The sequence below is a fragment of the Pogona vitticeps genome, chromosome 14 (genome assembly GCF_051106095.1).
Source record: "Pogona vitticeps strain Pit_001003342236 chromosome 14, PviZW2.1, whole genome shotgun sequence".
Lineage (NCBI taxonomy): Eukaryota > Metazoa > Chordata > Lepidosauria > Squamata > Agamidae > Pogona > Pogona vitticeps.
In genome coordinates, this window is record NC_135796.1 from 14,794,380 (window position 1) to 14,938,558 (window position 144,179).

The window sequence follows — 144,179 nt, forward strand, 5'->3', positions numbered from 1 at the left end:
GCTTAGCAAGTGTAGGGGGAAAGGGATCAAAGCGCTGCAGGATCGCTTTGATCCCTGCTTTCCCCTCCACTTGTTTTTTGTCCTCAGCTTACTTCCGTGTATAAGATGACCAATCAATTTTTAGTCTAAAGATTTTAGACAAAAGTATAGTCTTATGCATGAAAAAATATGGTTATGTCCCACAAGGGTATCTGAAGCCACGCCCCCAAGAGAATCCAGAGCCATGCCCCTAGCATGATTCAGGGCCACTCCCCTGAGAAGCCAAAGCCACACCCACAAAGAAGCTCCATTTCCACACCCCCAGGAATTTAAAGCCACACCCCCAAGGAGACTCCATTGCTCCACCCCAAGGGAATCTCTAGCCGCGCCCACAAAAGCACTCCAGTGCCACGCCCCCAAGGGAATTCAAAGCCACGCCCACCAAGAGGCTCCATTGTCTTCTGATACTGACACTCGAGTACACTAAAACTTAAAACTTCAAAATACCATCATAAAACACAAAAGGCCCTAACAAAGAAACTACCCATGAATCTTGCTATTAAGCCTAAGGGGCACCACTGCTATTTCATGCATAGTTGCCTGAGAGTGAATTCAGTGCTGCTTACTCCTGATTGCTCATAAAACACACTGGGCTTTCGAAAATATACACATATATCTTCAGCCAGTTGAAAATGCAGACTTTTTTTGGTTTTTGACTCGGCGTGCAAAACATCATGGAAAGAAGGCACAAGATAGTAAGTGTTGGGTTTTTTTTAAAAAAGGGAGCAGCACATACCCTTAAAAAAACAAAACACGCACCCACACCAAAGGCTGGTTCAAATACATTTGCGGTTTGATGCGCAGTTCGCCAAATGGACGAATCCACAACGGTACTGCCAGTTCAACTTCAACCGTTTGTTCCAACTTGACTAGATGATCGAATCAATGGAAGTGTTGTGTGTTGGCCTTCATGTAATGATCTAACCAATCTTCTCTACTTGGAACAGACAGATGGGTTTTAGGCCAAAAGAACTGGAGGGTCTCGTAGGCTGGGTCTCGCATCCCAGTTGACAAGCGACTCCAGGAAGCCCCTTCCATGTCAACTTGCACCCGAGCAGCCAAGGCTGGTGGCTCCAAAGTGGGTAATGCATTGAATCCCCTGCAAGATTAAACTGAGGCTTTGCATGAGCTGTCCATGGTGCTGAAACAGACTCCCTAACAGACACTGCAATGTGGGTGGAGAGGCCTTCAAAGTTCGAACTAAAACTTGGAGCAGATTTATGACAGCCACTGATGCCTGAGCCAGTGTCTTCTGCTTCTTCCGAGACAGCTTTGAGAATAAGAGGGTAACACCTCTCCTCCTGTATGCAGAAGATGACAAGATTGGAAGTATTCCTGGAGGATATTTGCACACCCACATTGGAAGACTAGATAAAACTGTGTAACACACAGCTCACCTCTCCAACTCGTCGCTGCCGTCCCCCAGCCCCTGCCATGCGAGGCACCCGCCTCATGCTGTCAAACAGCTCTTCGGAGGATGTGGCTCTGAGCGCCACAGAGAGATGCCTGGGACCCAAAGAGGAGAAATTCTGATTAGGACCATTACCATAATTAAGAAAGTGAGTGTACATACCATTGTTTTAAGTAAACCCCCTCTCTGAGGTCTCCGGGAGTAACGACTAGAATCTTAAAATACTCATTTACTTCCTTTTTTTTAAAAAAATGAAAGTCCTGCTTAACCGCTGCAATGAAGATTAGAGAAGCGATGGACAAGCCCCATTCATTCAGGCTGTAACTTTAATTAAAATAGCTTAGGAGAGATGGTGGGGTGGGAATTAACTTTGGCATAACAGGTTTGCCATTTATTTATTTTGAAAAATATATATATGAAAGGCTGGTTTCTTTTTTTCCCCTCTGTGCACTAGCAGATTTTGTTGTTAGTATAAGGATTAGGTACATTTATAATTGAGGGGGGACAGCAGTAGCGTCCACATCTGTTTTTTCATTGTTACTTTTTCTATTATTACTGCGGTGGTTGTTACTATAAGGTACTTCAGAATCATATAAGCTAGTAGCGGACCAAGCATTTTATGAATATGTGAATTAAAAATTATTCCCTCCCTCCTTTCTTTTCTGAAGAAGGGAAGGGCAAACCATTTCTGAGTATTCTCTACCTGGAATACCCTGAAAAGGGTTGTTGTAAATCAGAATTGACAGGATGGCACAGGATTACTAGGTGATTGGATCGCTCAGTGAGTTAGCATCTGCCTGTGGAGCTAGAGGTTGGGAGTTCGATTCCCCCACTGGCCCTCCTGGGAGAAGAGACAGCCTTTGTAGCCTTGGGCCAGCTTCACAGTCTTAGGAAGAGAAGAAGGAAAGGTCAACTACTTCCAGGGTCAAACCCTGGAAAGGGTTGGCACATGATCCGTCCGTCGTCCGACCGTCCGTCCCGTCCGTCCGTCCGTCCGTCCGTCCGTCCGTCCGTCCGTCCGTCCGTCCGTCGTCCGTCCGTCCGTCCGTCCGTCCGTCCGTCCGTCCTTCCTTCCTTCCTTCCTTCCTTCCTTCCTTCCTTCCTTCCTTCCTTCCTTCCTTCCTTCCTTCCTTCCTTCCTTCCTTCCTTCCTTCCTTCCTTCTTCCTTCCTTCTTCCTTCCTTCCTTCCTTCCTTCCTTCCTTCCTTCCTTCTTCCTTCCTTCCTTCCTTCCTTCCTTCCTTCCTTCCTTCCTTCCTTCCTTCCTTCCTTCCTTCCTTCCTTCCTTCTTCCTTCCTTCCTTCCTTCCTTCCTTCCTTCCTTCCTTCCTTCCTTCCTTCCTTCCTTTCCTTCCTTCCTTCCTTCCTTCCCCTCCCTCCCTCCCTCCCTCCCTCCCTCCCTCCCTCCCTCTCTTTCCCTTTCTCCCTCAAAGCTGGCTCATTGAAAACTAATGATTATAAAGGGGAGATGTGATCCTTGAGAGGGGACCTTAGCTGACTGTAAAACTTCTTGAGTCCCTGCTGGGGAGAAAGGTGGCGTATTAAACAAACAAACAATAAACAGACATATTTAGTGACCACAGGATTCTGGGTGACCATTCTTATGAAGGAGGGGGAAATGAGGCTGGAATGGTACTTCCTGAAAATGGGCATGGCTGGTTGGCGGGCACCATGAACAGGAGCAGTCTACGCTGCAGCATTTTGTTGCTGCTTCTAGTTGTGGCTTTCTCCACACCAATGGGACCAGTCCTTGCTTCTGGGTCAAAGCCGCTACGGTTGGAAAAACATGGAGCAGGGTTTCACCTTTGCGGCTTCCTCTCCCCAGCATCTCCCTGGCGCCACAGAAGAGATGATTATCCTGGTTGTGCTCTTGTAATTTCGATGCAGCAAAGCAGAGCGGAGGCTGTTATTTCTTGTTTGTTCACATACGGATCATTGCTTTTTTCACCCGTTGCAGTAAAAAAAAGCCAGACATTTAAAAAAAAGTGGGGGAGAGGGAAGACCATCCCTGCGAGATCAATTGAATGCATTTAGCAAGCACCTGGTAGCAGATTGTCACGATCAGGGGAAGGAGCTGAACGATGCACTGAAAAGCATGGACTGCAATGGGCCTTTTTGACATCCCAAAATCCCAGAATCCCCCAGGAGAAATCTCGTGGTGAGCCAGACTGGAGGGGGAGGCGGTGGGCTCCCAGCAGGGCAGAAGGGGCTGTCTCCGGCTTCCCCAGGTAGATGGGGAGGGGGAAGTTCAGTGCTGGGTTTTAGTCCGAACTTTGCAGGAGCTAGGCAAGAGCATTCAAACCCTTTCCTCCTACCCCAGTGAGGTTCAGGGGCTTCGTAAAGTTCAGGTACATGCCCACAGCGGCTGGAGCCTGGGCACCAGCTCAGGAGAGGTGATGACTCCCCCACAGGTTTGAAGGTCACCTCAAACACCCTAAAATCTCCCCTTCCAGTGCAGCTTGCCCTGAGATGTGTCCTTCTCAAGCCCTGCCCTCAAAGCAATATGAATGCATGAATGAGTGAGTGAGTGAGTGAATGAATGAATGAATGAATGAACAGAAGTTAGCTTCCTCTGCTGCAGATTTTAGTCTGAAGTTTAATGCCATCCAAGCTAAATGACTAAACAACAAGCTGTTCAGATCATTTGAGGGACAGGGCTCACATAGACCATGCATTTCAACGTGTCTGGGGATATGAGTTACTTTCCTAACCCAGGAACAATCGAGCAGAAAATCAGAGGGGGACTCGTGGCGCAGTGGTTAAACTGCAGCACCACTGCAGTGAACACTCTGACCTGCAGAGTGATCAGGTAGCCAGCTTAAGGTAGCCAGCAAACTTCCATCCTTCTTAGGTTGATAAACTGAGTACCCTGCTAACTGTGAGAGGTGTGGGGAATGAGTACTCTGCTTAATGAAATTGTAAACCACCCAGAGAACGCTTGAAGCACTCTTAGGGCAGCATATAAGCAGCACACTTTGTATTCGAGGAAATAACCGTACAAACTTTTCTTTGAAAAGGCACAAAGGAAAGGAAAACGTGTGAGAAACTGCCTTCGCCACAACCTTTCTGCTAAAAAAAGAGGCCGCTCCATTGTTGAGATGCCTCCCAAGTGATAATCCGGAATGAGCTCCAGAGCGGAAAGGGTTCAGTCATGTTTCATTTTTCTATTTGACATCGTTCTGCGTCAAGCCGCCCTTCCTCAGCCCACTTCGAGGGGCCGTAAAAGCCGGCCCCATTTTCTCCGGGGAAGCGGCTCTTTCCGTCCACTTCCAAATGGACCCACCGGGCCGTTTCGTGAGGATCCATTTGCCGCTGAGGCCCGAGGGCTTTAGACTTGGGAGTTCTCTCAAGGCTGGAACGCCACTCAAGAAGCGGGCAATCTTCCCCAGAAACCTGGGCTCCCGGGCGGTTGCAGAATTATCCAGATGAATTCACTGCTCCATTTCCGAGCACTTACTTCACTCTTGACGGGGAGGGAACCAAGATCCCAGGGGGCATTGCACAGTTTTAAAATAAAATAAAATAAAGATCTCCTCTTCCTTACGCTCAAACCTTTTGCTGTTACCTTGCTGTTACCAGCTTTTTCTTCTTCAGGCACTCAAGAGTCTGGCCGAATGTTCTACGATGTCATTTCAAAATGTCCCCCGCTTAGGGAGATGAAGGCCCATTTCCCGCTCTCCTCACTTTTTAGGATACTCAGTTTTACACACAAACTGGGAGTTGGTGAAGAAGGAGTTACGCAGGTTCCTGATGCAGTTTGGAGGCTAGCGTTGAAGAAGGATGCAGACAAAGTGGAGCAGATTCAGAGGAGGGCAACAAGGATGAAGAGAGGACTGGAAACCAAGCCCTAGGAGGAGAGGCTGAAGAAACTGGTCATGTTTAGCCTTCAGAAAAAGATGGACTGAGGCTTCCTTGCTTCCTTCTTTCCTTCCTTCTCCTCATCCCTCCCCTCCCTCCCTCCCCTCCCTCCCTCCCTTCCCTCCTCCCATCATCAGCTCCTCCCTCCCTTCCTTCTCCTCATCCCTCTCCTCCCTCCCTCCCTCCCTCCCTCCCTCCCTCCCCCTTCCTTCCTTCCTTCCTTCCTTCCTTCCTTCCTTCCTTCCTTCCTTCCTTCCTTCCTTCCTTCCTTCCTTCCTTCCTTCCTTCCTTCCACCCATCATCAGCTCCTCCCTCCCTTCCTTCTCCTCATCCCTCCCCTCCCTCCCTCCCTCCCTCCCTCCCTCCCTCCCTCCCTCCCTCCCTCCCTCCCTCCCTTCCTTCCTTCCTTCCTTCCTTCCTTCCTTCCTTCCTTCCTTCCTTCCTTCCTTCCTTCCTTCCTTCCTTCCTTCCTTCCTTCCTTCCTTCCTTCCTTCCTTCCTTCCTTCCTTCCTTCCTTCCTTCCTTCCTTCCTTCCACCCATCATCAGCTCCTCCCTCCCTCCCTCTCTCCCTCCCTTCCTTCCTTCTCCTCATCCCTCCCTCCCTCCCTGAAGAACAGTTATTAGTTCTCCTATTCAGCACTGGTTAGGTGTCACCTATTGTGTCCAATTTTGCACACCACCCTTTAAGAAGGATGCCAACCAACTGGAGCATGTTCAGAAGAGGGCAACAGGGACGATCATCCGGATGGAAACCAAGCTCTATGGAGAGAGACTGAAGGAACTGGCTATGTTTAGCCTTGAGAAAAGAAGACTGGGGGGGAGATAGGATCGCACTCTTGAAATACTAGAAAGGTTGAAAAGGGCAGAATCGGTTTTCATTCATCCCAGAGTACATGGACTCAAGCTACAGTGAGCCAGACTTGGAGTGAATGTCAAGAAACACTTCTTAACTGTTCGAGCAGTACAACAATGGAACCAGCAACCTTGGGAGGAGGTGAAGATTCCAACCCTGGAGGCATTCAAGAGAAAATTGGACAACCCCGTTGGGTCTACTTCGATTTGGACTCCTGCCCTGACTTGATTTCCTGCCGGCTCTGTGAGCAGGAAAACAGGAAATCATAGCTCGCCTGCTGACGAGTCTTTCATATTTTAAATATAATGTTTAGTCCTTTAAAAAAATGTATACTTAAGTATTATCTGTTAATGATGTAAGTCACCTCGGGCCCTTTGGAAGGAGAACGTTGGGGATAAATATTGTAAATAAAAACAAATAAATAAATCTTCCCATTAGGGTGAATTTCCGGTGACTATGTTTGCAACTGATCAGCTCACCATGCTGTTGTGGGTTTAGTTCTTTAAGGAATCATCAGCCGCATTCAGCTCCAGAGGGCAAAACTGTCCCCGTGTGTGCATGGAAATTAAGCCCAGCTTCCTGAAGGGGTATCGTCTCTATGGAGTCAACCAAGTATTGCAAATATTGCTTGGAGGTGGAGATGCAAGTCTTGTACAAATGGGATGGATAATAAAACATCCAATATCCAGACTTATTTTTCCCCAGCAATAATAACATGTTTGTGGAAGGAGATATCATGGCCAAAAGGTAGATCTAGCTCAAATTAAATGAGCAATAAAGCCAATGCTTTAGCGATGCACCAAAAAAAATAATAATCAGGAGCTGCTTCTAGAAAATTGGTGTTCGCAAGCAGCCATATTTCTATGGACTGGCTATTCTTTTCAGCATCCCAAATTGGGTACAGGACCTTTTCTTCCTTGAAAAGGAGCTATTTTGGATGCTGGAACTCAGAGCAAACCAGATTTTGCAGTGAGCCTGTTGTTAGAAGGAGTGCTCTCTTTTGAGGTGGAAACTTGTTTGTTTGTCCCAATGCGAAGTTCCTCTGCTCTCTAAAGCAGCAAAAGTGTCTGCTTTTGTTTGGTGATTGGTTATTGGGAGAGAGGGGAGGGTGGTAATGCTGCTTCCCTGGGAGCAGTGAATCCATTCCGGGTTTTTGTTCACATTTTATGGGAGCTACCCGAGATAGCAGCTCCTTGTCCCCCAGATAGGTTCAGCATCTTGGATAGCTCTGGTTCACGTGGAAGCCGGGAGTGGATTTAGGGCCCACGTGAACTGGGAGTCACCTGCAGCCCCCGGAGCTAAGCACGCACTTCGTTTGCAAGTGGACGAGGCAGATTTGAAGGATTGCGTCTTTGGAAGGAAAACATCTGTCCAGCTGAGAAGTGGGAAGCCTTCGGGAGCCTGATTCCCAAAGGGTTTAAAGGAGGATTTGAGGTATCTATGTTCTATTGCTATTGGTCTTCCAGGAAGACACAAAGAGGTTTACTCTAGAGTAAAGGAAGCAACTCAAATAATGAAGCCTAACCCTTTCTTCCCTTTAACAATTGGCGTTATCTCTTCATACTAGTGGTCGTTTGTAGGATTCGGACATCAGTTCCCCACATCTGAAACCCCAGATGTTCTTCTAGGACAACCCTCTGGAGCTATGCGTGTCAGCTAGAACTGATGGGACTTGTAGTCCAAGAGCATCTGGACCCCTGAGCTGATAAACAGAGGACTAGAAGAACAGGCAGAAGTTCTTCCCTTCATTCTCTTTTAGCGGAGAAAAGAGAAGTTCTAAAGGTTGCCAGCTACCATTTTATTGGGGGGGGGAAGCAAACGTCCTCCCCTTCTTTTTCTTTTCCCCTTAGCAATACGTGCGTTGAGTTCCAATATTCCTGTATTTACATACGAGTCTGGTTAAGTTTCCAGGGGGAGTGGATTTGACTCCGTTATATCTTGTGTGATAAATGTAAGTAGGTCTATAAATATGTAGTAACTCAATCACAGGAAGCTGGCGCCTGTTTTTCAAAGCAGTGGTGGGTGCAAAATTAAAATACATATATTCTTGGTGCAAATTTGAATAGCCATCCTAATATAATATAATATAATATAATATAATATAATATAATATAATATAATATAATATAATATAATATAATATAATATAATATAATAGGTACTCTGTTTGGCACCAATTGCAGTATTAGAAAAATGCCTGGCTCTGTTTATATATTTTCAGAATATTTTAATGGGTTTTACTCTGTCCAAGTTACTACTTTCATATATCTCCTTTTCTTTAACCCTCTAGAACAGTGGTCCCCAACCTTGGGCCTCCAGATGTTCCTGGACTACAACTCCCAGAAGCCTTAACCACCACCTCTGCTGGCCAGGATTTCTGGGAGTTGAAGTCTAAGAACATCTGGAGGCCCAAGGTTGGGGACCACTGCTCTAGAAGGACTTACCGTGTTTTTCCAAAAATAAGACAGGGATTTTTTTTGCTCTAAAAAACGCATTAGGGCTTATTTTCAGGGGGTGTTTTTTTTTTCATGTACAACCATCTATATTTATTCAAATACAGTCATGTCATCATCTTCTGGTTGCTGCACAAGGGTGGAGGGCGGGGTTTCACTTACCTGGGGGTTATTTTGGGGGTAGGGCTTATATTACGAGCATCCTGGGGAAAAAAATCATACTAGGGCTTATTTTCAGGTTAGGTCTTATTTTTGGGGAAACTGTAGATTTCCAAAACGTTTTGAGTGTGAAGAATGATTGATGCATTTGGAAAATTATTATTCTTCTGTACAAGAACTTCAACACCAGTGGAGCCTGCTACCTTGGGTGTTGGTGAGTGCTCCAACACTGGAGACATTCAAGAAAAAATTGGATAATCACCTGGCAGATCCGCTTTGATTGTATTCCTGCCTTGAGCAGGGGGTTGGACTTGATGGCCTTTTAGGCCCCTTCCAACTTCCACTTTTCTATGATTTCTATGATTCTATGCCGACTGAGGTACAGTGGGAGGTAAGCCCAAGTCCGGATGAAGAGACCTGTGCTTCCTTAAAGACGAGCCGAGTTAGGAGAGCTTTGACATCACGGCTCGCAACCCACTTGGTCAGAATTTAGAGATGTCATGGTACATATCCTCGTGTCCTGAGTTCCAATCACGTTTATCATAGGCGTTCCCTTAATAACTGGTGGTCTGAGAGAGGTTTTTAAATGCATTGTTGTGCTCTGTTATTTTACATATGTTTCAGTGTTGATTTTATTACTCTTTTTAATGGAATACTTGTTTAATTCTTTTAAAAATATTTGTATACCTACTGTTTCCAGTTTTCAAATATTGTCTTTTTAGTGATGTAAGCCACTTTGGGTTCTTTTTAAGGAGAAAGGTGGGATAAAAATATTTTAAACAATAAATCATCATCATCATCATACATACCCATACACACAATCATCTATGTAGAAGACAGCTGAGTAGAAAACAGGAGTTGAGAGCATGTAAACACTCAGAATGGCTTGTCCACAGCAATCCTATGAAATCGACTGCGAACACTGGTCTTGGCCAGATTATGGGAAGGTTCTTTTTGGACTACAGATCCCAGAATCCCCCTTCCATCAAGGGAGAATTCTGGGCTTTGTAGTCTTCAAAAAGGATTCCTGCCCCCTTCCAGACTCTGCTTTGTAGAACTGGAAAGTTGCCTTTCAGATTTGTCTCCAAGCAGCGCAGGACTGGGATTATAGAAATGTACCATATTTTTCCATGTATAAGACTATACTTTTGTTTAAAATCTTTAGGCTAAAAATTGAGGGTCGTCTTATACACAGAAGTAAGATGAGAAGAAAAAACAATTGGAGGGGAAAGCAGGGATCAAAGCGATCCTGCAGGGCTTTGATCCCTTTCCCCCCTACACTTGCTAAGCCCCACTTAGATTTCTTAATTTTGGGTTAGAAAAGTGGGGGGACATCTTATACATGGGGGCGTCTTATACACAGAAAATTAATTGACTTATAGGCCAGGCTCAAATCTACTTATCAGATCACTTCAGGAAAAATTGGGGAAAACCCACCCACCCCAGTGTTTTTGTTTGTTTGTTTGTTTAAATGCAAAATTTGGTCCCGTGGATCCAACTGGGCCAAAATTGTTAAGAAGTAGCCTGTTGGAATGATCGCGACAAGAGCGCCCGTCGTTTATTCTTGCAACAAAAGTGTAAGCTTTTGCTCCTTCCCCTGAAATGTTCATGCTGGCAACGTGAGTAATGATGTGTGCATGCTTTGCAAAATTAAATTGCCACAAATTGAGGATAATCACCCTGCCTGTGCCCTGAGGATCGCTTAAAAGAAAGACGCAGCCACACAAACAAACAGAACTTCCAGCCGCCAGAATGAAAAACAAGCCAAAATCTGTTGCAGAAATGTGATTCCCTCCCAACTCCCAAAAAACCCTTCTCTTGGTTGTTCTGTTCTCCTTTCAGCCACGTTTCACCTTCAAGGGCATGAAGGTGGTTGTCAACTGTCTGTGACCTCTACAATGACCCGGAGCTCCCAGGCTGACAAATATTTCAGAGCCAACAAGTATTTCATAAAAAGACGGAAAGATGTTTTTGAGTGGCTCCCAATCCAGGTGTTCTTGGACTACAAATCCCAGAAATCCTGGCCAGCACAGCTCCTGGGGAAGGCTTCTGGGAGTTGTAGTCTCAGAACATCTGGGGACCCAAGGTTGGGAGCCACTGTTTTATACTGTCAAACCACCTGCTAGTTTAGCTCTAAGTGGGCAAGGGGAAGCCTGGCATCAACCTATAGCCCCCCAGTGCTTAAAAGGGATCCCCAGCAGCGGCTTCCCACTTGTTTTTTAAAGTGCTCAGAAGTCTCCTTGTGATTTCCAGGGGACAGGATTTTGGAGAGAATTTTTGGTGCATTTCAAGGCTAATGGTAAAGGTAAGGATGCCCAGTGCCCCGCTTTCCCCCACATCTTGAAATGGTATTTTTTTTTAAAAAAAATAATTGACCACTAGAGGGCACAAGAGAACGTTTTCAGTTTTTAAAAAATCCATTTTTATAAGACTTTTTTTTCTTTTTGGAAGGGGAGTGTCATGAGAGGGGATGAGGACACAGCCCTCCACAGCCCAGGTATAGATCGTCCTGAGACTACTTTGGAAGGCTCACCCTTGTCTTAGTTAGATGGATCAATGGAAGAACATAAGGTTATTACATTTATAGCAGGAACACGCCTCCCATCCAATACTTTCATTATTCTTGATAATCATTTCCTTGATCCTGTTTCTCTCTCTCTCTCTCTGTCTGTCTGTCTGTCTGTCTGTCTGTCTCTTGGTTGATCCTTTGATGAATCCTAGGAGAGAAAAGCACATTGCATCACAAAAGACTGCATTAAATCACATCACCTCCTATATATCAGCTCCTTCCCTGCTTCCTTAAGCCACATGTATTTTATCTAGTCACCTCTTTTTTATTTTTTGTTTTGTTTTGTTTGTTTCCTTTAAAATGTCTTACATTAACCTAAACCATCGGCTCAAGCCTCTAATCCTTACCATGCCAGAGGTGACAGAGAGAGAGAGAGAGAGAGAAATAAATAAGAGCCTTCAAGGACCGGAGGAAAATCTGCAAGATGATGTTCTATAGATTCACCCTCTGCCTGCTCATTTTTTTGCTCTTGAGAGCAAGATCAGAATTGCTGCTTTGGCTACTAGGAAAATCCTTGAAATGAGGCATGCGTGCCGCAGACTTGAAAACAATTAGCCAGGGCTGATAAAATAAAAGCATTAGATGCAGGAGGAAACACCCCCCTCCCCCAAATATATATATATATATATATATATATATATATATATATATATATATATATATATATATATATATATATATATATATATATATATATATATATATATATATATATATATATATATATATATATATATATATATATATATATATATATATATATATATATATATATATATATATATATATATATATATATATATATCAAGGCTTGTGACTTTGAGCAGAACTTCCTCCAGACATTCTGGTGGCGGAACAGATTGTTTCAAAGATGGCATGATTTTGGAGGATGGGTCAGGATGTGCAATTAGAACGGACCATGGCGGGAGCAGGTGGCCAGCGGTAGCGGCTGGCAAATGAGGCCTCTAAGACTTCTGGGCCACAAGCAACGGAGCCTGGATACAGCTACTGCTTGTGGAAGATGATGTTTCCCTAACGGTCCAGAGGATTCATCGTCCCTTTGTGCCTTGTTAAAACTTCATGTGATGGTAGTAGGAGTCACCTTGCTTGACATTTGTGTTTGTCAAATACGGAGAGGGGTGGCTGATGAGTGAAGATAATCATTTCCCTTTCCCAGATTTCAGATTTGCCCTGCTATATGCCAATTCTTGACTTCGGCCAGCATATATTTCATTACATGGCCCACCCACTCACCCATCCTAGTTTTTGAACACTTTGGCTCTCTGACAACTTTTTCTATTTTAAGGAGCACTCCTTCTAGATATGGAAACAGCATGCTGTGCATTTTACCCTCTTGGAAACAGACAGGAGAGTCACGACAAGTCCTCTTTTGCTCCACGAGGCCTTCAAGCCAAAGGACAAGTGGAAAAACGAAAGAAAAAACCACCCACAAACAAAATGGCGACATCTTGAGTACTCTGTGACATCACATAAGCTTGGCCAATGGGTTGCCGGCATCCGCCACTTTGGTTTTACGCTTGGGATGGAACATTTCCAATCCGAGGGCATCTCCAAGATGGAAGCTTTTGGCCCCACTGCGAACATTGGATGGCTTGAAATCAGAATGGCTCTGTACCCGTCATCCTTTCCCGGATGCAAGAGTGACCCAGATTTTTGTAGCGGGCTTTCATGTGGAAATTCACAGTCATCTAGGTAGAAACAATCGTTTCCGACCCTTGTTTAGCCTTAGCTTTCATCTTTGTACCCCCCTTTTTTTTGCTTTCTCTGCTTTTGTAAAATGTAAACGATGCATTGGTTGTTTTGTTATACCTTACACCTGCGTTTCACAGTCGTCTGTATTTTCCATTAGTGGCAGTCACACAAAACAATATTTCATAGTGAAGAATAACTTTCCCGTAAAGTGAAGTCATATTACAAACGAACCATTGCTATCTACGGTCTTTCTCTTCCCCTCGAATCCATGCAGGTTTTTGATGCCCTGGAATAGAGTCACTGCCTAAGATCTTCATTCCGATTGTTATTTGTTATAGAGGACTCTGGTAGACAACCACGATTATAAATATTTGAGGGAGGTCTCTTGTAAGAAAAAGCATTTGTCTTTCTGGCTTTGCCGCATCCAGCGGCTGACGACGGAAAAAGGAAAGGTTTTAATTTAATCTGTTATTCATAATTCATTTTTTTCAATTTGCCGATCCTTCAGGGAGAAGTAGCTTTACATTCCATCCTTGTGGAAGATCTTGGAAGGTTATGGATGAAACTGTAGGCTTCCTCTGAAATAGAAATCTGCTGATGTCATCTCTGTGTTGTTTATCATCTCCCTTTTCCTCATCATCCCCTCCCTGTTCTGAAAGACAGGATGTACCACTCTCTCTCTTTCCCTATTACAATCCGGCCAACTATAGTATGTTAGTAAATTCGGAAGCCCAGGTGCTCATGCTATCAACCCCCATAGGCTCACAAAATCTAAACATGTAGGCCTCCGGGCTGGTGCATACCATTAATGGAAGAGCAGGTCTTTTGTGAAGTTAACAGCTCTTAATTCCTCATTCAAAAACAAACCACCTGGAGGAGAATCCATCTCTTTCACAGCTACTGCGATGACCACAGTTAAGCTCAGATGGAACAGGGAAGTCTGGGGAGGTGTCAGATGATGGCATAGTACCGGAGTGGATGGGAAGACAGAGGGAGAAACTGGTTGTGTGTAAGAATGAGAGGGAGGCCTGGGTTCGAATTTCGGCTCAGCCATGGAAGCTCACTTGGAGGGGAGTGGAACTGGTAAAATCATCTGGGTGGAGGCAGACTTTACCCAGCTCTGAAGGAAACTGGAGTTTACTCTCTCAAATATGATTTCACACAAACGGACGTAAGCTGGAGCGCCTATTTTGGCCATAAAGCTCCATGGGTAAATATATACTGGTCATATGTTTAGCCTGTCCTACCTTGCAAGGTTCTTGGAAAGACAATGAACTGCATCTGGGCAGAACCAGAGGAAGAAATAGCATAAGATGGCTGGACTCAAAAAAAAAGAAGCCACAGCCATTAGCTCGGAAGACCTCAGCAAGACGGTTAATGGTAGCATCTTTCAGAGGACACTCATTCCAAAAGGTAACCATCAGTCAGAAGTGGCTTGACAGCACATCACAACGAATTAAGCTGTAATACCTACAATTTTAGGTGCATAGTTTGCCTTCAAAATAAAAGCTGAGCTTCTTAGAAAAGCAATTCCTGCATTTCTATGGAACGCAATTTAGCTCTAAGACCTAAGATGCAGCAAGCTGTTACTCTTTAGGTAACCTCAGCTCTCCACACAGTCACACACCGTTCAGTGATCCTATTAATAGCCACCTTGCCGTCTTCTTGCGCTTCTAAGGCTGTGCATTGCATCGGCCGCTTCAATTAGGAAGGAATGAAAAGGGCATTTCGCCTTCCCACCTCTCTCTGTCTCCCTCCCACCGGGTAAAAAGCGCGAAGCTGACAGTTTCCTTTCGCAGACACTCTTCCCCTTTCCTCGGCATCGCAGGCTGTCGGCTTTCTCAACATCACAAGTGGCCATCAAACCCACAATCAAAACAGTCATCATGGAATGAGAGTCGCTGGGGGAGCTTAAAGGTTGCCAGCAGTCCATTTCCATTTCCACCTCTGTTGTACAGATGGAACAGCATGAAACGGTGAGAGTCCGGTTCATCATTTTGACCTCCAAAAATACTAGAATTGCTGGTATTCGTTCGTTCATTGATCTATCCAGTGAATCAAGAAATTCTCTATTGAATGCATCTGAATCATGATGTTGGAAGGGGTTTATAAGGCCATCAAGTCCAACCCCCTGCTGAATGCAGGGATCTAAATCAAAGCAGATCCGACAAAGGGTTGTCCAATTTTCTCTTGAATGTCTCCAGCGTTGGAGTGCTCACCACCTCCCGAGGTCATTGGTTCCATTGTCGTACCGCTCTAACAGTTAGGAAGTTTTTCTTGATATTCAGCTGAAATCTGGTTTCCTGGAACTTGAGTCCATGGTTGAGTGTCCTGCACTCTGGGATCATCAAGAGCCAAATCTTATGTACCGCTAAGATCGCAACTCCTCTTGACCCCAAAGAGTTGGGGCATCTTTCCATTATATATCAGAAGGCCATTCCTTGTATGTTTTCAGATTTCTGCTCATACCGTACAAGAAAAAAGAAACTAGCACCTGAGTGGGGGGAGCACTGCATCTTGTTTACACTTCAAGCTAAAGCCATCATGGGGACAGCGACGTGCATGATAAAACATTCCCCAAGAGAATGTATTGGGGGGGGGGGATTTTTTTAAAAATTGTAGACGCTTCCCCCCAACTTGAGTAGGAGTATTATCTAGAGAATTGCCATTAAATATACCTTTTAGAGTGTGCTGAGGAACGTGTTTAATAAGTGGCAAGGAGGGGGGGGAGAAAGCATGAAAAGAAAAACAGCCACCCCTGGGGAGCACAGCGAATACACAAGAAAGGTTCCATAAAGACGAAGGAACACTGTGTGAAAAGGAAGCTAAATGTTACATTATCCCGGAGCTAATATTCCACCTTGTTTTGCTAAGAAGGGACCTGGAGGGTGTTAAAAAGCGTGAGTCACATCCATGGGGGAAAAAAAGTTTAAGAAATCATAAAGTAACTGCTGTTGAGGGATTTCGGATAGATGGATGGGGATCATTCAGGATCCATTGGATTAGGCAAGGATGTTGGCACGTTTTGGGGGTCTGAGTCCCAAGTCCCTATTAAAAACAACCCCCCCCCAAAAAAACAGAGCAGTTGGTTGGGTTCTGAGTCGCGCATAGAGTCAAAGTCATTGAAAAATGAGCTGAGTCACCGATACGACTTAAGTCTGACTTGACAGCCAAGTCCCATGACTTGAGTCTCCATCTCTGGAATTAGGGGAGGACTCTGAGGTCCAGACATGTATGGACCAAGTTCTTGCTTTCTAGAGTTACAGGAGAACCCACACACTTTTTTCTTCTGCAGGTCTGGGCTTCCTAATTAGGTCACTTTTTTTTCTTATACCTTCCTCCCACTGCTGAGATTGGACTTCCTAATTAGAGCAGGGCGTCCTGCACTGTCCATCTTGACCAGCTGGAAGGTGGGAAATGAAAATCAGAAGAAGCCTCTCGCTGCAGGAGTCAAGACACTTCTCACGTCGCCTTGAAAGCTACCTTTCTATAAGTCTCCACTGTTTACATCCCAATTAAGGTCAGACCAGAAGAAGACCAGTGGGAAGCTATTTAATGAGCAAGGTTGGGGCAGAAACGACACGTTTACGGCAAGTGGATCGAAACGTTCTCTCGTCTGTGGAGCAGAGCTGGTGAGCCAGATTAAGTAGTGAAACCCCTCATGCCCCGGTTGAAATGCGCTTTCAAGATATTAGTTTTAATGGACTTGAGACCGTAGATTTGGTGCACTCCACATTTCGTACAAATCCCGGCTCCTGTTACGGTTTTCCAAAATCCACGCTCTTACATAGACAAGTCAGGAGAGATTGGTACAGATTGGTACCCCAGTTCAGTGTTGATTCTCAACTGTGGAGCAGCACAGCAGAGAGTGTTCAAGGCAAGTTCATATCTGCATCCATCAAGTGACGATTCTACAGAATCACAGAGTAAAGTTGGAAGGGGCCTCTAAGGCCATCGAGTCCAATCCCCTGCTCAAGGAAGGAATAATCAAAGGATATCTGCCAGGTGGTTGTCTAAGTTTCTCTGGAATGCCTCCAACATTGGAGCGCTCACCACCTCTCGAGGTAGCTGATTCTGTTGTCGTACAACTCTTACAGTTATGAAGTTTTTCCTGATATTCAAATGAAGACAGATATGCAACTATGAACAGTGTGCTATGGTTTATGGGAGTTTGGGAATTGTGGCCTCCCAAAGTAACGTGTCCAAGCCACAAAGTGGAACAAAATTCTTGAGCTTTTGGTATTTCGCCTTTTTTCTACTGACTCGGTGAAAGAGAAGGATGCCGTCAGGTGCTCTTCCATCATGCCTCGCCAGGCTCCGGACAGGTTCCCCTTCTTATAACTGCTGCTGGCAATACCATCAGAGCAAGAGGAAGTAGGTAGATCTGTGCGGAACTATGCCCGAGGGCCCACTTTCTTCCAACTATTCACTGGGAAGCATCAGCAGCAATTTCATGACCTGGTGAACTGTCTGGTACTGAATTTTATAAAAGAGAATCTAGTGCCTGGGTTTTTCCTCTTCTCTCCTAGTGACTTTTCCTTTTTAAGTTTGGTCTTTCATAGCCCAAGCATGCAGGCAGCGATTATCTCACATCTGACAAGGGATAAGACATTCAAGGACTCCTTTTGAGTACAAAAAAGGTGAAAATGTACGATGTAAGTAATTGAAAGAATTATCTTGGAACACTTGGGTCTAGATTCAATATAACACTCATGATAGCACAGGGATTTTTTTTTTACCCCACCCACCCACCCATTGACTCCACCTCAGTCCTTTCCTTTGCCCGACATATAATTTAGAGGGTTTTCCTGAAGTCTGGAGCAGCAGATTTTTTTGGGTGTTAATGGAGCATCAGGAGAGAGGAGAGACTGAGGCCTCCTTTCCTGGGTTTTGCTCCTGTGCAAAAAAACCAGAAGATATATTGCTGGTTCTGTTTCTCCTTCCTATACAGTGTGAAGAATCTGTCTGCTCCATTATTGCCTTTAAGCGGTCAAATGTAATGGGTTCTAAACCACAGAATATTACACAACCGTGTTTGCAACTTTACAGGATGGTAACAGGCCATTGATCAAACATGCTATCGGTCTGGCCTCCATTTCCAAAGCCTCCCTTTAAAATATTGCCAGCGTATTAAGAAAACTGTTTTAAAGTTGTTTCTCTGAACTTCTATCCCTATGATAAATGTATCTGTAATTATAGGAAGCTCACAAGATTTAGTATATAATTGCCATTTGCCCACCGGCCATTTATAAAGGCACGACAGCATCTCTGCGAACTTTCGAGACTTTTTCATTCAAGCACTGCGGAGGGAGGGGTAGGTGGATAGTTAAATAAGGGTACTCTGGAGAACAGGAGGGCTCTTTTTTTGCATTTGGGGAGGCGATAGCAGAACGAAGAATGTGTCGAAATAAAAATAGGTCAGTGACTAGGGGTCCGTGAAATGGCACAGTACATGCTGAACCGATTTGAGATTTCAGGAAAGACTGTGGTAAATGCTTCAAGGGATCCTAACCCGCTCTCCAATGTAAAGCCAGATTAACTGTACTGTTGTATTCATGCCTTACGATACCCAGTGTGGTGTAATGAAGTGTGGTGGGCTAGGGGCTTTGGAGGCCTGGGTTCGAATCCTCGCTCAGGCACGGAAACTCCCGGGAGATGTAGGAATGGTAAGAAAACTTCTTAAATATCTCACTTACCTTGAAAGACCCATTAGGGTCACTGTTAGGCGGTTGTAACATGAGAGCACAGAACAATTCATGTCTTACTCTAGCTTGGGTTATGTATAGTAAACTTTCTCATTGACTATACACTCAAAAAGTGCAAGTAATACGATACAGGGCAGGGGGCAACTCACACTTATTTTTGACATGAGTTTCAGTAGCCATTGATTAGTCTTCCAGGCCACATTTAAAGTTTGATGTTTAATTTTAAAGCCCTCCATGATCCAAGAGAAGGGCTCCTGGACTGAGATTTGGCAAGGAACCTCTTTCTCTGCTATTGGCCAAATACTGAATAAGCCTTTCCTAGATGGAGCCCCTAAATCTCGGACTGAACTCCACTGCAGTATTATTGCAGTGGAGATCCTGCCCTTTTAGAAAAGAACGATCAAGAATAGAGATGGGAAGGCTGCCGGGGGGGGGGGGGGATGGAAAAACTGGGGAAAAAACAGGAGTTTTTCTGGTTTTTCCCAAAGCCGTCCCCCCCACGAAAAAAAGGAGTATGGAATATGTTTACAATGATAAATAATATGCCTGTGATGTGGTATTCAAACTATATAACATTAAGACCTTAATGAAAGACTTCTGAGACTTTATGTATCAAGATGAGGTCTTTCTGATTATATGCTTAACTAGCATCATGAGTCTTTTGCCTCAAGCCTGGCCTCTTCCTAACCATTTCTTTTTTTCTTTCATGTTTCGATACTGCTTTCAGTACCTACCAAACTATCAAAACTAGTCATATTTATAGATTGTCTACCTCCCAAGAAGGGAACCCAGGGCACTTCACAATACTAGAAACAATAAGATTAAAAACTAAGAAGTTATGCATTTAAAAAACAGCAATTAAACTTCAAAACTGATTTTAAAAAGAATTGAATAAAACAGGTAAAATATTAAAAGTTATCTAAACTTCAAAATAGCACTCAGGGACTCAATCATGACTGTTCAAAGTCTGCCTGAAAAATGGGGCCTTCAGCTGTCGGTGGAAGGATAAGAGAGGAGGGCCAGCCTGACTTCCCGAGGGAGATCGTTCCATCACCTGGGGGCAGCCCCACAGAAGGCCCTGCGTTGTCCCCCCTTCAAACTGGGCTTGCCCTGGTGGTGGGATCACAAGGAACGTCTCCTCGGATCAGCTTAAGGCTCCTTAGGAATCCGCCACTTGGGGAAATGCTGACCGAAAAGTGAGACTCAGCCCATCCGACACGAAAGTTAAGAATAAACCTCCCCAAAACACGTGGCTAATAAAAAAAAAGGGTTCCTCTGCCATTTTATTTATACAACACTCGCCAGAAACGCTGTATTTACAAATATACAGACACCGTTTGTGGAAAATTCTTGCGGAAGGACCGGTCAAAATTCTGTCATTTACAAAAAAAACAACAACCCCAAAAGCTGTGTTATCAAAAGGAAGTTCTGTGTGGAAAATTCAGTGAGCTCCCAAAGATGTTTTCTTCTTCTTCTTCTTCTGTACATTTAGGGAAGGATTTCAAACGCTCCCTGAAATCTGCCACTAGACAAACAAAACGGAGTTTAAGAACCATCTGAACCGAGACTTCCGACCGCGTGTTATCTTCGAAAGAGCTCAGGCTTCCGGTCTCAAGAGGCACTCGTTGGGATGTTCTTCGAGGCGGCCAGCATTGCCCTCACTTTGGCCATAAGATCCTGCAAGAAACAGGCAAAGACCCCGTGAGGACGGCGCCTCTGAACCATCTCACGGTATGAACGCACAAGCTTAAGAAGAGGTTAAAACGAAAAAAAATAAACAACACAGAGAAAGCCCTGGTTTCCAACTCCTGAGACTAAAAGCATCCACGGGCAGGACTTTCTAAATCTGGGAGGGGTTTCCAACGCGGCCGAAACCACGAAAGAAGTCACAGAGTGGCTGAGCTGCAACCTGATGCCCAATTTCTGCAGAGAATACGCCAGAAGCAAAACGCAATCTTTCAAAGGAGCTGACTTCGTCCCTGGCTAAATTAATTGCCAACAATGGGCTTCGACCTTGTGGCATAGTGGTTAAACCGCTGTACTGTAGCCAAAACTGTGCTCACGACCTGGGGTTCAATCCCAGGTAGCCGGCTCAAGGTTGACTCAGCCTTCCATCCTTCCCAGGTCGGTAAAATGAGTACCCAGCTTGCTGGGGGGGGGGGCAATGTGTAGCCTGCATAATTAACTTGTAAACTGCTCAGAGAGTGCTTGAAACGCTATGGGGCGGTATATAAGCAGCACGCTTTTTGCTTTTTTTTTGCTTTGCTTTGCTTCGGCATGGTTCCAAGGAATAATGCTTTGATTCCAAAGAAAGGGGAAGAGAAGACCGCTGGATTCATAGACAGACCAACCTGCTTTTCAGAGACTACTAATACTTCTCGGGAAGAACCATTTGCAGGTCAGAACAAGCTCTACTTAGTTGGCCACCCGGATGATGTTCCTTGACCTTCATCCCAATACTTCCTGCTCTCACTGCTGGGTCCAATTGGATAACACCGCCTTAATTTGAGCAGGGCTATCCTCCCTCCGCTTTTGACAAGAGACAAGGAACTCTGCTTTTGGGTAATACCAAGCGTTGGTCTTCTCCCTTATGGAGTGATGTCCGTACTCCAGAGAGCGGGGGCTTCACACAGGCCAACTCCAGCCTCCGGAAGTTGTTCCTGTCCTGTTAACAAGCACCCTCTTTTCTGTTTATTTATAAAGGCTCGAGGTGGCAGAACTGTAAGGAGAACGTTCTAACCCCTTTTTCTCTACTGCCCAAAGGCAGAGGGCATTTTTCAAAACTGGGAACAAACGGTTTGGGGGAAATGTCAGGGCCGTACATGCTGGGTAGGGTGATGGGAGGCCCAGGAATCCTCTACAAGAGACAGGGTCTTCTCTGCGGTGGCTCCCACTTTAGAGCCTCGCGGCGCAGTAGTTAAACTGCTGTACTGCAGCCAAAACTGTGCTCACGATCTGGGGTTCAATCCCATGTAGCAGCTCAAGGTTGACTCAGCCTTCTATCCTTCAGGGGTCGGTAAAATGAGTACCCACCTTGCTGGGGAGGCAATGTGTAGCCTGTAAACTGCCCAGAGAGAGCTTGAAGCAATATGGGGTGGTATATAACCAGCATGCTTTGCTTTTTTTGCTTTGCTTTATAGAACCAGCTTCCCGAGGAGCTCCACCGAGCCCTCTCCCTCTTGACACTGCATGCTCTGGGTCTCTTCAGCAGCCCCTCCTTCTGGCGCAAAAGGGGCATTCCTGGAAGCCTCTAGGAATGCCAGTTTCCTTTCTTAACATTCCACGAGCCTCCCACCCCTCCCGTTTTAACATTGCAAAAGATTCATTTTTGAACCAGGAAGTGGACTTTCAGCCTTTTCTGGTTTCATTTCCTTCATTTCAACTGTTTTCATAGTTGGGACCCAAGAGCGGCAAGACTGTCTTTTTTCTTTTTGGCACAGTCCTCTTTCTAATGAGATATGGACTTTCCTGCCACTTCTGATTTTGCCTCTCTCCCCACCCCTCAATTTTGCAAAGTTTGTGCCGCCCCCCAAAAGCCCTCTGGGGCTCGGCTGTGTTTGCTTTCCAGAAATGGGCTCTTCCTCTCCTGTGAGAAAGGCAATCGCTTAGCCGTTTGAGCAGGAAAGGCCCCTCTCCTTCCCCTGAAACGCAAAGGGAATGCTTGTTCAAGAACCACACTCTTGAAGGAAACACAGTGCAAATTCTCTATTTTTTTTTAAAAAATGTGTCAAGCTCAATTTCTCAACACGAACGCACTAAGAAGAATTCAAATATCTGTTTGGAAACAATTCTGCCGAGGCAAATTAAATTGGCAGGAAGAACAAGAGGAAAGGAGCCCTTTGTTAAGACGGGAGAAACTGAACGGCGTTGCTCACGAAACGACCGTTTCTTGACTTGACAACGTTGCGGCTTTTCTGCAGAGTTTGCTCAGGGCACTAAAGGTAAGATCCGGCTGTTGAGAAGGCTGCTAATCTAACGCCGTGACCCACCGCACCGCAAACCAGCGGACATGTCTGTGATATCGCCCATCAGTAAATAAACCTAATCGGACCTTTTCGCAGGGCAGCAGTCTGTAACCCCAGGATGATGAACAGCGCTTGGTAATGATCTTCAAAGCGCTATTTAGTGCTAATTAGAATAACTGTGGCACCCTTGAGCTGGCCAAACGCTTGTCATCATGATGAATGGGGCTGGGAGGGAGGGAGGGGGAGACCTCAGCGAAGGGAAGTTTTTTGATACTCAGAAGGGCGGTTGTGCAACAAGCTGCGGGTTCGAACCCTGTTGAGCCTGAAGGCAGCTTCCGCCTGAAGCAGCGTGTCTCCACGGCACAGTTAAAGCAGTTCAAATACTACTTTTTGTCCTGTGGGATCCTAGAAGGTGTAACTTCACAGGTGACTTCTGATTCTTCGCTAATAAAAATAACCATGCACCATCAAGTGAATTCTGACTCATGATGACTCTTTTTCGGGATATTTTTAGGTAGAGAATTCTCAGAAATGGCTTCCCTTCTGTTCCCCCCCCCGGGGGGGCACCCTGGGACTGTGCTGCTTGCCCAAGGCCACACAGGCTAGCTTTTCCGGGATGCACAGTGGGGGAACCGAACTCTCAAACTCTGGCTCCGCAGACCGAGACCTAAAGCATGGAGCTATCCGGCCAGCTCCAATTCTTTGTTAGAGAACTCCAGTGCCCTTAAGGTTTAAAAGCGGCATCAGACTGCTGTAACTGTGCAGTGCGGATACAAACTGAAGGTAGAGGTTTGCTCTGCCCAACAGACTTGAGTGGCGAGGTCTGGCTTAGATGGAAGATGTGGGATGTGGGCTGAACTCTCTTTCTTAGCTTGCCAATCTCATGATGAATGAGCAAACCTCCCTTCCTCCCTCCCCAGGACTCTCTGCCTCCTGCTTTAAATTTAAAGAGCTCAGAAAGTCAAAAAAGAGGTAGAGTGACCCCGATGCATGACACTCTGTGCTCTTGGCTTTCAGCACCACCACTGTATATGGCGCTAAATAAGACATGTACTTGCTTCTGAGACACTTAGTCTCAGCTGATCACAGCAGCAAAACGGAGCAAGATGACATTAGATAAACAAACGCAGTGACACAGCGTATCCAGACCATCTTTGGATCATTAAAAGCCTTGTAAGCAGGCCGTTCCGAGTCATACCTGAGTGATTTTGCTTTGTACGGACGACACAATGGCGGAAGAGATCTGGCCGTCTTTTTCCAAAGAGACCCCTCTAGAAAGAATTCGTTAAGAAGGGGAAAAAAAAAGATAATCAGATGAAGATAATCAGTTTACAGAAGAAACGCAAAGGAAAAGCTATGAGAGCTGGCGGCCGGTTCAAATTTCAGTTTTTCTAATAAGATATAGGAATGTAGTTATATATATATATGTATATAGATTTTTTAAGATCGATTTTATGTTTCCCAGTTTAAATAATGATCCTTACTTTTGCTGGTCAATGACCGTCATAAAACATTTATTATAATTATAATTTCAGTTTTGTCATCCCTCGCTAGGCAGCTTTGGATAATACTAGTCCAAGTGTTTGGACTAGAACCTCCCAAATTCCCAGCCAGCAGCATGGGAGTTGTGGTTAAAACAAACAAAACGCCAGGGCAAACCTCGGCTCTAAACTTCACTCGTTCTCTCCTGACCATTTCGCCGGAGGGACGAGGGCACTGCAGTAGCGGACTGCTTTTCAAGGCTCCTTGGAAGGATCCACAAGACAATTTATGGGGAGTCTTTTGAGTATTCAGTCTCAGCTTTATGGAATACTAAATTATAATTTAATATCGCCAGTAGAGGCGGCACGGTTCAAATGCACCTAGATAAATGGTGGCCGTTCAGAGCTGTCTGCAGTCTCTCATTCCCGGGGCCTTCTCGTCATCAATTTAGAACTGGATGTTTCCGCACACGGTTTCATGGTCATCTGGAACATGGCAAAGTTACTGCCGAATGGCCCAGAAGGCACAGAGGCATGGTTTCCTCGCGGGATGTGGAGGTTTCATGGGAAAGAAACAGCTCGCTGGGGCTGGTTCTAAAAATCAGCACCCTCAGTATTGTTTTTAAGGGGGCGGGGAGCTAACAATAACAGTTGCAATGGATACAAACCAGTGTCAAAAGTAAGTCTTTCTCTGTGGAAAGCAATGCAAGCAATACACTGTTTGCAGGAACAGCTAGAGAAGGTAGAGATGGACACGTCCGAACACTCATAACTGTTTAATCAAATGAAACCTATAATCACTCGGGAGGCTGCTCATGCGTTACAAGGTCTTGCTGTGGCAAGCAAGGGGGAAGAGAAAGAAAACTACGTATTTGAATACCTTCCGCCTTTGTAAGAAAACATTTCCCGTACAAGGAAAAAAAACCCAAACCAAACCCAGCATCGCGAAAAGCCCTAGTTTTGTACAGAGCTTTAAAACAAAGGGTGAGCAAGCAATCACAACAGTGATGGTTCGCCTCCCACCTTGTCTGCTCTACACCCAGATCCATCTGCATTTTGCAAAGCACTGTACTTCAGACACAAGAGTGTTATAGGACCCTTCTCAAGACCCAGAAAAATACAAAGGCAGACTAAGTGTGCACATCCCAGGCAAAAAGCCCTCTGTATTTAGGCTCAAAGGGCCTGGATTCAAGGGCACCGGGGACTCCTTTTTCTCATGGGTCTAGGGGACCGCTCTCCTTGCAGGCAACTTTCTGCTCTCTCTGTTTTATCCTGAGTGATCCGCACCGCAACCCTGCGTCAGGCACTAGGGAACAAGGAAGGCCCCGGCGTCGGATTTTGAAAAAGCCCCTTACCCGGAACGTTCTTGGCTAGATCCCCGACTCTCCACGGGAGAGACACTGGTGGAATGGGTGGCGTTCTTGTGCGCCGAGTGTCTGCTCGGCGAGACGGAGGGCGAGTGAGACCTTGCTTTGGACTTGCCGTGGGCGTGAGCTCTCCTTTTCTTCTTTTCGTGAGGACTTCTGCAAAGAGAAAAGGGGGAAACACACACCATCCTGTTTACTTTGAAGCCATACATTCAATGGCACAGAGAATATAGATTATTCCTCGACCCACTCCCTTCAGCTCTCCTGGAGTAGATCAGTCCCGTGGCTTAAGTAAGAGAAGTTTTAGAAAACAACCCATGTTCGCGCAGGGCCCTCAAGCTAATCCTCCACATTATTCGGGGTTATGAACCCTGGATCCACCTGAAGAAGAAGGAAAAGCCCTTGTAAAAAGGGGGTAGGGGGAGAGGAGGAAAAGCCTTCCAACTCACCATCTAAATTTGAAATGAAATTGCCATACTTCTATGCCCGTGATCTAAAAAAGATCAGGTGTTTTGCGGGAAGTGGAAGAGATTTGTGGCACCACTGGCAAAGGGCTCCATGGGCAAGAAACGGCCGCGGGTATAGACAGACCCCTCTGAGGATGCGTCCCTCCAACTCTGGAGCTCCCTTCCACACCACGCGCTCCACGGCACGTTCTTTCCCTGTTCTGAAACCATCCTCGAACCCATCCCACCACCCGTTTTCTGGGAAGTCTTTGGCACAAGCGTCTCATCATGCCTTTAAAAACCAGGGATGTCCAATGGGCGGACCTGTAGACGTTGGAAATACAACCCCCATCAGCCCCGGCTGATATAGCCAACAGGAGCTCCAGCCCAACAACATCTAGGGGGCCATGGGTACTTCCACCCCTTTGGTAAACAAGGCCTACTCCCCCTTAATGCTGACAACAACAACAACAACGACAGCCACCACCACCACCATCTTAGAACTGCAGAGCTGGAAAGGACCCTGGTGGATCATCGAGACCATCCTGTCCACAAGGCGCCGTGGGGAATCAAACTCCCTAACCTCTGGCTCCGCAGTCAGAGACCCAAACTACTGAGCTATCCAGCAATTCAAGTGGCTCATCTTCACAGGGCTGTTGTGAGAATACGCTGTGCATGAGAAAAGCCGTCTTTGCCCCCTTAAGCCAACTGGAGGAAAGGTGTAACGCTATCTGAAGGGCCGTCAAGCCACATCGAACCAACCAACAGCGACCCAAACAAGATTTTTAAGGGATTGGTGTGTGTTTAAGGAACGATCTCATCAGTGCCACCCCCTCTGCGATTTTTTTCTGGTCAAGAAGGAATTCAAATCCAGGTCTCTGCAGTCCTAGTCTAGCATTCTATCCATGAAATCAAGTGGTTCCCAACCTTGGGTCCCCAGATGGATTATAAAAAACTCCCAGAAACCTTCCCCACTAGCTGTGATGGCCAGGATTTCTGGGAGTTGTCGTGCCAGAACATCTGGGGAACCCAGGTTGGGAAGCAATGCACTAAATCATACGGGACCTCTTATAAATGACAGTGACGTAAAACAGCAGGAACACCCAAGTTATGTCTCAACCTTTGACAGGAAGGATCTGAGACTGCCAGAATGCTGATTTCATAGGAAAATTCATCCCAACTTCATGGCCCCTTTTCTGATCACCTCCACCCCTTTAACTAGTGAAGAGACCTGCCTATTAAAGAGAGGTTCTCATGCCACGACCAACGCTTGCGGCTTAGATCTTTGTTCTCCTGCTGCAAGCACATTCAATGTTCTTACGACAAATTAACCTTTTTAAAGCCCACGGAGATGGCCCCGTGACTCACTCGTTCTCTACAAGCAGCTTCAATGCAAAACAATTATTTTTCATGAGAATAACGATAAAGACACTCATTCAAACTGTCTCGGCTGCACCCGTCAGGAGGAGGTTGTTTTGCATCGGTAATGTGACCGGCAGACGCAAGTGAGAAATTGCTCTCATAAGGGGAAGAGGTTTTATGGAAACATAAAAATCCCCATTTAAATATATATATATCTCCACAGATTTAACAAGGGGACACAACAAAATATGCTAGTTTTATCACAGGGCGGACACAGCTGCTGGCTTTATCATGTGTCTCTGAGCTGTGGTCCCTTCTACAGTGGCTCTCAAACTGGGGTCCCCAGATATTCTTGGACTGCAACTCCCAGAAATCCTGGCCAGCACAGCAAGTGGTGAAGGCTTCTGGGAGTTGTAGTCCAAGAATATCTGGGGACCCCCGTTTGAGAGCCACTGTTCTAGAGGACCCTGAGCTTCACAAGCTCCTGGCCGAGCTGCCCCGGAGCACGATCAACGGTGGCAATGAACTTGCAGAAACACAGCATTGTACAGTCGTGCCCCGCTTAACGATTGCCCCGCATTACGACGAATCTGCTATATCTGACAATCCCTCATCAGGTGGTTTGTAGAAGTGGGTGATGTGTGGTTCTCTGGCCCCTGTTTGTTGACAGCTCTCGTCACCCGTCAAGGCCCTCAGTCCTTCTTATCAGCTAGGCTGGTCCGGGAAGTCCTGGACGCTCAGCTGAGAGGCAAATCTGCATGGGTTTGCTGAGGTGCAGGAGAATGCCTGGCTCTGGGGAGCAAGCGGGCAGTGTTCCCCTGACACCTTCAGTCTTCTAGGAAGAAACTCATCTCTTAGAGGATGGGGCAAGAGAACATCACACCGTGAGCTCCGTGGTGTAAGCGGTTAAGCTGCAGTCCTGCAGTCAAGTCTCCTCTGCTCAAGACCTGAGTTCAATCTTGATGGGCTGAGATAGCTGGCTCAAGGCTGACTCGGCCTTCCAAGGTTGGTAAAAGGAGGACCCAACTTCCAGAGGAGCAAATGGCCGCTTGCATAATTATGCTGTGAACCGACTAGATAGTGCATTAGCACTAAGGGGAGTATATAAATTGAAACCACAGCCACGTTCCAGAAGATATACAAGGCAGGCGAAGTCCTTAGGTGTCCCACTGGACTGGCAAATTTTTCACACCCCACCATCACAAACGGGAACCAGCAGAACAAAAGCTTCAGGAATGCAGGATGTCATCTATGGCTCCATGGCAGCAACCGTACCACCCGACTATTTTGGCCATGCCGTTCTTGTCAGATCCTGGGAGCAAAGCAGGGTCGGGCCTGGTTAATACTCAGATGGGAGGCCACCAAGGAATACCAAGGTTCTTCAGGTAAGGCTAGGAAAGAATCCTGTGTGAAATCGCCATTCCAGAGTTGGCCACCGTGGGCTTGAGGTCCAAAGGGCCTGGCTCGATCTAAGGCAGCGTCCTATGTTCTGAACTGCTTTGTGTCCAGATGGTCCCAGGAAAAAAAAATCCCTTGCAGGTAAGGAGAAAGAAAGGTGGTGATGGGAAGGAGCCCTACCAGCCATCCTGGAGTGACACGGCCCATGAGAAGAGACCACATCATCCTCACCGTCACAAGGACCCCTTGCCTTTTCAGAGAGATGCCATTGCATCCAGGATGACCCGCAACATACAAGCTCAACTGAGTGCTATATTTGAAGCTCTGGAGGATGGAGGAAAGATGGCTATCTATGACCTCAGTGATCCACGGAAATCAAGAAGACTTGCATCAGTGCTATCAAGTTCCATTCATGGCAGTCGGTCTGCTCTCGTTGGGCTGAAAAATAGGTTTAAAACTGACCGTCCACTTTACAGGACTTCCCTTGCTGCATGGGGATCCCCCCCCTTCTCTTTCCAATAGACAGTTGGATGCACCTCTACACAGGATTCTTCAACCTGGAATCAAACCCCTGTTCTTTTGATTGGGGACGGAATGAGGCTTTATCTTGCATGTGCCTGGCAACAGCAGGCGCTTCTGCCGATTTCCAAATCATCCGCATCCTCATCCTGCAGAGCTAGAAGAGATCCTGTGGACGACAGAGTCCGCGCCCTGTCGAAGAGCCGCAGTGGAGAGGTCTAACAAGGCACTCGGTGTCTGAAACAGCTACAAGCTGGACAGACTCGGGCAGCCTGTTCTGATGGTCTGCTTGCCGGTGCTTATGTTCTTTTAATTAGGACTACCAGCTCATCCGCCTCGCCATTACATGACACGTCCACATCCCTCCTTCCTGCTGTTTTGGGCTCTCTGTCTTTAACGAGGATAACAATCCCAAGCATTCACCTCAGGCAAGGTGCCTTCCCTTCCATTTTTTTTACAAGCGATGCGCTTGGAAGTACACCTGGTCACAGCCGGCTACTTTTACGGGCCCACAAAAAAACAGAGAGAGCTATTTTCCAAATATATTTGTGGCAGACGTAGGAAGCGTCTTGGCGGAACTGTCCTATTAAAACCTCAAGTAATTAACTGCTTCAAAAGGCATTTACTAACTAAAGAGTTCACCTTCAATCAGAAAACTCACACCCATCGGTAGAATGAACATGCCCTCTGTGTTTCACTCTGCCCTCTTTAAGTGACTATTAATTTCTTCCTCATCCCACTTCTGCGGCTGCTGTTAGAGGACAGAGTAGCTTCTAAGGAAGAAGCTAGCTAAGGAAATAGAAACAACAAAATCCTTGTTTTACACGTACAGGTCTCCCTTGGATTGCACAGATCTAAGCAGCACGATTTTGGTTATACACTCCCCCCCCCAAATAAATACTTCAATAAACAAATACCCTGTTCCTCCCAAAATAAGACAGGGTCTTATATTAATTTTTGCTCCAAAAACCGCATTAGGGATTATTTTCAGGGGGTGTTTTATTTTTGTCATGTACAACCATCTACATTTATTGAAATGCTGTCACATCATCATCTTGTGATTGCTGCACAAGGGTGGAGGGCGGGGTTTCATTAGGGCTTATTTTTGGAGTAGGGCTTATATTACGAGCATCCTGAAAAATCCTACTAGGGCTTATTTTCAGGTTAGGTCTTATTTTCGGGGAAACAGGGTACTCAATAAATATTATGCTTTCATTGGTCCCAGGAAGTGGCCTGAGACAGGTGGGTCTCAAGCTTACCTAGAGCCCTGTTGTGATGATGGTAACCCTGCTGCCCCCCCTCTTCTGTCATGGGGCTTCCATGTGGTGGGGCTGGGGAGGGTGGTGGGGCAGGCCAGGAGGCTGATGAGGGCCAGAGGAGGGGTATCTCTCTGTGTGAATCAACTCTTTATGCTTTGTAGCTAGTTTTTTTGGGGGGCGCATAGGACACAGATTTTGAACTACATGGGGGTCCGGCGCCTCTAACCCTGGTGTCACTGAAGGGAAAAGTGTATATATAATGAAAGGCAGCTACTGGAGCTTCTGGCGGAGTGACAGAAAGACAGGAAAAATTAGCTCCTCTGCTGACAATATTGTGACAGGCTGACCCTCCCACGTATGCCATCCTCCACCCGAGTAGCTCCATTTTCTTTAAATACATTTTGTTTGGATGAAAACTGGCACTTATGAAAGTTATATTTGGCACATGAATCCTTCTTCCATAAACAAAAATGTGTTATGCTTTCCGAGTGCCACTGAATTCCATGTTCTTGAAAAGCCAGTAATTCTACTTTCAACACAGCAATAAAAATGTTTGACATGGAACTGAAAGCAGGAAAATTATGGACATACGTCCTTCTACATTTTGGGCTCTGAAAAGGCTACATACAGATGAGATGATTTGAAAATAAAACTGCGCTCTTCCTGTTAAAAGTCATGAAGATACAAAACGGTTCAGAAGTTCCAAACTTTCTTCTGGTTTGAAAGCAAAAGAAAAGTCTGCATGATAAAATAGTTACATTTTCTGTACTACTGAGGTGTCATTTTAGGGTATGAACAAGAGGATGAGAAATGAGCAAGTGTTCGAGCTGTACTTTTCAAAACAGGAGTTGATTCCTGTACCTAATGAACAATGCAAGAAACAACTTGCAAGAAGAATATACAGAAACTGTGAAGGAACACTAAAAAAAATCACCCAGTTGCTAGCACGTAATGGCACAATTTATGCGGATAAACAGCCCATAATGCAGAGAGAAGTACGAGAGAAGCAGTGAATGTTCCTGTTTCTATGGTGAATTCCACTTTGGCAATATATGCTTACTTACAGATGTTTGCTTGTATCAAACCAAAGCATTTCTTACAGATTACAATGAAAATTGTGTACCTTTTTGACTTCTTTTCTTGTAGGTCTACCCGAATCACCCGACATTGCCAGCAGGGATGGCTGAGGGGTCTGACGCCGAGGGAGGCCCGGAAGGAAAAAAACAAGAAATCGGGCCTTCTCGGCGGTGGCCCCTCGGCTGTGGAACGCCCTCCCTACCGAAATTCGGCTGGCACCCTTGCTGGGCATTTTCAAAAGCCAGCTGAAAACTTGGCTATTCAAGCAGGCCTTCCCTTCAGTCAATTAAGTCATTCTTATTTCTTATTTCTCTTCTTTTGATTTTTGCCATCTTAGGACTCTTTGCCTTAAATTAATTTGTTAAAATTGTAAATCTACGATATTATATTCTATATCATTTTGTTTTTATCTATGTAAAACTGTGTATATTTTAAACTGTTTTTATCTTGTATGTTGTGAGCCGCCCAAAGTAGCCTATGTCTAGATGGGCGGCATATAAATGCAATAAATGCAATAAATGCAATAGATAGATAGATAGATAGACAGATAGACAGATAGATAGATAGATAGATAGATAGATAGATAGATAGATAGATAGATAGATAGATAGATAGATAGATAGATAGATAGATAGATAGATAGATAGATAGATAGATAGATAGATAGATAGAGCGGGGTCTTGACTTGAGAACTTAATCCATATTGGAAGGCGGTTCTCAAGTCAAAAAGTCTGTAAGTCAAGTCTCCATTGACCTACAGTGCATTGAAAACCGATTAATCCCGTAACAGGCCGTTTTTGTTCCATTTTGGTTTTTTCTGGTCTGTAAGTCAAATCTCAGTCTGCAAGTCAAACCTAAATTTTGCGGCCAGAGAAGTCTATAACTCAAAAAGTCTGTAAGTCAAGCCGTCTGTAAGTCAAGGGTCCACTGTAGTATGAATTTATTTTGTACTCAGTGATACGGAGGCCAGCTTGTGCGCTTTTCTAGTATTCCTCTATTGGGGGAGAAAGAAAAATGGGAGCCAGTAAAGTATCTGGTTTTCTTTGCGTTAGGAATGCACTGACCTCCTTCCAGTTGTAGTCTTCTTTACTGGGCTAAAAAGACAAGTAGAGGCAGAGTAAACAGGATATAGTGGTTACTGTACTGGGCTGGGATTCAGGGGATCCAGTTTCCAGTATCCACTGAGCCATAAAACGTACTGGGTGACCCAGGGCCAGGGATTCGAGCCTGATGCAAACAACTAACAGGATTCTAGCCCTACCATACACTGCTCCAGATTACATCTATTCTTGAGAAGAGAGATTTCCTCGAGGTCTGAAAGAAACACACACCCCTGGCTGTCCAAGAATCCTCAAACACCCAGCTTAAAAGCTGGCTACCCAACACTGGGACAGGCGGCTTCTAGCAACAAAGGCTCTTAAAAAGAGCACATGTTTCCTTACGCTAATTCATATTTCTAAATTTACGATTTCTTGTAAGGCCTTTAAAAATGGTCCTCCACTTTTTCCCATCAATCAGCTCTATGGCCGGCACACTCGGCCCTGCCTCCTTATTCGGGTTTTTTTTGGGTAAAACAAGCAAGATGAAAATGGAAAAGCATTATATATATATCCTGAGACTACTGAGAAATTCAAGCACAGCGCAGAAGAGTTTGCAAAACTATAAAAGGGAAAGGACGGTTAAGCTGCTGAGTTGTCAGCAGCAGATGTCACCCAAGGAGATAAAAATTAACAATTTGGAAAGCGGCTATCTGTGCCTTTTTGAGGGAAAAGGCCGGTTTTTCCTCTCCGATACGTGCACCCATCCAACTCTGCAGGTGGAGCGTGCTGGATTCAGTACTGCCATCCTGTTCCCACGGATCCAGTTTGCAAGAAACTTGGCCGGACGCGTTTGTAAAACGAATATCAACACGTTCCACTGATTCTAAATGAAAAAAAATCTTAATAAGGCTCTGCTGTCTGGTATGCTCTGTGAGATGTCTTGCTGCTGGACGTTATGTTTCCAACGCCATGGCGTGTTGGGACTGTGGCTGCACAGAGAAGGTCGTGAAAGAGATACTCCTTGCTGGAGAGAGATTATGCTGAGCGAAATGCGTCAGTGATTCAAGACGAGAAAATGTCCTTATTTTCTATTTAAACAACATCATCCTCTCCCCTGGGCCATGCAGGGGCTCCATGGTAAGCGCCGGGTCCAGATGTATCCCGAAGCTGCGAACCTCACTCCGTGCGTTGGGAGACACCCCCCCAAAAGAGAGGGAGTCTCCCAAACCGCCAACGGGGGGGGGCGCTCACCCTCAATATTGGATCTACAATAATTGGCATTACCATCTGGATTCAGGCCCTTGTCTCTACCTGCTCATCGGTGTTAACTGATTATATAACTTGGAATATACCATCAGTACCATCAACATGTATACTACAAGCACGATAGAGCAGATAGTTTAGGGTTTTTATAACATACCATGTTTCCCCGAAAATAAGACAGGGTCTTATATTAATTTTTGCTCCAAAAAACGCATTAGGGCTTATTTTCAGGGGATGGTTTATTTTACAGTCATATCTTCTTCTGGTTGCTGCACAATAATGGACAGCATGGTTTAACTTAACCTGGGCTTATTTTCAGAGTAGGGCTTATATTATGAGCATCCCGATAAACCATACTAGGGCGTATTTTCAGGTTAGGTCTTATTTTGGGGGAAACAGTGTACATTATGGGATTATTTCAGATTTTGCAAGTTTTAGTCATAGCAACAGTACTTAATCACAGTAAAATAATGGCGCTACATTTTTTAATTATCACTCCCTTCGACAGTAACTAGAGCAGCAAAATGTATCTTTAACAATACTATAATCGTTTTCAACCACTAATGGAATAATTACCACCGTTTCCTTGTGTTTACTCCCAAGCGTATTATATAATTTGTAATGCACCAGGAGTGATAAATTTAGTGACAGAAGGCCTCCAAACACATACAATTTGTTTGAAGTGGCACTTTTTTTTGTTCCTATTGTGCTGGGACCCTGGCAGCAGAAATTGGGAAAACACAGCTCTGGTGCACCTAAAACAGATATTGGCAACGGTTCTAACGACAGGACCCATCTTTCTCCAAAAGTTATTCCTGTGCAGCAAAAAAATTTTTAATCAATTTCTTCTTACAGACACTTGCAGAGAGCCTGTGTTATGCTCAACAAACTGGGATGTGGCCCAGAATTGTGTACAAAGACACTACCACAAACGAGCCACCACCGCTTTACCCATTGTAGAACCTTGATCTCAGTTCAACAGCCTGATTAAAGGATGTCGAGGTTTAATTAACCTGTAACGAATAATCCTGAGAACACAAGAGAGCCTTCTGGGACCCTTCGGGGAAAAAGGACGTTGCTGTACAATACTCTCAATTTCAGCGGGATGGGTCTGTGAAGGAAAGGACGTCCCCGATGGTTTGTACAAAGCCTTTTAGAAGGGAAGATGTGATTTTAAAAACATTATGATGGCTGAGACTAAGGAATATTAAATAGGAAAGAGTATCACCATACCATCTGAGTGTTACACAATCAAGGGCATTATCATCCCCTCCCGTCTGTCTAGCAGGCTCTACAGAGGAACAACAAAATCAGCACGAGAATCTTCAGGCATGCTTGGTGAGACGCACGGGGGAAATCTATTGCTTCAAAAGCATCAGGACCGGAGGAGATTGTCCATCAGAATAGTGCCTCCTCTATCCAAAGGCACTGGAAGATCTGGGGCTTCGTTCTGACCTATCGGGAGCCACTGCAGCCAGAACATCCTTATCAACAAAATCGCAAGCTGGCTTTTGAGTCCATTCCCAATTCTGTGCAAATTAAAAAGGAAACGGGCTTCGGGGACCACAAATTTCGGTGATAGATCCACACAGGGTCCATGTTTCCCATGTTCTGACCCCACTGTCAGCTATGCTGAGTGGCTGGAGTTGGCCAGAGGGCCTTCTTAGTTCTACCTAGAATGTCACTGATTCTACTTCTCCATCGAAGGCATATGCTCTCGCATTGAGCTACTTTTTATTAAGTGCAAGGACACTGAAGCCCACTGTGACATGGTGAACACAATCCCATCTTACAACCTAGCAACAATCATGTAGAGCAACACACTCATTTTTTGCTCAGAGAGGAAAAGATGATCTTTCTGTCTCAGTTCTACAACTCATGACAAAACAGCCATACAACAGATGTTGGATCAACCTCATGGTGTTGATGTACAGGCAACCGGTCATCTCTACCGGTCATCAATAAAAGCTCCCATATTTTCTATGACTGACCAGACATTTTCAGGTGCCTCCCTGAAGCTGTTTGATTTTCAATCTGCACCTTAGTTATTTCATGTCACACTGAAAACCACCATGGACATTTCTATATCATAAGGATGGGTTGTTGCTTAGTTACCGCTTCCCTTTTTTTGGTCATCACTAGCAATACCAACCACATCTGCTAGAATCTGCAGCTCCCCCCAACAACATCTGAAGGGTCACGCTTTGCCCACCCCTCCTACACTGAAAAGTGCAGAGGAATAAAGAAAACAAAGGCAACCAGGATGGTTGGAAACGAAGGGCAGAAGGAACCAACCGACCGACCAATTTCCCCCTGAAATACAAAGCTGTTCTTCAACTAATCTCGTACCTAGAACGGCTGCGCCTCCTGCTCATTCCTGGACTGTTGGTTACACGGTACGCTGTGGGGACGCTCCTCTCTTCTCTACGCCTTTCAGGTGTGTGCACCCTTCTCCTCGGTGATCTTGAGCGAGACCTGATGGGAAGAAGATGGGTTAACACTGACATGGAACGGTCTAGCCTTGATTTATTACCTGACATCTTAAAAGTCTTACTGTTCATTATTCACAAGTGCTTAAAAATAAATACCCAATAGGACATATTATCCACTGAAGATATTGTCAGCTACTTGAAAATTCCTGAAACATACAAAGAGATAAAAAGACTCTCGTTTCCCAGTTCCTTTGGTTCTAGATCAATTTGCATTTTAAGTTCATCATCATAAACAGTTTAAGCTCCTATAATACACCGACTCTAAGAGAAACATTCTGATCAGTTTCAACACACTGGAATTTGACATGCAAATTGGAGGTTTGAAATTAGCCTCTTCCCTGGAAATTTAAGTTAGCCTGTTCCAAAGAGGGTCAACTGTAATTCGCAAGAGAGGCAGGACAACATAAAACTGCTGAATGAAGATGGAGGAAGGCCATAGCAGTTGGGCGAGTGGGAGGGGATGGCAAGGAAAAGAGGAATCCTTTGAGCTGAACTGTTTATTTGGAACTGACAATATTCCAAGGTATGCTTGTGAAGCTGAAGGACACGTTAATTTGAGCCCAACCTTCAGACCGCTAATGGAGACTTAACAGCCCATAACCAGAATCTATCTCTTGTACAAAGACTGTGTAGATGAACAAAATGTGCACAAGAAAAAAAAATAGATTATTTAAAGAATTCAAAGAACTGGCTTTGTTTATACAAACATGTAAGGTACATAAATCCTCCAAGGTGGAGTAGATGTAACAACTGGCTGTGATTGGGGGTGAAGAACTTGACAAAAATTTCCATTTTATTAGGATTCTTCATGAAGTTGACTTGAATCTTTTCACAACAATATGACTTAGTCATTCTGGCTGTGCTTTAAATTTTACCCTTGGATTCATTGATGTCAACTACTCTGCTCACTGAATATCATATCAAGCCTTGTTGTCCTGAAGCTCCTAGAATGCTATTTCCTGCAGGACATTTCTCCTTCTCTTGTTGTCAAAGATACAAAACTTGGCACTGCGACAACTGCCTAAAACCCTGTGAAATGTTAATTCAGCTCGGGAAAGGAGGAATGTGACTTCATAAAGGGGCGTTCCAATGCCAGGGCTGTGCCGAGGCCTTTGCTTCGCCTTGTCTATCACTTCTAAGAGAGGGACGGATGTGTTACAGCTTGGACGTGCGGCTTAGTCTTCAACCTTTAGGCACAGATGCTACTTCGAAGTACACTCGAGCATCCTTCAGAAGCAACGAGAGAAACTGCTGCCTCCCTGGCACAGACAGGAAACGGGTGAAGCTCGATATAAACTCTCTCGCAGCTGGGCAGAGGCGAGAAAAATCAAGCTTCCATAGAAGGAACGGGTACACAGGGGAACCTTTACCTTTATCTATACCTAGAAAAGGCTCAACTCCCTTAACCGTGAATGAATTTTAAGGGAAGCATGACTAGGACTGTGTAAACCTTAAACAGATTCAAACAATACAGAAAAAAGATTGGCTTAAAATATTTCTGAGAGGTGTGTGTCGTGTGCTCATTGTTTTCAACTTTTAAATACTGTCTTTCATTGTTGTAAGCTGCCCTGAGTCCTTTTCAAGGAGAAAGGCGGGGTAAAAATATTTTAAATAAATAATAAACAGATTCATAGAGCACCTTCTAATATATTTTCAGAAATTTTTTTTCAAATACACAATTATTTTCAATGAAGAACAGTTGCTGCTATTAGCTTGGATATCATAAAAGACTTACTTTTTTTTAAATATGATAAAACCTGTGGAGTGTCACTTGAGACCGTTATGTGATCCTCAAAAGGCCTTCCGCTAAACCCTGTTAATGCCCATCATACTGCTAAACAGGCTCAGTTTAAACCCATTATGCTGAAAGATTTGGCACACTATCTTGCATCTTAGGGAATGGCATCTGTTATTAGCTTGGAAATGATAAAAGCGTGCTGCTTAAAAGGCAAACATCTCTAAGGAAAACACATGGATTATGAAGTGACACAACACACTTTTTTGTCAAGTCAACATAAGAGCAAGCCATCTTAAAACCAAGCCTTGTTTCGAAACTGAGACAATGGTACATTACGTTTACCTATGCCGATCAAGCTAATCTTGAAAAGCTAAATCACTTAATGATGCCTTTCTCTGCTAATTACTACACATAGTTCATTAGCTGGGTAAACAGAGCAGGTGGCTTAGTGGCTAATCTATTATTGAAGTACATAAGGAAAGTGATTAATGTGAAATCAGACTTCCGGTTCTAGACAAATGCAGTCTTGCAAACTCGCTAAGGCCTCCTCATTCATTCATTTGAAGCTACCTCGATGTATACAAGATGAGCACACTCCACCTAATTTGTCTGGAGGAGACTTTAATGCAAACGGGGCTTTCAGAATGGGTCACAACTCTTAACTGAAGAATCATGCCCTCTCTCCTGGTGTAAACAGTTACTTCTGCAATCTCTCGCTCATGAACCCACAGCACCAGCCAAGCACCCAAAAGATTTCGCAGAGAACGCAGAATTCACACTTGCCCGTATTTCCAGATACTCAACTATGAACCTTGGAAGTTCTCAATTGAGAATCTCTGAGCTCTTGGGCACCTTGTTTTATGCAAACGTTTAGTCAACACGAATTCAGTTTAATAAACAGGGTCCTAAATTAGCCTTCCACACTCCACAGGAAGAAAAAACAGCTCTTTCATGGGGGAATGCTCCTGAATTTAGGACGTTGATAAGAAAAACAACAACTCACGCTTCTGTTGCAAAGATGCAATGATTAGAGAATGGGATTCCTTATGTTGCTTTAACACACAAACATATTGAAGCGTAGAAGCTGTGTATCATGGCTGAACTGAACATATCAGATCTTTTAGATTCAAGTCACACAGAAGAAGGTTTTCTGGGGGGTTCTCCCTCCTTCAAGCACTGGCCTGTCTCTCCTTAACTATTCCTTAGCTACAGTTAGGATGCTATAGCTCTGATCTCAGGCAAGGCACAGAAGTAATTTCAGGAACCACACTGTGGTGGAGCCACACTAACATTAATGGGAATACACAAGGATTTGACAGGAGCCCTCTTATGAAGCAATGTCATTTGCTCCAAACATCATCATACTCCCACACAGCATTTATTTCTGATAAGAAAACAGCCTCTGCTGTTTGGTCTGGCACTTCAGCAAAGAGAAAAGAAAGGTAAGAGCACATTAGAATTATATCCTTCTGAACCTATCATTTTTTTTTTGTAATGACACAAATGGTGTCATTTATTCTAACATGTTTTAAATTAATCTGCTCCTTTTCAATCATCATATTTACCTCCAACTTCTCTATCTTCTAGAAGAAACGCCAGATTTTTAAAAAAACAAAGTGAATTTTTAATTTCCTGTCTTGTTTCAATTCTTCCCACTAACCCCATCCTACCCTCAAATAGTTCTGATTAAAAAATAAATCAAAACTGCAAAACAATGCTATGCAGTATTCTTTTTTTTAAAAAAGTCTGACAAGAGATAACGCTGAAGAGGTCTTGCATGATGAAAATAAGCTCACGCTACAGTACTTCAGTCATCCATACAACATTTTTGAAAAATATGTCTATATTATAAATCCCATTTATTATTTTGGCAGTTTAAAGAGAGGGATGGGATACAGTGGTTCACCTTGAGCTGCACATTTGTAAGGGCAGTGGTTCCCAACCTTGGGTCCCCAGATGTTCTTGGACTAAAACTCCCAGAAACCTGTGCTGGCCAGGCTTTCTGGGAGTTGTAGTCCAAGAACATCTGGGGAGCCAAGGCTGAAAACTACTGCTTTAGAGACACTTAACTCACGGCTATGCTTCCCTGGGCCTCAGAAATGAGAACTTATCTCTATGTCATTGGTTCCTAATCTTGGTTCCTCAGATGTTCTTGGACTAAGACTCCCAGAAGCCTTCACCATAAGCTGCGCTAGCCAAGGTTTTCTGAAAATTATACTGCGCAGAAAACATCTGGGGACCCAAGGCTGGGAACAACTGTTCTGAGGTCATGGTTCATTTTATAGTAGGCCAACTGCAAAACGGCACAGCTTGCTTCTAACACGGAGTAAATTCCCACGACAGGCTGCAGAGCATTTCTGTAGTGAGCGCACAACACTCAAAGCATGTCCCTTTTGCTTCAGATGCTTCAGTTTTAGGTTATGTAGCACTCTAATATGGACTTCATAAAAATGTCCCCACGCAACAGACCCCAGAGGGGGGAAAAAAAGGAGGACAGCAGCCATCCATAAAACCCACCTGGAATGCCGGACAGTTCTGTAAGCAGTGGGAAGTGAATGTTTGGCTTTTGAATGGGATCGAGACCGGGATTTGGACGACGAGTGGTACTTTGGAGGAGGCGACCGCGATCTCGACCTGGATCGCTTCTTGTGCTTCTTCTTCTTCCTTTCCTTTTCTTCTTCTCTGGGGAGATCTCTACTTCTGCTGGAAGGCCTTTCAGGCAACTTGGTCTCCAAGGCTGGCAATGGCCTGAGGCCGGACAACAGAGTGCAGGGCACATTGCTGACCGTCTGAAAGGAAAAAAAATGAGCCAGGTGTGAGCCTTCTGTTCATGAGACAGGAAGTCTTCAAGTTATACCAAGGAAGTCCTGGTTAAAAATCCAGGGGACCCTCAAGAATCATACGACGGCCTCCAGCAAGTTGTTGGCCTCAGTTTTCCGCGTGTAAAAAGGGCTAATTAGGGATGGGAAGAGTTGCTTCCTGTAGGGGGCTGTGATTTGGCAAAAATCCCGTCTGGCAGCAGGTTCTTAGGAACCTGCTCTGTTGGCCAAGATCTACTACAAAAAGAGCCAAAAGAGGGGTAAGGCCAAGGGAGACGCTGAGTTCTACCTGATCCAAAGCTCCCTCAGCACAGGGACAAAGCCACAATATGGGCAGAAAGTTAGGCCCGGGTGAGGGAAGCCCCAAAGAATTCCCAACATCTCTAAGTGGACAGGCGTTTGGATTCAACACAACTTCAGCAGCTCCTATTACCTCCGCTGGCCCTTGGCCATCTTGACTAGCTAGGGTTGCAATGACAGTTATCCCAAAAGTTTTGCAATGCATAGAATACTGCAGTCCCACCTTTGAAAAGCAGGCTTCAACAGTTTGGCCCACCATACCCCTATGAACCAGACAGAAGATGATCTTGGCAACAGCAATTGCAACCCAGTACATTTAGCTTACCCTTTATAACCCAGGAGATTAACAATATCCTAAGAGTGAATGCTTATGCTGGAACTGTATATACAATGGATACCAACGGGAAACCCGGAACCTGCAAGGGGGGGTGGTCATGCTCTCATCTGAGGTACATACAGTATAGCAGTCAAGTACCTTGTTAGAAAACAGGCCCCACTATTTCTTTTAATACATATATTTCTGACTATTAAAACCATCAGTCTCCAAGGGTCCTCACTGCTGACAACCACATTTAGAAATCCTCTGCATCATAAGGTCAAAAACCATTGCCCCAGTCGGTCCACACGCACCTGTATGTCTTGGGGGGAAAAGGAAGCTGCTTTACACAAGGAAGCAGCCAGGTTTTATACGGGAAGATGCAGCATCAATTTTGAATGCTTGACTTCCATGCAAGCGCTGCAGGAAGAATAACTGGGGTGCTGTGAAACAGTACAGTACTTTCCGAAACTCAAAGTTGACCTTTAATCCTGTCCTACAACACAAGAACAATCTTTTTTTCCCCAACTTATGTGCCTCTCTTTTTCTCTGATTACAGCGAAAGGACCTTAACGGCTGTGCAAAACAGGGACTCTTAAGAGTAAGCTACATCTGCTGACATTTTTGGACGCAACTAAATTAACTAACCCCCCTTTGCATTTTGACACTTCTACGTTCTTTCTTTCGCTCTTTTAAGGGAGGCACTCAAACCCATAATTATTCATCTACAAAAGCCATCTAAGGCTTAGGAAGCTTGGATAATCTTGCTCAGAGCAAGCGCTGACCCAATAAAACAGAACGATCTCCACTTTATATGCTGGTTTTGATGAGGCACCTTCTCACATCCAGCAGGACACCGGATGACATTTACATTTCTGCAACCGTTGCATAAATATTCAGCAGCGATTCCCCCGTCACATAAAAGTTTTCATCTTCCAACGCCGAAGCCACTTCAATTCCCACCCCCACCCCCGACTTCAAAATTAGGTTTTCAGATACCGTTCACTTCCAGGCATTCCACACTGATGGCAGTGTAAAATTTAGTACATTTTGGCTTGCTTGGAAAATGAACTGCAAGACTGGGTTGAGCAGTTCATACTATTTGTAGTAATTTCACAACTGCTGAAGAACAATACAAACTCAATGCAGCTTTTGATAAAGTCGCCTGTATCTGAAGCTGGTTTATTCTGAGTAAGACCAATGGGGAACGTAGCCCACCACTGCCTGTACTGAATGGAAACAGCTCTTCAAGGCCTCAATCTCTACTTTGGTCTAACAACTACACTTAGGTCTTGGATTTCAGGTATCCTCTTCCAGTCTAAATTAAAGATGCCTCAGATTGAACCTACTTGTGCAAGGCATATGCTTTACCAGTGAGCTGTGATGCTCTACTTCTGTCTCCAGATCCATGAAGTTCCGTAAACCCAACTAAGTTAAACTCAAGCATGCTACTATTTTGCATCTGCATGACTGCCACAATACCCACCAATATCGAACAATGTGTGCTGTTGACATAGCTATGAAACAGATTCAAGATCCCCAAAAGATAAATTTCTATTCTTTTAACAAAGGGAGTCTGCTCATCATGCTTTTGCACCGAAGTAACTGGTCTGAAAGCCACTTCACAAGTTATGATATGACATGAATTATACTGTGCCAAAGCCTGGTTTACAAATGAGGAGAAGCTCAGGGTATGTACCAACATTTCCCTGTCAAGTATATCTGTATGATTTAAAAAGCAAAGCCCAAAATAAAGAAATAAGTACCATATTTTTCGCTCCATAAGACACACCTTTCCATAAGACGCACCTATTTTTTAGGAGAAGAAAACAGGAAAATATAATCTGTTTTCTTCACTCCATAAGATGCACAGACTTTCCACCCCGTTTTGTGGGGGAAAAGTGCGTCTTATGGTGTGAAAAATACGGAGGCAAACATCTTGTAGCACCTTAAGGACTAACTTTTATATTTTAATGTGAGCTTTTGTGGGCATGTCCTTTCTTCAGACCTACGGAGAAAATATAAAAGGTAACTGATGCATTTTTAACTGCGCACTTAGAACAAATCAAAGGGGGAAAACTACGATGCTTCCTCACGCTACTGTCAATGAGAGACAGCATGGTGCTTCAAAAAGCTTGGCCATTTTGTGATTTGGTGCATTCAAGACCTGCCATCTCAGCCCACTCCCTAAACATCCCATTTCAGGTACCAGAGGAGACTCAGGTAACCTGCTAGAAATGATACTCCATCAGCCCTGCTTCTGCACGATAACAGCAACAACAGCAACACTCTTAGAACTGCAGAGCTGGAAAGGGACTATATGGATCAGCCAGCCCCTATCAAGGAGAGACAGTGGGGAATTGAACTAAAAATCTCTGGCTCCATAGCCAGATGCCCAAGCCACTGAGCTATATATATAGGGGAGAGTTTTAGCACAACTTGAGTAAGACCCTAATAAAACTAAGAAGAAAGCCAATTAGAAACAGCTTAACTAGTTTTCCTCAATCCTCCTTTGACTGGGATTATGTCAAGGGAATTCATAAAGGTAAGTGAAAATAAATTTCACATGTTAAGGAGATGCCGGAATCTCAACGACCAGTGGCTTTTAAACATATATGTTTATTTTTAAACAAACCTACACTCCTATAGTAAAATACCCTATAGTCATTTTCTTTCAAGGGCCATCATGGCCTTCCTGCATTACACAAATTAAACATCTCTTGTAATAACTACTTCATAGGAAGCTTCGGGCAAAGAGCATAAGCAAAAATGGCAGACAGATATGTGAAGACTAGAAAATTAGATCTGAGAGGCATTGAAAAGAACATGAGATGCTGACAAGAGCCACATCAAGAATTAAGACTGTACTTTCGGAGGATAATTCCATCAGATGGAATTACTGCTCTCAATATAATGTTGATATTCTTGCTGGATTTTTATTTTGCACTTGTATTTACATTTATATACTGTACTAAGGCATGTTTTAAGGACATGTGCTGGCTGAACAGCTCCGTGATTTAGATATCTGTCTGCGCAGCCAAAGGTTGGGAGTTCGATTCCCCCACTGTGCCTCCTGGGAGTTGAGCCAGCCTGTGTGGCCTTGGGCAAGCTGCACAGTCCCAGGGCACCCCCAGAAGAAAGGAATGTGAGCGCTCTATCCAGGAAAGAGTTGCCATATCTCAATATTGACTCGACAGCACACAATTATTATCATTATTCTAAGGGCACGTATTACAGCTAAATTATTAGAACTAAGCAGTTTGGATATGATCACTTCCTGGAAGGGTTTCTAGCAACCTCATCTAAACTGCTTTGATGGACATGAAGGTTTACTGAATAAATACTGTTAACTCTTATTTTTATTTTTTACTTGTAAAAGGCAGAGAGGTACAATTTCATACTTGGAATCTGATTTTCTGGCATACTTGCCCCAAAGCATCACTGTTACAGATATATTTTAAAAGTAAATCTTGGACTAGTTTTTTTCCCAGCAAATTCACCAGAAGTCAAGTCCAAGTACACAGGAATGTCACGATTTGTTCCATATTAGTGGTAATATATAATCAATGGAGATTTTGTCTGATTACCTGCAGCACGGCAATATTTTCTATGTTGATAGCTCAGTGGTTTAGGTCTCTGGCTACAGAGCCAGAGGTTGGGAGTTTGATTCCCCGCTGTGCCTCCTGTCAGTAGAACCAGCCTGTGTAGCCTTGGGCAAGCTGCACAGTCCCAAGATGGCACACAAAAGAAGGGAATGGGAAACCACTTCTGAGAATTCTCTTCCTAGAAAACCCTGAAAAGGGTCATCGTAAGTCGGAATTGACTTGACAGTGCTTTATTATTATACATCCCGTACAAAATATTTTTTTAAAAAAAGAATCCTTATTTTTTTCCTCTTCCAGTTGCACTATGCAAAGTTGTACAACAGAAGTCCAGCCAGTATTTTTCAGGCTAACATCGACAAGAACAAGAAGTCTTACATGATTCTGAAAAATATCAAGTTATGTTTTATGTAAAACTGCTGTGGACTGCTGTCCACTTCTTTGGATGTGTGGACTCTGCCTTATCTGAAAAGCTTATGCCAAGTAAGACTGGTTTGTTTTTCAACTAGCCAAGACGACTGGACAAAAGGTTGGTGGACTGCCTGACAACAGATTAGACTATCTATACCAGCAACACACATGAAAACATTTCCATGACATTTTGCTGACTTCCTTTTCACTCCAAACTTCCTACGACTGTCAAGATCACCTCACACCAGATAAGCCGTGTTTATTACTCCAACTGGAATTCCTTCAGGGGAAAACGGAAATTTCTGCTGCTGCTGAGCCTTCAGCTTTGCATGACCTCCGAGGTATCAGATCAATAAGAAATGCTGCTCCATGAAGTTGAATGAGTGCATGGCAATTGCAAGATGCATCAAACACTTCTAATTTTAGCTGCCATCTAAGGGGGCTGTTTTAGCACACCGCTACATTAACACAGGGTTTGTAAGTGCAGTTTGCAAGGAAGGGTTAAAATCAGCAAATGAACAACAACAAAAAAAGACACCGAATGAGTATATAATTGGCACCTTGTCCCTTTTTTATTAGATGTGGGAGGTTTTAAATACTCCGACACTACTTCCAAGAGATGTTGCTACTACTTTTCTTAAACAGTCAAGATAGCCTGGTTTGGGGGCATATACCTAGCATTACTAAGGAGTAATACTAAACCCTATGCCATCGCATCCCACCCTGCAAGGTCGCTGTAAGGTTCAGAAGAGGAGAAGAACTGAACGTGTTGCCTTCAGTTCTAGCAAGGCACAAATGTTAACAATCATAATACATAGCAGTATTACTTAATGCCAAGTTAGCTTACACTCAAATGTTAAGAGGCACATATAATGAGAAATCAAGCATATGTATCTAAAATGTTCCATGTGTCCCTTCCAGGGAACAGGTTTTTCAGATTGAAGGACCTACTCCAAATCATTTCCGGAATGCACATTTGTAATAGAATACAGCTATAAATACACTACATGAGGGGCAAAAAACATGCCATAAAGGACTGTGCAATTTACTAGTCAATAGTTTCCTTTAGCATTGCCCACCTTCATAAATGAAAGTAGAGACTGGAAATAATTGTGCTGCAGGAAGTAAAACTGAGAAACAGATTTGTGTGTATGCATACACACGCATGGAAGATATTGCACAAATATGCATTCTGCCTCCAACCTAAGAACATTACCTGACAGGGTGCACAAGAGGGTAAAAATCTATCACAAGAAGTTTATAACAGCATTAGCAAACCAACAGCAGCATTAGCGAACCCACCGAGTCTATAAAAGTAGAAAGGAAAGCTGTAACAAATCCCACGGAACTTGACTGTACAAGCCATTATCTAAAAAAGGAATAAATAGACAGACTTTGCCTGGAGTCTGAAAGATAGCAGATGATGTGGTAAATGGATTTCCTTTGGAAAGGAGATCCATAAAGCAGCAGAATTATGTCTTTACAACTGCACTCCTTTGGCAGCATGAAAGACCCCGTACAATTAGTTCCTCCCATGAAGACGTTCGAAAAGGAGTCTCCAGGATAGGGTGGGAAGTAGCTTATTGTTCAAGGCATAATCAGAATTTCCACGGGACACACCAACGCTCATGGGCATTGCTAAGAGAGGCTCCCCCAGACTTCAGCCTCCTGCCGTAAGAACAGACTGTACTACTGAACAAATGAACTGTTTTTAAATGGTGCACGTGGCAATTCTTTGAAATTCTAAGCAGTTGTGTCTTGGGAATAACTTGGACGACCACTTCCAAAAACAGAGGGGGGAAAAAAGGCTGCTTTAAACGTGAGTGGATGCTTCAAGGGAAACAAAAGGATTCTACTAAATTTGGGAGTTCAGCGCCATAGTCAGTTTGAAGATATAGTACTACTGAAAATATTGCATACAGTGGACCCTTGACTTACAGACGGCTTGACTGACAGACTTTTTGAGTTACAGACTTCTCTGGCCACAAAATTTAGGTTTGAATTGCAGCCTGAGAATTGACTTACAGACCAGAAAAAAACCAAAATGGAACAAAAACGGCCTGTTACGGGATTAATCGGTTTTCAATGCACTGTAGGTCAATGGAGACTTGACCTACAGACTTTTTGACTTGAGAACCGCCTTCCAATACGGATTAAGTTCTCAAGTCAAGACACCACTGTATTACATTATTGTTTGCATTATATTTATGGATTTGATTTCTATATTGCCCCATTTGGCCTGAGCCCACACTGAAAAAGAACAACACTGAAAAAGAACAACATCACCCGATACAGTAAGACAACATTAAATTAAATCAACATTAAACTTCAAAATAGTATAAAAGCAATGCTATATGCATCACATTGGTCAATACGGTGTAACATGCATGTGAAAAGCAATGGCTGCGGTCCCAAGAACTACTTCTGTAGGTGTAGAAGCCTATGGAATAGTCCACACTCCTGAAATTCTTTACCTCCCCCCCACCTTCAAAACCAAAATCCTCTGTATGGTTGCTTTGACTTGAAGGGGAGGGGGGAGGGAGAACGACTGTTTAATTAAAAAATTAGCCTGGATTCCAGTCTACAATAGAATAGACTACAGGACACAATTTATTTTTGTGGCAGTCACCCTGATAAAAGTGAAAGACCAGACCAGATGGGCGGGATATAAATCAAGTACAGTGGTGCCTCGCTTAACGAACGCATCGTAGAATGACGAATCCGCATAGCGAGAGGGTTTTTTCGATTGCAACTGCGATCGCAAAGCGATGGCTCCAATGGGTGAAACTCGCATAGCGCCCCGCGGATCAGCTGTTTGGTGGCTCCAAAATGGCCGCTGGAAGCCCGGAAATGGCCGCACGCAGCGTTTTCGCGCCCTCGGTAAGCGAGGGGAGGGCGCGAAAATGGCTGCCGGCCATAGGAAGACATCGCTGAACAGTGAGTTTTCGGTCCATTTAGGCCAATGGGTTTTCTTGATCCGTTCAGCGATGTTTTCACATAGCGAGGGTTAATCCGGAACGGATTAACCTCACTATGCGAGGCACCACTGTAAATCAAGTAAATCAATCAATCAATCAATAAAATAAAATAAAATAAATCCGGGAACACGGACCTTCCCATATGAGTTTATTAAGTAAAGCTTGGGTTTATTATTGAATTTAGGTACTAGCACCAGCAGTCTTGGCTACAGAGCCCTGACAGGTTCTGTGATACTGGAAGAAGATGGGATGACCAAAAAAATAAAATAAAATAATTAAAAAAAAAAAAAAGGAATGAAGAAGAAGAAACTAGTCAAAGAGAACAGCCCTGAGAAAAGAGTGAGATATTGGAAACTTAAATAGGCTGAAGGCCACAGAGATGGAAAGCCTGGATAAAGCAAGAAAAGATATTTAAGGTATGAAAGGAACAGGGAGAAAATGTGACCCTTATTTTGAACAGAGGTTTCTGAGGTTTCACAGCTGAATCTCAAGACAGGCTAAGATGAAAATCAAAGCTAGTCCCCAGTGCTCTGATATCTGGCAGGGGAGAAGAGAGGCTCTCATTAAAATGCCAAAACCGCTGGATGATGGAATTGCAAAAGAAACGTGTCAGGGCAGAGAGGAGCTGAAAACCTTCTGTAGAGAAGAAAGAACAGAGAGAAGGAAGCTTTGCTTTATAGACACCATTTGTAGAAACCAGTGGACTCTGGTGTCCAGCAAATGGAAGCCCACTAGAATGTTTTGGAAGGCAGCAAAGCATCCGTTTGAATGACTACGGCCTTCATTCAACTCAACTCAATTGCCTTGCAAATACCTTTTTTAAAATGTCATCCGCCGTTCACGGCAGAGAAATCTGGCTTTGCCCATGAAAAGGGCTAAGCTTTTCATGGGTATTAACAGAAGCTACAGAGCTGAACTTCAAAAGGCACCATGGAAATCTTCTCTGCATCCTAATTCTATTAGAGGAAGAGATGTCCATAGGAGTGAATAAAAAAACACAAAAGGTCACCACCTTGCAGGGTAATGACCAAGCCTACTAGAGATTTTCTTCTGGCAGAACCAGGGGGAACACCTGTGCAATTTGGGGGGGGGGGACGACACTGACTAAGACAAGCATAGTTCAAACAAGGGCTGATGACTGAACTCTGAGACCAATGAGTCCAGAGCTGGAAGTGGTTGTCGCTTTGTCGAACTGTGCTTGCAGAACTTATCAGAAATGCAATGACTGCCACAGTCTCCTGACTGGGGCAATCTAGACCTTCATAAGAACACACAGACAGCTGTCCTGCATCTTATTCAGACATGCTACCTTACTTACGCGGATTGGAATGGCCTTTTCGGGGCCTTTCCAAGCCCTGTCTGTAAGCTTTTGTTTACTGAAATGTTCTTTCACTGCCTCTCCGCTCAGCAAGAACCCCCAAGGGGCCTGGGATTCATTGTGGGACACTCTGCGTAGAACAGATCAGCTCCCTGCAACTCCACCATTTGATAGAAAGGAGATATGCAACTGTTAGTTATGTGCCGTCAAGTTGGAGCGAACTTATAGTGACCCTAATAGGGCTTTCAAGGCAAGTGAGGCATTTAATGAGTGTTTTTTCCAGTTCCACTCCTCTAGCGAGTTTCCACGGCTAAGCAGGGATTTGAATCCTGGTCTCCTTCACTCTGTCCATGACACCACACTGGGTACCACATGAGGCTTGGAAAAAGAACCTACCTCAGAAACAACAGATCAGAGGCTGGCGACTCCCACTGAGCAGGGGCAGTGAATCCACTCTGTTGAATTTTAGACCAAGCTTAGACCAAAGTGATGTCTTATTTCCCAAATCGATTCAGTACCCTGGACAGCTCTTTGCCCCAACAAAGTGAAGCCATCATCGACCTCTCTTAAACGGTCAGGAGCAATAAAGAAGATGCTGCCTGCCTATCACCAACACTGAACCAATTCCCCACCTCCTTAGATTTGAGGGAAAGTTTTCTAGACTTCCTGCCTCAACACTTCCAATATCTGGTCCATTCTTATAAGACAGCACTCCAAGGTTATGCTCAAAGGAAGAGATTTTTCCAACCTGAGCACCGTTCACCCTTCTTTCCCCGTAAATCCTTCCCTGCCATCTTTGTCATTGGTTGTCAAAAACTTGGGATGACAGCAAGCTTGGAACTAATGCATCCTAAAAAAAATACAGGTCCTCCTAAAGAGTTGGGTTTGGCTTCTGAACATCCCCCTCCGAAAAGAATGATTTACTGTGGGCAGAAAGGGCAAGGCCTGTTGATGATAAAAACATGATTATAGCAGAAGGTAGGAAAAAAACCCAGTTTTCTTTTGAAAGTATGAGAGTTCCAGGCAAAAAGTTCTTAAAACATCAGAAACTAGAGCACGAAAACAGTTTTACCCATTGCGGCAGGGGAATCAATATTTTGTTCGAACGGATAAAAATATTCAGAACAGTTCAAACACAAACAATGCAAGCTTTTCTTCAATAAGCATTTGATCACAGCAAAATCTCAAAAGTGATGTTCCATTTCCGCATGTCCTCACGCAGCTTGACATGCATTCCTTTGGCACAGCGGCTGATGCAGAGCAGGGAGAAGGGCAACGGAAGGTGTACAGAACTGTACAGAGCAAAAGGGGAAGACTGGAATCCATGTTTACCCTACCACGTTAACTTTGGAGGAGGAGGAGGAAGAGCTGGCCTTGCAAAATGATTGGACAGCTCGAAAGCTGGTGCGAGATAATACAACTTGAAAGTGACTATCTACGAATGATGTGTTTGTGGACATATGGAATAATGTCTAGGTGAGGTTCATCCCTGAAGAGGTTGCTTAAAATGTGCTTCCTTATTCAGATTTGAGTTGAGGGCAGCCACACATGCGTGAAGGGCACTGTGTACAGAAATGGGCTGTCCCAAAGAGCAGAGATCTTTCGAGAGTCACCGGTGTGGCTGGATTTGGGGCGCATTGGCTGCTGTTTGTTAAAGGGTTGTGCTGAAAGGTGACAACCACGGTGGACATCTTCCCTCAAACCTTTGCCTAAAATTCCACTCAGGTAACCCTGCCAAGGCGGCATACGTCAATGGACCTAAGAGGGACAACAGTGAGAAGGAGGAAGTGAAAAAGAACATTAAAATGAATTACGGAGTTCCTACCCATCTACCATTGAAAGTTGCCTTTCCAGTGATGGACAAATACAGAAGACAAAGGGACAGATGATGAAACAGTGGCAGCCTTCAGAGTACATTATCACTTGCAGGCAAAACACACACACACAGCTGAACCCCCATTAGCTAGTTCTACACCTGCCAAGGGCATGATTGCTTGTTTTTATCTATTTTTTAAAAAAATCACTTTCGGCAACGTAAGGATATGTACGCAAGTAAGTCCGCGTGCACTCTGCTTTAATTAGAAACATTATTCATACCACCGTGACACGAGAAGAAACTCAGTAACAGAGGGCCAGGGAAAATGGATGCTCCTTCATGGAAATAAAAAGAACGGACACCCGAAAGCGTTGACTTGGTCAGGGGGGAAAACATCAGGAGGAAAATATGAAATAGGTTTCTACGATGAGGAAAGATGGTGCTGCATTCACTACAGTCCTAAGAGTTTGACAGTAAGGACAAAATGGGGAGATGTCTTAGAGAGCTTAATGAGGAGCACAATCTAGTAATGGAATCAAATAAAACAAGGAATAGAAGTTGACCCATCCCAGTCAAACAGATTGAATTGACTCAAGCAACTTAACGGGTTTAGCTCCTGAGTAGAAACTTTAATAAAACAATAAATGATCTAGCTTTCGACAGAAAGACATGTCCTGTCATCTTCAGGATACAAACATCAAACTCGTTAATTGTTTTCGGTCAATTCGGTCCGTGTGACTCGAACCGGTCAACTTTTCTTATGCACCAAGAAAGCTTTTTAAAATAAAGAATGGTCTGAGCGTTTTGTGATTTTTGGGAAGCTTCAAGGTTGTCCCACTTTTCAAGTGAAAAGATCTCCGAACAAGTATGTTCTAAGATGTATTTGCACAGAGAGTCGAAGAATGTGTCTCTCGCAATCTCTTAGAGGCATTTATTTAATCAATCCGCCCCCCCCCCCCGGAATGTCAATTACGCCTCCTCTATGAGAAATGCAGGCTTTACTCCAATTCCTATTATGGGCAGAAACCATTTACTGTGTGGTTCAGCTATCGACTTACCCGCTGATATACGGTGAATGGAAAGTGCAAGCTAAAGCCCCAGACATAAAGCCAGATAAGTGCTTACTAACATTTATAAACCCGTAGCAAATCAGGTTTATTATGTCAGACCATTACTGTATTGGAAAACAGGAAGGAAGGAGTTTAGAACACAAAACCTCCACCAGTTAGGACGAAATAAACGTTACCATACTAAAAGTTATTGTGTTATAGTGCGGGAATCGAAATTTTTTTAAAAACACCAAATGGGATGAAAAATGCAAGGCTAAAAAAATGACTTTTTTTTACACTACAGCTTCCAGTAGGGCTATGCTGGGAGTGACAGTACAGGAAAGTAGCTTTTCTCAGCTCTGTGCAAATCCAGCTAGAGTGGTCTTAACCGACCAGATAGGCGGGATATAAAATAAAATAAATAAATAAATGAATAAATGAACCTGGCTCTAGAGAAGGATCAAACACCAGTGAACTGGAAGAAGTCCAGAAGCTGACCGCCGCTGCTGGTTCACACTCAGACCCTCTGTTACACTGGCTGTCCATAGTCCTTAAACTGTTTTTATAAGCTTGCTCCAATTCCAAAGTGTAACCTAGTCTAGATGTGTTGAATCCTTTGGTCCTCTGGATGTTTGATAATACAGCTCCCACTATCTCTTTTTTGGCCTGGCTTAGGATGCTTTCAAGTGCAAAGGACAACTGGAATTGTTGACAAAGTGAATGGTTTTCTACTCCATGTTTATTACCCTAGGAAATGAGATGTAGACACATACTCCCCTCTCAATATGGTAGACAGCCTTGACTGTTTTGCATTCTGCTGTCTGTCTACTACTGAATTCCCTTCCCTAGGTGGTGGTGAATGTGTTCAGTCGCCCCTGGAAACCTTCAGGAGATGCAAGTTACCTTTTAAATGTGCTTTTAAAGAGATGGGAGTTGCTTGCAAAAATTAAATAATGATAATATAATTCGACTAAGCTTCCCCTAGAGCTGTGTGCAAGTGTAGAACAGCCGGAGGTGTGAATCTCAGAGAAGCTATATAAAAAAAGAAGAAACCATTTTTCCAAAGTGGAAGAAGACTTCTGGTCAAATCTGCTTTCATCCTCTGCCATTCCAGCCCTGGAAACAGAAGACATGCCTCCAGATCTGTTGCTGCTACCTTACAGTATGGTTGTGCAGGGCAAAAGTGAAGGGTTTAACAGGTTCTGTGGTCAAGAGCAAACCCCTCATCATCACCCTGCTTTCAAAAACTACCTGGAGCCTCTCCCTTCTACGTCCTTCCCCACCATCAGAAACTTCTATTTGGGGGAAAGAAACATATGTAGAGCTGGGTCTCTAGTAGGACAGCTTATCCACACCTCCTCCTGTGGTAAATATTTCAGTACTGCAAGTCTCCTGTTTCACTACAGGGTTCTAAACGGAGACTACAGACACCACACAGAAGTTATCGAACACGTTCTAGTAGGCCTGTGGTGGGGTTTTCTTATGTGTCATCACAACGTCTGGCAACTGTCGGTTCTCAAAGAAGAGATCTGCTCCAAATATTTTTTCCAAAGACAACAATTATTTCGTAGAAGCAAATCGTAAGATTCGCTTGTGTCTAGCCGCTTCTGATGGCTTCCTGTCGACCATCAAAGCCATTCACACCTTGGAGGACAAGGTGGACTCGACTCTTTTATAAACAAAAGTTCACTCGGGGCTTTGTCAAGATGCAGCTGCAACTCCTGCAAGTTCTTAATTGCATCAGATACATATTATACCATTCAGCCAACAAGCAGAGAGAGAGAGAGGGCTAAAAGAAACAGACGGAAGATTCGGCTTCATTGGCTGATCAAGGAATTACCGTATTTTCCGCACCATAAGACACACTTTTTCCCCACAAAACAGGGGGGTGGAAAGTCTGTGCGTCTTATGGAACGAAGAAAACAGATTATATTTTCCTGTTCTCTTCTAAAAAAATAGTGCGTCTTATGGAAAGGTGTGTCTTATGGAGAGAAAAATACGGTACTTTTAAGCAATGCAGAGAGAGAGAGAGAGAAAGAGTAAGAGAGAGGTGTGGTACTGAGAACCTAGAACCTTGGTGGTAGCTAATAATATACTATTTACCATGTCATTCACATCAACCAACTTAATTAGAAGTATTGTTGATGGCAGACTATTAAAGATACTCATTGTCTTATCTTTAAATCTGCATTACCATGTTCTCATTAATAACCATGAACAGTGCTACTAAAACAACAAAACAAAAGCCATTAGGGAAGGTTTAAAACAAAGACATCTCATTTGCATACCGTTCTGCTTATTTTTAGAACAAGCATGGAACAGTTCTGAAACTACCGATTCATGGGAACTGGGGGAAGAAAGGAATGAAATGTTCAAGGTACAGTATCTATGGAAGGAGTACAGTACTTAGCATGCTTATTTTTTATTTTTTGGGGCTGAGAAATGAAGACAAGCCGAGGATAATGTTTTAAGTGCAATGGAAGTTGCTCTGGCAGTCACGTTCCCTTGCTTACAGGTCAGGGAATTTCCTAGAGCAGGAAAAAACACATTTCTAAAAGTAGCAACCGTTGACATATTTTTTTTTAGTTTTTTAGAGCACTGACATCACACACACATATTTTTATATATTTTTGCTAAACAAACCAAACTCTATCAGGTAGTTGAGTATTGTTAGACCCTTCTTACATATGATGGACTGAGGCCACGAGAGAATAATCTTCCTACAGCTAGATCAAAGGGCAGAGCTTCCTGATTGAGCTTACACCGGAGTGATTGAAAGTTTAATTTCCCATCACGGAAAAGCCCGGATTTTTTGGATAGAGCGCTGTCTTCATTCTTGCGAAGCGCAAGTTTACAAGACACATTTTTTTCCAACAATGAATCCCGTGAGCGTTACCTTCTTGCTAAGATGATGTTTACGTCTCCCTGATGGCAAGGAATTTACGATGTTCTGACTGAGCTAACTCAGAAATTACACTGGAAGCCTCCCCATTTTCTACATTAATGGAACACTAGGGGGGACAAAAGAACAACGATCCTGCCATTTACAACAGAGGGACTGCCAATATGAAAATTAAAATACAGCAGAAAGAGCTGCTGTAGTTCAAAGTCCTAATTGGTATGCTGTGGCCACAGCAAGTACATCATGAAATCCAACACCTAGGACTGATTGTATGCGTGTCATTTCAAACGGTGACAGAACAAGAAACACTACACCTAGCAGAAGGTTGTGTTTTATCTTAAAACCAAGCTGAAATCCGAATGCACAAATAAATACAAGAGTGACTCTGACATTTTGATGTATGTTTACAAGAAGCATTTTACAGTAAGGACCCTCAGAATTCAAGTGTTTTAATCTATTCCTCTTGCACCCACCATTCTTTCAAAGTTTACTAGAAGACTACATATTGAATAAGATGGGAGCAAAACTGACCAGCCCATTGGAATGGGTGAGCATGGTATTATCAAAAGCTCTATGAGTATCAGTTGGCACAATTTTTTTTCAAGTTAATCAACCAGCCATAACACGGCTATGAGAAAAAAAGGTTTAATGATCCAGCTTTAATTATAGTGCAGTAGTTCTAGTAAGTGCGTTTTGCAATGTAAGACGACTGTGCTTAATTTCCAATGGTTACGATGACTGCCAGAGTAGTTTAGGATTAAATAGTGATTTATCACAATTGTTCTACTGCCAATAGTTGTGATTTTCAAACTCTTAGTCAATAATACAAGAGGCATGCAGAATCCTGGGGTAAGTGCATTATTTTAGGGAACTTCAGTTCCTTGTCCAAAATTCTCGGGTTTGGAACATCTTGTTCAACTCCTGCCAAAGCTCTAAAAATAATTTAAGAATAAAGGTCACACTGACCAGAGGGATGTCCAAGAACATCAGACGCCCTGCTTACCCAATTCAAAGATAACTTACTTTCTCTGTCAATACCAAGCATGGGCACTACTATTTGAAAACATGGGGCAACCTTCTTGCCATGAGATTTTGGACTTTAATTTCTTCACAATGGTACAAGTCTGATGAAGGGGTGTTTTTATCCCCCAAACTCTGCATATTGCATGATGATTTTGTGGCCTGTAAAGGTACTGCCTACTCTTACAGATGGTGGTTTTTTTCTTCTGTATATCCCACAATGTCATCTGTCCTACACTGACTCACATACATACGGTGAACATGTATCATCTTAAGAGAAAAAACAGGAAACAAACTCGAGATTCTGGTTTTTAGATAATTGGTTAACTGGAAATATTTATCTGTTTGACTATAAAGTGGCATTTTTAAAGGCTTTTTAAAAATCTGTGTATAACCAGCCCCACTTAATCTGGCTGCAGTATTTTGGACCCACTCAATGGTTCTGAGAAGAATGGGGGTTAAAACTTCTGGACCTAGATGTAGGAAGCTTACTTTAAAATGCAGTCCACAAGCTGCGGGTACTGTACACACCCTTTGAATTGCTAAGGCCCCTGGCTTAATCCTTGGTGTTCACACTTGTGGGACACTGTTCCTTGAAGAAAACTGACAGGATCAGAACTGATGCATAAGTGGTTTGACTCGTACATTCAACGGCCAACTCTCATGTAATGTTAATCATCAGGAGCTGAAAAAGAGAACCGCAGGTCACAGAGGGAAGATGCTGAGGCATGAGGTTGACAGGACATGCCAATGGTGAGCATGGCATGGAACTAACTGCATCATCAGATCACCCCAGTAACCAGCCCTGGAGGTCAACATAACATTGTCTTCCTCCTCCATCAACATTTGTACCTGGTTCCTTTGACAAAGAATACTACCTGTCTCTTTGAGAACCAGCGCCTGGACAGGGGGCTCAAGTCAACCCGCTCTTACTCTCTCCAAAAACCAAGCAAAGTGGCATTTTGCTTCCCTGCAGATTGAATCTGACTACCTCTCCGCCTTAAACTGACATGTTCTCCACCAGCATCTGCCCATCCTGTTGCAACCACACAACCAGCCACGTTTTCTGGCTCCCCAACCATCTCAGCATTCAGGACTGAGGTTTCCAGGTTGCTCCTAGCAACCCCGTATATTTTATTAGAATTTTTCCCTGGCCTCAAACACGAGCGGGCCCCTGCTTCATAAGCAAGCACCAGAGATAAAAGCAATAATTAATAAAACAAAAGCCAGATGCTTGCATCAGTCCTGAGTGCTCAGCCACGACTGAAATAACCAAGCACAACCACAAAGCAGACAACTGCAGCTCCTTAGGTTGAGAAGCGGTCTCCCTTTCACATCATTGCCTAAGGCTGATGGCGCCCTTATCTTTCATCCAGAAATGCTGGCAGAAGATGCAATTTTACCTTCCATTTTGCCTTTAATTCCTAGAATCCTATTAAAGCATTTTAAAATCTTGACCTGAACTCTTGCAGGAGTGTCTCGGGGGGGGGAGTGTACATGGAGGAATCTCCCAGCGTTAGCACCTTTTACATAGAGCGAGAATCACATTAAATATTTAGCTCACATGATGCTGCCGAGAGGAATGCGACTGAAAAATTTTGTTCACGTTAACTCCATTAGCATAAATTCCAGCAGCAAACGGCTGCAAGTTAAGAAGTCAATTGTGGGCCTCCCCTGCTGTGCGCCGAGTCACATGGCCACACCGACGCCTTCACTTGCAGCACTTCACAAGCAAGATGATTATGAACTGGGAAACGGGAGATGAGGTTCACCAACAGCTCCCCAGGAGGAGGATGGGAAAGATATTGAAAAAAATTAGGAAAAAAAAAAAGAAAGAAAATAGCCATACGTGTATGGCAAGAGGTTAGAAATCTGAAATTTGCATTCAGCGGGAAAGCTGAAAACCTCAGAAGATTGGCAAGACCTACAGTAAACTTTCTTCTTGTATAGTTAGTGGTGCTTTGCTTTATTTAGGAAACACCAGAGAGAAAGAGAGAAAAATTCCTTTTCACCAGGTCAAGAATTTCGGAGCAGCTCAGAAAGCAGAAAAACACACCGGTCTATATCAGATGTGACATAACCAGGGATCTGACAGAACTACAGCTTATCACATATGAGTCATATATGCTTTGAGATCTTCCCCAAGGCAACGTTGGCGACAGAGTGGGAAAACCGAGGGGCGAAACAAACCACAGACTAAGCATGTTTTGCTTAGGATTAAGGCATAAGGCGCGGACTCCGGCTTGCATCTCCCTCGCAAGCCAAAAGTCGTAAGACAAAAAACAATGCAAACTTAGGAGACTTCCTTGTTGGGAGAAAGACCAACAAAAGCACGACATGATACATTAAATAAACTATGGGAAGCAGGCTCACCATTCATTCAGTCACCTTTGCATCCTGAAAAATTCAAGTGGAAAAAAACGAGCAGTAACTAATACATTGGCTTACTGACTAAATTCTGGTTTGCTTTGACTTGTAAATGCACCTAATATTTAATTTGGATCCTACCTTCCAAAGCTCTCACTTGACTGACTTCAAGAACTGCAGCCTGAGCCCGTGACGACTTAAAAAAAACCACACCATTTGCTGCACTCACCTCCATATTGAACGCGTTCTCCTCCATTTTTTCCACCTCTGCATCTGCCAAGGGATTCTTCAGGTTTTGCAGGAACAAAGCCGCTTTCCTCTTCCGTTCAGCCTGAAGCTGCTTCTCTTTCGACTCCTTGGAGGCTTGGGCAAGCTTTTCCCGGGCAGCGGCTGCCAGTCTGTCCTCAAGTTTCTGCTTTGCTGGAGGGGACAAAAAGGGATGTCAGGAAGATGCAAAAAAGTGGAGGTTTTTACAAGAAAAGAATTCACACAAAACTTGAATGCATCAGCCATTTCCTGCCCGAAGCTGTGCCATGGAGACAGGGAGTTGTGTGCAATTCTTAAAGAACGGTTTGAGCTTGTACTGACTGTTTATAAGACTTTTAAAACACACTGGATGCTGTAAATAAAGTGAAATATAACCACCTCGATTGGCAAGTTCTTATTTTAGAATCATGGAATGAAAGGAACTTTAGAGAGGAAAGTTTTCACTGCAGAAACAGAAACAAAGATTGTGAGAATGAATGCATGGACGAAAGGGAAAAGAGGGGTTTTAAATTATTTCTTACAGTTGGATGCAGAAGCCGGCAAATTACCTCTACAGGGAAAGAGTTCAAGCACAGGAAGGGCTACAAGAAAGACAGTGCAGAGATGAAAAATATCCAACAGAGTTGATATCTAACATGGACAGAAACACAGGAAATCATCATATAAGAAGTTCAACAGTTGAGTCTACTGAGATGAGTACTAGCTACAGTAAGTGTACTGATTTTTGTGTAAGGGTTGTGCAGCTAATTGCTGCAGTGTGGGATGTGTCTTGGTCAGCCACCTGCTCACACACCTCACTGTGCAATTAAGAGGCACCCCGGCTCTTCACCAATTAGCTGCAATTAGCCATGCCAAGTAGATCAAATCTTATGCAAACATTAACATTGCCTGGAAATGGCTTTCTTAAGCTGTCTAGCAGTAGTCTTTCCCGGATCAACTTGGAGACATCAGGGACCGATCCTGGCACTTTTGGCACACAAAACAGAGCTTGCGACCGGGGAGGAGACTGAGGAGGAAAAAGCAGCAACAGAAATAAGAAAAGAGGCAGTACTGACTGTTGGACTGGGATGTTCAGTGAGGCAGGTTAAAACCTCTTTCAAACTTCAAAGGGTGACCTTTTGCTCCAACTCTTTGTGGGGTAGAAAAGAGCTATGAATGCAACTTGCAGGGAGCTACCATATTTTTCACACCATAAGACGCACTTTTCCCCCACAAAACAGGGGGGTGGAAAGTCTGTGCGCCTTATGGAGCGAAGAAAACATTATATTATCCTGTTTTCTTCTCCTAAAAAATTAGTGCGTCTTATGGAAAGGTGCGTCTTATGGAGCGAAAAATGCGGTACTTAGTTAACATCCTAACAAGTTTCAAAAGCACAACTTTCTCAAGGCACTTAACAAAACGCATCCCCTAACATTTTCTTCTGGTCTCCTCAAGGTCCAACTCCCCAACTGGACTTAAGCTGTAATACTCAGGCACCAAAACATGAGGTTTTTTTCTAGCCATGATGGCTGGAATACATAAACCATTTCAGAATTATGAGAAAGAACAGCAGCATCAACATTCAGAGGCAAGACTTCCACAAGGCAACCCGTCCAACGATGGAGAAGCATCAACCTTTCGCATCCCTCCCCCTGTACTTCATTTCCATTGCAGCCAAAGGATTTTGGATTTTGCTGTCCAAAGTATCAAAAACCTGCCCCTTGGATCAGATTTATGAATGAACGTCCGGCACACTGGCCTGGCATATTATACCATTATTTCTTAACAGGAAATTAAACGTTATACCGTAAGATTGAGCGGATGAACTGCCTTGATAAGCCCTTATTAAGAAGTGTGCGTCCAAAAACTATCTGCTTTAATTACCTCTAAATAAATTAAGGCATCTGATGGAGCTGCCTTTACCTTCCTCTCCCACACAGAAGTAATTATCCCTGCATTACATCATCACACATCACCATTCTGCTGCTATGTTTGTAACACTCCTGTCTTGGCTACTTTAAGGCAGTGGTCCCCAACCTTGGGCCTCCAGATGTTCTTGGACTACAAACCCCCGAAGCTTTCACCACCACCTCTGCTGGTCAGGACTTCTGGGAGTTGACGTCCAAGAACATCTGGAGGCCCAAGGTTGGGGACCACTGCTTTAAGGTACACTTGAATAAGAAACCTCTTCTGTCTCTTAGCCCTTGCTCAGATCAAGGTGGGTGGGAAGACTTCCCCTCTTTACTTTCAAACACAAAGGAAGCAGCCATATCAGTTCCTGCCAAGTGTTACATAGGCGTGATGTTCAGAATTGCTGATGTTCTCTACATTGGCAGATTTAATTGGCTGCTTGAGTAGGGGAGAAGACTGAAGCGGGGCCATGCATACCCCTTCAGTTTTGTTGAATAATTTCATTTTTTAAGCATGAGAGCTCACTCCAAGATGGCCTGGGATGGCCAAGAGTATTTGGAGAACTTCAAAAAGTTCCAGATTGCAAATTATGTCTCCTCGAAATACAGACTAATAAATTATCTGCTTTCAACCCATTTAGTGGGAAATGAAACCTCATTAACTTAATAAGGCTTAATATCTGAGCTGAAGAACTGTTCTGTTAATCGCTATTGAAAACACCAGGATATAAAGAAGTGCTTCAAAGATTACTACAGTGTAGACATCTTCACAGATGGGCAACAGACAGCTCCCCCTGAATTTTACGAAAAAAATGCATTCACAGGGGTATTAGGAACAAAACTAGAGAATGTTGTTTCCCAATGTGCTAGGAACTACTTTAACAGTGAGAAGTATGTCCTTGCACCAGAGCCCAAAACAATTTTTCTAATTCTGAAGCACCATCAACAAAATATCTAAACATCCGAACCCCTTCAAGCAAACCATTAAGGCTCTGTGGTGTTTAAAGTAATCTTCCCCAAACAAACACTGATGTTTCCAATGCTTCCCACTTTCGATTTTGTAATATGCAGCTGCTATTAAGTGGAAGTTTATTTTATTTGTTTCCATTTTCTAAACTTTGGAAAAACATTCATGCCCCTGGGGTTTATGATACACATTTAAAATGTATTTCATGTGAGCATTTTCAAGAAAGAGTAACTTTTAAATAATTAAGATTTCATGAAGATTTAGGGCTCAATTAACGCATTGGAAATGAAAAACACAGATAGCTCATCTTTATCTTCCACAAATGCAATAAAATAAAATAAAATGGATTTTATCAAGCATAGCAAAAAGGATCGAAAATGTTACACACTTGGTTTTAAACTGAGAGAAAAATATTCTCCCCCAGGAATTCTGATACTGTATTCATTCTTTTTCCTTTTCCTGCAGTTATGGAATAAATATTCACCAAGAGATCCTGGAATCTATGATATTTTCCTGTAGAAGATTTGTATCTCAACTTATATATATATACATACTGTGGTTTACATTGCATTTATTTCCAGTTCTGGCTTATATATATATATATATATATATATATATATAAGTTGAGATACAAATCTTCTACAGGAAAATATATATATATATATATATATATATATACACACACACACACATACTGTGGTTTACATTGCATTTATTTCCAGTTCTGGCTTCTTCCAATCTTCCAGCTACTTCATTACAGAGTCTCAACTGCTAAGGAATATAAATCAAACTCTGGAGCAGACTCAAAGTGGAATTCCCATGGTAGGAGAGTCATGGAGCCTAAAGCAGATAGCTGGTGACAACACTCACACAAAGATTTCACTCTATCCATGTCAGTGTGATGACAGATTGCTGTGAAAGGCTGAATCCTAGCACTGAACCGTTCTTTGAAAAGAACTCTTCAGAAAATCTAGAACACATTTTCAGAGTAATTAAAGCATTCTCTTTCCTTCCATATACAGCATTAAATGTATCCAATACCCATCATGAGGACAAAGGACAGGCTATGGGCTGCTGTACCTGTAAGATGGATGTGCTTCCCAGTTCATGATCTCGATATTCAGTGACACAGTTTGAATTCACAGAATGGAAGCAGAAAGTGCTGGTCTACTTACTATATAATGCCAGGCTCTGAAGCCTGAGTTAATCTCGACAAAATTCGACCTGGTGAACCAAGGAGAACTAGGGCTAGTTGGCAAAAGTTTAAAAGAACCAATACAGTGGTGCCTCGCTTGACGACGTTAAATTCGTTCCAGTGAAATCGCTGTAGAGCGAAAACGTCGTCAAGCAAAATAAAAAAGCCCATTGAAATACATTCCAATGGGCTGAATATCTGCTCGTCCAACGAAGATCCTCAATACGGTGGCCATTTTCGGGTGCCTGTTAAGCGAAAAATGCATCCTAAAAACAGCGGGGAGCCATTTTGAGCAGCCGGCGGCCATTTTGAAAACCCGACAATCAGCTGTTTTGGAGCGGGGAACTGATTGTCGCAAAGCGAAGAAACCCCATTAAAACATCGTTTTGCGATCGCAAATGTGATCGCAAAAACATCGTCGTGAAGCAGATTCGTCGTTATACAGGGTAATCGGTAAGCGGGGCACGACTGTATTCGGACTGAATAGAAGGCAGCTAGCTATGTTCTTAATGGGAGTTTGTACCTCCACTGTGTTGTTCTGCATACTGGGGTGAGATGCCGTAAAACACCATTAATACTGGCAAGGATTCCTGAAACTGGAACTCAGTGGAAACATCTCATCATATTCTGAAGCCGATCCAAAGCCTGTGCTTTCAGAATGCGTATCAAAGGGTTGTATTAAAGCAAATTCCCCAAAGATACCTTGCCAAAGTGATGCCGGCTAATGCATTATGTGACAGCTAATACTGAGGGACAATTAAAACGTCATTCGTTAATTATAAGAAGATCACGACAGGACCGGTATCAAATTGTGAGCAGGGGCTTATGAACCAATTCTCAGAGTGCTTTGCTGGCAATGACATGCCCGGCATGTCACCAAGGCTAAAGCCAAGCGGTTGATTTAATAACCAGTAACTCTGTGTCTTACAGAGCAGGCTTCATGGTAAAACTCAAAGGAGGACCCTGTAGGGTCTAACTCTGTCCTGTGTTAGTACAGTGGTGCCTCGACTTACGAACGTCCCAACAGACGACCATTTTGAGTTACGACCAACTCCGGCTGCAAAAATATTGCTTCGACTTGCGGCTGGAGCTTCCAGTTACGAAGAGAAAAAGGCAGGGAATTCAAATTGCTTAACCATTGGTAGGCGAACAGGCTGCTTCTTTGCAACTCTTTCGTCCCATCAGTTCAGAGGAGGCTTCGGACTGCCTGGTAAAGTGCTGCTTTCTGTTTTTTAAAAACTGTTCTGGGTGGGTTTTACAGAGTGGTTTTTGGCTTGGTGGTGGGATTATGTTTCTATGCTGTGATGGGTCCTGCGAGGTTTGTTTGCTTCCCCCCCCCCCAATTTCCAATCGTTCTCGGGATTTGTCCCCATTCCTGATGGGTCTTGCGGTTTTTTTTTTTGTTTGTTTGTTTTTGCATTTCTCAAGGGTTTTGCACGTTTGTTTGCTTTTCTTTCCTTTTCCCCCTTCGGCCAGAACGGATTAAACACATTTCCAATGGGTCTTGCAGTGTTTCCCCCCCCCCTTTGGCCGAAATGGATTAATTGAATTTCAATGCATTCCTACGGGGAAATGGTGCTCCGATTTACGGCCACTTCGAGTTACGACCGGAGTTCCGGAACCAATTAAGTCCGTAAGTCGAGGCACCACTGTAATGGACATTAAGGCAGACGCCTAAGGCGCTTGAGAATACAGCAACGAACAGTGCAACACACCTCCTGCACAACACCATATGGCAGACAAATCGGCACCCCAAATGACTATGACTCATCTCCATATCGTCGTCAATTCCATTTACCTCCTAAATGCAGCAATTTGGTTATCTCTGCAGGCCGTAACAAAAAGAACATGCTCCTATTATGCACGAGTCCTAGAAATACGCTTTAAAGTAAAATTGTATATACATGTATTAAGAAAGCATGCTGAAGAAGATGGCTCCTGTTTCTTTCCGCCTACTTATCTACCCGTCTGTCTTTCTTGAAGGAGGCTTTAGCCACAGCTTAATGAAGGCAGTTTTCAAACGCAGGGTTTTCCAGCCTCTACGATTTGCACGCTCCAGGTATTTTCACTTTCCGGAGCGCAGTAATTTTTTTTTTACCTTGTTTGGCTTCCAGTTCCTCTTGCGTCAGCTGAGGCTTCTTTTCCTCGGCCGCGCTGCTGGATGAAGCAAAGGCCGCGCTGCTGTTCGAAGCGCTGCTCGCGTTCTCCTGCCCGTCTTTGCCTTCCTCCCCTTCCTCGTCACTGTCGTCGTCAAGTTTCACGCGGTTCTTCTCCAAGGGAAGCATGTCGTTCTCTTTGGCCCTGATGGCGAAGCAGATGGGGGCAAAGGAGGCTGTAAAAAAAAGAGAGAGAAAAAGGACACGGGCAATTAGTGCCAACCAGTAGCCACCCTGAGGAGTGACCAGTAGCCACCCTGAGGAGTGACCGCAAACGAAAGGAACACTGGGACGAAATATTATGCTGTTTCCTATGGTTGCCATTAAGCTCAGGCATCTGTTGAAAGGGGGAAAATAGGATTGTAAACTGCTGAGATGGAGTTTTAATCCACTGTGGTCTTTGAAGCCAAAGTGGAAATTTCAGGGCTTGACCCTCTAGCCCAGTCCTGTGTATTCAGACTCTCTCTGCAACACTTAAATCTCTCTTTCCTCCGTACTTTTCCCTCTGCGGGCCAAATGCCTTATAAAGCACACCCTTTTAAGGGGAGAACGGAGCTGGTAATTTGATAAGCAAGACGAGGAAAGCCACAGATAAATCAGCACAAACCTTCTCCCTCCACTAAGTTTAATGAATCCTGTAAAAAAGGGACAAGAAAAATGACCCTCGAAGCGATGCAGCTAAAAACAAAAACCCCTCAACAGGAATCATTCTAGAAGTGTGTGTGCAAGGTGGAGAATCCTAATCCTATTCTCCCAATCCAGGGGTAAATTCTGAGCTGAGTATTTAGAAGCCCCACTTTCTAAAGCATTCTAGAGGCCACGGCTGGAAGACTCAGAAGAAAATGGCACTGGCATTGCTGGCTTTAAGCAGATTACATCAAAGAGTAAAAATCAGCCCCCTCCCCTTCTAGCACTACTGTTGCTCAAAGGAAATTAAGTGGCAGACAAGCAGAACCACGCCAGATAAGATAATGGCGCAGCCTGACATAACAAAGGCAAAACAGATATGAGAATCTCTCATGCGTGGTCTTCCTGAAAGCTCAGATTGCCTCACATATAAATAAGCATATGGTGATACTCAAATTCACGTATACTAACTTGGCTTCCTTCTAACAGTGTATGGGCAACCTGCCACTTCCATGACATAGTTCACATTTCTACTCCCACTTTGGTGGCAACTCTTTTAAGATTAAGGATTGCATTTGTTTCCCCGGGGGGCAACATTACTTGCTCTGTTTATACATGTAGATACTCAGAGCTTTCTTTATAAGCACTACTGCCACGCTCCCTAGCCAAATTTAGGCAGCCTGCCTCCGTTTGCAGGAAGAATGATTATAAATCAGCAAAATGTGTCTATTGGAATGCCTCAGTGCTACCGCCACTATTCACAGCACTTTGAATGAGCCACTACCACAAAATACTCTGCATTCACCTTTGGGAGAATTTCTCATGGGACTATAAACCAGAATGGTTACCTATCGGAAGCTGAAGTGGAGAACAGGAGAGAATCAATGCTGTAAATGTCCCAACAACTAAGAGCAGCGCTGGGGGTTTCAAAATGTCTAGATGGGAGACTCAGTGGAAATCAGACCTAAGCCACTCTGATCTCTCTGGAAGACCAACAGGGCAAAAGGAGGGCAATTAGCACAAAATAGCAGAGTGACAAATTTCCCATAAAATCTAGCTGTTACACTGCAATCTCCCATTTTAAGGCAGGAAAAACACAACTTGTTTGGAGTTCCCCAACAAGTCAATGTCCAACTGGAAACGGAACCCAGGCTTTCTACATCTGTGCTGACCACTGACGAATTGGGGAAACGCTAGCCATAGAGCCCTTGACAATCCCTAGAGGTCAAGCCAATTTTCATTCCAGAGTAAAACAGAAGCAATCAATCAGATTTAGTCGTAGTGAGAACTTGAAAAGTTGCTTTCACTTCAGTGGATTTACCCCTGAATGGAATCGCAGTTAATGGTAGCCCTTAATGTCCCTGAATCACAAGACCACGAGGGGTTAAAGCACTGATTCCCAACCTTCGGTAATGCAGGTGTTCTCAGACCACAATTCCCAGAAGCCTTCACCACCAGCTGTGCTAGGTCAGTGTTTCTGGGAGTTGCCGTCCAAGAACAGCGGGATTATGGGAACCACTGGGATAGAGGGGCAAACGGTCTGATCTGACAGAAGTCAGCTTCCTATTCTAAATTCGGCGGCTCCTCTCTTTACTTTCCTAAGGTTTCAAACCAACCTATATGTCTCTCTCTTGTTTTTTTTTTTTTTTTTTTTTGTGCCCCCTTCAGTGAATACCCAGGAGCATGTGGTATGGCTTTACTGAACACTGGGATCGGAAAAACTCATTTATATTCCTTCTGTATGTGTAAGTTTCTGGAGAGACGTATTAACCTTAAGTGACATATAAACCTTTCTCTTCCAGCATGATATAATGGAACAGCAAGAAGTATTTTTGGACTGGCAAGTACCAGAATGATCACTACGCAACAAATGTTTGGTTCTTGTATATTGTTTTCTCCGTTTGATGTATTCGTTGTCTAATAGTAATTAAAAAAAGAAAAAATGAAGCCAACCTAATGAAGAATTTGGGAACTTGTTCACCCCATCTGCTCTAAAACTGACAAGCTTCCTGCTAAGCAGACTCAACAGCCTTACAAATGGCACTTGCAGAATTTTCCCCCACCCCAGTTTACAAGGGGGGAAATTACTTTGAAGAATTAATTACATTGCAGTGTGAGTAAAATGAAAGACAAAGCCTACTGATTTCCCTCCTATTTTCAATGTTTCACAGCTTGCAGTCAAGCTGGCACGAACCCTATTAGAAAGGAACATTTGTTCCAACCTTTCTATTAGTAATGGAAAATGAAGAAAAACTCCTCTGATAAACCTGTTTTTTTCTTCCTCACCTCCACCCCCCCCCCAAAAAAAACCCTACCAATTTTACACAATTATGGCTTGGCAGCTGATTTATCTGAATTAGAAACCTGGGCAAAATGTGGCCTACGCAGATGTCTTTCAGCATCACTGCTACCCACTGTGAGACAGAAAAAAGCATTTTATATTCTCTGCTTTTTTAAAAATACAAATTGCACAGAAATTTCATCTGGCAAGTGTGCTGCTACTTATCAAAACCAAGTTATAAACCTGAACTCTGTAATCCTTATTACCAGCGATATCAGTGGATCCCAAGTTGGAAGTCCTTAACCCAGGTGTTCTTGGACTGTAACTCCCAGAAACCCCAGCCAACACAACTGGTGGGTGAAGGCTTCTGGGAATTGCAGTCCAAGAACACAAGGCTGGGAACCACTGAGCTATGCTGTATGAACATGTGAAACCACACCGTACCAATATGAGAGTATTTGCTCATCTAGGTTAATATATGACAGCAGCTCGTTTGAATTTTTGCAAAAAAAATGGCCCTTTCCAGCACTGTTACTGAAGCACCTCTGAAATGAAGACTGAGGAATATGAAGAACCAATATTTGGGAGCTTCTGTTGGGTCAACAGCTGAGTCATGAATGCTTTCCACAGCAGCCCCTGACATCTCTCTTAAGCAGCGACATCATGCTTGCAAGAAATGCTTATTCAGTAGACCATGTGGGCCTCCCGAACATTGCTGAACTTCAGTTCTCATCTACCTTACCCAATACGGCCAATGGAGAGGGGAAGATATGACTTGAGCTTTAATGACAACTGAAGTTAGTTAGTCCTTCTCTAGATTGTGGGTGGGCAAATATTTTCCTATAAAGCTTCAGGTGATTCCATCTCTAATTTCATGCAAGACTATTTCCAAAAAAATGTACATGAGATTTGGTGGTTCGTCCACCAGCCCAATAGGTGTTCCATGGTTCCGAGTCCCACCTTCTTTGATGGGCACCCACTCAAGGGCAGCACCCAGAAGAGGAGGGATAGGGAAGCCACTTTGCTGGCTGGGAGTGGGCGCCCACTGGAGGAGGCGGGGCTTGGAACCACGGAAATCCTGTTGATTGACGGACAAATTTGTGCCCATCTCTAATGCAGACCTCTAGCAGAAAAAAATTAGCTTCTCTCCTAGAAGCCTGCTGTGCAAGGAAGAAGAGGAAGGGTGGTTAAAGAGAAAAGAGTAGTTTTGCCCAACTTTGCTGAGATCCCGCCTATTACTGGCTTCACGTGCGCCTAGTGGTGGCACGTCGCAACGAAATTATTTCAGAGAGAACACATCCACAGAGAGAAAAAGCCTTCAGAATCCTGCTGCAGTCCTTACATCCTTATGCGCATGCCATGGACCTACCTTTCACTAGTTTGCCGTCATTGGCCACTTTGATGGCAATTGCATCATTTTTATTATTTCCCTCAAGAGAGCCGTCAGGATCTTCAGGTATTTGGTCGGTGGAAAACTGAGCTTCTCCGGGCACGGAACTAGCAGGATCAGCAGCAACATCCTCGGGTAAAGAGATTACCTGCTTAAAAGAGGGAAAGAAAATGCAAGGCATCCTTTACTCTTCAACTGAAAATAAAAGCACAGATGTAATAAGATGCGCTGGGACTGAACAAAGCCATAAAGAAAAGTACACACTGCTCAATGAGTAAAAAACCCACCAACCCACCAGCCACTCAGATGCACTGCATTAATTTTAAAGTGGGCTAGGCAGCTTCTGGCCCAATAGCACAACCCAATTTTTGGTTCAAAACGCCCCTTCTGGTCTCCAAGGAACAAGGGAGCCAGAAGGGGTGTTTTGAACCAAAAATTGGGTTGGGTATATGCAGAGAGGTATATATGGGGCTATGGCTCCCTTGTTCCTTGGAGCAAGGAGATAGGTAGGTAGGTAGATACAGATATTCCACGTATTCTTAGCTCCAAGGAGGTAATCAATGGACTATTCCGACTATTTCATGGTAACATTAAAGATCCTGTATACAAGAACTGGCCTACACATTCAGAATCAGTATATGGTATGGCTTCAGAATGGAGGGTGGGGTAATGTTTGAATGAATGTTACCTCACATATCCCCCCCGCCCTCCAAATTCCAGCTTGTGGAAATCTAGCCTGTCAGGAAAGGGCCTGTTCCAGAATGTGCTAGTTTTCTACATTTGAGGTTCTGACAGACTTGAATATTCAAGAGTCCATTCTTCGTCTTGGGCACCTGCGCCTTCCCCTGAATTCTTATATCAGCCTTTGTGCTTTTGCTCCTCCAGAGGCACAAATGGAATTCCTATTGTAAGGGGGTTACGTCAATAAAAAGATCTGAAAGATACTTCTACATTGATTTTAATTAATTAAAGTCTGCACAGCACCAGAGGCTTCATATCCTGTCTACTTCAAAGCTGGAAGTACATTGGAGTGACAGGACCGTTCCCCAGGTTATAAACCTAGTTTCTTATACTAGCAAAATGAGTCTGGACAAATATTCCATGCCTAAAAACAGATTATTATATCCCTATTTGAAAAGATACGTTATGACATTTTCCCTTCCTTCAGTTCAGTATTCATTACAGAATCAACTTTCTCTGACAAGGAAACGAGTAGCTAAAATGAACAATAGCTGCTCAACAGGACCTACTTAGATGAGGTGTTACAAAGCCTACACTGACCCAAGGCCCATTTCCCGAAATAGCATTCCCGGGAAGGTGAGGCAGGACGCGCGAGGGAACAATACCAAGGTGATCATTAATGGAGATCAACAGACATGGCAGTTAGCTTCGTTTGCCCCCAAGAAGCCACCTAAGGCACTCTGTCAGGTACCGAGTCTAGAGAAATGCAGAGACCTCTGGGCTGCAATCTTGCACATAGTTCATAGTTGGCTGCCACAGCAATCATTTTTCAAGGGAGTGCCAACACCAACAATTCTGAAGACACTGCCCAAATCTCACCTCTTAGACTCAACCTATATTACCATGGTCAATTGCTTAATAAAGTTCTTCTGCACCAGTGGTTCCCAACCTTGGTTAACCCAGGTGTTCTTGGACTACAAATCCCAGAAACCCCGGCCAGCACAGCTGGTGGTGAAGGCTTCTGGGAACTACAGTCCAAGAACACCTGGGTTACCCCAGGTCGGGAACCAGTGTTCTAGATTGAATACTAAAACAAGCTGATGATCTGAAGAATGGAGGGGGTTTACAACAGAGAATCAAATGCTTCGATACTTTACAGTCAAATGGAGTGCCTGCCCTTCCTGGCATGGGTGATCTACTGATGGGTTTTTTCCTCGCCAGGACCTCAAAGCATGGCTTGGGTTTACAAAACATCAAGCACAAATCTCTTTGTTCAGACTTGCTGCAAGCCAGCCCTGGCGCTCAAGAGGATGGGGATTCAGGTGGAGAATGCAATGGGGATGGCGGCACCGTCAGCACCAGCGTCGTTCTCCAAGCAACATACGAAGACTTTCCACGACATATAAACCAGCTTGTTGAGTCCAAAAGAGAATATGAATCCAGGTGCCTCGGACATAGGCTCCAGTATCTCCCGTTAGTGGCTTCAGCCCCACACAATACATACACTGGTCTGTAGACAATAGTGAACATCGCTTGCGAAAGAGTGGTGACAGGACTGAGTTTCATCCTGCTTTTGCAGCCTCCAAAAACCCTTCAGAACATCTTTTTAGCACTGTAGAGGAGGGGCTGAAAATCCAAAAGCTTCTGTAAGTGTTTGATATAGCCTATTACAGATCCTGAAGCTGAGGCTCCAATACTTTGGCCATCTCATGAGAAGAGAAGACTCCCTGGAAAAGATGTTGGGAAAGGGTGAAGGCAAGAGGAGAAGGGGACGACAGAGGACGAGATGGCTGGACAGGGTCATTGAAGCGACCAACATGAATTTGACCCAACTCCGGGGGGCAGTGGAAGACAGGAGGGCCTGGCGTGCTCTGGTCTACGGGGTCACGAAGAGTCGGACATGACTTAAGGACTAAACAGCAGCAAGATGATACTCAATGGATACTAGCTGGCTTTGTTTACTGGCCTGGAGCTTCCATTCTATCTACTTGTTATTAATGAGGCTGTAGATATTTGAAGAAAGCAGGTTGAGGGGGGGGGGGAAGCTACAATGATTCAAGCATATTTGACACTGTGATTTCATGCCCATTATGGCGTTCAAGACGGTCGTAAAAAAAAAAAAAAGCAGTGCGCTAACGGCTTTGTAATAAGGATGAGAGGAAGCAGTTCTGGTATAAGAAGTAGCTAAGTGTAAAGTGAGGGTGTTTTTTAAAAAACACTGAAATCTTAAAGTAGCAATCTAAAAAGTTTAGCCTCACTTATCTGGTGAAGCTAATGATGCCAATAAAATTTAAGAGTGCTCACTGCATGCACTTTTAAGCTTTAGTGACTCCCACTATTTTTTTAAAAAAAGCAGACAGACGCTAGACAATAATAAAATGTCAGTAATAAGATGTTATCCTCAAATGAGGAGGGGGGGCAATTCACAAGTTAATCAGCTTAATTTATTCATGGTGGACTTGTGCCATAATTTGTTCAGTAAGAGGCAAAAATGAAAATATAGCATGCGATCTACGACTGATGGGGGCATGTGAGGAAGTTTAGAATGGATACAGAGTGAAGGTCAGGGAAAAGGCACCCTGAACTGTTTTAAATGGAGCCAGACGGTCCAAGCCCATGCTGGTTGGCTGAGATGCCAAGGAATGCTGGATATGGTCACCCAAAACAGTGCCTGAGCATCTCAAGTTGAGAAAGGCAGGTTTATTCTCAACTGGCAGTATTTCACCAAGGTTTCAAATAGGGACCATCTCGCTGCTCAGCTCTGCTACCGTATACCTGTGCTCACGACCCGGGGTTCAATCCCAGGTAGCCGGCTCAAGGTTGACTCAGCCTTCTATCCTTCCAAGGTCAGTAAAATGAGTATCCAGCTTGCTGGGGGGGGGGGGCAATGTGTAGCCTACATAATTAACTTGTAAACCATCCAGAGAGTGCTTGAAGTGCTATGGGGCAGTATATAAGCAGCACACTTTTTTACTAAATAAACCAAAATGAATATTACTGTTGGTGCCAATTTTAAAGGCACACTCATACTCAAGAGCAACACAACCTGACAAATACTATTACCCATCTTTGGTTATACCTCATTTCATTTGCTAAGCCTCTCCATAAAAACACAAGAACCAGAATTCAGAACTTGGGCATCTTAAGAGTGTTTGAGTTCCTCAATGCCCTCATTATTCTTGATGCCAAAAACACAGGGAGCATTAGAGATATTAATAGCACATAATAAAGGAAGTTGATTTCTAGCAAGAAAGGGAACTCAGATTTTAAATGCATATCTATCTAGCAAGCCTCTAATGACTGGGTTACGTTTAGTGTTTGCCAGGCAGGAGCAGTCAAGACTAATGCCTCCAGCATTGGGTCAGTGTACATTCTTCCAGAACATCACTTGAACAAGAAGAGGAAAACTCCTCCATTTAAAGGAATGGTGTCTATAAAACTGAAATCCCAAAGCTGCAGTGATTAGTTCTTAGTTTTTCTACTTAGAATCTGTTGAGTATTCCATGTACTGCATAAAAACAGACGCAACGGTCTTGTCCCAGGCTCAGATAATTTACATTACCTGATGGACATAAGATTATTTGTGCCTTGGTTTCCTTGGATATTTGACAGCCTTCGACAGAGTTTCCAGGGCTGTCTATTTCAGTGAGAAGACCGACACTATATCTAGATTTAAGTGGAAAAACTGCAAGCATTGGTTCTGCTCCACCAAGTGTAAAATAGGTAAATTCTGGACTTCCAGCTGTTGCCAGACTATATTTCCCAGCGTTCCTCACCATTGCCTACGAGCTACACTAGTTAGGGCTGACAGGAACTGGAATCAAACCCAACGGGGACCCCCACAAGTTGGCCATTCCTGCCCTTGTTGTGCCTCAACTGCGTGCAGAAGAAAAACAATCAATACGTACAACACCAAGACACAAAGAATCATAAGGAGTGATACAAGGCCTTGGGAACGGCTGTGGACGAGCAGAGTCAAAGCACTGGTCTTGACCCCTATGCCGAGATGGAAAGAAGAGACAGACACCATGTGTCAGCAGAACATCAGCCCCAGATGCAACCCGCAACTGATAAGAGGTAGAAAAATAAAATAATAAAAAACCTGGGAGAATTAAAATGTCAGCACCAGATGCATCTCCTTAGGGAAGAGGTTAAGCAAACCACGAGCTACCTTCTTTCTCAGATGACGGGGATGTTTGAAAGAAAACTAGAAATAGAACCTAATGCATGGGTGGGCTGGTGTGGGAAGGTGTTCTTTCAGGCTTCTACTCTTAGATTACTTACATGTAGAATCTCTATTATTTTAAAAGTGATCAACAGCGTTTTGATTTCTGCTCTACCTGGGTGCAGAAGCCAAATGTACAGGGAATGCATATGCTCGGCAATCTCAATCAACGTTATAGACAGGTTGCACTTTCCAAACCTGCCCCCCCATGAAGAATTTATTAGAACAAAACCAAAAAAAACCCTCTAAAAACCCTTCCTTTTTTGCTTGTAAGGTAGTTTTGCACAGGGAAACCATTCAAACAACTGACCATCCCTGATAGGTACGAGATGCCCTTGTTATCTGCTATTAACCACATCAGAATGAGAAGGCAGGAGTGAAGAAATTCAGGGACTGGGGCAAGGAAGAGTCACAAGATGTGATGGCAAAGGTTTCTGTAAAAGATAGGGAGAGAGAGAGAGAGAGAGAGAGAGAGAGAGAGAGGGAGAGAGGAGGAGGAGGAGGAGGAGTAAGAAGATGATGGAATAGACTCTTCCAGAATGATTTTCAACACCTCAGCAGAAAGGAGGGGAGGGAAGAGGTAGGAATCTGGGGGAAGGCAATAAAGAGGAAAGATGGAACAGAGGAACTGTGTGGAAGACAAGTCAGTGACAGCAAAACAAAGAACTTTAAAATCCTTAAAACATTACAAATTCTACCTCCCTCCTTAAAAAGGACAAAAGTCAGCTTCCATCGCTGAGAGACAATATTCAAAGCTAAAAACAATACAGTAGGTATATAAATACTAAAAAGGGTTTATCAAATACCATTCTGAGAAATGGTGAGGAAAAGCAATACTAAAAACACATTCAAAGCAGGAAAGTATAACCATACTCCGTTTAAAAAATCCCAATCAGGACAAAGGCTTCCAAACAGTTCCTTAAACAGGGTACAGCTGGCTATGGCTATCTGGATTCCAGAAGGAGTTGAAGCCAGAGATGGTTTTTGGGAGCCTTTCAGAACCTTAAATGTTTTGAGAGCTCTTGATCGAAAGCATTGTTAGAAGAGGCATTAGTGCTTTTACTGTCACTTCAGCGAAATTGGTGGCAAAATAATATGAAAAGGAATTATTTCATTACCATGAAGCATTGCTAAGAAAAGGCTCTCGAGGACTTAACATTCTTGAGAATTGATGTACAAATTGAAAACTGAAGACTTTTGAAAAAGGAAAAAATAAGGAAGTTTAATATGCCTTTCTTTGAAAGGCTGTTTGACTGCTTTTCGGCAGACAATTCTTTTAATTTTCTTTAAACACAGCTTAAGGATTTCCAATTATAGAACCAAGCTCCTATTACTGGATTCAGATTGGAGCGCTTAAAGAAAAAAAGGAAATGGGGTTTAAAAAACACAGAGTACTTCGTTCTGCACCTCTTGAAACTGTTCAAACTCCCATGAAGATGACTGACAGGGAAGAAGCTTTCTCCAACTCTGCTACCGATAGCTGAGAGAGACCATACTTTCAAACAGGGAAGCGACAGAAGCAAAACACCAGCTCTGACTACTGATTTAGTCCTGAGCAAAGAGACAGCTTTCGGAGTTAGCTTTCTCTCCAAGCTACACATCTCAGCTACTTGCTTTCTTGTTTAAGTCAAACAAAAGGACCAGAAATGGGACAAAAATCTTGATGGAAAGAGCTAGACCTGAAATCACGGAGGTTTCGATTAAGTCCCGTAGGCTGATAGTCAACCAATGACCATTCTAACTGTACATATTAAATTCCAAGCAATCAGGGCTATCGGGAAACAAAGCCAGCATTGGCTTTCAAATATTTAAGGTGTTTTCCCAACCATGGAGGGCAACTAAAATGTGACGTTACTTCCAAGATATAAAATATAATTTGCTCAGAGAACTTGAAGACTTATCTCAGTGGCAGCTTCTGTACGATGAGATGATGCAAGAGGGCCAACAGGCCACCTGAGGCTAGAAGTAGGGAGTGTGTGGGCTTCCCAGAAACTGCTGGTCTACAAGAACCAGCCTCCCTTGACCCTAGCTGTGCTGGCTATGGCCGAATAGGGTTCCATGTGGAAGGCCATATGTTCAACTCTGCGAATTGCTCGTATACTCTTAAAACCAGGATTTGCAAAGTGTGGTCTAAAAGAAACAAGTGCCTTCCCCCATGGACCAAGATACCCCCCACAGCACACTCCACTGCTCTCCCATGCTATAATTTTTAAAACCAAAAAATAAAAATAAAATAAAAGGTGTTTAAGGCCTTTTGTGGCATAGGAAGAATTACTCATTTGTCTCCAGAATGCTTTAAGCGGGGGGAGTTCAAAACAGGAGGTGACAACAGGCAAGTTCTGTTTCAAAAGATGCCCCCTCTGCTCGCCTTAATGATAGGAAATTTGGAAATCGTCAAACTCCGCCTTAAATATTTTCACACTGCTTTGGAAACCAGCCATGAGACTGACCTGATAATGTACCAGTACCCTTTAAGAACCACAGAAGACGAAACTCCAACATGATTTACTCAGACCTCTTGTTCATTCACATTTCCTCTAAAAGCATGAAAGAACTGCTTGGCACCATGTTAAATGGAACAATGAGGTTACTTTAAAGACCAAATACTAGTCATTGTTAACAAATCCACAATTTGCATCAGAAAACAACCTCAGCAAAGTTATGCAAACATGGACAAAACAACGCGTTTCCTAGCGACGATGCTGCAAATTTTATGATCTGGTTTGTAGAACAAGAAACATGCTCTGTAAACCATTCAAAGCCACTGAAATGGAAAATATGAAGGCAACATATACACAGGTTGGACCGAGTGACCTATGCGCGCTGATACATCATTTCACAGATTACCTAGGACAGAGGTAACACTTCAAGAGGGCAAGATCGTGCGGCTTCAAGTTCCAGAGATACCTCAGGCATAAAAAAAAATTTTTTTGCATCTAATTCACTTCTATTTTTTTCTTTTAAAAAGGCCCTGCTAGGACATGGACAGGTTTATTTCCACTGCTGGTTTGCAAATGTATGCAAGAGTTTATAAGAGAAGAGCCAGCCATCAATAATTCCCAACTGCAGGGGGGAAGTAAGATTACTCTGCCTCTGAGGTTAAGTTACCAAATGACAGGCCGCCATGCAACTGGACAACAGATGCCGCTCTGTACTTCTCCCTACAGGGCAAGTCTCTCCCACATTTGAGGTCGGAGAGGTACCCTTTGAGTTTGAAACACCCCTTGCCTGTCCTTACTCCAAGAGCCCTCGTCCAAGAGACTCTTTACAGCCAAACGCATGGCACATCTGAGGGTATCCATTTGTTCTGTGAAACTCAGCCCTAGAGGAAACGCCATCTAGCCCATGGGTTCGCCAACTTAGCCTTCGATCCATCCACTTACCCCTTTTCTCTGGAGAGAAAATCTGGACCCTGGAAGAGGCCAACAGCTACACACATCTACTTTTGATTTCTATCAACGTGGGGACCCAGGTTCTTTGACGGGGATAAAATATAAAAGATTCAGAGCCACTGCATGACAGCAGGATAGCTTTCAACCAACAACCACCACGTGCCTTTAAGTCAATTCTGACTTATGGTGACCTCTTTCAGGGTTTTTCAAGTAGAGAATACTCAGAAGTGGTTTCCCATTCCCATTTTCTGGGGGTGCCCGGCAACTGTGCAGCTTGCCCAAGGTCACACAGGCTGGCTCTGCTCGCAGGAGGCTCAGTGGGAAATCAAACTCCCAATCTTTGGCTTTCCTGTCAGATACCTAAACCACCTTTACCACCATGTTAATAATTCCATTCTATCAGCTGCCGTGCATTTCTTTCTTGTCAATACAAGACAGGATATTTAACTTTAAAATAAATCAATCGATTTTGCTGTTTTAGCTGCCCTGTGAAGCCCTTGGAAACAGAACATGGGGGAAAGTAGAGCAAGATTGCATGCAACTACAAACCAATAAATGCAACAACTTTGATTTTTTTTTTTAAAGCCTACCTTTGAGATGTCATTCGCCTCTTTCTGAAGGAAGAACTGTTTCTTAAATTCGTAGTAGGGATTGTATTGATGCCAAGGCTGCAGAAACTCAAACCTGTTGAGAAAGGAAGAGACTTGCAATTTGTGGGGGAAACATACACACCAACGTAGCCCGGCATCAGCTGTCATTTACTATTCGATCACCTCAGGCACAGAGAGACTATTTCATATTCCAAAATATAATAACTTTGGCCTAAATGCCCAGAAGATACATACGTTGGGAAGCACAAGCTTCCAAGATTCTTAGGCAATAATGCCTTATCATTAACTTCAAGCAGTCCCTTGAATTTTAATAGATGGAATTACAAGACATTAAACAGCTTTTTTTTTTTTTCAAAACAGACTGTCAATAAGAACGGAGCAAGCTGTTTGCTTTCAACATGTCATAAAATGGAATTGGGATGGAAGGAAAACATGCATACGTACCTTGGATCATTCTTGGCACGGACACTGGTCTCAAATTTAATTCCATTTCTCGCAACGTATTCAGCTAGCTTGTCAATTACAGGCTGGATGTCGGGAGGAGGGGGGATGATGGCAACCACAGAAGGAATTGTGCTGAAAAAGACAGGAGGACGTTATTAGGGACAGAAGCTAAGAATACAACGCATTGAACCAGAGGAGAAGTTCATTTGTTCTCTCACCGTGTGACACGAAGAAGGGAGTTTGTGAGAAATGACAGGGATTTTTAGTTAAGCTAGAAAAATCATGACACTGAACTCAAACCAAAATTAAAACACTGCCCGGTGTCATTGGATATGAATCATTTATTTCAGCTTCAGGATTGGCAGCTCTGAAGAGTTTGCAAGTAGGGTTCCAGATGGGAGTGAAGGAAAGTGGGACACTTTCTTAGAACTACTGCCATACCAAGGCTCATATCGGGAAAATTAAGAATATTTTAAATTGTTCTGTGCAATCAAGGTGGCCAGTGTGTTGCTTCAATCCAATTCTATGTTGCATCCTGACTTGATAAGAATCACATAGAGCGATATTTTACTGTTTCATTACTAGATTTCATTCATAACAGTGGCAATTATGTACATTTGGAACAACAAAACAAAATCCAAAGTCTAGTTTTTGTGGCTGATCCTAATGAAGGTACTGCTCACTTGTGGGTTTTCGGTTTTGCTTCCGCACGTAAAAATGTAAATGCTGAGGATGTCAACATAACCTTCTGCAGTTTCAGAATCAATAGAAGCACAAAAAGACCTTTCATAAGAATAATAGCATTACAAGATTTGAAGCTGCAGGGAATTGATCAATAAATTGGGCCATAAATGCTGCATTTTCCATGTATTACTTTGTAAAATTACACACAACCCAAGTGACTATTACCAAGGCAAAAACAATCCTACTTGGAACGGCTTTCAAGTCAACCGTGAGGCTTAGCCAAGAATTTATGACAGAATCGTAGCTTCCCTGAACTGAACGCAGCAAGCTTCCCCGCACAGTGGCAAACGTAGCCACTGTGACGAAAAACGATGTACATCGTTTCTCTGCAACAAAGACTTGTCTGCCACCAAAGAGGCATTTCTAAAAGGGATGGAATGCCTCACTTATGGACAACATATGGATAAAAACATGCTGACCATTTAGGGGTTTTCTTCCTGTAGATGTACCAAAGCCTGTAACTGTTTTAGAGTGCCAGAGAAGGGCCTTTCATTTAAGCTGCCTTTGTGGTTTCAACATTTCAACAAAACACACACCGTGAAATTTCACATCCGCTAATCATCATAAAAGACCTTCACATATCCCCTTCTTCATCATCTGTAGAAGCTATTCACACCCGTCTTTCTCCAAACCAGAGCAGTCATAAGATAAGCGCATCTCAAAACTTTCTTATACTTTTGACAAATATAAAACCTGCATCCAGACCCTTTCAGTTTGTCTCTACTACAGCAACCCACTTTGCAAATGCTGATGCTACGCAAATCACAAAACGAAGTATTTGTACATTTAGGAAAATATATGGGACATGTGAGGTTTGGGGGCACAGGCAGACCTAATTAGAGAACTTTTGGAGAGGCCCCCAAAATATGAGCATCACATTACATTACACTACAAAGAGAAGTTAATAGGTGAGCTACTGTGCATCACAGCCTGTACATTTCCAAATAAACGCAGCTTGCTTAAAATTCTGATATGGTAAAAATCTTACGGACTGAGAAGTACCATGCTCAGACTTAACAAAGGGCTCACATTTGTCTGTACTCATAAATGTGGCGCTGCCAGTGGGCTCATAACCAACAAGCTGCCTTGTGGAGGCCCAGGTTCTACAAACCACCATGCACTTGAGATGAGGCAAATAGCAGGCTGGATCATGGCCGTAACAACTGCTGTGGATCAACACAGAAACACAGGACAGGCAGGCTTCAAATGACGTACCTTGTGGATGCCGTTGTGGCAGGCATCACTCTGCCAGCCTCCTCGGCCGCCTCTGAAGAGGGAGGGGGTGGTGTTGTGCCTGGAGGTGGAGGCGCTGTTATCGTGGCAACCCCTGTAGTGCTTGAGACGGTCACTCCGGCTGGCAGTGCGCTGTAGTAAGTGGCCATATCGATGCCTGGGGGCGGAGGGGCGAGGCAGTAGGTTCCATCTGGCAACATGTAGTAACTATAATACATGGCTGCCACCGCCGCTATAAATGTATATATACATAAATAAAAGAAGAAAAAATTCTATGATCAGTACTTTGGGCTGTTTGAAGACAGAATAAAAACTCAGAGCAACAGAGATCTTTCCTCCACCTCTTACTGTGCACCACTGTCACATCATAAGGAGCACATCCATTTTGACCTTTCTAATGGGTAATCACACCCTCCCCCCCCCTTTTTTTTGCACAGAAAAGGAGGAATAATGTTCTGTCAACACATTTCAGTGAAATGAGGCAAACCCACCCAGAACCAAATGGAAATAAAGAGCAGGGTCAGAAAGGAAGCAAACCAAAGAGGAAATGAATCCCAAAGTCTTTTTCTTTTAAGTCATTTAAAGTTAATTCATTTAAAGCAGAAGAATAATGTTTATGTTTGCCTGATTAAAATCAGGGGAATGAAGCAATAAGTAAAATGTCTTCTTTCTGGTTGCATTTTTTAAAGGATTAAACTGCTTCAAAGCTCAACAGGACTGTAACTGGTTACTCTTGCTCAGGCAAATAGTTTTCTGTGCGATTCAAATCTTGCACTCCGGCTACTCAAGGCGGGTTCCATGCAAGGCTGCAATGAAGCTGAAGTTGCTAAGTGACCCCCAGCTGCTACATTTCTGACCTGGAGGCCTGGAAACCTGTCCTTCCAAGTTCAGTGGGTGGTCTGTTCCTAAGAAAGGTGGGCAAGTGATAAGTTTTGGAAGGAAAAGGACTAGCGAAGATGTCACTTGCGAAATTATGGGGTTCAGTTCTCATTAAAACTTGTTTGAGTATTAGACTAGGTCTTAAGGAAATGCAAGCTGAAGTCCATGCTGGACCATTCAAATTTACCATAATAAAACATTCTGAACTGTCCGGATGATGGAACAATTTTGTGCCAGGAGATGCTTCCAATTCATGTGGGAATGATAGCCAGGCATCTTGAACCTCCTCAATAATGCTTTCCAAAATGTGCATCCCAGACTTTGTTGATTATTGTCCCTTGGGGCTGTCTCAGCAGGACAAAATGGGCAACGGCCATAAGTTTGAGAAAATGTTTGCCTACTACTAATGAGGTTCTCCTTAAAAAGCTCAAAATTTATCAAACTCTTGTGCTCTTAACAGACCTCAGACAGCACCCTGATTCCCAATGACAAAAATATATATAAAGATCTGCATGTCCAGCTCCTAAGAGGTGAATGCATAGGTAATACTTCCCATGCAGCATTATAAACAGGATGTATCTGCTGTTAAAGATCAAAATGAATATAATCTCAACTGGTTCATGTTCGCAAGCATTCCTGTTATTTTGTCATCCCTCTTGCATGAATTACAGGGTTGCCAATTTAAAACAGCTCAGCTGCTTATGAAATAATCACCTTTCTGTCATGAGTTATGAAAAGTGTGCATAATTTATATGTTCCACAGGCACAACAAAAAATTATGGAAGTTTGGATCCTCCAGAGACCAAAAAAAATCCCACAAGTTCACAGCTGGTAATGCACAATTCCATTAAATATACATGTATGAATTCGTCATTTGTGAAACACCAGCTGATTCTGCCACTTGAAATAGGACTGTTTTTTGCTGTTTCTGGAACACAGGGTTGCTTTAATCCGTGCTTTTTCAAACTGCAGGAGAGTGAGACTCTTGAAATCACCGAAAATCAAAGCAACACCATAATGAGTCTGTAGATGATTGCGAGAGACTAATTGCACATGTAATACAGGCAAATCAAAGGAACAATGAGGAAAGGATTCAAAGAACGAAAGAAACAAACTGATGACAGAGGAGGGGAGGGCGATATGACTGATTCTAAGCAAAAGCCTTTGATCAAGAAAAGGAATGGAGTAAAGTCCTTACAAGGTTTCAACTTGTAAAGCTTGGTAGGTTTATCCTGTGCAAGGGTTAATGTGAGTTAGCTCATTCAAAAGTCAGAATGCCCCACATATGTGTTATTATATTTATTATTACCCCTCTAAACACACTCAAATTAAAGTTCTGTAACCACAAAATGACCCGCAGACAACTCAGACATTCTAAGGGTCCTCTCAGTCACTTTCAGGCAACAAAACTTGATAAATTTGTCGCCTAAAATTGTCTAATTATCAGACTAGCTCAATGGCTGCTTAAGGCTTTTCCTCCTGAATTGCCAACTAATCTCATCACCATTACATTTCTTTACAGTAAGGAAAAGGATATCATAAACGACTGTGACATGCCCAGCATCTTAAAAAGAATTCAATTTAGCTGTAGCAAATCATCTAGAAACATTATCTTTAAAGATGAGCAGAAGGTCCATCTTCGATGGTTATAGACGCATAAGAGGCAAGGCCCTAAGAAAACAGTTCCCTTCAAAATGCCCGATTTCTATATTCTTATCTCTAAAGAAAGGTCTGCGTTTCATCACTACATTCTTTTAAAAAAACAGCTATTCTTCAAAAAAATGCAAGCGGCCGCCCCAGAGAAACCCATAAAGACAAATCACAAGTTGGTCTGTTTCCATATTTTTAGGAAGAAATTTTTCCACCAATAATCTATACAGGGATGCTTAAACAGTGACCAACCTCTTCAAATTTATTTGTTTGCTTAAAATATTTTGACTCTGCCTTTCTCCTTGAAAAGGGCCCAAGGTAGCTTACAATAATGAAAGGCCATAATTAAAGATGAAAACAATGAGTATACGACGAGGGTTAACATCATTAAAACAAAGGAGTCAAAATTCCGAACAACGAATAAGGAGGCATCTTACATCATGAACAGGCAATATTAAGGAAATATCGATAAGTATACAAAAATGTTTAAAATGTCACTCTGAGAAATGGCAAACACAAAAATGAAAAACACAAGGAGTAATAAAAATCCAGTCAAAGCAGTCATGCATAACCATCTATCTAAAAAAATCACACACCAGTACCAATATATTGGCCAGAATCTAATGGGTGTTGGACATAGTTGTGGAACTGCTTCTGTCATTGGAATTAAAGGGGATGAATTTCCATTCTTTGACGGTGCTCAAACAAAACCTACTCCTATATACACGGAAAGCCTCTGGAGCAATCTGAGAGCAGTCAAATCGGATGAGCAGAAGAACATTCAGCCACATCAGTGCAACATTGAACTGACACCATGATGTATAAAGAGAGACAGATATGCTCAAAACACTTCCTTGGGTCACATAGTGAGTCTCCTAATGCCACGGCGCCAACCCATAATGACTCAAATTACAGGCATTCACGTGATACAGTCTGGCTCACCCGGAACTTAATTTTCAATCAACTTTTACTTATCTGCTGAAGTAGTTCTTAGAAATAAGCATTGGGACACCATGGCAACACCTTCCATTTCCTACAGAGTAATTGACTCTGACTTAACACGGAGACAGAAGATCTAGAAAAGGATGTTCGCTGTCAGTTCTGGTATGAAATCTCTAAGAGACTGGACAGAGGTGGATTAAAATAGAAGTTGTGTTATGCTATACATTGGTCGAAGCCTTGCTTCCTCAAGGAAATGTATATGTTGCTTGATCACAAACTGGCCACAGGTCATATATAAACACTTTAAGTAAAATGAATAAGCATGAGGCACGCTTATCACTGAGCTGCTGTCTCAAGCTATCTCCAAAACTTTTCCAAAAACACTTCCTCATTTTAATATCTTTATGTTTATGCCACAGATCCTACCTATTTACACCCATCTGCTTTTCCACTGGGTGCATCCTTAACTCTTTGGATGTGCATTCTGAATCAACAGAATCCAAATTACTTATTTTTATATTTCAGATGTCTGCGGACATAACTAGTTTCAAATATCCTTATCTTTGAATATTAAGCTGCTTGTTCCGGGTTCGACTTCTAAGAACAGTGCATCTATATTTGTCAGGAAAACATCTCATCAAATTTCCAAACATCTTTTATGTTCAGCATATCTCCATTTTCAGTAATAGCACACAGAGGGCTACTTAGGCAGATACAGCCTTCCTATTCCACATGTTTGGGCTTCTAAGAGCATGTACAGAAAGGTTCCAGCATGGGACTGCAACTGTTCAAACCATGTTGTAGAGAATGTTCATTTGACTCCCAACACAATGTCATTATCTTATTAAAAATGGATAAAAGATGATGTGCATGTTTAATCTATCACCAGGTGCTGTGTGAATCAGTACAGACTAAATCTAAAGTCCTCACTGAAAAGGAGCTGCAGACTACATTATGCAACAGAACCCAACAGATTTTGGACAGGAAGATTTCTATAAACGGAATAGGATTTTAGCTAGTGGCTGTGGGAGGAATAATTTGGCTCCAACCTGACCTTGGTATTGATCAAAACTAATACGAAGCAAACAGAATAATAAACCTTGTGGCCTCTGAGAAAGTGTACTGAAGCAAGTCCTTTAAATAAACATAGCACCCAACAGAGTTTAGACTCACAGGAAGCTTAGCTGGATTATTCTTTTTTAATGAGTTTCTAGTTGTCGTAGTTGCTACAGAAGCAATTATGGCAGCACCCTCCTAAATGGGAGGGGTTTCAACAGCCACAGGTGCATTCAAGATGGGAGATACTTCCAACAAAGGCACAAATGCACAAAAGTATACCCCAGGTCAAAATCACGCTTCCTAACTCGTCTACGAGTTTAAGATCCAGGCTTTGTGGTGGTTACACAACATTCCCCGCAATGTCTTCAACTGCTGCTTTCATTTTATTAAGCCTTCAGGGATTTTTTTTTCAATCTTGTAGAAAATTAGCATAACTAAGAAAATCAGGCTGGCGAAGAAAAAAATGATGGAGGAATCACTTAAGACAACTATTTGTTGGTTAACATTCTGACCTTCATTCATTTGGCCTTTGACTTGCTTTTCTATTTAATAGGCCATAAATGATCAAGCTAATTTCATCAATTTCAGTTTGAACAGAAAGAAATAATCTTCCAGTAGATGTCATGTTCCTTCCAGTAATTTAGAATTGCAAAGATCCTTTGCATTATCCTAAATCAACTCATCTCTCAAACATGAGCGCCTCCCCCAACGCAGAATGTAAAAAAGAAAAAAAGAAAGACACAGTTATAGCCAGAAAGATGAAACGTCTGCCTTAAATGTGTAAGCCTCCAGAAGTATACAACAACCATTTGATACTTTAATCTCAAAACATCAACCTCTTTGGTCTATGATTTACAGATTACGGATATTGGAATTTTATGCTGAACCAACAACCAAAGAAACCATTTAGTCTCCAAATGATGGAAAGACAAATACAGTGTAAATAAACTGACGATACAGAGAGAGCTTTTTCTGGACCAAAGTAGTACAGTGGTCCCAAACTCTTCCTTAGAAAACCATCACACATTTCCCTGTCAGTTCAGGGTCAACATTATGCCCTGAACAACATTAGATGGAACTCAACTACACCCAAGCCTTCCATTTTTTTAAATCTACTATGCTAGATGCCAAGAGTTCATGCAGCAATAGTAATTTCTTGATTACAAACACATTATAGGATTACTCCGAAAATGTCTATAACTAAACCGTAAGAAGAAAGCATTTACAGGGGGAAAAACAGAGGAAGTGATGGAAATTGCTTCTCCAGCCACACTGTTAAAAAAGAACAGATACCACCACTGACAAACGGATGTTAAAGTACCTGCGGTTCATACACTGATTTCTCCATAACCATGTATTTTGATCTATTTTTAAACCGCTCTGGGGACACACTGCTTGCCATTCCAGATGATGGTGACCTGCATTGTCCTTCGTTCCTCACCACTGACAATGCTAACAGGGGCTGTTATACTGCGGCAACATGTGGGAAGCGGGCATATGTCAGTCCCCTCAAATTAAATGTAATAAATGTCCCCACTGATCTTTCAGGGTTCCGTATTGGTTTCGGCAATTAAGATTTACTTTGGCCAATCTGTTAACACTTCAGAGTTCAAGAGACAAAGAGGATTCTGTGTGGTGGATGAACACGTCATTTGGTAAACAGGTTGACAAATAAATCAAAAAGCCAGAGTAACCTGTGCTATAACAGGAAGGCAGGCTTCACTCCCTCGTGCAATCTTCACCTACAGTGGTGCCTCGCAAGACGATTGCCTCGTGGGACGATTAATCCGCAAGACGATGTTTTGCGATTGCTGTTGTGTTTCGCAAGACGATGTTTTCTATGGACGATTTTCACAAGACGATGTTTTGGTCTATGCTTCGCAAGACAGGTGTTGTTTTTTTAAGACCAATGCTTCGCAAGACGGTCCCCCCCCCCCTGCTGGAACGCATTAAATAGATTTCAATGCATTCCAATGGGGAACCGGGTTTTGCAAGACGATGTTTTCTATGGACGATTTTCGCAAGATGACGATTTTTTCCCCATTGGAATGCATTGAATAGATTTCAGTGTATTCCAATGGGGAACCGCGTTTCGCAAGATGATGTTTTCGCAAGACAGCGATTTTCACGGAACGAATTAACAGTGTCTTGCGAGGCAACACTGCATTTATTATATATCACACTATGCTAGTCCATCTCACAAATGAAGTTGTTTCCCATATATAGTGCCTGAAGGTACATCACCCTAGCCACAATTGCTCCCTGCACATAATTACCAATAGCAGTATTTAGTGAGGCAGTTTTTTTAGCTGCACCGAGAGGTAACAATCTCAAGTGTGAATAAAATACTGGCCATCATTGGGGTTAAGTGGTTTTTGCCTGTGACTTCAGGAACAGAATGAAATGGTTCTGATAACTGTCCTTACCAAAGCCCAATGGAAAATTTCCAGCTTTCATCGCAAATAGCAGTGATTCTGTTAACGGGCTAGAAACCATGGCCGTGTTGATTTTGTTCGAATCTTCAAAAGAGATAACGTTGCAGGTTAACTTTTGCTCAAACCTGATGTTTCCATTCATCTCCTTGAAATATCAGCTGCAAGCACTTTCCAAATTGATTTATCAATTTTCTAAGGTTATACCGCCTCACAGTAGTTTCTGCAAGCTTGTCTGGAAATATTATCTACTGAAATATTATGCTGCTACTTCTACCCAGAAGGAAGATTCCACATATATATTTATATAAACCAACCGGAGCACGATATAATCCATATAGCAGTTATCTTCTCTTTTTCACATTTAAGCTGTCCAAGTTAAAGATGCTATCATATGTAATACAGGCCTGAAAGTGGACCCTTTTGAGAGCAACGGCTGAGGATGTGTGGAAAGTACACACAAAATGCTGATCACAGAACAAGCTTTTCAAGTTCTCAAGACTGCTTTAAATTTTATCTCTGCAAAAATCTGTGCACATTTTGGAACCCGCCACATACTACTAATAATTACAGTGGTGCCCCGCTTAACTATTACCCCGCTCCACAACGAATCTGCTTAACGATTCGGGTTTTGCGATCGCTTTTGCAATCGCAAAACGATGTTTAGATAGCAAAAAGACCGCTTTACAATGATCGGTTCCCTGCTTCAGGAACCGATTTTTCGCTTTACGACGATCAAAACAGCTGATCGTCGGGTTTCCAAAATGGCCGCCCGCTGTTCAAAATGGCTCCCCACTGTGTTAGGGAAGGATTCTTCGCTCTACAGGGAGCAGAAAATGGCCGCCCTATGGAGGATCTTCGCTTTACAATGGAGTATTTCGCCCATTAGAATGCATTAACTGGTTTCTAATGCATTCTAATGGGCTTTTTACTTTTGCTTGACAATTTCGCTCTATAGCGATTTTGCTGGAATGGATTAACGTCGTTAAGCGAGGCACCACTGTATGTGCCATCAAATCAATTCCAACTTACAACCCTTCTGGTTTTTTCACAGTGGCTCCTCCTGATGGTGCTCCAGGACTGGGCAGCTTGGCCAAGACTACATATATGGGCTAGCTTTTTTTGTGACAGACACAAGGGAGAACTGAACTCCTGGTCACTAGCTCCACAGCCATATGCTCCAACCCATTGTGCTACCCAGCTAGCTCCCTGTTAATTGTGTGGTGTTAATTCAAATTACACTAAGAGCCAGGTTCTTTCAATGGGACAGAGTTGTGGGTATTCTGTCCTTACTGCATGTGGATGCTGGGCATTAAATGTAATGTCCAGCATCCAGAGTGTGAGTTTTATTTCTCTTTTCAAACAAACTGAACACCAATGTCCAAACTGAAAGGATCCAGAAATTTACATCAGGCACAATGAAAATAGGATGTCTAGCAACATTTCTCTGAGCTGTGCACTTGCTCCGGAGCTCCCTCGGGGTTGTGCATAGGAAGCCAGCAGCCAGTTTACTTCCCGCTTCGAATGAAGCCTCACCCACCTCCATGTACACAGAGCAAGGCACCTGCGCAGCAAGACAGAAAATTAGAGGGAACGTTGATGACTGGCTCTTGAGGCTAAACCCAACAGTCAGTTTCAGGTAGAATACTGCCACTGAATGAATGGGCCCTACTAAGTCCACATATAAAGAAATCACAATGATTCAACAGGTCTAGTATCGACTGGATTTATTTCATTTATAACCTCCCTCTCGTCTATGATGGAACTTACGGCAGCATATTTGAAAACTTCTGGGCAGTGTTCCAGTCAGATACTGAGCACACACATGAATCTGTCCATTTCCTGACTATATCCTGAAAATCCGACTGCAGAACCTGGTACGGCATCACAAATTAAGTTTATGGATGCTCTCTGTTTAGCAAAGGGTTTGCCATGAGCTGTTATGAACCACTGGCTCAAACTTGCAGTTCTCCCTTAGGCGCACAGGTCCTGGAAGCACAACTCTCAGAAAGCCACAGTCCAGATCCAACGTCTCCAGTTAATGACTAGCAAAGCATGAGAGGTAGCTTTGGGTACCCACTGAGCTGTATTTCTAATAGTCAGCACCCTGTGTAATACTTTGCCACCGCATACCATGTGGATAACTAGGACAATGTTATGCAGTTTTTAAACTGGGTTTAATGGCACTCAAAATATTGCCCTAGGTATAGTCAGCTGTATCAGTTCTGCAAAACTGAATTACTGCCTGCTGCAGAATCATACTTTATCCTCAGATCAGTAGCAGCAGTTAACAGTTAAGAAGTTAAACCATCAATTACCCATTTATTTTTCACCCTTAAGGCAAACCAAACAAAAAAGCATGCAGAGGTTGTCATCCCTTTATCACAAAGTCTCCAGTTCTTGGGCTTTAACAAGATGAAATTACAGTCTTGTCAAATAATCTGCGAAACCATTTCTGTATGGATCGCATAATTAGAATCAGCATCAAATAATGCTGAGTCTGCACGCCCCAAATCACTTCAAAAATCGTGTTATTGACTTCAGCAAGCTAACTGCACAACTGGAACACGGAAGTTTCAAAGCACAGGCAAGGCTGAGCTACATATTGTTTCTGCATCTGCGGTCACCGCACAGAAATCCTGGCCCTCCATTGCTGACATTTGAAGAGGTGATAACGCCAATTATTCGTGTATGTTAAACAGAAATAACCCAAGCCACCTCTCTTCCCTTTGCAAAAATAGCCAGGGCAAAAAAGCCACTATATTAGAATTTTTATACTGCTGGAACTTGGGCCCCTGCTGTTTAGAACAATTGTGGGTTTCATCTTCTTGCTATAGACCATTTTCAAAAGAGGACAAAAATGCATTTCTGAAATAGACTAGCCAGTTTTTGTGTCTCAATATGAGTGGGTTTTTTTTTCCCTTTCTTTTTTACAAAGCACTCACAGAGCTACCTTTAGATACACATTCTCCCTGCAATGGAAGCATAATTCATCTGTGTTCACAAACACATTTTTGCTTAAGGCCTTTCTTGCAGTACATCAAAGTGCACCTAGATAAAAAATCATTTTGCAAAAATACAAGTAACGAGCAGGCGCTATGTGGGCTGCAAGCTGACTATTACTAGCATCTGTTCTACGTATAATGAAGAGGGAGGAGCAAGGGTACACGCAAGAGGGCCTTCCCTCCTGTTGCTCTCAGACTTTGGAACTCCTTCCCACAAGAGGCCAGTCCGGTCCCATCTCTGCTGTCCTTCAGTAATCAGGCGAAGACTTTTTTCTTCAGACAAACTTCCCTTCGATGACCTGGGTGGGTTTTAAATGGATGGTTGTATCTTATCACTTTGAATGCATTTTGGCATTGCTTGTTCTTTCTTTTTTCTTTTTAGTATGGTACAGTATTTGTTTGGGGTTTTTTTAGTATCTGTATATTCACTGCTGTTAGCGTTAAATACTGTATTATAATGATGTAAGCCACCTTGAGTCCTTTTTAAGAAGAAAGACAGCGCAAAAACTTTTTAAAGCCACTGTGATAGATCAGTGGCACTACGATCTCAACAGAAGCGACAAATAAAAAAAAAGAGACAGAAGTATTTGAGATGCAGATTTATTGCACGGAATTAAGTATCTGCTGCATTGAGAAGGTGACCAACGAAGGTAAAGGAATACAGACCAAGACAACAATAAAACAAAGAAAATGCAGAAAGCTAAAATAAGTTGAACTCTTGATGGGCAAAATGGTTGATCAGTTGTGATGATCTACACAAAGTTAAAAAAAGAGGGAAAAGTGCAGGAAAGAGAATGTCTTGGCTTAAAAATACAGGGAGGGGAGGGTTAGATGTAAAGACAATGTTACTGTTCAGAACTGTCACATCCTAAGTCAGTAAACCTCAAATGATGTTCAATCCAAGGCAGGAAAATAATGAAAATAAGCTAAATGGGCACCACTATTCCATGCCATTCAGAACAGGGACTCACTGGCCAGTGCTGACCAGTCGCTCTTTCTATCTATATCAGGCTTGTCCAACCTGCCGCCCGAGGGCCGCATGCGGCCCAGGTTGGCTCATAACGCGGGCCAGTGCAATTTTTTATTTTTAAAGAAATTCCAAAGTTTCAAGTTACACTGCCGGTGCTTGCGGCTGGGGCACGTCACAACGGGGGGGGGGGGGGGGGAGAGGGAAGGAAGGAAGGAGTAGGACAGGAGGGGAGAGGGGGGCTGTGTGACAGCATTGTGCCGTCCCCATCAATAGGTGGGCCCCATAAAGCCACCGGAGTCGGATTGTGAGAATAGTGTTCAGTGGGATACCCTGAGGATGCAAAGACCATTTTTCTGATGGCTAAATGAACAAACATGGCATCTTTGGAATGAGGACTGCTTCCAAATTTAACCATGGGGGGGGAGGGAGGGAAGCGCACAACATGCGACTGGTAAACATCTGGGAGATATCATGTAGAAAATACAGAGGTGGTGGCTCACATTTAAGCACTTCTGGGAGCCTGCAGCACACATTTGTGCCTTCTTCCAAAACACATGCTTATCGTTCCATCAAATGTTACCGAGTCAACATTTTGCCTTCATTCGACCCTATAAGTTAAGGATGGGTTTGCTCATTTCCACCTACAGATGTGCATTACCGAAGATCAAACAACCAGGTCACTCTAAATCTTCTTGAGAAGAAAAAAAAACCCAAGTCAAGCTGCAAGTATCACCCAAGTAAGCACTAGGTTTGATATTATGAATATCGGCTAACCATCCTCCTCCTGAAAACGGGACTTTGATAACACAGCTCCCAACAATAGGCGGCCATAAATGAATCAGAAGAACTCCGCTTTCTTCTCCCACCCATACAGTTGCATCAAGAGAGCCTGGCTAGATGCTTGAAAGGAAAACTGTTGAGTAAACATACACCCAATCCCAAGAAGTGGGGGCATCTACTAAAATACTATTGGGTGATTAGCACTCTTGCTTCGCCCAGCTCCTGTTCATAAATAACACCCTTCTCACATACTTAATCCTCTTATCATAATGTACTTACGATCTGAGGAATATTCTATTTGTGAGGATGGAACAGCTGCTCCCTCAGCTGGCTGAGGGGCAGCCAAATTGTTGTCAGCCTGAGCCTTGCGAACCAGAACTGCCAAAGGATGATCAGGATCAACCACCTTTAAAGGCTGCAGGAAAGGGGAGAGGGGTGGGGGTGGGGTTCAGGGAGAGAGGGAGGGAGCGAGAGGGAGAGAGAAGCTCATGAGATTTTGCCCCTTTAATGAATGAACAAACTTGCAATTTTTTCCCCTACTACAGAGACACAACTTCATCAAACCCTATTCTAACATCTTGTTCTCAACGGTGTGAAGCCGACCTGGACTTTCAAAACACTAGGTCTCCGGAGCATAAACTCTGCTGAGTTCTACCAGCTTGACAAGACATGGGGCTATATCTCAAATGTGTATTCTGTTGGAGGATAAACCTAGCCAAATAGGAAGAGATTACTGAACGATGACCTTAACAATCACAATCGCTACACATGGTATAAATGTGATCAATATGAGGGGATCCTCACCACAGACGTCACACATTTTCAAGATTCAGAAGCACAAACTATGGTTTCCTGAAACCAGCTGTAAATTTAAATCTTATGTACTCAGAGATGCTTCAAAAATAGATGCAGATCAACAGTATGCACCATAGGAATAGCATGACTGTAAAACAAAGTCCTTTGTCATCTGCCACTTAATGAAGTTAAATCAAAGGTAGCATTTAACTGAGTTGCCCACCAGCAATAGACACCTATGTATCCTATTTTCAGCACTTAACAATTTCAGGTAAAGAGTTTTTATAGCAGAGACTACTCAATTAAGAAGCCTCTATAGCTGACCTTGAGTTTTGTGCTTTGTTACAATGTGAGCCACCAAAATTAAATGCTTAACTCCAATTGAGATGCCATTATATTAGCTGAACCGTTTCTCATGGCAACCAGGAAGCACTATGAAAAAAAAATCTCTAGCAAGATTCTAAAATCCAGATCATTGCATTTTTAACTTCCAGGCAGGCTTCTGGGACTGGGATACAGTTAATGCTGCACAGAAAGCCATTTCAATATCGTTACACAACACAGTGGCCTACCTGCTGATCCCAAAGAACGAGTAAAACAAACAAACCAAAAAAATCCACAATATGTCTGCAGACCAAATGGGTCTTGGGATTCTAGCAAATCAGGAGTTTGGTTTTAAATAACAACAGCAATGTGCGTGCTATATAGCTCTTAATACCAAGTTTTGCCAGACTATATACCTTCATAAGCTCTTCAAGTCTATTGCGCTTTTTAGAAGCAAAGAGACTCGGATGCAGGTAGTTGTCCCCATCATCGTCATCATCTTCCTCAGCAGAATCTCTTGCACCTGTGTTAGAAATGTATGGTTATAGTCTATCCTTACAGGTTGATACAGAAGGCAGTGGCTTCCAGAATTTTTGCTACAGCAGATAAATCATAAATTAAAAACAAATACATTCTAGAACGCGTCCATTTGAAATTTCACATGTGAGGACTCTGCAGAAAGAAAAGGCTTTTTTACACAAGTTTACGTTAAAAACCAGCTGTAATGGCCCTGCAGCATTGTCTTTCAAGATTTTGGAATATGCCAGCCAAGGTACTGTACGACCCACCAGTGTAACTCAACTGGCATAAATTTCATGGGCAAATTGCTGCACGTTGTGACGTTTGCATAGAATGTCCTGCTAAACAACACCCTATGCTAGCTTAACTTGCAGTGATTTGCCAATGAGATTTATACGAACTGCATTATGACAGTGTAAAAATGCAACAAAAATTTGGCCACTTAAAATTACATCTAAGCAAACTCGGCATGGATATAAAGAGAAGCAAAAACATTTTTTTTGCACTTTTGCTCCAATTGTCATGGCACTGGAATGAAAAATACATATGAAACTGCTTCTCTTAATTCTAGATCAAGAAAATTGAGTCTCTTAAAAACTAACCAGGTGTTAAATAAAGTCATTATAATACACCATGCTCTGACTGTTATGGAAGGAAAGAGACCAGATCGAAGTTTAGTTGTTGTGAGGCACAAATATACAATCCTCTGAAAAATTTAAGCGCTATTTTTTTCCCTAGCAGTTATCAGCTTTTCGTGGCAGAAAAGAGTAATGCAGGAAGAATCTGTCTGTAATTAGTGCAGCTCATTTAATGCATGCTCCAAACACTGAGCATACATCAGGAAAAACAAGGGAACAGAAGTCTGCAGTTGATATATTCAAAACATGACTCTTTATTATACTGAAATACAATAATGTGAGAACTGCAGAGCTGGAAGGGGCCCTATGGATCACCGAGTCCAGCCCCTGTCCAGGAATCACAGTGGGGAAACAAACTTCCAACCTCTGGCTCTGCAGCCTGTGATGCCTCATGGGACGAAAAACTCGCAAGACAAATGGTTTTGGCGATGGGGTTGATTTTTAAATGTTTTTCTATGATGTTTAACTTTTTAAACATCACAGAAAAACATTTAAAAATCAGCAAACATGAGGCAAGAACAAAAAAATGGAAAACATTCGTCTTGCGAAGCATGGCCATAGGAACATTTGTCTTGCGAGTCGTCAACCCCCATCGCCAAAACCATTCGTGTTGCGAGTTTTTCGTCCCGTGAGGCATTCGTCCTGCGAGGCACCACTGTAGTGTGAGCAAAAGCATCTGAACCATGATGCTTTTTCAGGTATCAGGTGCTTGATTTGGCCAACAAAAAATGGGAAGTGTGTGTCTTCTGTAACCTGTGTCCTTATAGGTGTCCACATGAATCTTCAGTTTTCTTATTCTCAATATTTTCTTATGAAACTATGCAGCAGAGAATTTCAATAAAACACACACACAAATGTATGCAAGTCCAGCCTCTGTCAGGAAGGAAGACTGGAATGCACATTCAAAGACAGCTTTCTTTTAGCTTTAGGGGAGTCACATCAAAGAGGCCGAAACCGCAACTTCAACTTCAGTTCTTTTAAAAAGTAGCTTTTTAAAAAGTAACTTCACTAACTGTTGTTGAAAGTCAGGCCACGCCTGGGGAGCCCATCCTTCTAACACATTTAAACTTGGAATTATCATCTCACAGCAAGCTCCCTCGCCTTTGGTAGCTACATGCAAATCTGCAGCAGGAATCGGAGAGCAGTTCCCTCAACCGTCAGATGCCAGAATGAATCTTGACAGAAATGCAAAAGCCTCAAGCTAATGCACATCCATTAATGTTTCACCAAAAAGAAAAAGAAAAAGAGAGGACCACTTACTATTTTCCTCCTCTTTCTTTTTTTCCGAATGAGCTGCATATCGTCCCTCCTTCATGGCTTTCTGGATAAATTTGTAGTAAGGGTTGAGGTAGTGGTCAAACCGCAGAAAATCAAACTGGGAGTTGCGGGCTTGCTTTGCTTTCAACATAATCTCAAACTGGGCCCCTTGCTTGCAGACAAAATTGGCAGTCCGTTCTATGATTGCATGCATTTTGGCTGTGGGTGGCTAGGACAAAAAGGAAGAAAACACAGCTGCATCTTACATTCCACAGTTCCAACAATTACATTTTCCTGCTAGTGCAGAAAATGTACTCAAGACTTGAAACAGGAGTTAATCCATTTCCTATGGTTATGCTGATCATTCTTACTCACTCACTGGGGGTGGCTTACCACTCAAGTTGAAGCAGTTAGTGTGCACTTGCATGTTTATTAGCTAACAACGACAACGACAACAACAACAATAATAATGCACAGTCAAGTCAGTTTTGACGTATGGTGACCCTTTCTAAGGTTTTCCAGGTACAGAATACAGTTTACCAGCCCTTTCTTCTGGGTGTAACCTGGGACTGTACAGTTTGCCCAAAGCTGGCTCTCCTAACAGGATATACCGTAGGGGAACTGAACTCTCAAACGCTGGCTCTGCAGCCAGAGGTAGAAAACTCATCAGTGGGACCTAAAAGAAGTTTAACAACAGAAACTCTCATCTCCATTTAGGAACTGAGATCAAATAACCAAACACAGCCTAATGGTTTACTGTGAGATGGCAAAGACTCAGTTTACCTTGAATCCTAAGAATAGGGCAGAAAGTTTGGCTGGCGCGCTATGTTCATCTTGGCAAGTCGCAACCTACGTAAAACCGTCTATGCCCGAAAGAAAAGCTCTTGAATTTCACTATACCAAACTCAGTTCAGGAAAATCTAACCACAAATACCAAAAAGCTGAGATGATTATGATTAATAAAACCAAACTAGAGATGGGTCTCTAGTTAAATAGTGAGTGGTCGGTCTGGCCCCGGGGGCTGGACCCTTGTTATCTGCACCTGTGGGGGGGATATTCATATAAAAATACTCCTGTCTCTAGACCAAACCCATTGGGTTTGCAAGTTTAAAAATATATTTCAAGCCTTGAGGCTCCAACATGGAGTCTGTCTCCTCTGATGAGGCGTGTTCTATCAACAAGACACCCTATTTCAGAATAGACTCTTTTTTCTTAGAAATTCCACACACAGAGGGGGACGAAGTCCTTCTGCACGGATATTCCAGGCCTTTTTCAAGGTAAATAAACACAGCTGCACTTCAACCTATTGCCCATGGTGAAAAAAACCCCCAACAAACCCAAACTTTCTGGGCAACTTATCCTTTACAAGCTTTGTAGAACTACACCGCCTCACAGTCTTTACTTAATTTTCCACTTCAGCAGCTCCTACTTTCCTTAATTACACAAACACATTCTCATTCTTTGTAAGCTAGCAATTTTAAAGAAGACACATTGCTACTAGAACCAGCAGTAAACGGAGCCTACTGCATAACTTCCTGTACAGAGCTGGCAACAGTTTGTTTTTTGTATTTTTATATTTCTCTCTCTCACACACACACAATTCAGCATAACTCTCAATTGTGCAGTTGTCTCAAAAACAGATACAGGAGACCAGTAATTAATGGAATCATACCAAAGGAAATGATATTGACAGAGAGATTACAAATGGTCTTATGTGCCACAGCTGTAACTATCTAATGTGCTTAAGTATCAGGTAAAACTATATTCCATTGTGCGTTAATGCAGAGCACTGTACGTTAATCCACACAAGATAGCTTAAAGAAATTAAATATAGAGCATCCTCTGCCAATAGCTCCAAAGAAGTGATAGGATCCTGCAGTGCTCCACATGCTGGATCACATCTTCGTTCATTCCTAATTATTGGCTATGCTGATAATTCCTAATTATTGGCAGGTTCTCTGCTGCTGATCAAATAGAAACCTGAAAATTGAATGCAGTACCCCGTAGAAAACAAATAAACCACTAGAACTGCAAGTTAAGGCAAAGATTTTTGCTTTCTTAATATACTGATCAGTATTTGCATGCTGTGGTGAGCATATGAGCATAGGCCTTAACAGCAAGGGTGTTTTCATGTGGATCAATTACCACATGGTTCAGGCCTAGACTTCACACAGATAATAAAATTAATTATTGGCCATCAAGATAATTCTGACTTATAACCAATGCTTTTGAGGGCTTCCTAAATATAGAGTATTCAGATATGGTAAGTTCCAGACAAATGTTACACATATGTCTAGTCTAACAAGAAGACATTCCACATAGTGCCGTGAGCATGATTCTATATCCACAAACATGCACAGCCTCCAAAAACACAAACATTTCATTACTTAAGGGTAACCCTGGTTATTTTCTCTAGTAAGACTATAAACAATACAAGATTAGACAATCTCCATAACAAGATCTACTGGATGCATTTGAGACAAAACATGACTATCCTTCTTAGACATGTTAACAGAAACTTTTTATTATTACTTTTCATCTCTGGAATTCAAAGCTACTAGACCTCAAACAGCCTGTTCACTCAAACTGTGAAATCCAGTTCACTGCTTATTTTGATATCCATTTTTTCTCTCTCTCTCTCTCTGTTTGTGCGCGCGCACACACACACACACACACACACACACACAGAGAGAGAGAGAGAGAGAGAGAGAGAGAAATCTGCACACACTTACCAGTTCGACATCGGGAGGTACATTCAGTCCCGAAGGAGCTACAAAAGGTTCTTCATTTTCTTCTGTATTTTCTACCTTGGCTGCAGCTACTGTAAATCAGAAGATACAAGATAATATATAACTAGTTTTGCAATTTGAACGCAACAGACATAAACCACCACGTAAATGACTTAACCACTTCTGACTGTCACTCTTACCATCTATGTTGCATTTATACTACTTCAACATGTCAAAACAGTTTAACAACAGCAGTTTATTTGTTTAGCCTGCCTCTTCCAGCTGATGCCCTTCAAAATATATCTTGTTATATCAATTGGCTGTGCAGCAAGTACACACAGCAAATCAAGATACATTGTCTGTTCATCAAACACTCTACACCAGCATACGTGCTTCACAAAACCAAGTAGAATGGATAAGGGGAAAATGTTCTCAAAATGTATATTTAACTGATTCAAAAGTTAATAGGGCAGTTAGATCCAGAATCTGCCTTCCGCTGATGGAAGGATTTTGGTTGTAGAAAGGCTTCAAACCAACTCTTGGAACTAGCCCACTTCCCCCTCCAAAAACCACAGCCTCTCCCATTTTGCAGGATCCCAAGGCTCTTTCTGGAGCATTTTCAAGGATAAATGGAAGAGAGAAAGGGTGTTCTTAGTCCCCAACCAAGGCCCAGCCGCACATAGCTAATCTAGATAGAAACAAAAGTCAGCCCCCAAATATAAGCCACATGGAATCCTCATCTGTCTCAGAATAGTAAGAGCCTCGTGGCGCAGTGGTTAAAACGCTGTACTGCAGCTAAAACTGTGCTCACGACCTGGGGTTCAAATCCCAGGTAGCCAGCTCAAGGTTGACTCAGCTTTCCATCCTTCCGAGGTTGGTAAAATGAGTACCCAGATTGCTGGGGGGGGGCAATGTGTAGCCTGTATAATTAAAATTGTAAACCGCCCAGAGAGTGCTTGTAGCGCTATGGGCGGTATGTAAGTCCAATAAATAAAATAAATAAATAAAAATCAGATCGATAGTGCATCATTTACCACTTGATGGAAATCAACTCTTTATAAGAACATTTACATAATGCATTTTCTACTTAAGGTAAACTGTTCTTAATTCTCTCCAACCCAACTATACACACACTTGAAGCCTGATACACACATACTATATACAAGGAATCTTTCCAAAAGGACATTTTCTTTTTGCCTTCCCCACAAAGCTCCTCCACGGAATACACACGGACCCTCCTAAATGGCATGAAATGTGTAATGAAAGAACAAGGAGGAGGCAGAATTAGGGGGAGGCATCTGGTGCAAGTGCTGTGGTAATAGAAAACTGCAGATGTCAGACGAGGCACTCGCATGACGAGTTAAACACTTGAACTCTCTGTGACCAATTCCCAGAGGTTTAAAAATAAAAAATGATCAACTTTCTTAACCAGGATATGCAACTACGAAGTACCTAATAAAACATACACAAACACACACACACACATATCTTATTTATTAAGCTTCGGGAGGGGAGAGGTGTCAGATTTCACTTCTACCATACAGAACAATTTCTTCATGGTTTTCATTGATAACATAGACTGTAGCGATGCTTGTATCACACACAGTCACTTGGCTCAACCGCATACACAAAGCAACACTTTGCATTGCACTGGCACAATTATGCTAATCAGACGCCAAAGGAAAAGGAATGTACTCAGCCTACTCTTTGTCCTAAATCTGCAGAGCAAGTCACAGGATAGAGGAAAAGATTTAACAAATGCCTACTCTTTTCCAACATCATCAAATGTTTCGTGGAAAACCATTTTCTAACCTCCTTCTGTTACTACAAAAGCACGTTCTGGACGACAGTTTTCGACAACCGAGTTCACAACAGGGGACCCACTTTAATGAACTGCCTTATGAATGTCAGTTTCCTTCCAATGGCTCTGAAAACTCTAGAAGTGCCTTATAAGATTTCACACAACAGTAAGTCTCACCATTAGCAGGTGTCAAAGCTTTCCTGTTCTACTTTTTAAAGCCTAGACTTCCTGCTCTCAGAAGGCACCTGGGTAACTTCAACTGTTCAAGTATAGACATCTGTTGAATCTCTACAACTTCATTCATACACAGTCAGATGGGGGGGGGGGGGAGGAGCAAAAAAGACCCAAGAAAACTCTTGTTCAAAATTAGTCACTGTAGCATTCTCCTATTCCTGCAGCAGCAATGCATGCGTGTACACGCACACACAGAGCACCTGGACACTTTCAGTACATGTGGGTTTTGCTCTTTGCACAAGTGTTTTAAATAATAAGAGATATTTTAAAATAGCCACACATTTAGTGGCCTGGTACTGACCAGAAACATCCCAGAACACTGTCACAAAACAATTAAAAAAAAACCAGACGCTTGAAGTCCAGGCTGTCAAGTGCATCAAATTAAGATGGGTATGTGAAGCAGAGAAAGAGTCACGACCCTGAATGGAATGATGTTTACTCTGAACGTTACATTTCATAATCACTTATTAGCTAAGGGCTCATGAATTATTTTGGGAAGACCAATCTGTTTTCTATACTGGCTAGTATCTCCTTCACCTCCCACATGCATTTTTTTAAAAATCAGGTTTTCTGATGATTTTTTAAATGATTCTTGATTACTTTCATTGCATTTTAAAAACGTCATTAGAAGACTGCACTTAGTCACAGATTATTCATCCCACATCTCCAATTAAGAGTTTGCATTCTGAACTCTACAGTATCATTTCCTGCAGAAACTACTCCCTACTGATCCACAGAATATCTTACCTTTTGATTTCAAAGGCTGTTCTTCTTCCTCAGTGGGTTCCGAAGGATCGTAATAGTCACTGCTATATGTGAACCCCACTGCATTATAGGTACCATCTTCTGCCAAAGCCTCGCTCAGTCTCTTATATTCTTCCTCTTGAATAAAAATGCAACGTTCAATTAAGACCTGAACACATTTTAGTTAAAGAGTCATTTACTTGTTTTGTTTTAAATTACGTGACGGTTTAAACCTAATATTCAAGCACAAACATTGACCACCAATTCACCCCAAGGGCCATCTGCGATCACTGAGATTTCTGCCAACCCAAAAGGGGCAGAAGGTATGTACTTTGGGGAAGATCAGTTTTCTCCTGCTGAGACAAGTGTCTTAAAAGTTAAAACCAGTTCTACCAATCACAAAGAAAATGACATGAACTTTTCGTTTGATACAATACTGTTAAAGAAGATAAGTTAAAAGTGTCTCAATTCTCAGTGTGCCCTCAAAACGTGGGCAATTTCTTTGTGGGTCTACATATAACCTATCCTGAGGTCCTCTCAGATACGCAAAGACGCCTGTTTTTCGCATCCACTGGGTACTGTCAAAATAATATCAGAAAGAGTGAGTATATAATGAGCGGGAACAATACTTTTTTTAAAAAAAAAATTCAAACAGTTGATTTTAAAATTGCAATTAAAATGTGTTCTAACTCAGGAAGTTGTCCTGGAGCAATACCTTGCCTTGCCTCCTCCTCAAGCAAGTCCGTACGCAAGGCTAAATACCTCTCTTCATCACAGAGGGCTTCTATTCTAGCCTCCTCTTCGGACAACTGGTAATCTCTGTTCCAGGTGGAATATTCAGCATCATATTCAGAAAGGTCATGGAGGTGACCCCGCCCATCATACCTGCAACACGAAAAACATGGTCAATGCAAGAACTTTGGGCTTTCAGTTCTCCCACTATGCAAATACTTACCACATCAAATGGGGGAGGGGAATGATTTAATAAGTTAAAACTAGGGAAAATTTAATTTCACTAATCACTTCTTTACCCCCTTAAAATAAAGAGAGAGAAAAATCTTCCCCTTAAAGATTGACTAGTATAGTTAAAGGCAAATTGTTTCAACAGTTAAAGAGAACCAATTTCTTCACAGTTCTTACCGTTCATGGTTCAACCATTCAATACCCTTGCCAAAAAAAAATGCTTTTTTTTCTGCAAAGGCAAATAGCTTACATTTACACAAACCCAAATACATAAATACCTATCCGAAAGAACCAAACGGTCGCAATTTCCTCGCTTCTTTTCTGCTAGTCTTGAACTCTCAGGAGAAATCTTCACGAAAGTAACTTGCGTCCATTGGAGGTAAAATCATGGCTAGGCTCGGTCCCTAGCCATGCGGCTGAGGAAAGAAGCGCTGGGTTATGGGATAGAGAGACACACATGTATAGGAACAGTAACGTATATGCAATTTAAGGAGGTTTTCTAAAGGAGTCACTGTTATAATGCGGAGACATGCAAGTCCCCTTCACTCACACATAATTATTTTGTGGTGTGTAAACAACTATTCACCAGCTATCTTTGGGGAAAAAAAGTGAGAAACTATGCCTCAAATGAACTCTTCAATATGCCTTTTATGGGATAATTTTTCTACATGATTTGTACAAGTCTATAATTAAGTTTCTTAAATGGTGCCAGTCTAGGAAGAATCTAATTTCCTCCTAGTGATTAGGAAAAAGAAAGCTAACAGAAAACAAGTTCTGTATCCATCTGAGAACAAGCAAGTTCTCAGATGGATACTGCACACAAAATTTAACTAAGAGATGTGACAGATCAAAAACAATGCAATTAGCAGACTCTTACTAAGAAGCCTATCCTGCTAATCAGAGAAGTTGCCTCAAAGGTTTTACTAGGAACCTCTCAATACTAATTTTGTCATCTATAAGATAAAACAGGATTGTCCAAGGTTAAAATATGCTATTTTGAAGCCTTTACAATGAGCTTAAGAAGAGAGGTTAGACACCTCCATTTAGTTAACTGAGCATTTCCTTGTACAACTGAAACCAATTCGGCATCATGCTTTCATATGCAGCTGTAAAACCTCCTTAATTTACAAATATAGATTGTTTAAAGATCATGGGCATACGCAGGATTTGCTCACACCGTTGCTGTTGTTTTCACCCAAGAATTGCCAATAAAATGCCTTCTCACCAACTGGCCTCTCACCAAATGTTTCGTCACGCCTTGAAGACCAATGTATTAAATTCATATAAATTTTCATGAACTGGAGCCCAATTCATTTGATGCATGGAGAAAAACAGAATGCATTTGCAGTTAAACTAATGCTCAAGCTGGTCTGCATAAAGCAAAGTTCTCCAATCAATCTTCAGTTTAACTCTTCAACATCTTTACTAGATGGTAAAAATAAATAAACGAATGGCTATGCGCCCAGAAATAAGATGTTCAGTGCTGTTTGATATTTAGATAAGACTTCCTATAGAAAATTCATTTTTGGGCCTCAGCAAAAATTAATTCCTTTGTACTGTGTCTAACTCCACAGACACAATCACTTCAGGAATATATTTTTCCATCTTGAAAATTAAGGTTTCCATGTGGTGCTCAGAACCATATCAAAAGATAATTTGGATGAAACAGGAACAGAAGGAGCAAACACTTACAATATGCCACAAACCCCTTTTCAAACCAAAGCCTTTCAGACCTTCTTGTACTGAGCAGAATGAGGATGCTGCCACTATTTCAAAAAGTGCCAGTGCAACCTCACTATATATTAGTACTCTTGAGACAAGCCATACCTGACTAGTACTCAATTTTCAGGAAGACACAGAGGAAATCCTGAGACTATAATGGGAAGAGAGTGAAACTCAACCAGGTACAACAACAAAATTATGTTGGTTGCAATACAGAGAAAACCTTAATATGAGAAGAATTTAGAAAAGCAATGATCTAAATACGTCAAACTTGTGACAATAAAGAAGGATTCCATCAAACCATTTACTATTACAAGATGCCAGGTTTAAGATTAACAGAGGAACAACCTACTGCACCACAATTACTTCGGAAGCAATGTTAGAAACAGTGGTTTAGGGATTCATTGACATATAAAACACCAGGCCCGCATGTTCTAGAAACAATCAAGTGTGTCAAAGTGGCTGGAGAATTAAGAACCACAGGTTCAGGGCTCTCTCTGGCAAAAAAAAAACTTTCTAAGAGGACTTCCAGCAACTTCCCCACATCATCTTAAGCTGCCTCACAGGATTACTGCCTTCAAGGACATGCGAAACAGAAATTAAGAGAAGAGAGTAAATCTCAGTCATGAGTGTGAAGAGATCTATTACAGCGGGGGGGGGGGGGGGGGCAGAAAACACCAGCAGCAACCTCAGATTCAGTGGCACAAACCATCAACTTTTAGCTATGCTGGTCTTACCGGGAGTTAAGATGAAGTGTGTGTGTCTTTCATGGTGCAGACACCATGAAACACTAATATGAAATCAAATCTGCTTATCAGATACACTCCAGGATTAACTTTTCATTTAAATCCAGCTAAAAATAAGTCATGCTGTCCTTCTTCAAGTGTGTTTTTTCTTTAAAAAAATGGCAGTCTTCCTTCAGTTAAGAAAGCCATTAAGAAAGTTTGGTTTGAAAAGGAGCCTATCTCAATGCCAAAATACATATGGTTATGTGTCCCACTCCTACAAGGGGGAGGGGACCAATAATACAGCAACCCTTGGCCAGGGACCAAGGAAACACAAGTAGAGGAGGGTGTATACAGAGGCTCCTAGAATGACAAAGCAAAGGTATCTTGGGGCAAACCTAAGATCTGTATTATTATTATCTGTATTATTTCACTGTTTTTACTATATTGGAAGCCGCCTAGAGTGGTCTTTTAGACCAGATGGGCGGGGTATAAATCAAAATAAATAAATAAATCTCTGACACTAAAAAATCCTCAACAAAGGCTGTCAGATATTGCTACCGATTGTGTTCATGTGCTTTATCAGCAGCTTAATGAGAAGAAATCAAACAACTGTCACCTTTTCTTCTGTCCACTTGCTCTTTCTCTATAGCTCCTCTATAATAATCATCACAATCAATTCCAGAGGGAAGAAGGTGAAGACTGCTCTATTACAATGCCAGGAGGAACCTAGCAGCACCTTAAAGACTAACAGAACTGTTGTGATCTAACCAGTTTTGAAGTTAAAGCTCACTAATTAACAATCTACATTATCATATATATAAAACCAGGCTCAACTGGCAAAGAATTACCATTTTAACTTTTCTCTTTCTGTTATTAAGGGCATTGTTCTTTATTGGCTGCTTTGCAGGTCTATTTAACCAAAATGCAGGACAAACATTTCCTAAATCCAGTATGGTACTGAAGGTGGTTTGGCAGCCTTTCTGTACACACAGACAAACGTGTTTCTGCCAGATGAGGTTAATGTGTAACAGAGCAAATGACTGTCTACATTACAAGTATATGTTAAGTGACAAAAACAATGTACAAAAAGAAACATATTTTTCTTTAAAACCATGTTAGGTTTGGGTATATAGTTTTTCTGGTATCAAAAACCCAATGGTAGCAATAAAAACCGCAGAAAGCTTTATATAAACCAAATAACATCATAAAAATGGAAGGAACCATGGCATAACCTCTCAACTGCTCTTCCTGTACACCCCTTTAGTCAGAAGGCAGAACAGGACATACACTCATAACATGCTTAAAAATGCAGCCTCGATAAAAGGCTACTGAGGTATGTGATCTGGAGGATGCTGTTGCATTGACATCCTCTTCATGGGTTTGCTTTTGGGGCTTCCAGCAGGCCACGGGAATATATTACTGGACTAAACCAGCGGGTCTTATCTCGTACAGTTTTGACTCAAATTCCCAGAAACCTCTGACTGCTGCACATACTGTCTGTGGCTTTATGGGAGATGCAGTCCAACAGCATCTGCAAGTCCTCATGCTGAGAAAGACCATATTTATGTATTTGAAACTCTCATTATCATACACAAACCCTCACACTGAAACAAAACTGTTAGTCTTTAAGGTGCCGCAATACTTTTGCTTCTACCCAGTTTTATTCATTAGTAACGTTTATTTTCCCTTTTCAAAGCCCTGTATCTAACATAGCAACCCACCATGTTAATGGGCGCAACGCTCCTAATTTCAAATTTTGGCAGTAACAACTGCTGTTAAGCAGAGTGGATACGAGTGAAACCAAAAGGATTTAAATCATGATTTATTTTAAATGTATTTTTGAACAAACTTAAATCAAAAACCCAAATTAGATCACTTTGATTTTTTTTTAAAAAAACCACTAATAAGTAAACTAGCTTTGAGCGTGGTGGGGAGCACAGAGCCAGAACATGTGTGTTTGCTAGCTGGATTCACAGAATCATAAGAGTTGGAAGGGAGCCTATAAAGCCATTGTGTCCGACACTTTGCTCAAGGCAGGAATCAAAGCAGATCTGACAGAGGGTTGTCCAATTTTCTCTTGAAGGCCTCTAGCATTGGAGCGTTCGCCACCTCCTGAGGTCCCTGGTTCCACTGTCATACTTCTCTAATAGTTAAGAAGTTTTTCCCTGATCTTCACCCGAAATCTGACTTCTAGTAACTTGGAGCCCCTTATTACCTATCCTGCTCTCTAGGATGAGGGAGAACAAATCCTCCGCCTCTTCTGTACCACAAGCTTTCTTTTTGGACGCCCTGTTTTCGGTGACTTTCTTCCTGTCAAATTAATTTTTTTCAAAAAAAAAACCACAACACTCCTTTTCCTGCCTTATTCTAAAGGGATTCAAACCAGCCTCGTCTTTCTTTTTTACACCTCCTCCTGCTCGGTTTCCCGTGGCCTGCTTGGCAAAGAGTCACTGACAACACCCCAACCCGACCCCCCCCCCCTTTTATATAAATAATAATATATTTTAAAAAAAATGAAACCACACACAGAACCAACGAAAGAGAGAGAGAGAGAAAAAGAAGGAAACATCATCCCAAAGGAAGCGATAGGCGGGCGGGGAGTTGCTTTGCACCGACCTATCGATCATGATGGAGGCGTCTCCCATCCAGGGGATGAGGTGCCGGCCTTGCTCCTGCTGGAGCGCCTTCTCGTCGTCGCGGAAGAGCTTGCAAGCGTAGCCGAAGACCAGCAGCTCCACGCGGCCTCCGCTCCCGCCGCTACTCCCGCCGCCGCTTCCACCGTCGTTGTTGGCGTTGCTACCGACGCCGCTCGGAGCCGGCCCGGCCGCCGCCGCCGCCGCCGCCGCCACCACAACCGGGAGGGTCCTGGGCGCCGGCCCGGCTTCGGCCCCCGCGCTCGCCCGCCCGACGTACATGGCGGCCCAGGGAGAAAAAGAGAGACAGACACACAGAGAGAGAGGAACAGCCGGTCTCCTCGCGGGAAAGAAGCGTCAAAGGCCCCCTCACCGCGGCCCAGGGCTCCCGACTGCCCGGCGACCCCGCCTCAGCTCCCTCAAGTTGGTCATGGCCCTCCACAAAATGGCGGCCGGGCCACTTCCGGCGAGGGCGGCGGAAGTCCTTCCTGGCATCGGAGACGGGGTGGTTTCCGTCTTCGGCACTTTCGTCAGAAAGGATCAAAAATATTGTACTGTGGATTCACCAATAATAATAAAAATAAAAATAAACAGAAGAAATTCGGAGAGTTTGGGGGAGGGGGAAAGGGTATTTGCCGTCTCGAAGGGTACGAAAAGGAAAATTTAAAAAAAGTTGAGGAAAAGGGTGGCGAATATGCTAACTCGAATCGTAAGGCGGCGCAAGGGTGGGAATCCGTCAGTGGGTGGAGGAGGAATGTCAGTTTTTAAATAGAGGTGGAGGAGCAGTAACGGGGGTTGGGAGCGTTACTTTTCGCGTTTGTAGTTCCCGAAAAGTAACGTTTCCAAGTTTTTATTTCTGTCCTTTGCGTCTTATCGTGTTGGTTGAGGCTAACAGCCTTCCCAACCTGGTACTTTTTCGGTTTGCTGGACTATAGCTCCCATATAGCATGACTGGGGATGATGGAAATTTGGAAAGTAGCAGCTTTCTCTGAGGGAGGCTAATCTGTGCTTAGCCACTCTGGGCTTTTTTGCTGTCGATTTTATTTTTCGCAAATAAAAAGTAGAATAAAACGGGTACCTCTTTTTTCTCAAAAGCCCTTTTCGGTTTTTAAAATTTATTTTCTTTGGATCACAAATAATGACATTGCAAAGAAATAACAGCAATGTGGCTATTTTTTTCTTCTTTGTTGTTGCTGCTCCTGTGAATAGCGGTCAAAAGCCTAAATCTGGTAGTCCTGAGTAGACCCATTGGATCACTGGGCTTTGCATAAATCTTCATTCCGTAATTGAACAGAGACTCATAACTGGAAGTAGCTGTATTTGAAGAAAAATAATTCAACAGGGGTTTTATTATTAGAGTCATTTCATCCTATGTGAGAAGCCAATTATTACTGAGAATAATAATAATAATTGTTTACTCACAGATCTTAGTATTTGCTATCCTGGAGCTCCAGCCGATAATATTAAAGTCTTTTCCACCTGACATGACCACAGCAACCCTGCAAAGCAAGGAGAGAGTGACAGATTTACAACCTCACCAACTGCTGTCATTAACACTCGTATATTAACTCACAGACATTTAGCGTTAGCTAGTTATTTCAACTAAAGTAAAGTTATGTATTACCGTGCCAACATAGCATTAGCTAATACATTGCCAGGAAATTTATGTTAATCATCATTAGGAAAGTTTATCGGCTGGCTGGACAACTAAAATGGCTGTCATTTTCTATATGCTATTTCACTCTAATTCCACCCCAAGAATATTGAATTGTATTTATTATTGTATGATTTACATAATATTTTGTGTTATTTTATTGTTTTATGTTATATTGCAAGCCGCTTAGAGTGGTCGTATAGATCAGATGGGCGGGATACAAATCAAATCAAATAAATAAATAAATAAATAATAACACATGCACCATCTCTGAAATCCAGAAAAATGAATTGGTTCGTGGTTTGTTTTTTTTCCAGTTCGTGCTTGGAAGAATAATAACACAATACATTAGCACAATAACAAAGATTTCTGGGACATTTAAAGAGTAACAGATTTTAAAAATAATAAATAAATAAATAAATAAATAAATAAATAAATAAATAAATAAATAAATAAATAAATAAATAAATAAATAAATAAATAAAGTCTTTAATTGTGCTCTTGTTTGTTCCTTATGTTTGGCTGTGCATAGTATTACCATCTTCATTCATTATTGTGCTGGTTTCATTTTTATATTGTTGGCAAATTGAGGTTGGCAAATTGTTACCTTCCAGCCCTCCTTGTGCTTTTGGAGTTTTATTTGCAACCTCGCATGTTGTCTATAATTTGAGTGACTGAGAGGGACTTTTCTGACCTGAGGTCATTGTATATCTATCTATCCAGCACCAATTGATCGTTTCTTTCAGCCTTTCAATTCAAAGAGAGCCCTGCCTTTCTGCTGAGTATTCCTCTCTTTGTTCAGGGGTGTGGCAGTTGTTTGCTTGCTTTTGACCTGTTCGGTTGGGTGCTAAATATGTGTGAAGTAAAGAAAGCGCACACACTTTCCATTTTAAGCAACCGCAAGTAAAAAAATGTGTTTCTTTCCTTTCTGCTAGAAATGTCTCCGAGTGCATTACTGAGACTTTAAGTGCGAGTTAATGAGAAAGGGGTGGACTATCTGGGGAACTTATAGCTATTCTCCTCTGGGAGTCTCTGTACATCTACTGTGTAGCAGAAAAACAATTTCACCAGGAATTCAAAACTCTTCAACTCTCAGCCTTACTTACCATTGCAGATGTTTGTTAAGGCTGACAGATGTGAAAAATGGACACAATCTGGAGGACTGTGTGTTTCCTACCTTGGACTTTATGTTGTAAATAGCCCTGGTGGTATGAAAATTTGGGAAGGCAGGACATAAATTAAAAGAAGTCAATATCTAAATGAACAGGATCTGCCTGGCAGACGACTAGTGAGATCATTCCTGGTTTCCACTTCAGGACATTTGTTGAATTTCTTCACGACAATCCGTTTATAGAGCTGTCATCCAGACAGGCGCCGGTTCATGGTAATGGATGTCATGTAGCCCTTTCTCCAGGTTTGCCGCCGCTTTCATGCAACTGAAGGACTTTATTTTTTTACTGAAAGATTGCTGGATTAGGCGCTCTTCAAACATTGGCGGAATGCTGAGGAGGCGATGCCTCTTTGCGTTAAGGAAGCCTGCCAAAATTACATATTCACATAAGAACAAATTTCCATTTGCCCTTGGGTGTTGTTCTTCTGCCGCTCTCTCAGAATAATAGGGCTTCCCGCTTTGGAAAACACACCGTCTTTGGGCAGGGTGGGAGAGCAGGATGATGTCATGTCCCGGGTCTTTCGGGAGGACATCTAAATATGTATTGTTCGGCAGTTCCCTGGCTCAGATCTATGCGTTGGCAGCTCCCCAAAAGTTGTGGGGGGGGGAGAGGTCTGTAACACAAGTCCCAGTTTGAAGCAGAACAACTTGAGAAGATGCTGAACTTGGTCCTCAAAGTCTGGAAATAACTGGCCCTATTTCTAGTCTCAATCCAGTCCCAGAACTAAACCCAGTCTCTGTTGATGTGGGTTTCTGAATGTCTCATCATCTCCTTTGCTGTTTCCCGCTACATGCATGTGTGTGTACTGTGTAACAAACTCATTGATTTTTTTTTTTTTTTACTTAGACCAGCCGTCGTCAGATGGAATCCACGCGGCGGAGTGAGCTCCCATCGCTTGTCAAAGCTCCTGCCAACCTAGCAGTTCGAAAGCATGTAAAAATGCAAGTAGATAAATAGGTACCACCTTGGTGGGAAGGTTGCGGTCTAGTCGCGCTGGCCACGTGACCATGGAAATTGTCTACGGACAAACGCTGGCTCTACGGCTTGGAGACTGGAATGAGCACCGCGCCCTAGAGTCGGACACGACTGGACTCAATGTCAAGGGGAACCTTTACGTTTACCTAATGACCTCCTACTGGAAACAAAGAAAGAAATATACTTTAAATCAAAGATAGAAATTAAAGATGGTTTAGGTTATTAAACCTAAATTAAAGAGGTCAGGAGTTTGATTCCCCCACTGTATACTTATGAGTTGAATAAGCCTAGATAGCCTTGGGCCAGCTGCACAGTCCCAGGACTCCCCCTAGAGGAAGGGAAGGGTAAACCACTTCTGAGTACTCTCTACCTGAGAAGCCCACAAAAGGGTCACCATAACTCAGAATTGACTTTATGTCATGTTATTGTTGTTGTTATACAGGAATATCAGACCCAGTCAATCAAAATGAGAAAAACGTTGACTAGTGTTAAATAGCAACTACAAGTTTTAACCGAAAACCTAAGTATCTGTTAACTATATTGTTGTTGTTATTATTATTGGGACACTTCACTCCAACTGTTTTCTTTCCAACTAGAACTCTACAGGGCGAGGAAAGAGCCGACACAGAGGGATGAAATGTTTTGGAATTAAAGGACTCCCGGTCTCATAATTTGGCCTGAAGGTTTATTGCTGGATTATGGGACTGGGAGTCCTTCGATTCCAAAAATCCCATTTCTGCTAATACACACAAACATGCGCATGTGCGCACGCACGCACACACACACACCAAAAAGGAGAGTCTGTTTGTTTGTTCGTTCATTAATTCATTCATTTTATATACCGCCCCCCATGTGGTTAGCAAAGCCACTCTGAACTCTTCAGAACAGGAAATAAAACAATAGTCAACAACAATAAAGTAAAAGAACATCAAGCTAAAGTACGTAATATAAAGGAATAAACAGACCCTAAACATTATACATATGAAACATTATAAACTTCAAAATACGACACACACACACAAAATAGCACTTTAATAAAAGCAATCGAGATGTTGGAATCTCGACTAAGCCCTGACTCTGAACCAGTTTTTAACACCGGAATTTTTTATTCCCCGAATGACTATTTTGGGGGCCATCTTGTAGATACACTTGCAAAATATTATTCTTTTATTATACTTTCCCCAGCTTGCTGCCTTCTTAACTCCCATCATCCCCAGACCGTGATGCCATATAGGAGGTGTAGTCCTGAAAACCTAAGTGGTACCAGGGTGGGCAACTCACCTAAACTGACACAATCAGACACAAATAACAAAAACATTATTTCGCAAAGAAAAAAAAAAGAGAACAGATTTTCAGTGAGTTGTGTTGCTGAATTTCCTGTTAGTATCTGCTTTGCTTTGTTCTGTATGTGTATTTTTAAAGATGTTAATAGCACGTAAGGGGAGAACTTTTGTTTCCCTGTAAACAGGAGCACAAAGAGCTCGCTTTATAATTAAATATTTTCCATTCAGGGCTGTGTCTTGGCTCTGATAGCCGCTGTTGCCATGGAAATGATGAGATCGAGTGCAAAAAAATAAAATAAAAATAAATTGAAAATTCTCCATTGGGTGTATCTTAGGTTTCTGAAATTGAGCAATCACATTTTTGTGTATATACATTTTCCTCGACATAAGTGCAAAGCTTGGGAAGTAACTATTGACGCAATAAGTTACAAGAGCAGTTGCAAGCCCCCGGAGTAGTTGAGCATTATGGCCACAAGTAAACATTGTAGTTACAACTTTTTTTAAAAAAGCTTTACTTTCTCACTATTGAAAGGTAACTCAAATAGTTACTTCTAGTTACTTTTGTTAAAATGACTTTCAACCAAAAATTGTTTAAAAACTGCAATGCCCACTGTTGCTCTTTAGTGCAAAATGAAATTAAGTAGTGAGATAGCATGCAACTTTTAACTGTGACACTGCAAACAAAGTAATATTATCTCTCAATACATTGGAGTTGCAAAATAACTCAAGTTATTTTACCAAGGTGGGCATAACCCTTCTCATTCGGCAAATGTTCATTCATACAGTTTGGTTTCTGAGACTGTTGCTATCTCGGTCAGCCGCCTTCAGACATCTTTTGATTTTCAATATTGTTCTGATGCCCAGAATTGAACACATTATATCAGGTGAGTCTAATCGAAGCAGTTCTATTACTTGCCTGGATAAGGCTATATTGTAGGACAGAATGGAGGCAGAGGATGGGAAATAATGCCATTTTTGACTGACGTCTCTAGTCTGAAGGATGTGCTGTTAGTGGAAATGAGAGTTGAGTGATGGGGGAATGAATGCTTTGCATGGAGAAAGTTTGAGGTGTGTGACCCATCTCTCTGTCCATGGTGCTGAATCCATTCAAGAGAGAGGGCTCATCGCCTGGGACAGCGCCTGTAAATTTCAAACCAAAAACCGGAGCAGATTTGCTATCCCTGCAAAAATCGGATTCATCAATTTTGCTTCTGCTGCTATACTCTGCCCTCAAAGGAATAACAGACAGCTAGGGGGGAAAAAGAATAGGTGTTCACTCAGATCAGAGAGAGGTGCAGAGTCCTTTCTGAGAACCACTGGAAAGTTCAATGGTTTTAGTCATCTGGCTGTGGAGCCAGAGGTAGGGAGTTCGATTCCCCGCTGGTCCTCCTTGACTCCATAGGGTCCCTTCCAGCTCTGCCGTTCTAAGATTATTACTGTTAAATTCTGATCCCCGCCACAATCTGAGAGATTAATCCTGTTTCTATCTTGTCCATTGTGAATTCTGTCATAGGACATCTAGAACCGGCTGTTATACCACCCATAATCCTACTCCACCCTGTAGCCATATGTAAAGCATTTTGTATCCCTCAGATCCATTAAGAATAACCACTCTTGAACAATAAAACAATTTTCCCCCCTTTCATTCATTAAGGAAAGTGAATTCATGGCATATGCTGCAAGTTTGATGTATCTCTGGAGAGTTCGGCCGCAAGCAGTTACTCTACTGGCTAATTAACTTGACCCAATAATATAACTCGGGTCTGTTTGTAAATGTCATTTTTCCCAGACCATAAAGCAGAAAAAAAAAACCCTCTCTGACTGTATTATTATTTCATGTGCTATGAATGTCTGTCGGTGATGTAAAAATCATGAGATTAACTAGGGTGGCCACTTAAATGTTAGGATAAAAAAAAGAGGAAAGACATTATCTTTCTTTTTTAAAGGAGGGCACCCATTTTCTTTTGCTTATGCTGATTAATATTATGAACATAAATTTACCGATTCTTATTACTATAATTGAAAGTTTTAAATGGTATCAATCATACAGTGTATTTTAATCATTGTTATATACCACCCCATAGTGCTTAAAGCCCTCTCTGGGTGATTTATGGTTTTTAATTATACAGGCTACACATTTTCCCCCCTCTCATTGAGCCAGGTACTCATTTTACGAACCTCAGAAGGATGGAAGGTTGAGTCAACCTCGAGCCGGCTACCTGAATCTAGGATTGAACTCAGGTTGTAAGCAGAGTCTTGACTGCAAGACTGTAATTCATCCCCTGCACCACAAGACTTCTATAATTTATTGGTATCATGCATTGTGTTTTCTACTCTCTTTTTTTAACACAATGAGCCCCCTCCAGTCCCTTTATCAGGAGAAAGATGACCTATAAACAGGGATGAAGACTCAAGCTGCAGGACTTGCTGTCAAGTCAGACTTAAGTCGTGCTGGTGACTTGACTCCATTTTTTTCCCAATGAGTTGAACTCGACTTGTTTCTCAAAACCCACCTCTTCCCTTTTTCTGGGGGGAGAAAAGCTTATTTTTAATAGGGACCTGGGTCTTGGGTCTTGGTACCAAAGACTCAAACTTGGGATACTCAAAAATGTGCCAACCAACAAAAAAACCAACCATAACAACCAAACCAACCCTCCTGACCAGCAACCGATAGAAAGGAACCTATTGTTTCTGATGTCTGATTGCTTTGATTCAGACAGCCCATTTGGCTTAAAGCTGGAAAGAAGCTACCATTGATGATGGAACCCATCAGTTAATCAATCCGTCAGTGAATCAGAGAGAAGGTGTTCTGAGTAAAATTCGCTGCCCGAAAAGCAGCCTCATGCCCTGTTTCGGGGTCCCTTTTCCCCGCCTTTCCACGGACTCATCGGAAAGCACCATTTTCCTCAGCTTTCTGTCTTTCCCGCCGCTTCTTTGGCTGCGTACAGTGGTGCCTCGCTAGACAGTTACCCCGCATGACAGTGTTTTCGCTAGACATTGGCTTTTTGCGATCGCTATAGCGATTTGCAAAACAGCGATTCCTATGGGGGAATTTCGCTGGACAATGTTTGGTCCCTGCTTCGCAAACCAATTTTCGCTAGACAACAATTTTGACAGCTCCCTCCGCACTCGCAAAACAGGTGTTTTCGGGGCCTAAGCTTCGCAAGACAGCGATTTAAACAGCTGATTGGTGGTTCGCAAAGCGGCTTTCCTATGGCCGATCTTCGCTAGACAATGACGATTCTTCCCCATTGGAATGCATTAAACAGGTTTCAATGCATTCCAATGGGGAAATGCTTTTCGCTAGATGATGATTTCACTAAACAGCGATTTCAGTGGATTATCATCATCTAGCGAGGCACCACTGTATTCTCAAGAACCTTGCAAACTGTCATACAAAAGAGGGAAGACTGCATTTAACCATCTTGTAATGGATGGTTGGATGACAATGAAAAAAAAAGGAGGATATAACAGGATGTGGCACCTCTGCATTTTTCTCCTGCACCCCATTCATTTTCCTCTCCTCTCTCTGTCTTGGAGAATCGTAGGAAAGGTATAGTGTACAGCTGACAAGACAGGGATTGGCAATGAGCATCTCAGCTGTCAAGAGGAAAAGGCACTTCCTTGATTTCGAGATGTTGCCAGGCAGGGTTTTGACAAGTGAGTGGCGGCGTCACCCTTCCTTCCACAAAGCCGATGGGAGTCAAAGCCTGATTTTAATTCCCAGGCTAACGGAGGAAACTCATCTCCCAGATGTGTCTGGAAGAGGCTAATTGTGGTATTTATTTCATTATATTTAAAATATTTTTACCTCGCCTTTCTCCTTTAAAAAGGCCCCGTGGCGGCTTACATCCTTAAAAGGCAGTATCAGAGCTGACACCGGTGAATATACAAATTCAAACAAGGTTCAAATAAATGCCATGTTTTTAAAGAAAAGCAACACCAAAAGACATTGAAAGCAGTAAGGTAACAAGCATTCATTTAACAAGCCCACTCAGGCACTGAGGGAGAGCTTGCCTGAAGAGAAAAGACTGCTCGTGGAAGCCATTGAAATCCACACACACCAGCAGAACTTCAACAAGAAAGAAGGAAGTTTGAAACTAAACAAAACTTGGATCTCAGCACTGAAAAATACAGTGTGCAAAAGGTCAACAAATTCTACTCAGCCACAAGGACCGGTGATCACTACACAAAAAAGATCAGCTAACAACACCCATCAATCACAGTGACAGATAATCTCTCCTCCTTATCACAACAATACACCCTCAACAAAAACACACGGATCTACCATAATCACCCTTCTCCTGAAAAGGACAAAAGCTGATCTCACAGCCATAAATACTCCACTCCCAAGCCAACTGCACCAGAGCACAGAGTGCTGTCCTCTGAAGATGCCGGCCACAGAGACTGGCAAAACGTTAGGAAGAACAACCTTCAGAACACGGCCAAAGAGCCCAAAAACCCCACAACAACAACCAGAAAAGACTTTGCTTGCTTGTGGAAAGACAGCAAAGGCAGGTCCAGGCTGGCCTCCAGTGGGAGGGAGTTCCAAAGTCCAGGAGCAGCCACAGAGAAGGCCCTCTCCTGTGTTCCCACCAAATGGTGGTGGGACCGAGAGAAAGGCGCTTGGAGGAGCATCAGCCTCAAATGTGAGGGCCTACGCTCCCTGGAAGGTGGTGGGTGAAAAGCGAGAGGTTCAGGCCAGCCCCAGACTTTTTGCTGCATGTGGCACAGAAGATAGGGACTCCCCTCTCCCCTTTTACAAAACTGGTGCTTGAATTTTATTCCAGTACTTGTGATGGAATGGGGTCTCCCGTCTACGCCAGGGTAAGCAACTTTGACAAGTCCAGGGGTCAATTTTCTCTCCCCCCCCCCACAATCTTCTGGTGTTATATGGCATTTAGAAAGTCCCCCAATAAAGAAAAAACAATAACCCAGAGTAAACCAGAATAGAAAATGTTTCATTCCTCCAGTTTTGCCTAACACTTGCACTTGAAAAGTATGGCTATAACGTCCCACATGGTGGCATTGAGCCGGTGCCTTGTTTTGCTACATTAAATCCCTGTTCAGTTGTTCCGACTCGGATGCTTTAGATCAGCCCATGGCTGTTTTGCCCTCCAAGGGAATTCTGGGAAGTCCCCCAGAATCCTCTGGGAGTCGTCCGAGGTTCCTTGACAGCCAAACCCATGTGAGAAAGAAGCATCAAACTTGAAAAATGACACCCCTAAGGCTACGTTTGTTCCACAAGGAAACAAGTGCCTTTCAAAAAAATAAAAATAAAAATGACTCAAATAGATTTTGTTCTGTGTGGGAGTCATTGCACAGAGAGCAGTGGGGGAGGGAGGAAGATTTTATAAGTCCCATCAGAAAGACGCACGAGGAAAATTTACTACGTAAGCAGCACTAGGGAAATCAGTCGAAAAACATCAGAAACCGTCGGAGTATAATCCCTTGTCAGTACTTTTGAAGGCGGTGGCCATCCTCAAGCCTTTGGAGAAAACAGTAAAAGTATGACAAATGGGGTTGTTTTCAGTTTTGGGGGGAGAAAAAGCTTCAGGCTACACAACAATGTTTTGTGTTTTTGTGCAACGGAGCCTGTTTTGTGGCATCTCTCCTTTGTGCTTCACAGAGATCGGAGACAAAATCCTTTCCATCTCCTCCAGAGAGTCTCTGCGTCAACCTTATCTGAGCGATTGAGTGATCCCATTACTTTTTGGGGGTTCCTCTTCTTCTTTTCTCTAGACATCATCCATCTTAGGAGGAAAAACAAAGAGGAAGCTTCCAACTTGGTTTGAAACGGGACGTGGCCACGTCTGCAAAAGTTAGGAGAAACACTAGGCGCTTTGATCAATGATAGATACGTTGCTGCATTTACGAACATGATCGCCCAGGGCTGTGATTTCCAGCCTGCCCAGATTGGGTTATGATCCTCCTCGAATCCACCGTGAAGGTGGCAATGCTGATTCAGTTGTGATGACACTCCAGGTTACAGCTTGAACTTTATAGGAGCAATCCCAAGATGCGGAACCCTGGCTGCTCTCCAAATAGGTTCAGCACCACGGAGAGCACCTGTAAAGTTCTGCCTAAGGCGGGGACTGTAGTCATTCTCTTCTCTCCACCCTCCGTGCCTTTGTCGCCAGCCTTACTGCTGTGGTTCACCCTCTGCTTACCTTTCGTTGCTGTGATGGAGGAGTAAGGTGGAGAGAAACGCCAGAATTGCTAGGCTCGGCTCCACTTATCATGGGTTTGAGCTCTCTGTTTCGTTGTCCCTTAGTTTGAAAGCAGGATTGCTTGATCCCAGGGTGGCCTTTGAAGAGCCTTGTGAAGGTGTTGGGAGAACCCAACAGTCCGAAACTTCAGCTGGCCAGATGTGGCGGGTGAGGATCAGGGTGAAAGTATTTGTTGAAGTTTTAGCAACCTTTGAGAGTTGGGAAGAGGTTTGGCTGGGGGAGGGGACCTTTCTGGACTCAAGTGACCATCAATCAGTCTAGTGGTAACCAATCATTCCTTCCCTGCCTCTGATTTTGGAGAGAGCCCCACCTCTCTGCTTAAGACCTTCCCCCCTTTTTTCAGTCTGCTGGCAGTTAGTGTTGGTGTTATTAACATAGTGCACAGTTATGTAATTAGCATACTATATAGAGTTAGCAGTTTGTGCAATTAGTTAGAATGCAGTTTGCAGGAGTCTGCTGGAAGCAAGCTAAGGGTCTGCTAAGACCTCTTTCTGTAACCAGTCTTTTTTTTTTTTAACAGTATGTCATTTTTAGATCTTTTCAACTGCGAGTACATGAAACCCTTTTATTCTTTCTCTTACCATTGTCTCAGAGCAATTGAGATTATAAGTGCCGATTGATGGGAGAAAAAGGGGAGGCCTTGTGTGGGGAGGCTTGAAGCTAATTCTCTGCAAGTTTGTGCATTTCTGCTGCACAGCCAGAAGTTCTAATGTCTCAGGATAGAGCCTCCAAACATTTTGAATCAGCTTCAAGTCTCAGGTTTCACAAGAGGCAACACAAGATAAACTGCCATTTCCCGTCTCAGCAGACAGAAAGTTTGAGAAGGAAATGGACAGGAAGAAAGGAGAGCTTGATTTTGTAATATAATCTTTATGGATTCTTTTGAGTGTCATTCTTCTTCCAGATGGGGGGAAGGAAAAGCAATTTCTTTGATGTCTCTTTTCTTTTCCTCTCCCACCAGCCCGCTCTTTGATTTATGTCTTTATGTCTTGTCCTTTAATATGATCTGACCTGCTCTGCACCCCGCTGTTATTGCTGTTTCTTTATCTTCTGTTTTCAACGGCTGTTCCTTGCAATCTCTGGCTGCCTTTCGGACTGGCGCACATCATTCACTCTCTCATTCCGTTCTATACCCTTCTCCATCGCCCTGAGCTACCTAAGCACTAGATAGCTCAGTGGTTTAGGTCTCCGGCTGCAGACCCAGAAGTTGGGAGTTCGATTCCCCACTATGCCTCCTTGACAGGGGCTGGACTCGATGATCTATAGGATCCCTTCTAGCTCTGCAGGTCTAAAATTAGTATTAGATCGTTACATCTCTTCTTGCAATCTAATGGTTTGCAGAGTTAAGATATTCCAAGGCATAGTTCCCTCTGAGAAGGACAGGCTCTAGATTTGGGGATGGAGAAGGAAGACGCACACATACACACAGAGGTGGACGTATTTTCTTTGTGGTGGTTGGCTCTACTCTCCTGGAGGTTTGGTGAAGCAGATGGAAAGCCACCTACTGAGGATGCAAAAGCTCTGGACTTCCTGATGCTTCTGGAGCCTAGAATCAATGACATAGAAGAGAGATGGGCAGTACTCTAGATGTTTTTGGGCCAACAGCTCTCATCCACTTATGTCTCCATGGCCAAGGGTCAACAGTTCTGGGAGTGGCCATCAGACTGAATGGGAAAGGGACACAGTTGCCCATCTCTCCTCTACAGTAGCCCCTCCCGACTATAGCAGGATCTTTCCCAGTACAAATAATAGGAACAGACTGATAGAAGCCACCTAATAAAAATCATTGGTCCATAGAGCTTATGATGGTCAGCTTGGACCACCAGTGGTCTTCAGGGTTGTGGGCAAGATTGCTTCCTAGCCCTATCTGAAGATCCCACCTATTTTCTGGTGGCCTGTTATCCCGGAACCATCCTGGCCTGGATCTGCTTAGTTTCTAAAACCAGCCAAGATTGCATTCCAGGTTGACCTTGGGGCCACCGGCTCTGTGGTCCCCGATCAATACTGTTGGCTCCTACAATTTCCTCTAAATCACTCCTAATCTATCAGTGGCCCACCATTGCCTTCCGTCCTGGGACTGGAATAAGGGACAAAATTTTACGATATTAAATACCAGCGGTTATCGCTTTGTCAAATGAAAAATGTTGTTTATCACCGCCATAGCTGGCTGGGTGACATGTCTGTGTAGCTCATCTCCTCGGCGTGATGAATGGATGTCGTTTGCGTTTGGATAGGATAATTCCCATTCTTCTGTCTTCCCTGTCATAAAAGCATCAAGGAAGCTGCTCTTTGAACCAGGCTCGTGCTCGGCGTTCTGCTCGGTAGTACAATGACAAGATCCTTAGTATTGCAATTTGAAAAATGATATTGCTATTATCATTAGGGATGGGCCCCATCTTTGGACTAATGTGTAAACACCACCGAATCTGCGGTATTTGTCTAGTTCTGGGGTAACCGCAGGGTGTAGCGAGGAGCCAAGAGGAAAACATGGCCGTCCTATAAGTTTTGGGAATTAGAGATGGGATTTCTTATTTATTTTTTTATTTGCAGTTCTATGACTCTCCACCGAGAAGTCACCTAGAATTTGCCAAGCAAACGTCTGGGATTTGGAGAAGAGAAAAAAAGATGCCAAAACAGGGGACTTCCTACCATCACGTTCACCTTCATTACACAGGCATGGAAGTAGAAGGGAAACGCAGTCATTCTGCTTGCCAGGAGTGCTGCAAAGTTTTGAATTTTGGCTAAAATTCTCTTTTTGCTGCACAGCAGAAGTACAGAGAGCCAGAGTAGAGGGTAGGTAGTTCCTATGATAATCCACCCCCTTTCTCATTAACAGGCACTTAAAGTCTCAATACACAGTAGTTATTGCAGTCGCCCCTGTCTCCTTTGTTCTTAAACAATGTGACGATGTTTGCATCCTTCATGTCCTGTGGTACTCCACCTTCCCTCCAGCAAAGACAAAAGACTTCGTACAGCTCAGTGGTGATGATCTCTTTACCGCACTTCAGCAGGGATGGAATGCAAGGTTGCAAATAAAACTCTAATATGGTTTGCCTTCCTTTTTTCATCTCTTTAGAGGCAGGCTGCCACTCCTGCTAGGGAAGCTGATGTATTTTACTGCTTGTTAAAGAGGCCCTAATGGAACAACTCCATGTACGCCTGATTTACGCCGGCCTTAAGCATTGCTCCTGATGGGCTTGGAATTCCTAGCATGGATAGCAGGTGGGCTGATGCAGAACCGCAGCGCCCCTCCAATATGCTTCAATTATTTGCAACTCCCTCTGGCTCCGAGCCTCTTAGCTGCGAAGCTCGGGCGCATGTTTCACGATCAGTTTTCCTGAAGCGCATGGAGCCAAAAGAGTCCTTCGGGCTCTCTTTAAAATAAATAAATAAATACAGGGGGAAAAAAATCCAAAGATGCTGTCAGTTAATTTCTCTCTTCTCATTCTAGCACGCCTTCCTGTTGAGGGACTCCTGGCTGATTAAGAAGGCGGATGGATTTGGTTGCATCTGCATTTCTAAGTGACCCTGCTTGATAGCTCAGGGGTTTAGACATCTGACTGTGGAGCCAGAGGTTGGGAGTTCGATTCCCCCCACTGGGCCTCCTTGATAGAGGCTGGACTTGATGATCCATAGATGATCCCTTCCAGCTTCGGAGCTTTAAGATTATTATTATTATCGCTGCACCCATCAAGAGCACAGCAATAGATATTATGGGACAGCCCAATTCAGCCTTCCATGAGCGAACTTGATAAAACCGGATTGCCCCAAACCTGAATAAAACTGAATAAAACAGAATTCAGGAAAGACCATGTAATTCAAAATTACACATATGCAAGAGTAGGGTGACAGCTTTAAATATCCCACTTCCTCATCATAGGCATCCTTCAGTCTCGAGAGACTATGGTAACGTGCTCTGTATGGAGGACTTGGAACAGCGTCTAGTGTGGCTGAGGAGGCCAATTCGAGAGTGACCATCCCCTCCACACTGAGGACAAATACAATCTGTCCCCTGTCCAGCTCCCTGATTTTGCTCCCACTTCCTCAGGCTGTGCATTTTAGTGCAGAAAAAATTACGGCCATTGTAGGTCATCGTTCCAAAAGTTCATATCATGTCTGTCTGCATGAGATGAATTCAAGAAAGCTGAGAGATTTGGTTTCAACTTTCCTCCCTCGTAGCATGCTTGGAATTTTCCTTCCCAAACTCCAAACGAAGGGTTTGCTGATTAGTCACTATGGTGAAGAGCCTGAGGAAGTGGAATATTTATGCACAAAGGCTTGTAAGTTGTGTGATTTTTTTTTTTAATGGTTCAACCAATGTACGTATCTCCCTACTGATGAAAAAAGCAGTCAGTTGCGTTGGCTTGGGCATGTCGTGAGAATGGCTGATGGTCGGATTCCAAAGTATCTCCTGTGTGGAGAATTAGTGCAGGGAAATTGCCCCAGAGGGAGACTATGGTTGCGATACAAGGATATCTGCAAGTGAGATCTGAAGGCCTTAGGAATAGACCTCGACAGATGGGAAACCTTGACCTCTGAGCATTCAGCCTGGAGGCAGGCGTTGCATCATGGCCTCTCCCAATTTGAAGAGACCCTTGTCCAGCAGGCCGAGGCAAAGAGGAAGTCACAAAAGCAGCAAAACCAGGGAGCTGGACAGGGGACAGATTGGATTTGTCTTCAGTGTGGAAGGGATTGTCACTCTCGAATTGGCCTCCTCAGCCACACTAGACGCTGTTCCAAGTCCTCCATACAGAGCACGTTACCATAGTCTCTCAAGACTGAAGGATGCCTAACTAACTAAAATTGAAAGTGGAAAGGCTTGGAGGACCAGAGATCTCGAAGGCCATACTCCATATCTTGGCACTTCACCTAACCCACCTTTGCTCTGAATCTTATGTAACAAAATTAATGAAATCAGTGGGATGGGAGTTACCCTTAGAGCTGGAAGGGACCCTGTAGGTCATCAAGTCTATCCCCTGTCAAGAGAGTACAGTGGGGGAATTGAACTCCCAAACTCCTGCAACCAGAGACCTAAACCACTGAGCTACTCAGCAGTTAATCCTAACTGATTTAAGCAGCACCGATATCAATGTGTCTTCTACACTGAGCATGACTAAGTCTGGACCCATCATCCTCATCATTTTGGCCCACACCCACTACCATGTGTTTCGAGAAAAAAAAAACTTTCAGGTTAAAACTCAAAAGATTATGTTCTAGTCATTAGGTCTTTGCGGTGAAGGCCGAGCTTTGAACTAACGAAGCCAATTTAACAAATCAGTTCCATTTGATGAAGTCCCACCTGATGGATAATACTCAGATTCATTCTGACAGTAGAGGAGAAGCGATAAATGCAAACTGATGGATCGGAGACGTCGTGCCGAGCTGACGATAGAGAGCCGCAATTACAACTGGACATATTTTAGTTATTACAGCTCGTTTCTCATGCCGATGCAATAGCTTCTGTCCCAAGTGTGCCTTAATTACACGGCAGCTTTTAAATGGATGATTTCTCGAAAGGACGGAAGAGGTGAGCGGATATTCCCTTTATTTCCTGGATCTCAGATGGAGTCCCTTCGGAACTTCCCTACTTCTTCGGGTCTTCAAATGAAGCACGTGAAAATCATCGTTGGCAGTTTAGTTGGGACATCTAGGGACCATCTCTGGTTTCAAAAGCATCTGTAGATGTGCTGCTGGAGAAGGTGTGGTGGAGAGGGCAGTGGCCTCCTCATGAAGACAATGCCATATGAGATCCAACATGTGCTTCTGTCTACCCCCCCATTGCATGCAGATAAATACATTCTAGTCTCAATCCTTTGTCTGTCTTGTGCAGAAACTCAACATTGCACTGTATTTGCACTTATCTCCTTTGCCTGCATGATGAACCAAGGACTTATTCTCACCACACTTAAAGGAAACATGAGGGTTGACCCTTTATGTCAAGGGTGGACAATCTCCAGAGGTCCAGGTGAACTCATGAATGGTTCTACCTTACTACCCATGTGCCTGGGGATCAAGCAGCACAACCTATGGGCCTGGATGGAGTTGTGCAACATCGCCACCAAGACGATGGGCAGAGTCGGGTATTGCAGTTTACCATCCCAGCCAAATCAGGTGACCTAAGGAGCTGATAGGCTGGCCAGAAGAACATAGGAAAGAGCCTTCTACTGGGTCAGACTAGATGTCCAAAGGCAGGCAACTCTCCAGATAGACTTCAACTTCCATGCTCCTTTACCTCTGGAAATGCTGTCGGGGCTGATGGGAGTTTTAGTCCAACAGCTTCTGAAGAACCACATCTTGACCATCCAGACAAGCTCTGTATGATCTACTCTGGCAGGCAATGTGGGTCTTCAGGACTCCAAAGGAATCTTGTGCAGATCTCTCCCTCATTTATAACATGCACTCTTTCTTGAAGACATGGCCCCTTTTTTCCCCCTCCACATTTATGAGTTTAGTGCTTAAACAAGAGCAATTTAATCAACAAAATGGTAGCTCGGGCAAATTCTTTGCGTATCATCACACACCCAAATTGGGCGGACTATATAGCAGGATGGTGATACCATGCTAGAACTGGAGAGCTGGAAGGGACCCGATGGATCACCAAGCCCCGCCTCAGTCAAGGAGGCCCAGTGGGGGAATCGAACACCCAGTCGACCCAAACCACTGAGCTATCCAGTGGCTCTCATCAGTGAAGACCTCTAACTGCTATTTTTGGTGTGACATGGAGACTCTGCTGTGTAGTTTACTCAGAAATCTGTGGAACTATCCAAGGTGCTGAAATCCCACCCCAATGGGTTCAGCACACTGGACAGTTCCTAGACAAACTGACGCCCAGTGTGGATTTACTGAGAGGCAGAACATCCCATTCAGCTCCGGTTCCATGGTTAGCTAAGATTTCCTGTGCTACTTTTACCCAAGATGAAGCAAAGAGTAGTAACGACAAGCTGCTATTGATTGATTGATTTTAACCGCAGTTGGTAAGGGAGAAATGCGAGGAAATTAGGCTGAGTGGGGAATTGGTTATTTTCACAATTATAATGTTTTGGGGGGTGCAGGAGGTGGAGAACGGCTGGACAGCTCAGGGGTTTAAGGCCTCTGGCTAGGGAGCCCGAGGTTGGGAGTTCGATTCCTTGACCAGGCGCTGGACTCGATGGCCTGTTGGATCCCTTCCACCTCTGCAGTTCGAAGAGGATGAGGATGCTGGCGTTCTCGATTTCAAAATAAAATAAAGTAGGAGAACGCCTAGGCACATCTGTTGGAGCAAATATTGGCTATAATATATTCTCGAAGGCTATAATACATTTCCCGCACAGATGAAAAATGATGGGCAATCATTTTACTGCCTCTAGAACTCGGGGAGCTGGGGAGCTGCATCCACCCGAACGCAGTGCCACCCCACAAAATCGATTTCGAGTTTGCAGACAGGGTTTAGTTCCTTCTGGTGTAAAACAGTGCAATCCTTTTTTAAAAAAATAAATAAATAAATCACTACACCTAGAGCCTTCCAAGGGCTGTGAGTCACTTTTTAATGGCTCTTTGATTTTGCAGGTAAAGGGCTGGGAGGGTGGAGCCTGGAGGCTACTCGCATAACCTTTGGCCTTTAAGGAGAACATTTAGCTCGCCTCTGGTTGAACACGTCGGGGTGGAACTCATCAGCCAGCATCGAAATAGGACCCGCCGGACCTGACCTCTTTGGGCTGATCCGGATGCGAGTTCCGAGTGGCTTTGCCATCTGTTCGAGCGATGGCTCTCCCCTGACCTCGGAGTAACAGATCCTTGTTTAATTAAGAGGGGAGACAGGTTTAAAGAGCATCTGCGATGCCGTGGTTTGTCCCTCATCTTTCGCCCAACTCCCAGGCTCGCCCGGGCTCCGGCGGTCTGCATTTATTGAGCCAAGCGACAGCTACCAATAAATTAACAGGACGCAGAGCGAGCTGTGCATGCATTTCGCTCTTTTGGCATGGAGTCGAACTCTCTCCAAACAGGAACATCTGAGGAGCTCCTGGAAGGGGTTGTCGGGCGAGATGAAGGATATACGGGCATCTGCTTCAGGCTGAAGGGTTCTTGACAGCTCGAACACATTGCCAGAGAAGCTCACCAGAGTCTTGAAGGACCCATACGGAAAGGCTCTCAAGTTCCTTCCAATTGCTGAGCTTGGAACAGAGTGCAAAGAATGGGAGGAACTACTTGCTAATGACAAGTGTCTGGTAATTAGCACCACCCCCACCCCATACAGTAATTAGCGGCATAACAGAAAGGGAGGACACCAGGTCGTAGGAGAATAACTCCAAGTTCCTCAGATAGTCCACCCTCTTACTCTTTAACCGGCACCTACGGTCTCTGAAACATTTGTAGGAGGAAGAATAAAAAGGTTTTCATTACTTACAATTTGGAACAGATCAACAGCAAACAAACGACACCGAACACCCACAGACTAAAAGAGAGGGAAAGAGAACTCTCAGCAGAAAGGTGGGTTTTTCTCTGGTGGGAGGGAATGATTGGTTAGTGCTGGACAGACGAACAGTCATCCCAGTATAGAAAGGTCCCTCCAGGTACTCAGACCAAAGGCAGCTTACGAGGTGGCAAATAAAACTGCAACACAAAAAAGTGTGTCCTCTGAGCAATGAGTGTCTTTCCTGCCCATTTTTCTAAGCTCTTGGACAACTCAGGCCCCTTCCCTATCATTAGAAATTGAGTTCAAGGGATGAGAATTATGGTTCTGGAAGCCTTATGGAACCGTGGGTCTTCTCTAAATGGAAGTACATGGTCTGGCTTTATCAGAAGGTGGCCTCCTCTCTCTCTCTCTCTCTCTCTCTCTCTCTCTCTCTCTCTCTCTTTCTCTCTCTCTCTCTCTAACTTAGAAGTGAGCTTCTGGACCCTCCTCTTTTGGGGGAATACCGTAATGGGCCCTCTGCTCAGGACTATAAATTGGGAGACTCGAGGACAACTTTCTAGCTGTTTATGGAATGCAGTTCCCATCATCCCCTGCTAAAATAACCGTGGGTGAGAGCTGCTGCTGCTCCTGTGCTTCAGGTTCAAACTCTACTGATTTCCAGAGAAGGAGGGAAAGATGCTTTAATGTGGTCCAGACATTATTCCGGTTTACCTACCCCCTTGATGGAAGAGGTGAGCCAATGTGAATACTGACCCCCGAGCAACTTTGCGACTGCCGGAGAACAAAAAATTGTGTTTGGTTCTTCATCTGGGCCAAACCATTGCAAGTCGAGGATGCATTGGCGAACCTTTCTCTCTGCATTTCTCTCCCACTTTTCTTTTCTTTCTGCATTTAGATTCACCCCGAATGTGAGAAGAATGATGGCTTTCTGTGCAGTATATTATATTAAAATGCATGCACGCCGCAGCTCTACAGCATTTGGTGACATCCGGAGGAGGCGTGCTTTATTTTTGAGCCGTTCGCCGTTCCTCGTGTTTGTTTTTCAATGGCCTGCTCCCTTGCACACGAGACCCACCCCTTTCCCCCCCGTGTTCTCCCAGATTTTAGCTGTAAACATTACTCAGGTCTTTTTCCTGGGTCTACCCTCCTCTGCTCCTTTCCCCATAGACTCTGACTCTATCGGCTCCGCTATATAATAACAGACTGTGTGTAATTCCACCTGGAATATTGCCTATGGAAACCGGGATGTGCTTGTATTAATTATCGGAGCAAAAACTTCTCTGGCTTGACAGCACAGGGTTTTCTCTCTGTGACAGGCAGACGATGTGGCATAGCTGATGCAGAGAGCTAGGGATGCAAATGTAATGCTTAAAAAAACCTGGATTTTCCTCATAGGCACATGCTGGTTTGATTAATGTATGTTTTTGTTGCAGAGTTTTGAATTTCTGTTTAAATTTTTTCCCTGTGCAGCAGAAATACAGTGGTGCCTCGCTTAACGATTACCTCGTTAAATGACAAATCCGCTTGACGATTAGGTTTTTGTGATTGCTAATGGGGGAAAACCGCTTTACCATGATTGGTTCCCTGCTTCGGGAACCAATTTTTCACTTTACGATAATCAAAACAGCTAATTGTCTCCCTGCTGTTTTTAGGCTCCCTGCTGTTTTTAGGACGGATTTTTCGCTATACAGGGAGCAGAAAATGGCCGCCCTATGGAGGATCTTTGCTGGACAAGCAGGTATTTCGCCCATTGGAACGCATTGAATGGTTTTCAATGCATTTCAATGGGCTTTTTTATTTCGCTTGATGACGATTTTGCTCTACAGCGATTTCGCTGGAACGGATTAATGGCGTCAAGCGAGACACCACTGTATAAAGATTCACAAAGGAGAAAAGCTTCAAGCTCTCCTGAGTAGACCACCCCTTTTCTCAATAACGTGTATTTTAAGATCCCATTAAATCACTCAGAGACATTTGTAGGAAAAAGAATAAAGATGTTTCCTGACTTACAGATCAACGGAAAACGTAAGACACTGACTGCTTCTAACCAACGAAAGAGAGGGAAAAGGAACACTCAGCAGAGAGGCGGAGTTCCATTTCTCAATTTCCTACTACGGCCATGCTCTTTCATTATTTTGGGACTCCAACTCCCAGAATTCCCCAGGCAGACCACAAACATGCACCTACGGGCACCCGTATTTTGCTCACCTGGAGCAGGGCCTACATCTGGGGTTGCTTGGCCTTCTCTGCTTCCTGTTAGTGTGAAAATCAAGGAAGTTGCCATAGTGATTCCTGGGAGTTGTAATTCTTTGGGAGGTGCTATCTATAGACTATGACTCCCAGGAAACACTGTTGCTAATTCCTTTTTCACATTAACAATGGCAGACAGAAAATATAGATGGTATGCATATAGGATATTCTGCATTGCTCTAAGATATAAATCCAATATATGGAAGGCGCAATTAAGTGATCTAAATTTCACGGATCTATTTCTGTCATGCCTTTCTGAATTCTGGACTTCCTACCATGCTTTAATTATTAGAATTCAGATTGTATATCTTATTATCATACAGACCTCGTGCTGCTGTCGGTTGATTGCTCATTATGCCCTTTTGGTGTATGTATAAGGGGAATAATATGGCAGTTGACCATTCGCCCCCTTCGTTTCAAGTTCTGTTCTGACATTTCCTTTCATTTCATATTTATGCCCTCTTTTTTTTTCTTTCCTGAGCAGATGTGACAGCCGGTGAACCGGCCACCAATGCAAAAGGGTCAGCATTAAAATTCATGCGGACACCAGGGGCGAGAAACAAAAAGATTTTCACGCTGTAGAAAATGCATGGCAGTCATTAATAACTATAAAACTTGACAATAACTTGCTTTTTTGGACAATGCCTCCCAGAATCTGCCGGTTGTGGCTTTAAAGTTACAGGGACTATATCTCCCATAAGCCCCAGGTATAGTAATAAAAAAAGGTGACATTTCTAAGTGCCGTAATTTGGGAGGAGGAGAACTACAAACACTATCTGCCCTCTCATGGAATCCGCCTCTGGATTCTTTCCTCCTTCACTTTGCTTTGGTTCTTCCTGTTGGAGTTTTTGCAACCTTGCATGCTGTCTGTGAGACTGGGAGGGGTTTCTCTGGGCAGGATGACTGTCAATCTATCAGCCAATCATGCTCTCCCGCCTCCCTGCTGAGTGTTCCTTTCCCTCTCTTTAGTCTTTTAGAAGCAGAGTTTCTTAGTTTGCTGGCTCCTTTAAATTGGCGGATGGGAACCGTCTTGATAGCTCAGTGGTTGAGGTCTCTGGCTGCATAGCCAGAGGTTGGGAGCTCAATTCCCCCACTGTACTGCCTTGGCAGGGGCTGGACTGGATGATCCATAAGGCCCCTTTCAGCTCTGCAGTTCTAAGATGCACCAGCTCTGTCCTGTCTCCAAGTACTGGGGAGAACGATGGAGAAGATACTATTGCATTCATGATCCTCTTATGGTCTCCCCATGGATTGGCTACAAGAGAAACAGAATGGGGGTCAAGAAAGTTAGACCCAGCATACTCCTTATTGTATCGATTCAAAGAACTGTATGTTAACCAGGCAAATATTGTTTGATTCTCTTTTTTCCCCCAAGTGTCACCTTTATCTGAAGGGGAGTCAATTGCCTCCTGAGAAGTGAAAAGAGCAGGAAATTATCTCAAATGTTGGGTGATTATAAGAGCGGCCTCTAAATGGCAAAGATTGCTTTTCATTCCATCTTTCCCACCTTTCACAACCCCTTAAAAATCATTTGATGGAGGGAAAGAACTGAATCCACTCTCCTGTCCCGGAGATGAAAAATACGAAGAGATATCACCGGAATTAGGTGAACAATGGAGCAAAATAAAAACAAGGGATGTTTTTGCAAAAACTGGAGGACCACATGCCCAGAGCCATGATGAATATTTCCATGGTAAAGTAAAAGAAAAAATGGACAGAAGTAGCGGGGAGAAGACCTATCTTTGATCATGCACTGAGCCATGGGGAAATTAAATCAACGAGGGTAACATCTGGATCCCTCCCTTTCTGCGTTCCTCAATAATCTATGAAGAGATGTTGTGTGTTGGATGGGAGTGATTGATCGCTCGCTCGATTGATTGACCGATTCAATTTGTATACTGCGCCATTAGTGCAGTACACTATTCTGGGCAGTTTGTAGCATAATAAGAGCAAACACACAAGAACACGAAGATTATAGAGAGATGGTCAAAAATATATACAGTATATGATGAGATAGAAATCATGAGTACAGATACAGGAGTGTGTGAACCCTCCAGCAATGGCAGGCTGTTGAACTTTGAGTAAAAAAATCGGAAAGTTGTCAAATGTGGTAGAGCGTTCTCTTCCTGCCTGAACAAAATTCCTCTTCTGGTGTATGAATGTAATAGCATTTGACCTTGCAGGGTTGGTGTGCGGCCGGAATAAAGATGGCGTAATAAAGCAATTGGCTGTCTTTCCTTCTTAGAGCCAACCCGCTCTCTCTCCCTGCTGGCAGGAATAAAATGAAAACAGGAGGAACCTGATGGAGCAACCGGCATCCTGTGGTCAACACCGAGGTATTCAGCGTTGGAATTCATCTTCAAAAGTCCTGCCGTCCATCAAGCATATTGATGGCACCCACTTGAATACGGCTGGTGGTTTCTCTGAACCATTGAAATGCAGGGGGCTGACATCCAGGAGCTTACCACTGAAAGTTTATAACAGAGGTCAGGAACTGGAGGCCACGGGGCAGAATCTGGCCTTTGGGGTTCCCGAGACAGCCGCACCCACTGCCCCATGCTAGTACTGCTTGCTTGTGTACAAGTTTTCCCCATTCTGTGAAATGCTCTCCCCAGCTTTAAAGAGCTTTAAATGCTTGAAACCACACTATATTGGTATATTTAAATGGAAATACATGGGTATAAATATACTTGTTCCCCTAGCTGGCCTTTGGCTCCATCAGCCACCGGAAACATGGCCCTTGAGAATCTCTACGAAATGGAGTTTGGTTCTGAGTTCAAAAGAGGTTCTTTATGCTGGTTCATATCACCGTGGGTAAAGGTAAGTCTGGCCTGACTGGAGTCAAAAGAGAAGGAAAGCAGGGCCACCACCAGGCCATTTCCATGGGACGTGGCTTCTTTCCAGTGGTCTTCAAGCAGCCATTCATCCCATAAGATTGAGGAACCTCCTCATAATATTAAGGACTTGTTTCTGAGTGTTCTTGTTTTCCTCTTCCCTCCTCCTCGCTTTTTCCTTTTGTGTCATGACGGGTTCCTGAGTGCTCTCATTTTCCTCTTCCCTCCTCCTTGTCCTTTCCTTTTGTGTCATGCCCCCTTGAACTATTAAAGCTTCCATTACAGTGGCTATCTTTCCCTTTTTTAAAAAAAAACCTGATATGTTGCTCTAAAATCGTTCCTAGCTCTTGGGAAAGGGTCTGGCAATGCCAGAAACAAACAGGCAGACAAACAAAATAATGGTCAACTAGCACAGCCTCCTTCTTTTCTCGATGATTAAAGGGCAGAATTCTGCTTTTCAGCCTCCTCCGGCCCCAAATATGTGATTTCATGATGTTTCTGAAATTCTGGGTGCTGTCTGAGCTGGGCATTAAAAAGTGATCCCAATGAGCTTTTTTTTTAATGGATAATAATTTGGGGGCAAGACAGTCTGTCCTGCCAGTGACAGCCAGTGGGGGAATGCCTTGCAGCCCCCCCATGTGCTTCCTGAGTAGCGCTGTCTTAAAGCGACTTTGACAAATGTAAGTTAGGGTTCCTCCAGAGCAGCTTCAAACAGAGCTACTCTTCCATGAGAGCGCCGATCTCCCTGGAGGCTGCAGGAAGCCTCATCAACTTGATTAATTGGGGATTTGTGGCTCTGGTGGGGCCGTCCTGGCTCTAACACATCCATTAAAGTCGCTTGCCAACTCATAGAACATGTGCACTGAGAAGGGGATGACATTGTCGTACACTCAGTGACTGAGCTTGGGGGGGGGGAATTAGATTTTTTTAAAAAAACTACAACTCCCAATAGCCACACTAGCAAGGGGCTGGTGGGAAATGTAGTCAACACATACCGTATTTTTCCACCCCCATGTATAAGACGCCCCCCACTTTTCTAACCCAAAATTAAGTGGGGCTTAGCAAGTGGAGGGGAAAGCAGGGATCAAAGGCCTGCAGGATCACTTTGATCCCTGCTTTCCCCTCCACTTGTTTTTTTTTCCTCTCCTCAGCTTACGTTGGTGTATAAGATGACCCTCAATTTTTAGTCTAAAGATTTTAGACGAAAGTATACTCTTATACATGGAGAAATACGGTAAATGAGCCTGGTTGTGCAGGAAAGAGGAGTTTCATAGTCTGAGAAAGCACTTCTCTAAACTTAGGTTCCCGTTCCTGCATTAGGGTGCCCAGTGCTGCAGGGGTTTTGAATTTCTGGCAACATTCCTCATAATTTGCGGTAGAAGTACAGAGACTCTCAGAGAGAATAGCTACAAGTTCCCCAAATAGTCCACCCCTTTCTCATTAACTGGCACTTAAAAGTCTTAGTAACTCATTCTGAGACACTGGTAGGAGGAAGAATAAAAAAATTTCCTTACTTACAGTTGTCAACCAATCAACAGCAAACTAATAACCCGACTTCAGTGTAGACAAAAGAGAGGGAAAGGAACACTCAGCAGAGAGGCGGGACATTCTTTGAATTCAGAGACAGGAGAGAACAACTGATGGTTGCTGGATAGATTGAGGGAAAAATACCTGGCCCAAAATTATTATTATACCCACGGGCAGCATGCGAGGGCGTAAAAACTCCAAAACTTGACAAGGACAAGAAAGCAGGACAGGGAACACAAGAGTGCAGATGATCTTGGTCTCCAGCTGACACATCCTTACATTTGATGATTAAATGAATTCACCACCCACTAATTACGGCCATCATGACATCCAGACCCATTCTGTGCCTGTCCATGCTCCCTAATGGAGATTTATATCAAAGGCCAGGATCTTTACCACCTGCGTATGATCTAGTTTGAAATCTCTTCAGATCCAGCAGTTGATGAGGCTGTCAATTCTGGCTCTCCAGGTTGCTCATGAGCCCATTTTTGATAAGACCAGAAGGGTGGAATCCTTTGGAAAAGAAATAGATTCATATAATGCCATTAATTGCTTGTTTGTGGGGATAACCTTCCTGCCATTTCCTCTTGGCTCCCACTGCTCTTGCTCTATAATAGAAGAAAGAACTTATAGAGGTCCTTTGGATGCCATTCTCCGAGGCCTTTACATGTCTCATCCATTCTGGTTTTCTCTTCTGAATCTTCAACCATCACAAAGGAGAAATGGGGGGCTAGGTTTGATGGTTCCTCTTTCAGCTGAAAGAATGGGCTGGCTTTGCTCTCGACATGAAAGATTCTCCTCCCGGGAATATCCTTGTAAAGGTAGGTTTGGATCTCAAAGGCAATGCGCAGGACAGAAGGATGGATTCAAAAGGAAGGCCATCTCCCCTCCATCACGGAATCCCTGGGGGGGCCAGCATTGAAATGAGGGCAGCCAAGAATGCAGAATAGAGTATCTGTTAGAACAGTGCTTATGGCTAGCAAATAGAAGGGTGCATTATGAGTCTTCCAGAAACTCATAATTAAGTAAAACAATAAGAAACAAAAAAATACGTTGATTATTGCTTTGGGAAATCCATTTAGCAAGAGTGTAGGAGGCAGAACCCTAAACTTATTTGTAGAAATCCTTACAGGTGACTTCCACACACAACCAGCCTGGCCCTTTATGCCAGCTGTCACCAACAAAATAAGAACTACATTGATTTCCAAGACTAACTGCTGCATTTTAATGTGCGTTTTCATGGATCAAGTCCACTTTCTGAGACATAAGAGCCAGATGGCCTGGCAAATTTGTATGCATTTTTACTTGGCCCCCAAAGAAAGAGACAATGGTTTGTTAGAAGAAAAATGTTGCAGATTGTTTGAGTCCGTTTGGTGTTTCACATCTAGTAATGACTTCTGTTTGATATACACAGGCTGGACACCCATCTCATTTGATTCAATATTAGCCAAGGTTTCTTAGGTCACCACCAAATATAAAACACTACAGTAACTGATTTCTAAGAAGAAGGAGGGCATAAAGTTTCAGCTTAGTAATTTGAATGGTAAGGTGTGATTATGTAGAAAAGGCAAGGGGTGCAATATGCTCATCAATTGGCACTTACAGTCTCTATAACTCACTCTGAGACATTAGTAGAAGAATAAAAGATTTCATTGCTTAAAACGGAACAGATCAAAACAGACTGACAAGCTCAACTGCTTTCGGCAATAAACTTTAACACCAGAAAGGGAAAAAGCTCTCAGCAGGAAGGCGGGGCTCTCTTTGAAATCAGAGGCCGGAGGGAACAATTGGCTAGTGCTGGATAGATTGACAGTCCCCCTCGGCCCAGAAAAGCCCCTCCCAGCCACACCGGCTCCAGGCAGCATGCAAAGTTGTACAAACTCCAACCGTTCTCTTAAGCAACCTACAGAAGAAACAGGAGAGAGGCCCTTCCAACTTGAAAATGCGACGGCTGTTGTAACCATTATGGTCTGCAGAGCCTGCCTTCCCATCGATCAGCATCTTCCCCTTTTCCCATCCTGCCCTTGATGTCCAGATCGGGCGATGCTTTTCGATGGCGCACTCATTAATTCTTGTTGCTGGCAGACCTTCGGAGAGCGCTCGCTCTCTCCTCTCCGCGTCACCCGTCGTGAGTTACTTCTTTGTTTTTCAGGCTATTAGTCTGAGCCAAAGGTGCAGATGCCTGATAACGCTCCGCAGAAGCTTGCCGAAGACGCGCCAGCGCTACAGGATTATCTCAGACTTGGGGGGAATGCAACCTGTCAGACGCTAGTGCAGAGAAAGTTCATGATGGCAAATGCTTCACCTGTCTGATACAGACAGGAGGGAGCATGGGGGGAGGGAGGGAACATGGTTCTAGAAATTGCTCGAGCATTTGACAGCCGGTTTCCAGAAGATGAGGACTCGGTGAGGCACAGTTCAGTAGGCTTACCTGTAGCCATAGATATGGGGAGAAAAGCTCCCCCTGCTTTTCTGCCTCAGCCTTTGAAAAGATCACTAGAAATGGGACTTTCAGATTCTTGTGGCACTCCAAGTCCCATCATCCTCCACCCCTCTGCTTTTGTGCCACAGCCTTTGAAAAGATCACTAGAAATGGGACTTTCAGATTCTTGTGGTACTCCAAGTCCCATCATTCTCTGCCCCCCTGATTTTCTGCCTCAGCTTTTGAAAAGGTCACTAGAAATTGGACTTTCAGATTCTTGTGGCACTCCAAGTCCCATCATTCTCTGCCCCCTGCTTTTCTGCCTCAGCCTTTGAAAAGATCACTAGAAATGGGACTTTCAGATTCTTGTGGCACTCCAAGTCCCATCATCCTCCGCCCCTCTGCTTTTGTGCCACTCCCTTTGAAAAGATCACTAGAAATGGGACTTTCAGATTCTTGTGGTACTCCAAGTCCCATCATTCTCTGCCCCCCCCTGATTTTCTGCCTCAGCTTTTGAAAAGGTCACTAGAAATTGGAGTTTCAGAGTCCTGTGGTACTCCAAGTCCCATCATTCTCTGTCAGATGGCACCCTGGGAGCGCCACCTGACAGACCCACACCTACAGACGCCTAAATTTGGCTCGCCTGGTGGGGAAGGTTTTGAGGCCTAGCATGGGCTCCATCCTGCTTCCGGTGAAGAAAGGTTATATGATGGTTATAAAGTCATATATATATATGACTTTATATATATATGACTAATAACCGGGTAGCCTCCTTTCTTCTTATATATGAACACATTGGATGACACTGGTTCAGATCTCTGCAGAGATTTTGAGATCCTGTTAATATATATATATTAATATATCCTATTCTGTGATCCTAGAGCAGAAAGAGAACTGCTTAGATGTTCCCCTACTCGGGGAGGTTCCCGGTCGCATGCCCAGTCACAAAATGGCTCTTGCAGCCAGCACGAGACCAGGCATACAACAGGAGCGTGGTGGAGCAGAGGGACCCTTCTGTGATTCCTCTTCCGCTCCACAATTGCTTCCATGCTTTTAATACTCCGAAGATTTAAATTCGCCCCCTGCCTGAAAGAAGAGGGCAGAAATGACAGCTTGACATCCGTTGTCTGAAAGCACGTCTTCGAGTGCGATTCCCCTCGTGCTGCGGAGCGCCTAGCGACGGTGGCTCCAGCTTCATTTCAGAGAGAACTTTGCCTGCGTGGGTCCTCAGGTGAGCAGCCCTGACAAAGCCATCATGCGCTCTATGAGATGCAGAGTAATGGGGTGCGCTTGTCAGAAATAACGGATCAGAGATAATCATGGAGGGGAATAATAATGAGCTCCCAAGGAAGCAGGGAGAGTTTATAACCATCATCTTAGAACTATAGAGCTGGAAGGGACCTTACGGGTCATTGAGTCCCCTGCTTTCAACCGACCACCGTTGGTGATTATTGTATTTTTTGCCTGGCAAAGAGGGAGAGATGAGCCTTTGAAATCCCTTTCTGTCTCTGGCTATGCAGAGTGCTGATTGGTTGGCCACTGCGACAATCATGTACGTTCTCTCATTGGTGTTCAGCTCAGTGGATCATCATGGAGTGGTCAGAGGTTTTCAGGTTATCGTGAGAATAAAGCCAGGAGGGGGATCAACACATGCAACCTTGTGGATTTGCTGGAGGCAAGACAGGCTATATGTAGATTTTTAACCAAACAATAAATAAAGCATCACAGAGTTTTGAATTTCTGGTCCAGTCCCTCTAGCTGTGCAGCAGAAGGGAAGGGATTCACTGAGCAGAATAACTTCAGGTCCTCCAGAGCAGTCCACTCCCTTTTCTCCTTAACTGGCACTTACAGTCTCTGAGACATTTGTAATAGGAAAAAAAGAGATTTCATTCACTTGCAGTTGAATAGATTAAAGAACATAGTTGCAGATGTGACTGCTTTCAATTGCAGACTTCAATGGGCTCACTGACTACTAACAGAAAATGGAGGGGGAAAGAGACACAGAGCAGAGAGGCGGGGCTCTCTGAATTCAGAGGCAGGAGGGCATGATTGGTTAGTGCTGGATAGATTGACAGTCACCTCAGCTGAGAAAAGTCCCTCCCAGCCAAGCCTACTAAAGGCAGCATGCAAGGTTGTAAAAACTCCAACAGAAAGAAATGCCAACATGCAAAGCCATAAAAATTAAATCAGAAGATGGAAAGCAACTGGCGAGGCATACACCTGTTTTATAAATGGGAAGAGAGTGACAGAGAGTGAGAGAGGATGCAGTCAACTCGTACCTTTTTAATAAGATGCCGGCGAGTCAGTAACATTGGATGGCAAGTGGGAAGCTCAGCAAAGAAGCAGAAAGAAGCTATTTATCTTGGAGCCGAGATAGATGCCATGACATAAAGCAACCCATCTGACTTTGTCAACCGGCTGCTTTATTCCCCTTCCCTCGGATGGCTTTCTCTCCCCAACTTATGTGGAAAGGAGCTCTAAATAAGCAGAAAGAACTAGTTCATCTAATGGGGAACGGTTGGGGAACTGTTTGTATTTCCCACACAAAAAAAAATCACTTATTAGAATCACTGCAGACATCTATGTCAAAACTTTGCTTTTTTGCAAGTGCTGGAAGGGAATTTGTAGCTGTGATGGCCTGGTGGTTGAAAAAGAATCCCCCCCCTCCCCGAACATTCATGAGCATAAATTAAATTTTCTCCCCCACAACGGATTTCACTTTCTTGCTGAGCATTCTTTTAGCTTTCTTGTCCTCAGCTTTATAAAGGTTGTGTGCCCGGTCACGAAATAGATCTTGCAGCCAGCACAAGACCAGGAATATGACAAGAGCTTGGTGGAATAGAGGGATCACCTCTCAACACTCTTGTCATCATCATTTTAGCACTGCAGAACTGGAAGGGACCTTATGGATCATGGAGTCCTGCTCTGTCAGGGAGGTACAGTGGGCATTCGAACTTTCAACCTCTGGCTCTAGAGCCAGATGCTTTAAACCCTTTAAGCTATCCAGCCGTTCATACCCATAATCTTAGAACTTCAGAGCTGGAAGGGACCCTGTAGATGATCAACTCAAGCCGCTGTCAGAGAAGCACAGTGGAGGAATTGAACTCCCATCCTGCAAATCGCTCATGGGGTACACAGGTGGTGATATTACAGGGACTTCTGTCCATTCTGAGAATCCAGACTCCCCCAAGTTGCCCCAACCACTGACTTAACATTGTAGATCATAGAATGACCCTTCTTCTCAGAGATCCATGAAAAGGTCACCTCCCAGAGGGGCAGCAGCCAGGAGCCCATGTGTCTCGGCTCGCCAGGAACCTGTCACTCTTGACCATTAATTTTACAGTTCAAGCTTCCGTCAAGACCCACGGAGCTCCATTAACTTTTCACTTTGATCCAGAGCCTGTGATTGGCCGGGACCGAAATGCTTGGTTAGCATAAGTCAGAGCAATTATAGAGTTCGCGGGGGAAAAAATATAGCTCTTAATTAGCTTTACGATGCAGAGAAAATGAATTACAAACTATCTGCTTAATTCATGGCTTGCCTCCAGTTAATTCGATGAGGTGATGCGTGAAGTTCAAGTCCCCCTTTCGGTCTGCCGCTAAACAAATGGTTGACTTCAGGGCAACCGGATTCGAACCAAACGTTGGAAGTTGTGAAAGTCAAGTTGGGTTTTTAGGGAGGTTCTTGGTGATTGGAAGATGGCTGGGACCTTTCTTGGCCGGTCACCATTTCAGGAGTTGTCTGATGCTCTAGGGATGGCGCTCCACTTCCTTTCCTACTCCATCTTTTGTTCCAGATCTAAGGAATCAATCTAGCCCATTGGTCAGGTGACTCTCCACCCATACTGGAGTGATGACCTCAGACCAGGTATGGGGAACATGTAGTCCTCTAGATGTGGTTGGACTGTAGTTCCCATGTCCTGTGTGTCATGAGTGCAGCCGAAGATCCGGAACCTGAAGGGTTAACTGTAGCTGAGGAGAATGCTTAGCGAATAGAAATACAAACAGCTGAATCGCCTCCAGATTCTCCTCCCACAGTAGACAGGCTGAGGGCCAGGCTTCAGGGAAGACTTATGACCAAAAGGTCAGAGGATTGCTTGAAGGCTGCCTGCAGAAACATCTGATCAACTAGCCCTGAGTTCTGACAGGATGAAAAGGCTTCCAGTAGTTCAAGGGCTGTTTTCACTACATAAACAGCTCTCAGATGGCTGAAAGTCCGTGGAAGCAACAAGTCAAACCTCTGGCTTGCATCCACGCTCCTGACTACCTTGAACCTTGTTCTCTGGACCCTTGGCTTTGGACTCTGACCCTGGACTACGTTGTGCATTTTGGCTTTGGACTCTGACCCTGGATTATGTTCTGTGAGTTGGCTTTGGACTCTGACCCTGTATTATGTTGTGTGAGTTGGCTTTGGTATTTGGATATCGGCTCTGCATTCCCTGAATTCCTGACATAGGACTGGCTTATCGGACTCTGCTGTTGTAACCCCCAGGAACGTGACACTGTGGTGGCTACAGCTATTAAGAGCTACAGTTCAAGGACATCTGAAGACCCTATATTTCTTGAACCTACCTTAGATAATGTACTCCCAAGGCAATAGACTGACTCCACACACATAGGTTGGCACTTCTTCTCAATACAAAATTCCATGAGAGCTTGGTTTGACCAACACTAGTCATCCTTGGATCTATTTCTTGCCGTTGGCTACCGCTTTAAGCTTTGATCCCCACTTCCAAGTAGAAAGATGTCAATGGCTCAGTGTTGACAAACACAAAAGAAATCACAAATCCAGCACTGTTGATATGTGTCTTCATGGATTAAACAGAACATTTGAGCTTGAAACACTGCCAAAGTAACGTCTCTCTTCAGTGGGAGCTCTCCGAGGTCCTGCTGAATTGGTTGTTGCTGTTTCAAACCCACAGCTTTGTGTCTGTGAACCTACTCTGTCAAGATCGTAAAAGGATGTCAGGTAGATTGAAAGCTCTGCGATTTTAGCCTGTACACTAAATGCAGCACAGACACGTATCCACACACAAATGGACGAGAACAGTGAGTTTGTGGAAAAAGTTATGGTAGATTGAATTTTGTCTATAAAACTTCAAGCACGTAGAATTAAAATGCTGCCTGGTGAAAACGTTGTCTGAAATGCCACATGAGCTGGAAACCTAAACAAGAATAGATGATAACCTTTCACAGAAATGTAAGCAGGGGGAGAGGGTTAGCTTTGAAGAAAAATGACAGGAGTGGAGTTTGATAAAAAAAATTATCTATGCAGTCACAGAGTATACCTGGAGCAGGGAGATTTTGCGGTTTGAAATGTTAGATGTCGGAAGTCTACTGAAAATGAGTGTCGGTAGAGTCACAAAAACACAGTTCTAAACCAGAAGATGGGTTTAAAACTTCCATCTTAAGCTGAGTTCCTTCTCAATTCAGCTCGTTTCTCCCTCGGACAAAAGTCTGCATTTTCATATTTATTTTCCAAAGGTATTTCTTATTTGCCAAGCGGCCACATCAGACGTGTATGGATTTCTGATCACATACTGCATCCATTCTGTGTCCAAATCTGGGAAGGGCAGAATCATTGCCTGGATCTTTTCACAACCTCGGTGGAATGAAAGTCTCACTCATCCCTATCCTTGACACAACAACGTCTTAGCTGTCAGACTTCCTATCAGGTGGTGCTCTGTGATGAAAATGATCCCAAGTGGCTCACACAAAGATTTAGATAAATTCATAGCACGAAAGGCTGGCGATTCCAATTTCGTGGGGCGGGGAATCCATGCCGGGTTTTAGTCTGAAGTGTTTTTGAAAAAAATCCAAAGCACTGAATCAATGTTGAGAACGAAATGTTGAGGATCAAATTGTGTGGTCATTACACAACACATATGCAGGAGCAGGCAAAACCTTTATAGAACACTAAAGGCATCATACAATCTGCCAGCTCTTGTGTCACTCCTCCCCTCTCTTCCTTCCTTCTGAGTGTACCTATGGCACATACTTGTAGCAGTTTGAGTCCATTTTGATGGTCCCGGCTTCATCCCGTTGGGCTCTTGGGATTTCTACTTTGGTGAGATACTTAGAATTCTCTGGTGGGTGTTTTCAGCTTCTCTGAACTTCAACAGAGAACTACAAATCCCACGATTTTCCAGGAGGATCCAGGAGAGTTAAAGAAAGATCAACTGCCACAACCATGCAATTCAGATGCTCTCTCTTTCTCTCTCCTGCATTCTTGGTTATTGCTAATCAAGATCTGAATTGATTGCATGTAGGAGATTTTTGGAGTCTAGCCAAGGGCTGGAGATGGCTCTGAGGCTTCCCTGCCTTCGATTGTTCCTTTAGACCGGTGGTTCCCAACCTTCGGCCCTCAGATGTTCTTGGACTACAGCTCCCAGAAATCCCAGCTGTTGGCCAAGGCTTCTGGGAGTTGTAGTCCAAGAACACCTGGGGACCCCAGGTTGGGAATCGCTGCATTAGGCAGTTAAATTAAAAGCAGCTGTGTCTTGCTGATTTTTAAATGACTCGCAATTCAGCCGGATGAGGTTTTTAGGTGCATTGTCCTCATGGCTAATGAGCCATGCCATAATTTATTCAATTACATGTCCCATCTTCATTATTGTTTAATAAAGATTATACAGGAGCTGTAAAAGCGCTGCTCTTTTGACAAGTGTTCCGCCATGTAAACAGGCTTGAAGGGAGTTGAATTCAATTGGGCATTAGTAGCATCCAATTTTATTTTCCCCCCTCTTTGAATGGTATTTTTTAATTTCTAAGCTGGCTTTGCACCAACCCTTTGGAAGAAGTGCACTAGATACTGATTTTTTCAGTCAATCCTGTTTTTGAGAACACTGCAGAAATTACCCTTACGAAACAAGTTGACAGACAAAAAAAAACATGAGGAACACAAAATGATGTTTAACAGGTATTTAAAATGGCCTTTAAAGGCTTTCTGGAGGAGCATTTTTTGCTGAATAACATAGGGATTGCCCAAAAGCTTTTGGCAGAGCATCAACCTGGACTTAGGGTGGCCACGTGTCCTCTTTTAGAAAGCACAGTTCCCTATTTCAAGAGCTGCCATCCTGTTGCAGAGTCTTGAATTTCTACTAAAATTTATTTCGCTACACAGCAGAAGTAAAGAGATTCACAGAGGAGAATAGTTTCAAGTTCCACAGATAGTCACCCCTTTCCTTCTTAACAGGCACTTACAGTCTCAATATTTGAGACATTAGTAGTAGCAAACAAAATAAGTTTATTGAGCGGCACACGGGCCATTGCAACATACATCAGATAAAACAATATAAACCCTTATAAACAATATAATATAGTCCATTACAATATAGTACAATAAAACATTAGAAGCCATTTAGAATCAAATCAATTTATATTATGGCACAAAGTTTTAACATCTAAGGAGAGGATAAAGGCAGAAGGAAGACATTAAGCAATGCCAGGAGCAAGCACTTATCATGAGGGG

The 144,179-nt window shown here is 43.3% G+C and overlaps 1 protein-coding gene across 4 annotated transcripts; it reads right to left on the reverse strand.

The window, feature by feature from the left end:
- Positions 1–20,015: 20,015 nt before the first annotated feature.
- SFSWAP (splicing factor SWAP) lies at positions 20,016–108,380 on the reverse strand. Of its 4 annotated transcripts, none has more exons than XM_072983416.2 (18): positions 107,953–108,380; positions 102,639–102,808; positions 101,927–102,061; positions 99,148–99,236; positions 96,419–96,644; positions 94,418–94,524; positions 93,162–93,288; positions 81,148–81,397; positions 79,189–79,320; positions 78,724–78,817; positions 69,815–69,986; positions 65,480–65,713; positions 59,293–59,483; positions 40,683–40,954; positions 36,285–36,410; positions 25,560–25,727; positions 23,922–23,994; positions 20,016–20,435 (listed from the first exon to the last, which is right to left on the reverse strand). In XM_072983416.2, the coding sequence occupies exons 1-18, from the start codon at positions 108,249–108,251 to the stop codon at positions 20,370–20,372; spliced, it is 2,931 nt and encodes a 976-aa protein (XP_072839517.2). In that variant the 5' UTR covers positions 108,252–108,380; the 3' UTR covers positions 20,016–20,369. The 4 variants fall into 4 exon arrangements, with proteins under 4 accessions (XP_072839517.2, XP_072839516.2, XP_072839515.2 ...); XM_072983415.2 differs by having other exon boundaries at positions 69,815–69,983; positions 93,162–93,297; XM_072983414.2 differs by having other exon boundaries at positions 93,162–93,297.
- Between the last annotated feature and the right edge of the window lie 35,799 nt (positions 108,381–144,179).

Excerpts from the sequence above, each read along its gene's own strand:
- SFSWAP (XM_072983414.2), bottom strand. The coding sequence starts at position 108,251 with ATGTACGTCGGGCGGGCGAGCGCGGGGGCCGAAGCCGGGCCGGCGCCC. Across the intron at positions 94,525-96,418 it reads AAAGAAAGAGGAGGAAAATA|GTGCAAGAGATTCTGCTGAG; the intron begins GTAAGTGGTCCT and ends TTTCTAACACAG. Across the intron at positions 36,411-40,682 it reads AGAACTGTCCGGCATTCCAG|GTCTCGCTCAAGATCACCGA; the intron begins GTGGGTTTTATG and ends TCTTCCCATCAG.